The 143,778-nt window shown below is 48.5% G+C and overlaps 4 protein-coding genes across 4 annotated transcripts; 3 read left to right on the top strand and 1 right to left on the bottom strand.

The window, feature by feature from the left end:
• Positions 1–18,536: 18,536 nt before the first annotated feature.
• Positions 18,537–26,149, top strand: LOC149336980 (uncharacterized). Its single transcript, XM_089554796.1, has 3 exons — positions 18,537–18,859; positions 23,135–23,264; positions 25,967–26,149. Exons 1-3 carry the CDS (start codon positions 18,537–18,539, stop codon positions 26,147–26,149), a joined length of 636 nt encoding a protein of 211 aa, XP_089410922.1.
• Positions 26,150–47,291: 21,142 nt separating this feature from the next.
• On the top strand, positions 47,292–76,100 carry LOC149336981 (uncharacterized). Its single transcript, XM_089554298.1, has 15 exons — positions 47,292–47,514; positions 48,088–48,219; positions 49,766–49,938; positions 50,928–51,103; positions 52,360–52,492; positions 54,101–54,235; positions 54,682–54,785; positions 55,985–56,109; positions 57,244–57,356; positions 60,798–60,926; positions 62,109–62,208; positions 64,326–64,426; positions 65,564–65,722; positions 72,040–72,177; positions 73,923–76,100. Exons 1-15 carry the CDS (start codon positions 47,292–47,294, stop codon positions 76,098–76,100), a joined length of 4,119 nt encoding a protein of 1,372 aa, XP_089410424.1.
• An 8,572-nt stretch (positions 76,101–84,672) lies between these two features.
• On the bottom strand, positions 84,673–112,164 carry LOC149336982 (monoglyceride lipase-like). The gene is made up of 7 exons (XM_089554299.1): positions 112,130–112,164; positions 111,258–111,379; positions 93,287–93,423; positions 91,565–91,675; positions 89,739–89,912; positions 89,027–89,158; positions 84,673–84,906 (listed from the first exon to the last, which is right to left on the bottom strand). The coding sequence occupies exons 1-7, from the start codon at positions 112,162–112,164 to the stop codon at positions 84,673–84,675; spliced, it is 945 nt and encodes a 314-aa protein (XP_089410425.1).
• Positions 112,165–123,017: 10,853 nt separating this feature from the next.
• On the top strand, positions 123,018–132,029 carry LOC149336983 (uncharacterized). The gene is made up of 2 exons (XM_089554300.1): positions 123,018–123,302; positions 130,684–132,029. The coding sequence occupies exons 1-2, from the start codon at positions 123,018–123,020 to the stop codon at positions 131,635–131,637; spliced, it is 1,239 nt and encodes a 412-aa protein (XP_089410426.1). The 3' UTR covers positions 131,638–132,029.
• Positions 132,030–143,778: the final 11,749 nt, after the last annotated feature.

Consider the following 143,778-nt stretch of genomic DNA (forward strand, 5'->3'; position numbering starts at 1 on the left):
TTTGTGTCCTTTCTTTCTGTGCCTTGTCCGTTTTTTGCGCTAACTTCTCCAGAAAATGCTAGTGTGTTCTTTCCGTGAGGAATAGGATGAACCAGGAGTACCGTATCTGTTATGTTGTGTACCGTATGTTTTGCATGAGGTCTGTTACCTTGCCTTCGGAAGCATCGAAGTTGTGAGGAAGAGGCGCGCGCTGCTCTTGCACGCAGGCGGCAGTCTCGGTGCAGTGGTTCGAGCGGGTGCCCGGCCAATCCACTTATTTTCGGCTGCGGAACTGATTTATCTGGTAGAAAAAAAATATTTACAGGCACAGTGAGTGACACAGCCAGTTAGTGATGTGCCGGCTGCACCAACACCTATCTCATCGAGTTTAATAACAACATACTTTCCATGTGCATAGGTGGCGCCACTTGTAAACGCCACGAAGCACAAATCTGCTTTATTTTATGCAATTATTGTCTACAATTGTGCCACGATGCAATTCTGAGCTAACTCCGAGTTTGTTTATTTGTACCTCAGAGGCCTTAGTACAGTACAGCATTGCCTGTGTATGTTCACTTGAAAATACACTGACCGTTCGTGACAGCCGCAGGAAACTTCAAAGTTCTAAGGCAAAAAAAACCCCGACTGTATGAAAGCTAGCCGCTGTGATTGTAAGTACAATTATAAAACTTACAGAAAGAACCTCAGTTTTGTAAAAAATATATCTAATGTCTATATCTTGAGGGTTATAAAATTAGTGACTACATAGGTGTGAAGAATGGGGAATACGAGGTCTGTTAGAAAAGTATCCGACCTTTGGCCGAAGAAAAAAAAATGGCATAACTGCAGCGTTGGAAACCTAATTACCTTCAAAGTAGTCTTTTTGGGACTTCACACACTTCTCCCAGATGTGCTGCCACTGTTGGAAGTATTCCGAAAAGGCCTTTTTCGGAATGGAGTTTAGCTCAGCTGTCGTTGCAGCCATAATGTCATCTCTTGTCTGAAATCGCGCTCCTTTCAATGGCCTCTTGATTTTGGGAAACAACCAGAAGTCGCAGGGGGCCATATCAGGAGAGTAAGGAGCCGGTTGAACTACAGGAGTCTGGTTTTTCGCCAAAAAAGTTCGAATCAAGTGCGAAGAAGGTCCAGGAGCATTGTCGTGATGGATACGCCAATTTCCTGTTGACCACAACTCAGGTCTCTTGCGCCGCACAGCATCACGTAGGCGACCGAGTGCGAAGTTGTTGTACTGTTGTACTCTTTGGTCATTGTTTGACCCTGGGGCGTGCGTACTCGCGGTGTGCCACACAGCGAGAGTCCAAGAAAGCAGTCAGCATCACTTTGACGTTGCTGAGCATTTGGCAGGCCTTCTTTGGTCTTGGGGACGTGGAATACTTCTACTGTGACGACTGGGATTTGGTTTCCGGGTCGTACCCGTACACCCAAGACTCGTCACCAGTGATTATGGTGTTGATGAAGTCGGGGTCACTGTTTGTGGAATCCAGCGTGTCCTGTGAGACTTCAACACGAAGCTGCTTTTGCTCCACCGTGAGCAGCTTCGGCGCGAATTTCGCCGTAACTCTCTTCATGGCCAAATCTTCGGTGATAATGGAATGTGCAGAAAAACTACTGATGTTCACCTCTTCCGCAATTTCTCGGATAGTCACACGACGGTCCCGCATCACCAGGGCGTTCACTTCGGCAATGACCTGGTCATTTCGGCATGTTGATGGCCGACCGGAGCGTGGCTCGCTCTCCACCGGTGTGCGGCCATCTTTAAACCTGTTGTACTATTGCTTAATTTGTGTGCTGCTCTAAGCATCATCACCGAAAACCGTCTGAATATTCCGAATGGTTTCCACTTGGCTGTCGCCCCGTTTCTGGCAAAATTTGATGCATTAGCGCTGCTCCTGTCACACCGCCATTTTGCTTGCACTAAAAAACCGACGAGAGCACTGTGCACTACCTCACTCAAACGCTGCCTCCCAGCGACTGACGCTATCGGCAGGCAGGAAAAAATTCGTGCATGCGCACGATGGTTCAAGGTCTGCTGGTGCAAGCGCGCTTGTTTCATATCCATCAGGTGTTCGCAAAAAAAAAAAAAATAAGGTCGGATACTTTTCTAACAGACCTCGTATGTTTTCGTGTTGTTTCGGCGAGTATATTCTCACTTATCCTCATAAGATTATATAAGTCTCCTTGAGACGTGTGAAGCGACATCTAGAAAGCGGTGAATATATCCAGCACTTTCATCAAGCAGGGTTTAAAGACTGAAAATAGACTGTGGAGAATAACAAAACTTAAGGGGACACTTAAGCTCCACCTTAATGGTATGAAGTGATCGCCTCAGTGGTTTAATGTCCATACATGCGGAATTCGCCATTCTCGACACTGCATATCATAAATCCCTGGAGACCTCATACTCCTCCTGGCGCAGTAATGCAGCAGTTAGGCGATGTGCCACTGCCCTGCGATGGCAGGTGCTCCCAGCGGTGGTGGACCTTGTGCGACCCAGGTTGCTCTTCGCGAGCAACTTCTGGCGACGAGTCATTGATTTGACTGCCCCCTGCCACAGTGGTCAGTTTGCTCACAATCGGGTGGGCAGGTTATGATGACACAACAAGGTCGTGTGACCTAGGTGGCCAACCTAGGCTGCTTTTTCGGGGATTTCCGGGTGTAAGAGGAGAGCCTCCTCTCTCGCCCTCTCTCCCAAGGCGCCACATTCCGTCTGTGTGCTCCGGCCGCTCCGGCTGCGAGGCTTCATACCACGGTGTAAGAAAGTATATATTCTTATGCTCTGCTTCAAACGGTCGTCAACGCCGCTGCCGCACAATTTTTTTCCAACATGGAGGTACTAACTCTGTCGTGTTAAAATCGATACGAGGCACAGGCACCTGTGCTTTGTTACGCTGGAAACGGGATTTACACTGCACCTATTTTGTAAATATATTTTTTTTCGTTTGCCTTTGGTATGCGTTGACCACCAGTGCTTCTCTGTGTTGGCAAGGCTTCCAGCATTTTCAATCATATTTCTTTTTCAGGCAATTGACGATATATTAACGGACAAAGAGGGACCGCTTTACACAGTGTTCGCAGCATCGCTGTACTCGGACACGCTGCTGAAAAGCTTCGCTTCCATACTGAAGTGAGTCTTCCTGAGCCTGTCGACTACCTGACGCGCTCGCATGTAATGAGTGTCACCGCCAATGAATGCCTAATTTAAAAGTCATCTTAGAAAAACCAGCGCAAAGGACAACGGACAACAATGAAGTGTCGTCCTGCTTCGTTCTTGTCCGTTGTCCTTTGCGCTGGTTCTTCTGAGATCATAACTTACCAACTAGCCAAACAACAACTGCTGCTAATTCAAAAGGTCGTGGTGGGAACAAAGCTGGAATATTTTATTACTATAAACGGCTTAATTTCAGAAAGGACATGCTGCTGACCTGTTTTCTTGCACCCAAGCGAAAGTTTGGTTTCTTGGTTTATTGGGGTTTAATGTCCCAAAGCGACTCAGGCTATGAAGGACGCCGTAGTGAAGGGCCCCGGATATTTCGACCACCTGGGGTTCTTTAACGTGCACTGACATCACGCAGTACACGGGTCTCTAGAGTTTTGCCTTCATCGAAATACATCTGCCGCGGCCGGGATCGAACCCGCGTCTTTCGGGCCAGCAGCGAGCTGCGTAACCCCTGAGCTACCGCGGCGGGCCCCAAGAGAAAGTAAACAAGCAAAGATGCTATTATATTAAAGAAAGTATTAGCCCATGTTATATTCTCATACGGTTAGCACTGACGTCATGTGTCCTCTCTGTACGCCGTTGACCTCGAGGCGCTAGATGAAACATCACGGGACAACAAGCATTACAAGAGAGCAATAGCGCACCATTTCACAATTGTGCACAGGTGAACGTAATGGCGCTGCCAGCATCCGAGCCTCAGTGCATTCATTCACGTATGTTGGCTCTTGCAGAGACGAGTTTGTGCCAGACGTCCTGATGATGTACGGACACTTCTTCGCCGAGGACCAGGCATGGCCCGACTGCCAGATCGTGCCGCCCACATTCGTCGTGTCTCCCGGCTCTGGCGCGTACATATACTCGCTGGTAAGCGGTGCATGCCTGAGAGAGGCATTGTGAAGTGCAGTGGCTTCAACCGACACATCGAGGAGAATTGCAAGGTTCCGGTGTGTTTTCCTACGCGGGGCCATACCAATCAACGAACTTAGTAGCATGACTTGAGACTCTGATTTTGTCATGGAGTTTCTTGCTTACTTTCAAGTGTCCACAGCCTAGGACTTCAGTGCAATGGCCGACTTTCCAGACCACAATCGGAATGGCGAAGTGGATAACGGGAAATCTTTAGTAATGCGTCAGCTTTAGAAGGGTCTGTGCGAGCGGAAATGGCGGCCGTCGTCCGTCAGTACCCAGTGTCAGTGCCATAGTGGGCAGATGACAAGTTGCCCATGGGGTACGAACTTGGCAAACTGCCTATATCAACTTAGGGTAGTACTACCTCGGGTATAGCGAACCTCAGTATGACACCTCGGGTATAACATCCTTTTGTGCTAATTTCATTGAACTTAGTAGACTGCTCACATGAATTCAGTGTACTAGCTCGGGTATAACGGACCTAAGTGTGCCACCTCGGATAAAACGAGCTTTCTTGTATCAACCTCGGATATTACGAACGTCTGGCTGCTAACGCATCCAAACGAACCACACAGGGTCGCCTACATCATCTGTTATTATGCCTTAGGGCTAGGGGTGTGCGAATATTCAGAAATTTCTAATGCCGAGCCAGATATCCTCCTATCTTAACATTTTTTACCATTGTTTGCCAGATACCGTCCACTCCCTCATGTAATGTCTCAACCGAGACCTTTGAGGAAATAAATAAATAAATATCCGATTATTCGAACGAATAAAAGAGTGTATTTTCAGTATTAGTAGCAACAAATAGTTTATTTACTTAAATTTTCGAGTACTTTTCAAATAATGGACGTGATGTTCGAATAAGGTGTGCAGTATTTTTTTCACAACTGTTACAGAGACAGGGCCCATATATGCCGTTTAACATGCTACTACGATCGATATACGCGGCATGGAGGGTTCGGCGCTGCGGTGCGGTCTATTCGTGTGGCGGTGTTCATAATACTCATACATGGCCTCACAGATCGAACGACTTGGCAGGGCCCAGGCAGGTTCAGCAAAGCCGTCCTTTATGCCGGACTTCGGAGGCCATGCCTCATACGTAGCTCTCGACTGAGCTATGGCGCTAGTTTATTACCTTCAGTTATCAACAGCAAAAGGTGCTTTTCCTATGCGGATAACACGACAACGATAAGCTTAATACACTCACGTACTTCGTGCTGCGACCCCGCAAATGGAGACTAGTTTTACGTCTTTTAACAGATACAGGTATAACTGCGAAATGAGCACTTCACTGGTTTTCACAATTTCCCATTGAATATTCGCACAAGAAGCGAATAATGGTAAAAATATTATATTCGTATTCGATTCGGTTCTCTCGCTATTCTGTTCGTATTTGAATCGATTTTTAGCTCGACTATTCGTATTTGATTCTGTGGCAAAGCTACCCTATTTTTATTCGATTCAGTTTGGGAAGAGTACTATTTGCACACCCATACTTAGGGCTCATTTCGTTAATTTCTCCCGCGAAGGAACGTTTCGGAGTGTTCGCTCAAGAAACAGAATATACGTGCCACCGTCAGCGTCATGGAGGAAAAAAAAAAACTGAGGCGCGAGCGTCCGGCGACAGCCTTGAAGCCTAGTCTTAACAAGTAAAAATATAGTGAAAGAAAAGTTTCTCCCCCCCCCCCCCCCCGTTATCACACCACGTGATAGCGTGCGGTAAACTTTAACCCCACTGCGCCCGTGCATGCGCGGATTAGCGCAGCAAACTGACTACATCAACTTCCTTGCTGTAGACGCCCCGCGCCATAAGCCGCGCATAAGCGCGCACTAAAACATACCAGAACCAAAACATGATGGACTGACTGGGAGAGTGAAAACTGAAAGGGGAGCAAACGGCTTCATAAACACTCGGCTTGCGAACCTTGACCGCGTGATGTCACGCTCCCTCCTTATTTTTTTTCCTCTATGGTAAAGGTTACCGGAGTACCAGGAGCCCGCCCACCGTCAATGCGCATGCGCAGATCGCCTCTAGGGTGCCAGACGGCGCCACGTACCTGGCAGCTGGACGCAAGCCTGCCGCATCAGGACCAATCAGCGCGTGCTCACTGGCAGTGGGCGGGATGCCAGTACTCCGGTAACGGTAATACGGTACACGGTATGCTAAAGATGTTTAATAACGCCGCTTACGTGTGGCAGCGCCACTTATGCTATTACTGAATCACAAATTCCCCCTTTTCAGTCAACAGCACACGACAGCGTGATGTACCTGCAGAAGGAAAACATCCCGTCCACCTTAGCCGTGTCCGTGGCAATGTTCGGCCGCTGGTACATGCCGCGGTACTCGGACGATGGTGGCTCTGCGGAGCATGCCAACTACAGCCTCTTCAGCCCGTGCCAGGAGACGGCGGACGAGCAGCTCGGCAGCGTGACGCAGGTTTGTGGTTGCTGCGCCGCCGCTATTTGTCACGGCACAGCAAACTTCACTACAACTCCGCTGTGCCACGTGCGGTGGTACCGACCATCGTGCATATCGCTCGGTATACTGGCCACAGTTTGAAGAAAAATTTAGCCGTGAGTTTTGTGGCAGTGAGTTCTGGCGGTAATAACGCAGAATGCATTTATTTCGAACGGTTATCTAAAGCGAGGTGGTAATAGCGAAATGAAGGGGCGCTCATTTTCCTGCTTTAATTTTCTACTTTTCTTCACTCGTTATCGCTCGGCGCTTTTTTCAGCAGCCGCTTAAGAAGCGCAATGGTTTAATCTTCCTGAAATCATTGAATAACAGCAATGCAGTCTGTTGTCTTTTTTTTATTTACGCGTAGCTCTAAGCGGTGTCTCGATTTCTGCCTCGGTATGATCTCTGGGTTTCTCTGTTTTTAGCAGAAGTGAGGAATATGCAACGCGAGGAATAGACAGTGCCCTTTTTGTAGTGTTCTTCGGCCCTCTCTATTATTGCGCTGCCGCTTAAAATTAAAACATTCCGTGATGCACCTCAATTATTTTCTCGGGCTTGAGAAGAAGGCTGAGGTCTTCATTTGATTTGTTGAACTCTTCAGAGTCCCTGTCCGGGCAAGGGCGTCGCTAAGGACACCCAGTTTTTGAGAGAATTTTACGATGCGTTTGGCGCATGATGGTCTGAGTTGCGTGTGCGCCATAAAACTTAATGCAATACAATACATTACAATACAATAGAATACAATACAATACAATACAATACAATACAATACAATACAATACATTACAATACAGTAAAAACAACAGCCCTCAATGACTTCGAACTATGGTTTGAAAGGTGCGCATCCCTCAAGATAAACGCGAGTACTAAATGAGAATACGGCCGCTTAGCTTTGTAATGCTTGTTTTTCATGTTCCTTGTTCAAGGTTGCCTGCCCGCGCCGTGTTTGTGAAGATAGAGGCAACCAGATTTTTGTGATCACATTGTTCCGGGCACGACAGTTTCTGCGACTTCTGAGATTTTTATCGGTGCTCTTCGCTTTGTTGGGAAAGCTATTCGTCGCTTTTAAATTGAACGCGATAGGGAGCAACGTTGATTCTAAAACGACCGCCCGGCACGCTGTATCTGTCGCCAAGTTCTCCTCAGTTGAGGGTACACGTTCTCCCAATAAACGGCTTCCTTTGAAAGTCTTCTTGCCGCCCTAGAGGCCCCACAACCAGTTGGCGATGCAACGAGTGATATTGGTTCCTAAAACTCCCTTTATCGTACACAAACTTTGTGCATCACATGAGGTTAGCACGCTGTTCGCGTGTGTGCTTCATGATAACTAGTATAGTGCTTCTATAGCAGCCACTATTCGCATAGTGTGAGTGGCAAATATGTATTATGGACTGTATTTACGTGAACTCAGTACCCAGTTTAGCTGTCGTTTGGAGATCGTTTTGGGACCAATGAACAGCGCACATCCTTTTTAAATATTTTCAACACTTACAGGTCTGCAAGCATCCAATGTGGGCAACGAAGGTGTATTCCAGTGAGCATCAAGCGGAATACTGCTATGATAAAAAGACGGAAAGGACTTTCGCCTTCGACTCTTCCAAGACCTTAATATCCAAGGTGGGGAACATAAAAGAGCCATTTTAGCTAAAGCCTCTGTGCACTTCACGCAATTTAGTTCTTATTAACGGGAGAGGAAATTCGGTTGTTTGGTTCGTTTTAACGCTTTCTGAATACAAGAAGTCACAGTCCTTTATAATTCCGGGTATTATTCTTGAAAACACTGGGCGTGAGCTTAACACGGAAAGTGTTTTTTGCTTTGTGGAAAAAATGAAAGGCCACGTCATCTAGTCAAGTAGGTTTGCAGGGGTGGTGTATGTAAAGAGGGGCACAAAACAATTCACTTACCTGAAACCTGTTTACTCCGGGCGAAAGCAAGCACTGCGCAAGCATGGAGTGTGCCAACACCGACCCTCTACCGGAAGCGTGTTCTCCAAACCTCGCGCCCGTTAAAGCCATCGTTTTGCGTGGAGCATAGGTGTTGCGGCGGCAGTGCAAACCGCCGCCATTGATGCGGACCATTAGTTGGGGTCTATGTTTGTAGTTGTCACCTAAGCCTCATCTAGGGAGGCGGAAGTTTGTGTCTTGTAGTCCCTGCGACTGCAGTCCACGTCGTACGCCGCTTCGCCACCGGACGACGTCCCTCTCCTCGCCTCCGTGGTACTTTAAAGAAAACAAAGATAGACACTGTGGTTCTTGCGCCTAGCTCTTATCACGCGTTCTGATCGGTTCTACAGCGCATTACCTTCGAGAATGTGCGAATGGGGTGGATAAAGCCCTTGCCGTGCAGGGAAGGCCACCTTCAGCGGATCTTGAATGCACCAGTCGCAGGAGCATGACCACATACGCACGCGTGCGAGCCACATGCAAGCTAGCCTCCTCTTCCTGGTGTTTATGCGTCAGAAGCCGTTGACTGCAATTTCCTTTTTTTGTCCTTTCTGTTTTCCCCTGCAGTTGTGCTCTGAGAAGCGGCGCGTCCCTTTGGCGAAGTACGCCGTAGCCGCCTACAACCTGGAGTACGCCGACGGCAGGAACGAGTGCGGAGAGGGCGACTTCGCCCAACTGCGCGTCCTCAGGCAGCTAGTGGACTACCTGCACGAGAAGTTCGCCGACGCTTCGGCCTACGACGGCTGCGTCGCCATCGCTGGCGCAGGGAATGACTCTAGCATTGCTTACCAGCTCTGATCTCTTTGCCACTGGATGGTGAAATAAACGCAGCGCTATCAATGAAAGTGCCCTTTTTAAGTATTGGTAGGAGTCTGTGTTCTTAAACCGAGGAAGAAACCTACAAGTCCACTATAAACCTTATAGGCTGCACTACTAGAATAATTGAAATTAGTTCAACAGACTTCAGCTCGGTCTTGTTGCCGTGCTAGAAAGACTTAGAGGAACAATTATGCTTAGTTCATGAGGGCCGTGTTTACGGCTCTATAGAGTGGTGTTGATATGGGCAACAGCTATGCATGGGACGAGAATTGAAACCGATAGCGTTAAACGTACCGTTCAGTACAAAATCCGGTGTCGTTGACGTCAGAGGCGAGAGAGAAAGATTCCCGGAAAAACAACCTAGGTGGCTCACCTAGGTCACGTGATTTTGTGACGTCTTCTCAACTTGCCCATTGGATTGTGAGAAAATTGCCCACCGTGGCAGGTGCCAGTTAAATTAATGACTGCTCGCGGGAGGTTGCTCCGGGAGAGCAACATGGGTCTCGCAAGCCCCATCGGTGGCTGTGTTTGAAACATTCACCTGCCGCGGCAGCGCCGAATCTCTTAACCTCCCCACCACGGCGCGAGGAGTGGTATGAGGACTTCTTCCAGCGACCTGTAAATGTAAATGAGCGTCTGACCGATTGCGCATATATCTGCATTAACCACCGTGTATGAGTGTATTTAAGTGTTGACACTGGCGGCCCACCACGGCAGAGAGCGCGCACAGATGATGTCACGCTCTAGTACAGGCACCGACCGCAGCGGCGCGGGGGCGCTGCAGCATGTCGGCCAGCCGGCCGCGGAACGGGGGACGCAGCCAAGCGGCGTGCATGGGTTTCGGTGGCGTTTCAAGCTGTGTTCTTCTATGTTTGGTGCGGCCCGAGTGTATGCGACTGCGTGAGCGCTAGGTTCTCAGCTTCTGCGCGTCGTCGGGCTCCATGCACGAACAAGTTCTGCTGAGGCTAGGCGTTTGTGTTGCGGTGTGATACCTCCCGCGGTGATCCTCGAACAAGTTCCCGTGGTGGCGCGTCCAAACACGTGGACGGTCGTCGCGGCCTATGCCCCTGGTGGCTTTGATGTAATGGTGGTTGTTGCGGCATATATGCGAAGCCGTGGAGCCCCGTCAAAAAGCGACTCGCTGTTTTTATGGGTATTGCATGCTTTGTACAAAACTACAGTTCGGGCTAGCAGACTTACTTTGATCGAATGTGGTGCAGGCTCTCCTGGATCTGCCTGGTATCGTTTCAAGGGGTTTAACGTCACAAAGCGACTGAGGGTATGATGACGCCACGTATATTTGTTTAACCTGGGCTGATATCGAACAGTACACAGGACTCTTAGCATTTCACTCTCGCTCTCTTCGCTAACACCCTCTTTCATCCTCCGCTGCGCTCCGCGCTCGGTTATGCCAACGACGACGAGACAAGCCGCTCAACCCAGGAACGGGCGGCTAACAGCTGCGCCCTAAAAAGTTTTAAATTCGATCATCTAGCAATAAGTGCGTCTTTACCTGCCGGAAAAAGATTAACAGAGCCAGACCGAGCCTAAGAATCGACTTTTATAAAGAAGGGTTGCTTGAAAGCAGTTATCCACCATGTTCCTTTCGGATACTAACAATCGCGGTGCCACAGTAGGGTCACCTCCCATAGGTGGGCCTAGCTGCGTACAGAAGATCATCAAGCGCCCGCATATCACCAGCATTCGGTGAAGTGCGACATTGGGCGATCTTGTCGACCGTTGATAACATTTAACTCATGTCGCCGCTTCTCAGAGCGCCAGCTGTTATAGCAAATGCTCCCGGGATTGGATTGTAAAACATTTATTGCGTCGAGAGCAGGTTGCGGAGGCACGTACTAGATGGCTGCTAGCCGATGGCTAGCGGCGACCTCGTTGGCCCGCTCGACTGCCCGCACTTGGATCTTGGGGTCCGAGCTGACCAGCACGGCCTCCCACCGCTCGGGAGAAGGGAGCTCTATCAACTCCGCCGGAGGCGGATCATCTGCGCAATTCCACAGAATATGGTCGTAGGTGGCCCTTTCACCACATTTATGGTCCGGGAAAAACATGTTTGGGCTCGCCTTCGCAGTAATTTAGCGTCAGGCGTTAAGTGACCACCCCGTGCATGTCGCCCATGCCTCCCGCCAACTTCGTCTTCTTCAATGACTGCAGACAATTTTAGCTGTGGGCACTCCGTGTCTGTGGGATCCGTGGTAGTGGGTTTGCTTCTTTCAAATGGTGTGCTAGCATTAGAATACAAAGTTCACCGCGTAGTATTTGTCTACGACCGGTAAACAATTTATAATTGAATTTCTTCTTCACGCTGTTTTGGTTCCAACAACAGATCGATGGCTGCAACATGTAGTTCACACTTATCTGCAACGGACTGCTAATTAAGCAGGAACGGATAACGCCGGAAGCTCTCGTCAGCGAGGCCTTGGAGGTCATCCCTGTATGGGGGCCATACTGAGGCTCAGCGGCCTACGGTCAGCAAGTTTTTGGCAATAAATGCTTTCTCTCTTTCTCTCTCTAGGTCACATGAGGCTCGAAATTTCCTTCAAATAAACACTGATCAGCAGTTTTAACTCACTACAGCACTTAAACCAGCCTACTTCAAGAGCTAGAATAACAGCAAACGCCGCCGCGGTGGCTAAGTGGCTATGGTGCTCGGCTGCTGGCCCGAAAGACGCGGGTTCGATCCCGGCCGCGGCGGCTGAATTTCTTTGGAGGAGAAATTCGAGGCCCGTGTACTGTGCGATGTCAGTGCACGTTAAAGAACCCCAGGTGGTCGAAATTTCCGGAGCCCTCCACTACGGCGTCGCTCATAGCCTTAGTCGCTTTGGGACGTTAAACCCCCATAAACCAAACCAAACCAGAATAACAACAAACGACGTATCAGCAATTATATTGCCGCTTTTGTTGTGCCTCACGCGACCTAAGTGTGAACTACACGTCACAGTCATCGTTCGGTTGCTTAAATTGAAACAGAAACAGGATCAATAAGACATTTATTTATAAATTGGTCAGAAATCGTAGGCAAATACCACGCGGTGGTGCATGTATTCTAACGTCTAACGCATCATTTGAAAGAAGAAACACGCAAGTAAAAATTTGGTGTCATAGTCCTTTCAGAGTCGGTGAACTATGTTGCAATCAAAGGCAGCGCCAGTTGCGCTGAGACGCCCCTCAGGTGAACATCCTGAAATTACTAGTTGGGACAGCATTCTACTAGCATATGCTGTGGCAGTTAAGTAGGCTGCGGCCATGTGGAACAACAGTCGCGTTGTGGAGGGTATTAGATGCAGTTTAGTTGAAATAAGCTGCCCGAGCCCACAAGGCTAAACAGGCTGCATCATCATCGCCTTCGCCCATGCGTTCTAGCAAGGAACGTCAAGCAGCAGCCGCTCGTTTCAAACACTACGACCACAAGGTGGGGCAGCGAAAGGCAGAAGCCAGCTGGCGGAGAATTCCAGACCCAGCATTTGGATAAGAGTGTGCCTAAGCCGCCCACCTGTCTTTGAAATCTGGCCAGCGCCCTGCCATCGCAGTTTCATTTTATTGCACCATCAACCTTCTGTGTGTGTTTGAGAGAGAGAGAGAGAGATAAAGTGTAAGAGGGAAGGCAGGGGTGGTAACCAGAAGGATGTTCTGGTTGGCTACCCTGCACAGGGGAAGAGGGATGACTGGACTGAAAAAGGAAAGAGAGAAGGGACGTGGGGCACAGTCACAACTGGTCCCTCGAGCCAGTCGCTCTCAGGATGCAAAACAGTGCTTTATAGTCCTTGGGGGCAGTCTATTGCTGTGGCCACGGTTCCAGGACCATATCCTCTATTAAAGGGTGAGGACCGAGATGGTTCAGGGCGCAACGCAGCGTACGTCTTTCGGTCGCTAAAGTAGGGCGCTCACACAATCTTTCTGTGCATAACCATTATCGCCTCTATCCAGCGTTTCTTCACTGCATTACCACTTTGCATCATCATCAATACCACCATTAGCCTGACTACGCCCTCTGTAGGACAAGGGCCTCTCTCATATATCTTCAATTAACCCCGTCCTGCGTCAGCAGCGGCCACCTTGTGGTGTCTGGTTCAGACCAGACGTATGACACGGGACCACGCAAGCGCAGTATGCAGAAACACTCTCCTTTATTCGTCACAGTCAAGCCACTTATATAGGAAATCATATTGAATGACGATCGCGATATGTACACTGAAAGAAACGAAACTGAAACAAGGATACAACATCGCCTCCCGCTTGAAAATACAACATAGTAATTTACAACAACCAAAATAACACGAACTAAACACTTATTGTTCAGGTAAAGAAAACCCAAATCTTTCTACAGGTCGGCGTACCCTAGTGCTTCGACGCAAAGGTTGCTCCACCGAATCCTCTAAAGGAGCAACCACTTCTTCATTAACTTCAGCACTTGTTTCCGGCAATCGCAACAATTCACCCTGTTCAGCGCCTGCGCGGCTTTCAGGCCCGGCGGTACCCGAGTAGTGATGAGGCAATTCCCATGCCCATTGTTCTATTGTCTGCGATTGATTGCAGGGAACCCGAACTAGTTTAGACGCGTTCCAGCAACGACCGTCGCTCATCAAAAAGCTATTTTTGCCTTTTCTGCCGACAATCTTGAAAGGTCCCATGTAATTTACCGACGCTTTCCCACCGCCTGCTGGCTTGCGTACACAAACGAAGTCCCCTACTCTAAAGGCTGGTCTTTTCGCACCTCGCCTGCTGTCCGTATACTGTTTTGCATACATCTGCTTCGCCTTAACCCTAGCAGGAACATTTGAACCGGCATGGACACTCTCTCTTGTCGGCAAACCCACTGTATTGAGTCTTGTCCTTGGCTGACGCCCGTGGAGCAACTTAGCTGGCGACACACCCGTTGTCGCATGCGGCGTGGACCTATATATGCCGAGATAGTCAACCACAGCAGCCTGGAGGGGCCGTTGTTCCAATCGGGCAACCTGCATGAAATCTTTCAGCACGCGATTAAAACGTTCAATCGCGCCGTTTCCCTGTGGATAGTACAGAGAAGAACAACGATGCGCAATACCCCTCTCTCTCAAGAATGTTTCAAACATTTGCGATCTAAACTTAGGCCCATTATCTGTGACAATTTCTTCCGGATAGCCTTCTCGGCTGAACACAGTCTGCAAAAAATCGACCACACTCTGACGTTACTGTAGATGAAAAGGCAACCTCAGGCCACTTGGAATGATAATCGATCAGCGATATCATGTACCTACAGTTTGAAGGGGCCCAGTCAATCGGTCCCACTATATCCATTGCTAGCTTCTGCCATGGTAGCGCTGTAAACGTCACCGGCTGCAGCGGTGCAAACGACGGTTTAGCGGACTTGTCCGTGGCCTGGCAGATATGACAAAAATGAATTGCTTCTTCTACCTGTTTATTCAAACGCGGCCACCAGTAAAGATCACGTAGTCTCTGCTTCGTCCTCACAATTCCTGGGTGACCTTCGTGCGCAAAACCAACCAGGAGCGAGGTTAATTCACTCGGAACAACTACCTGCTCGCCGCGCATCAAAAGGCCATCAACGAAAGAAAGCTCTTCCCGCACATTAAAGTACGGCATTACTTCTGCTGGCAAAGCTTTTCTAGGCGCCCAACCATGTACCACGTGCACAACAACCTGTTGCAGTGTGCTGTCTGCAGCAGTGGCCACCTGCAGCCGTTCCTTTGTTAGGCACTCTGATACAACGGACACAATTTCTTCCTGCATCGTCTGCTGCTAATCACAGTCAAGAGGTAGGCGTGAAAGCGCATCGGCCACGACATTTTGCGATCCCTTTTGGTACTCTACGTCGAAGTTATAGTACAAAAGTCGAGCTGACCATCTCGATATACGCAAAGGTCGGCGTCCTGTACCGGCAGCTGAAAGTAACGTCACCAGTGCCTGGTGGTCCGTACGTAACAAAAATTTTCTACCCCACAAGTAGACGTGCCAGCGCTCGCACGCGAAGAGACAAGCAAGGGCCTCCCGTTCCCCAGCGGAGTACTTCCGCTCAGCAGGAGTCAGGACACGTGATGCGAAGGCCACCGTGCGTACGCTGTTACCATCGCGTTGCTGAAGAACGGCTCCCAGACCCTTATCAGAAGCATCTGTCGTAACAATTACATCAAGGTCTGGGTTAAAAATTTGTGACTGGGCTTGAAGACAAAGCTGTCTTAACAAGCTGGAAGCTACGCTCAGCCGCATCATCCCACGTGAACTGTTGACCAGACCGCAGGAGCCTTCTAAGCGGCTCGACGAGATCAGCAAATCGCGGCACAAACCGAGCATAGTAACCAGCGAGACCCAAAAATGACCTCAAAGTGGCAACATCGTGAGGAGCAGGCACTTTGACAATAGCGTCAACCTTAGACTGCAATGGTGTGAGCCCTTTTGAGCTCACCGTATGCCCTAAAAAGGATAGTTCTGAAACAGCAAATGTGCATTTCTGGTTGAGCTTCAAACCTGAATCACCAATGCGTTTTAGCACCTGGTGTAGATTCTTGTGGTGCTCCTCACGTGTCTTGCCCCACACAATCACATCATCAATGTAACAAAGTACGCCTTTACAATCTTTCAAAATATGCTGCATCATTCTCTGAAAGGCTGAAGGGGCAGATGCAAGGCCAAAACACACTCTCTTAAAACGAAACAATCCTTCGTGTGTGATAAAGGTGGTTAGTCCCCGACTTTCCGGAGTCAGTTCTAGCTGGTGGTATGCCGACGCTAAGTCGAGCTTTGAGAAGCACGTTCCTCCAGCTAGTTCATGAAGTAATTCCTCTGTATGCGGAAGAGGAAAAGCATCGGCAATTACTGCCTTGTTCACTTCACGTAGGTCCACACACAACCTAATTGAACCGTCCTTCTTCCTCACGACGACGATCGGTGAAATCCACTCCGATGCGTCGACAGGTTCAATTATATCTTCGGCCAGCAGGCGTTGTATCTCTACCGATACCTGTTGCCGTAGCGTGAGCGGCAGGCGTCGGAGTTTCGCAACGACTGGTTTCACAGATGAACGGCAGTTAACATGGTGAACAAAGCCTTTCACATGCCCTAACTGTTCCGTGAACAAGTGCGCAAACTGGTGCGTAAATTCTGAAGGCAGTGAATCAGGGCATGTCACCTGGCAGCAATTCAAGGTTGAGCCGTTGATAGTGATTCCCAGGCTCCGAACGGCATCAAGCCCCAGCAGCGAAGTGCCCTTGGTTGTGACATGAAAAAGCACACTGGCTCTGTTTTCCTTGTAAGATACGTCAGCAAGAAAGCAACCGCTTAACTTGATTTGTTCTCCGGAATAGTTGCACAAATTGGCAGTCGGCGGTCGTAATGAGTACGTGTCGGCTAGATATTTGTGGTAGTGCTCTTCACTGAGCAAAGAAACCGTAGCGCCTGTGTCGACAATCAACGACAATCTTATCTTCCCGATAGAAATGTTGGCTCGAATATCCTTCGCCGACGCATTACGGTCACCGATTTGAAGTACCGTGACGGCGTTGGCCTTCTCGGGCTTTCGAACGGCATATTTCTTTTTCTTCGATTTGCATATGCTTGAAAAGTGACCAATTTTTCCACAAGAGTGGCAACGCTTGTTCCTCGCCGGACATGCAGTCGAGTTAGCCATATGCGATGACGAGCCGCACCTGTAGCAACTTCCTTGCTCAGAGTCTGACCTTTTTCGCACATCTTGAATCTTGTTCACAGTGCTATGCGCGAATTCCCCGAGCTCTTGTTGTGTTTGCTCAATTTGCTTCCCGATGTCAACAGCACTCTGCAATGTAAGCGAAGACCCTTCATAAAGCATGCGTTCACGTGTTGTTCGTGACGAAGTGCCTTCCAATAATTGGTCTCGAATCATGCTATCGGTAGCACTGCCAAAATTGCAAGTAGACGCAAGGTCCCGAAGACTGTTTGTAAATGCTTGAAATGTCTCACCAGGCAATTGTCGTCTTTGGCGAAACCGGCGCCGCTCCACCAAATCATTCGTAGCGCTCGCGAAATGCGTATCCAGTGCAGCAAGCGCGTCCTTGAACTGGTCCACCTCTTCATTCTTGTCCCCCTTGTCCTCGGCCTTGGCGTCTGCAGTCACGTCTGCTCCTTGTGCAAGGATGCTGTAGAATATTCGCTGGCCTTCAACCCCGAGCGAGTTTAGCAGAATTGCCTTGCAACGCTTCGGCTTCAGTTCATCGCCGCCAATGGCCTCCAGGAAATTCAGGAATACGCGTTTCCACTGCTGCCAAGGCACAGCCGGGTCACCGGGTGCAGGCAAGAAAGGGGGCGGTGCTGGGAAACACCCGAGTGACATGGCTCCGATACTGATCCTCGCAATATGTGGTGTGAGCAAATTTCACTTATCTGCGTTCTTGCGCTCCTCCGGCGTTCTTGCGCTCCTCCGGCGTTCTTGCGCTCCTCCGGCGTTCTTGCGCTCCTCCGGCGTTCTTGCGCTCCTCCGGCGTTCTTGCGCTCCTCCGGCGTTCTTGCGCTCCTCCGGCGTTCTTGCGCTCCTCCGGCGTTCTTGCGCTCCTCCGGCGTTCTTGCGCTCCTCCGGCGTTCTTGCGCTCCTCCGGCGTTCTTGCGCTCCTCCGGCGTTCTTGCGCTCCTCCGGCGTTCTTGCGCTCCTCCGGCGTTCTTGCGCACCTCCGGCGTTCTTGCGCACCTCCGGCGTTCTTGCGTTACTCCTGGCCGCCGATGAGATCGTGGCTGCAAGGGCTCCGTGTCGCCTTGCACCGTAGGCGGTTCATCCTCGTCGCCAATATGTGGTGTCTGGTTCAGACCAGACGCATGACACGGGACCACGCAAGCGCAGTATGCAGAAACACTCTCCTTTATTCGTCACAGTCAAGCCACTTATATAGGAAATCATATTGAATGACGATGGCGATATGTACACTGAAAGAAACGAAACTGAAACAAGAAAGGATACAACACACCTTATCCCCGCAAACTTCTTAATCTCATCCGCCTAACTAGCTTTCTGTCGTACTGCTACGCTTGCCTTCTCTTGGAAGCGTAACAGGGGTCTTTAGAATGCTAGGTGGGCGCACTAACCAGGCGGCCACTTTGCGTAACCGCTGGCTATTTTTTCCCCTTGAAAGAAACTGGAAAGGAAAGAAGACGAAGCCGGCAGTATTGACCTCAGTTGGGCCTGTAGAGGCATATACGGTTATGGCAGCATCGGAAGCCAGGCGAGGGTCTTACGTCTCGCTGGACGAATACGGCGGGCCGCGTTATTATGCGCCGTCGTACACGCGCCACTTTCCACCTCCCGTGGTCCCCGAAAAGAAGCGGTCGCGCCACGACGACTTCCTCGACTCCAAGCCGCTGCTGCTGGTGCGCCTGTTCACCATCTTCGTGGTGGCCGTCGTGACCTTCTTCCTGGCTTTCGTCATGGTCACCGAGAGCGGGCTGTTTGAGCGGAGAAGGGACAGTGCCCAATCCTCCTCCTCTCCGGAACGGGCGACAACCAGGGCTCAGCCTTCAGTCACGGCGTGAGTCTTTAGGTTGTCTTCTGCAGCAAAGCGAAGTGGTATAGCAGTAGATGAGCGGCAGATTGGGTTAGTTGAAAACCCATAATGAGCTTTTTTCAATAGCGCTAGAAAGCAGGACATAGAGAAAGAAAAAATGAAGGGGACACATCAAGCTCCGCCTAAGGGTATGACAAGATAGCGTAATGAGCTAATCTCTATATAAGCATATCCACAACGGCATTCTCTACACTCGTAGGTCCCTGGCAGTCCTCATACTGCTCCTGGCTCAGTGGTGCAGCAGTTAAGCGCCGCCCCTTCCCCTGCCATGGCAGGTGATCCCAACGGTCGATCATGTACGGCCCAGGTTGCTCTTCCCGAGCTATCAATCATTAAATTAACTGTCACGGTGGGTAGTTTTCCCACTATTCGATGGCCAAGATGTGATGACGCCGCAAGGTCACGCGACCTACGTGGCCCACCTGCCTCCGAGGGATTATGAATGCAAAGTAGAGAATGCCCTTGTGCATATATGAGAATAAACACACTACGCTATCGCTTCATGATCCTTAATGCGGAACTTGTGTCCCTTCCAGTTTTTCACTTGCGTTTTTATTCCTCGTGTTCAGAAGGTGGCGCCGCACTTTTGATGACGATAGGAGTTTGAAACTGGATATCGTCCGTTTTGGAGAGCCTCTGTGTAATACCAAAGCAGACGAAACTGTCTGGATTCCGTCATCCTTTTTCTTCCTCCGTCTTATGTTGAATTCTCTATATTTTTCAGCTCTCAGAACATATACACCTCCTGATAGTTCGTTTCGACGTATATAGTTGTGGCACCTCGGTGGGGTTGGTGTTATGTATTTACGTTGCTTCGCTGATTATTTGGTGAATACATTTTCTTTAACTTTCGAAGAAGATTTTCGAAGAAGAACTTTTGGGATTCAAAACAAAATGTTCGTATGTGCGCCATTTGAAAATAAATCACCTCTAAACAGTGGTCCACTTTCAGCAATTCTAATTCAAGTGAGAAAGTCCTGTTCCACACTTCCTCCCTTAGTATGCATTCGTGCATTTCCTCTGATTCGAACGGATGCACCTTATGGCCACACGCACTTCCTGCTGAGTGCGACGGCTACCCTGATTATGAAACTGAAAAACTATACCAGGCCAGAAAATCTCACAGGAAAACCAGCGGTTGTGAGTTGGAATCGACATCTACTTACTGCAACGGCGAAAACTGTGCTGTTCATAAGTACTTATATATACTGCAGTTTTAAGTCGGAAGTCTTACACGGTGACGGCATGGACGGAAGATGTAGACAGAGGCTGTGTGCGAAAGTTTCCGCACGAACTGTCAATCATTAGAAAAGAAAATTGGAGTTTAGTTGGGAATCAAACCCGGGCCGCCGGCGTGCGAGGCGGGATCGCTGCCACTCCGCCACGGCACTTCGATGTTTGACGCTGAATAAAGGCGCGTCTAGTAAATGTACAGTTCTTAAAAACGTATTTTCAAGCTGTGTGCTGAGGCCCACATGAGTAATTATGTGCATGTTAATTACAGATGTCGCAATCAAGCGAGTAGCCGATTTCCTTCGTTTCCGGTATAGTGAACTAGAATTCTAGTCTAGAATTCTAGTTCACTATAGTTTCCGGTGAATTTCCTCCGTGCTTGGCGTGCAGTCGTAGCGTCATCATGCGGCACCCATTGAAAACCCCCGTCGCTATGTACTGCGCTCGGCCAGCAGATGGAGCAGGTGGCGGACTGCACAGAGCTTTTGCATTTGCGCACGTAAGAAGACTTGAGTGCACCTTATAATTTTTATTGCCGCGCCCTGTTGGTCAAAACAAGTTTAGGAAGTCGAACTGGCCAGGAATTCATGTTCCTAGGTTAGAGCACGCCTTGGCCCACTGTCTGAAAGCACAGTGCAGAACGAAGCAGCACATAAAAAAAAATTCCCTATGCGAAGCCACTCGATGTCCTATGTTGGAGGTTTGTCCTTCTGTGAACGGGAACAGTTGACGTTATTTTACATACCGCCTTTACTAGAATATTTGTTGATACGTGAAGTGCGTGTGCAACCCGAATCTCAGTAGTCAGGAAGGAAGAATGATGTCTAAAAACGGTATTAGCCTACAAGGGGAAATTCCGGGACAGTGGACCACACAGAGGAATAGGGATAGCTCCTAAGGAGCTCGTTTTCGCAGTACCTGATTCACATTTTGGCTTCACTGAACACACTTGCTGCACCTCATTTTCTAGGCGCTTAAAGGGCAACTGCAGACCTATAGAAATGACGAGCTTAAAAGGGTGGAATGTATGAAACTGCACATAAAGCGGGCGAAGTCTTTTCAGGCTAGCATTTGAAATGGTGACGTGATCACCGATTATAATCGCGACAGTCTTCAAGCTTCTCCGCAGCGCAGAGCGCCAAAAGGGAAGGGGGTTGATGACGTCATCGAAGGTACCGGTGCATGTCAAACGCATAAACGCTTGCTTTGAAGAAAAAAAAATGCCCTAGTAGCCAACGACGCACGGCAGGGTGTAGGTGACGGCAGCGGTGATTTGAAATCTTACCTTCCATGACGTCACGCCAAACTTCCCCGCACTGCGTGGTTGGTTTGAGGAGAAGCGCAGAATTCAATCGTCGATTAAGTCGCTATTTTTAACGCTAGCGCAAAAACACTTGGCATGCTTTATCTACAGCCTGTATAGGTTTGAATTCTTGGATATTGTGGAACTCTCAAAAAGTGATGCAGTTACCCTTTAAGCAAGTAATAATAAGACAGCTCGTAGAAATGGGGCATATGTGCAACTATGACGCCTTTAAAGTACGCGATCGGCACGATGCAGCTTTGTGCTTATCTTCCTGCCGGAGAATTTATTGTGCTGCTCTCTTGAAAAAGAATGGGAGCGTGAAACTGTTGGCCAGTAAAAATGTTAGCAACCGCCATAGACCCGAAGTCGGCCGAAACGCTCGGCTGTCTCTAGTAGACCGTCGTTAGCACCATTATCAACCGGCCTTCTGCTCCGTGTTTATCACATCCTGCGTCTGGGCCTGGCCGTGATATGGGCAGTGGTCGACCCTTGAGTTTCGGGCACGTGATATAAAAAAATAGTCGAAATATGCGCCGGCAAACAGGGTAATTCAAGCCACAAAGAGGCAGTGTAGTTATGGTCCCATGAAGTAATTACGCCACAGGCTACGAGAAGTGTTGAGCTTCAGTCGAGACATCGGTAGTTGCGCAAATTAGTTCCTCCCTAAACGACCGCTGTTGACAAGCGTAGCTGCGAAGAATTGAATGAACCTATCGAGTGAAATTCCTAAGTTAGCGATATTGCTATGATTGGTTCTCTCGGAGGCTACACTACTCAGCCGTTCACTTCAAAACCGTGGCAACCCCTGCTTTTCAGTATAATGACCTCACGGCTTTGAACAGACTGGAGGGAGCATCTTGAAGTCCAATTATCTCGCCAAACAATGCGCCCTTTCCTGAGGAACAAACGTCCACACAGGCAGAAGGAACCAGAGAACAAATTATTTCTAAGAGCAAAAATTGGGTAGAGTACTTTTCAGTACCGAAGTGGCTTTCTTTGCTCAGTAATTTTGGTGCATCCCTTATTTGTGATGCTCAGACGGACGTCTCCTCAATGGAAGTGACAGAGATTAGCGCCGGGAAAAAATACCAGATCCAGGACACACTAGAAATTTAATGTGGTACAATAAAATAAATCAAGACAGTTGAACCATCCTCCAATTTGTTTTTTCCTGGAGGGTAATGCTGTGGCTCTTCGACCCCATGTCAAAGAAGCGAAGATTGCATTCTACTCCTGAGGCAATTCAAACGGAATACGCAGCTGACGGAGAAAACAAAATCAGCTGATTTGTTTACTTCTTTTGTCAGAGGGTTCTACAATCGCAGTGCGCCGAATTTACTTTTGTAGCATTCAGCGGGGTTTGTTACCTACTGTTATGGCTGCCCATGTCTGATGGTGGAAGGAACCACCATTTCCCTTCTGCAGAGGTCGAAGTTCAGGACTGGTTCTAAGGGTTGCAGTAATCACGTTGTTTGAATCCTAGTGCTCTGTGTATAAGTTTGAAGACGGATGCCCAACTAGAGGCACCAACTCGAATTTGCAAGCTCGACTCCTCTGTGGTGCACGGGAGCTTCCACGCGTTGCTCTCTATGCCGACAATTATGTTTTTCGGGTGCTTCAGCAAGGCTGACGTTTCCTGAAAAATTTTATTCCACCAAATGCAAGAAAATTTTTGTCACCCTTTAAACATCCTGTTTCAGCCCGACCCCTGTCAGGAGGACGACGGCGCACGGACCGGACGTCACGGAAGACGAATATTATCCTCCCGAAGATAACAGCGAGTCGAAAGGCGAAGATGGCGATTCCAAGGCGGCCCGCGCCGAAGTGCTTGTGAGTGTTCGTTTGCCATCCTTAATTCATTCCGTAACGTCGCCGGTGAAAGCGCCTGTGGACTCACGCATCGAAAACAGCCATCGCGTTCTGTAATGCACATTGTGCTCATGTGCATACAGCTGCCTATTCGCATTTTGCAGTAAGTTAAGCATGCGCGAAAGCTTTCGAATAAGCTGCTGGGTTCAACAACTCAGGTTTTGTTTCAGGCCTCTCCGCGTGCCTAGCCTTGTTCCTTCGTTCGCTCTTGAGTTCATATGCAGAGATTCTGGACAAAAGCATTTTTCGGCGGGAAACCGTTTATGAACGCAATTTTTTTTCATGTAATGTGAACTTTCACTATCACAATCAATATATCCGCAGATAACCCGACGGCAGTCTTATATTTTTTTTCTATTAACGTTCTTGCTATCATCAAAAACGTTCCCTATTGGTGTTTACGGCAGTCGTAACTGATTGGTGCAATCGATAGAAACACACTAAAAGAAAAATTTTGCTGATATGAGAAGAATGGAACAATACCTTTCATATTTACATAATAGGATCTTACAACTTCCCAATTATCAAAATTTCTGTCTCATTCCAAGAGCCAAACGGCTATTCATTTCATATGAAACTTGCCTTAAAAACGGATTGTTGCATTCCTTGCTCTTTACTAGCGCAAAAAAAAACTCCTTTCAATTTTATTTGAAAATTTGTGGTAGGCTATAATCCGTAGAAAAAAGGCGACATCATGAAGTAAGGAGCAGTATAGGACGTGTTGTGCCGTTGGTGAGGGAAATTGGTTCTCGATGTTCACTTAGCTTGATACCGGGCGTACACAGGAAGACGCAATAATTTTGGGAAGCATGTTTCTTTTGCGATAAACTGCTAATTCCTGCGCGATCGATGAAACTGCGTTGGCGGACGTCGTTACCATTTGAGACAAGTTAATTACCATTTTCATTAACTAAAATCTGCTAATAAACTTCTTCAGTTTAGCAGTTAGCATCTTGGCTGCGAGTGAAGAATTGTAACTGGCCATTACTCCATCGAATAAATATGAATTATCAGATGAGAAAAAATTCAGTTGCCCTTATTGGCACTATGGATCGAGCAATTTCGCCTGTGCAGTCGCATGGGAGCAGCGCGGGGAAGCTGCATAGAATGCGTAGGCACGCCCACCTATTTCTCCGCTGTTCGAGTGGCTCATCCCACCCATTGATCCAGATGGCAAGAGCGAAAGTAGTGTGAGGCGTCCGCTCCGAGCTAAGTCAGCCCGTAGTAGTGGCTGCGCCCGCTCCGAGCTTCCGCGCACCTGTACCATGCGTCTGGACAGCGGAGATTCCTCCTCACACACTTCCAAAAGAAATTACTTCTTTTCTGATCTAATAATTGATTTTGGATGCCCTGCCGGTCTACTACCATTTTCTTTAGCAACGAAAACCCTAACTGCTGTACTTAATGAATACCGGACTTCATTTAAATAATGTGTTAACCAACCTAACGTACATCATGCCATGGTAAAAATCTTATCTCACATGTTTATGACGCACGCCAACGCCGTTGCTATGATTGCGCAGGGCTTATTTTATCGCAAAATGTTACTGAAAACTACTTAAGTATGTATTACCGCCAGCACCCGGTAAAGTGGATATCGACGGAGGGATGAGTATAAAAATCATTATTCAGGATGTATACTTGCAACCAAGATATGTGCTTCTCTCAGGTCGTTGGGAGAACCTTATATCATGCCAAATGTTAATTCTGCCTTACTTGGCTACCCGTCGTGGTGGCTCAGTGGTTAAGGCGCGCGTCCACCGAGCCGGAGTACCCGGGTTCGAACCCTACCGCGGCTGAAAGCGCCCGTGTGCAGCACGATTTCAGTGCACGTTAATGATCCCGAGGTGATCAAAATTATTCCGGAGACCTTCACTACGGCACCTCCTCCTCTCTTTCTTCTTTCACTCTTACCTTCTTTCCTTGCCTTACGGCGTGATTTAGGTGTCCGCCGAGATATGTGAGGAAGATACTGCGCCATTTCCTTTCGTCAAAAACCAATTTACTATTTATTTTTACTTCCTTGGCGGTGAACCTGACCTTAACGATGGTGATCAAGACCCTGAAAGCCGCGTTAGGCGCTCTCACGACCGTAGTGGGTTGGTTATGTTGGTCTTGTTTAGTAATACGGCCGCAAACGTGTCGCAGCGAGAGCTATCTCCGAAAGTGACTCTCCAACGATATTAAAGGCGTCACTGTTGCTGCATATAAAGGTCTGCATATTAACACTTGCGATGAAAAAAATGCAGCTACTAGCACCACTGCAAGACTAACAGCGTAACGCAGGCGGCCATATTTGCCCTCGACACTTGTTGCTACTGCGTGTTCCCGCAAACGTGCATGCGCTTCTTAAAGCAGTGGAAAATGCCGCCCAAGTAGTATGAAAGACATACATATGTAAGAGAAACATCGGCGTCATTGCTCGGCGTAAACTCAGTTTCCCTCGTTTTTGGCGATATGGACGAAGGAGCCCGACTTCCTACATTCCTAGCATCTCTTTGTTAGGAGTACAACCACATGCAGCCATCTCTGCATTAGACATGCCTGCGCAAACATAACTTTTTGCTTCAGCTAAGTGCCTCATGATTGGATGACGTAGCCACCCTCCTGAACAAGTGTTTGTCGCTGAATAAATGTTCATCAGTGCTGCTTCTCATTTTCAGATGTGGGCTCCACTGAAAGGCTGGAAGTCTACACCGAAGGCGGCTCCCAGTGCTTCCCGCAGTCACCCGAGTGGACGGGAGACGGCCGCCCGAAGGCGCAAAATAAGCACCCACAAGAGGCGCTATAAACAGGCAGCACAGCGTGGCGGCGAGAGCGAAGCAGAAGGCCTGGCACTTTCTTAGTGGAGCAGTAAAATTATGCGTAATTATGAGAGTGTACTTTATTTCTTGAATATTTTGAGAACTCGTTCAGTTTATATAGATGGCTGCATCTTTACTGCTGAAAAAAATGGCCTCTCATGCTGTTTCATCATCGCCATCAGCCTGACTAAGCCCACTGCAGAGGAAACATCTCTCCAATTAGCCCTGTCCTGTGCCAGATGCGGCCAGCCTATCCCCACAAACTTCTTAATCTCATCCAACCACCTAACTTTCTGACATACCCTGCTACGCTTACCGTCTCTCTGGGAATCCATTCCATTACCGATGCCGTTTAGCCACTGATATTCCGTTCATGGTCTCGTGGCTGGTTGCATGGACGCATTTGGCATGTGCCAGGGTCATTTTCGCACGGGCCATCTTGAGTCAAAGCTTGTCTGCCACGCTGGAGTCGAGCAGCCTCTACTTTAATGAGGCCGGTATGGTGCTGGGATTGAGGAAAAACTGGGAACAAACTAGTCATGACTGATTAATGAGTAATCAGTCATGACTAGTCATGACTAACCAGTCATGACCAGCTAATGACTAATCAGTCATGACTAATTAGATGATGACTAACTAAACGTGATTGGTTAATGACTAACATGTCATCACTGAATATTGACTAGTTAGTCACGATTAAGTTAATGACCAACTAGCCATGATTTGTTAGACTAACTAGTCATGACTGGTTAATGACAGACTAGTGATGGCTAAATAGTGATGACTCGTTAATGACTAGTCAGTCGTGAATAATTTGTTTATGACTATGTATTCATGATCGGTTAATGACTAGTTAGTCAGAACTTGCGACTAGTAATGACTAGTTACGACTCACTTCAGATGTACAGGCAGAAGGACAGTCATAGCAGCGAGTATGAGCGCTTAAAGGCTTTGGCCTTAAAATCAGATGAGTATCCACGACTGTGAGCCGAACCCGCGGCCCTTTACACGTAAATGAAAGAGGGAAATGTATAAAAGGTAGATGCTAATCGCGCGCAGGACGATGCTCTTGAGACTCTCCTTACAGTCTTTGCAAGAGTTGGGCACATCCCTAAGTTCTCACATCCGACTTTCGCCCTTTATGTTCAGGAATTTGTAACGAAGAATGCGGAATTGGTGCTTAAAAGTTCTGAGCGCGCTGGGCAGCAACAATAGACAGATAATAAGGAATTGTCTCGGTCAATTCCAGTTCACTTTATGAAGTGCAGTTTGCGCGCCCCCTAACATCACGAAGAGTGTCTCACCTTGCTTTAAATGTTAGCATCAAATATTGAGGCGAAAGCCTTTATTGGCTCATCCTCCCGTCCGTCCGTCTAGCGTTACATCCAGTGCTTGGGGTGACGCACCGACGAGCGCAGCTGCCAAAAGGTGACGTCATCTTCGTCGACAGGTGGAGCTGAGGGCGCGGCGGCGTCGAGCGCTGCTCCGTCGTCAGTCGGTGTGCTGCAGCTAGTGGAGGAGGATGGCTCCCAAGCGGTGCAGTTTTAACACGTTCAGGGATCGATACCTGTGCACCACTAAGGACCCCCGGCCGGCGGCGTACTCCTATGCAGGCGAAGAGAACACGGAGCTGGACACTCCGTTCCAGCTCCACGACCTCCGGGCGGCCTTAAGCAAGATGAAGCGGGGCACTGCACCCGGGCGCGACAAGGTTACGGTCAAGCTCTTGGCCAACCTTCCCGACGCAGCCTACGCCGCGCTCCTCAAATACATCAATAGCATTTGGGACGGAGAGACTCCTCTCCCTCTTGATTGGAAATCGGCTCTCGTGACCTTCATTCCGAAGGCCGGCAAACCTATTGATGTGGAGAACCTTCGCCCCATCTCCCTCACGTCTTGTGTCGGCAAGCTGATGGAGACGATGGTGCGTGACAGACTCTCCGATTATCTCGAAACACAGTACATTTTCGTCCTCACAAGTCAGCAAAGGATATACTTCTGCAGCTCCACCACGACATTTTAGATCCTGTAGAATGTCCCCACAACGACAAGGTGGTCCTGGCCTTGGATCTTAAAGGCGCATTCGACAACGTCAAACATGAAGTAATCCTGGACCACCTCAGTAACACCAACTGTGGCCACAAAACATTCCATTACATAAGACAATTTCTTACAGACCGTCAAGGCTATATACGCATACAAGATGCGGAACACGGGCCATACACCATCGGCTCGAGGGGAACACCTCAAGGCGCGGTCCTGCCTCCCCTGCTCTTCAATTTGGCAATGCTTCGTCTTCCCTCCAAATTGTCTTCTCTTCCCGGGATACATCACGCTCTTTATGCGGATGACATTACAATCTGGGCGACTCAAGGTAACCTGTGCCACATGGAGTCCTGCCTGCAAGCAGCGGCGACCCTAGTCGACGACTACGCGGCCTACTGCGGACTCCAGTGCGCCCCAGCTAAATCAGAATTTGTGCACTTACGTCCCTCCCCTCGGGACACAACACCGCTTCACATCAGTCTCCCCTCGGGACCGATCCGGGAGGCCAAGGAGATCCGAGTCCTTGGCCTCTTCATACACCACCAACGCAGAGTCGACACCAGCCAAACTTCGCACGGTGGGAGACCAGGTAGGCCGCATGGTCCGCCGGGTCTCCAACAAGCGGGGCGGATTACGAAGCAAGGATGCACTGCGGCTTGCCCATGCTTTCATAACGAGTAGAATCCTCTACTCAACTCCCTACTTGCACCTGTGCAAACACACCAACTAGAGGTCATCCTGCGGAAAGTCATCAAGCGGGCTCTCGATCTCCCGGTCACCACGTCCAACCAGAGGCTTCTGGCCTTGGGCGTGGTGAACACATTTCGGGAGCTTCGAGAAGCCCACTTAGTCAACCAATACACGCGTCTTGCACAGACCACGTCCGGTCGCCGCCTCTTGGACCGGCTACGCATCAAACATAACTACCACATTGAGGAAAGGGAGAGAGTGCCAGAACCCTGGAGACGCGCCCTCCGGGTCCGAGCCCTTCCCCGCAACATGTCCAGAGAAGACCATAGCGGTCTTCGCCAGGCGTGCGCGGAAGCGTTGGCGCGATACTATGGTAACCAAGAACACGTGTATTACGTGGACGTTGCCGGCCCACACCACGGGGGGTGGTACACGGCCGCAGTCGTACACAACACAAACACGGTTAACGGGCTGACTTTCAAAGCCTACAACGCAACACACGCGGAAGAGATTGCCATTGCTCTGGCTCTCACGAATCCCAAGTCAAAACACATCATCACCGACTCGCGAGGGGCCTGTCGGAACACGAGTTGGGCTGGGCTCCCCCGCTTGCCTGGCGCATACTGGAATATAGCTGTCGATGCGAAGATCCAACTCCACGCAACCTGATTTGGGCCCCCGGTCACCAGGGACTCCAGGGAAACGAACAGGCCGATCAGGCCGCCCGCGCACTCTCTCCCCGGGCTATCTCCCTGTCCTTGGAAGGGTACTCCCAATCAGACAATCTGGCCCTTACATTCAAACAAATCACCGATTACTACAAGGAGGAGCACCGGCGCTACCCGGCCCCTTGTAAGGGTCTGGATCGCGCTGACGAGCGCCTCCTCATCAAAATTCTTACTAACACTGTGCTGTGCCCTGCGGTGCTTAAACATTTCAATACATCCTTTGATGGTGCGTGCCAGTTCTGTGGGGAGGTGGCTGACACCTTCCACATGGTTTGGGCGTGTCAATCAAACCCATCTATCCCCCTAACCCCAACCCCACCAGAGAGGACTGGGAGGCGGCCCTGCTCGGCTGTCAAGACCTAAAGAGCCAAAAGGCTTTGGTTCAACGGACGCGGGCGGCGTTGCTTGCCAATGGGGCACCGGAATAGGGGCTCCACCCAGTATTGTAAGGGGAAAGGGCCAATGGGGTCCTACCCCAATTACCTCTGTGTAAAAAAACTTAATTTCCCATAAATGTTTTTCACCACCACCTTAACACGCATAGACAGTCATTGTCAGTCGAAATAGCGCGACAAAGGCTTTCGCCTAGCGCACTTTAGGCTGCCAAAGTGTCCCCATAGTTTTTTCTTTGCGCGTACAATATGTAGGTCTAGATATAACGAAAAGAAGCCTTTCAAGGCTCCTTGAACACAACAGACAAGAAAACATTGCATTGTTCTGTACAAACATTTTTTTTGAATTCCCGAAATAGCCTAGGAGGTGCAGGGCTCCAGTAATAGTTGCGGTCACCTTCTGCAGTGCTGTTCTCTAGACGCAGTGCGTAATACTCAACCTATCCAACATTTGGGCACATGAAGAGTGCAGCACATCGAAGGTGCGACAGAGAATGTTGCATTAGACCCTCCCAGCTTCGTCAGAAAGGGCTGGAAAGATGCTACCCACATTTCTCGCGCTTTTAACGAGTAAAAAGCGTCGACACAAGTCAATAACTGTCACCAAGCTGAACGACTATACTAAACACGGTCGTAAGATATGGTGGCTTTTTTGTATATATGTATGGGACTTAACGGCCACTTTTTAGCCATTTCAACTGCGCGCGCTCTCTTCCAGTCGTCTAGGTGCGCGCGCGGAGCGCAACTGCGCATGACTGAACTGTTGATCGGGAGATGCGGCACGTGATCGCGGCGGTGATGATAAAGGCAGCGAAAGGTGCGTGATGGGGGGATTCATAGTGGCCACGCATTCGGCGACCAGCTCGAGCTATTAGGTTGTACAGTACACGGGCGGCGGAGTGGCACCCGACGAGGATGAAGAGCCAGGATGAAAGTGGCATCTGCGATGATGGAATAGCTGTTCTGCCTGAGTGGCTGCTATGCGAGCAGCCGGGTTTCATGTACCCTGAGCCCTCATCTTTGACACTCCGTGCGATTCGGGTGTCAGTATATTTTTGTTCCGCCGCGCTCCATTGTTAGCACCCACTTTTCTGTAGCCATAGCACTGCGTTGTCGAAAGCCTCGACCGAATGTCCCCGTTCAGCCGCTGTGTTACGTTGTGACCCTTTGAAAGCGTTGGTTTGGTCCGCAATAAACCTTTATCTTTTATGCTCTCTCTGGGTGCGTCAGTCATCGAGCGTCAGCATGTCTCGCGGAACCAGTTCCCTGGAAGCTATCATTATCATCATCCATAAGCCCAACTATGCCCACTGCAGGACACAGGCCTCACTCATAACTCTCCAATTAACCCTGTCGATATTATTCTACAGCGCGAAATACGAAGACAACAGAAAGCGAGGCGTGCAAAACACGGCGCTGGGAGAAAGCGTCGCGTTTGTCTCGCGTAATTTTCTTTTGCCTTCGTCTTTCGCGCTGTATAATGAAGGAACCGAACCAACTCGCCCAACTTTTTGTCCTCCAGAAGTAACCCTGCCTTCTGCCGGCTTTGACCACACTATCCCAGCGAACTACTAAATCTTATCCATCTATATTTATCCCGCTACCTGCCTTATTCTTAAGGACTATCATTTATCTGGGCTTCGAATTACGTGCCCTGCCCAAGTCCATTTCTTTCTCTTGATTTCGATTAGGATGTCATTAACCCGTGTTCGATCCCAGACACACTCTGTCCTCTTCCTGTCTCTTAACGTTACACCTATCATGTTTTTTCCATAGCTTACTGCACTGTCTATAAATTAATTTGAACCCTTTCCGTTATCCTCCACTTTTCTGCCCCATAGGTGAGTAATGACGAAGTACAGCTGTTATATACCTTTCTCTTGAGGGACATTGGTAAACCGCCATTCACGATTTGAGAGAATCTGCCAAATACGCTCCACCATATAGTACTTGTTCTAGTTATTTCTCTCTCGCAATACGGATCTGCGGTCACTACTTTTCATAACTATACGTATTCCCTTACCACTCACACCCAGCACCTCAATAGCAGTTTCAAAATGCTGTAAACCCTCACTCTCTTTATACTTTCTCTTTCCCCCCTCGCCAGCGTGGATTAGCAGGCGAGGGTCACCTTACCGCCGGCCAACACCTAAGTCGCCACCCAGGCGCACACATTCTGGGATTGCATGGGAAACGCGCCCCGTCAAACCTTAAAGGGCCCCTGCCCACCCCATGGTCGCAAACACTCTCTGCCTCACTTTGAGCGAGCCTCCTCTCCTTCCATTGCCTCCTCGAAGTTTTTCTCTCCCGCTCCTCGTCGAGTAGGCTCGGCAAGGCAAAATCACCCCTTCGTTCTCCGATGTAAGCCGGAGGCGTGGTGTCTGTGGAGTGCGTCACAGGGCTACGTCATGGCTCCGCCTTCAATAGAATTCTTTTCTTGGTTTTTGCTGCTGGGTCTGTTCGAGGGGAGGGGGGGGGGGGCGCTTCGGGCGCGCACACTGAACGATCGAGAGGTGCGATCGGCTCGACCACCTAGACTTGTTAGCGAGCGCATCCTTTCATACATCTGTTTGTCATTCCCAGTTAGCGAGCCACCTTTTCATTTTTTTAGGCCTCCCCACCGCTTCACGAGCGGAGGGGCGGAAGTCGGTTCTGTTCGAAACACACGGCGTAGTGCGGGCCCGGCAACCACCCGTTTGCTTTTCTTCATGTGTGTTTGTGTTCTGTGTGTTTGTGTCTTTTCTCCGCTCCGAAGCCCATGTCGTTCATTGGAGTCAAGGCGTACGCAAGATGCATGAAGGATAAGCGGTGTCTGTGCGGAGCGGTCAAGTGGGCGAGCGAGGGAAAGGCTCTGCTGCACTACTAATTAAAACCTTGTTTTGGGGGGCTTGCATAGAAGAAAAAAAACTGAGAAGGGAGCGCGCACGCAGAGCGTCTCGTGACGTGATCACGGCGGGGGGGCGAACCAACTCCCTCAGTTTTACTATTTTTTTACTTTTTATGGCTAGGGTTCAAGGCTGTCGCCGCGCGCTCCCTCCGCAGTTTTTTTTTTGTTCCTTCATGCGGGTTTGTAGGCATGAGCCAGAACAGAAGGCGCTGCGGAAAGCGTTGTGCAGACGACGCGACGCCAAGGCTACGCCCAACCTTCTCCCGTCAGTCAGAACGATGCACCAATGGAGGGCCTTTAGCGAAAGTAACCCCCCATGACGTCAATGGGGTTCAGAGTAGTGGGGCGGGCCGTTTTTGTTTGTTGAAGGAAAGAACGAGCGGGCTTTGATTTGAATTTTCGCAGCTTTTCGGGGCGCGCATGGCTCTAGTATTTTGCAGAGGTTATCTTCGATGCCTCATCTATGCAGTGGGCTTGTTTTTCAAAAATGTCCGGACCCTGGGCAGTGGTCCTTTAATGCCAGCCCCCTCCGAGAAGGGATGGAACCAACTCCTCAGAAGGCCAGACAAGACCACCCAACTGGTACTTAATTGGTTCATGTGCCCAGGAAGTCACCCCCACCTGGTGTCCGCACCAAGCCCACCTGCTCTAACTCCCGCCATTATATTGCAATAATGTTTTTTTTTCTGTCTCTACACAATTACTTTCATTAAATTACTTTCTCTCTGTTCTCTTTCGAGGCTGTTGAGCAGTACTCTGCCTTTCTGTCTGTTAATTTTTAGACCCAGAGTACTGCTGTGCTTGTCTAACACATTGCTCATATTTTGCAGTTCTTATCCTGAGTGACTTAGGAAATTGATGTCATCAGTGAATCGGAGATTACTAAGGTATTCTTCATTAACTCTTATCCCAAACTGTTCCCAATTGAGGCCACTGAATAGCTCCTGTAAACTGGCGGTCATACACGTATAGATTTTTAGATGTCTTCAATCATCGCTTGAACAGGTGCTCAGATTTCAAATATAATCAAGACATTTACTGTCCTGGTAACGTGGTAGAAAGTGGACCCTAGCGTTCCAGGAATGCAAAACCTCCGTATCAGGTGAATGTGCTGTGATTGCACACTGCAGCGGCAGCACATTAATCCCAAGAAAACTGGAAAAGACAACACTAGTGATCCCGCCAACTGGCCTTATTATCAACTTGAGTCTATTTGCTATGTATACATCTCGAATAGGCCACAACGAATTGAATGCGTTATAGACTAGTCATTGCGTACAGGATAGAATCAAATCTATAGGCGACAGAAATTGAAATTATTATAAACTTTTGCTGCAAATCAGCCTGCAGATTGTTTATAGAAGAAAGGAAATTGAAATTGCTATAAACTTTAGTCTAATGGAATTCTATAGGTTGCCTACAGAAAAAAGGAAATTTATATTTTTATATACGGCGGTCTAAATATAGTCACTAGAGTCTCTATAGACAAAAAGGAATCGATATTTTTACAGACTTCTGTCTCTAGATACCCTATAGACTATTTAACAAAAACGAAAGTAAGGCTATTATAGACTTGTCTATAGTATGCAGAATGTCTCTAGAAGAAAGAAATTTGAATTGTTAATGAATTTAGTCTACGGGCACTCTATGGTTTTCTTAGGAGAAAAAGAAATTGAAATTGTTTTAGACTTACGTCGAAAAGAAAACTATCGACTGTACTTACCAAAAGGAAACTGAAACCGTTACTGCCTTTCGTCGAAACAAGGTCTACAGATTGTCAATAGAAATTGAAATTTTTATGGACATGTATCTGTAGATAGTGTACAGCCTATAGAGAATCCATACATAAGACATCTACATGACTATCTATAGTACAGTCTTTGGGCAGTCTACTGAATTTCTATAGAAAGTCTAACAAGCTTGATTTTTTTGTCTATCGACAGTCTCAAGACTGTATATTAGCGGAAAGTTACGCTTGTTATAAACCCTAACTTATAAAGTTTCTATAGACAGTAAAAAAGGTCTAAAGGATGGCAGTAGTCCATAAAAACTGTATAGAAAGCCTACAGACCATTTTTACATGGGGCGGTGGATACTGCTACATTACTTGCCTACTGCCGTCGAAATAGCGGTGTAGGAGAAAGCGATCAACCAATCGCTGCCAGGCGTAGTTGCAGGAATCCGCAAGTGGTGGCGCCACGTGTGCTTCTCTTTTGCGTGTTTTCTGGATTATCAGTGACATATTTGCTATTACGCGAGTTCAGCCTGTCAATGCACTTGACTTATATTTCACTTTAGTTTCTTTTTAATTCCCGGTAAGATTAGGTGAACGAGATTTTTAGTGCCCGTGCGCTTTGCAAATGAACGCAGGCTAAACAACATGAGGGGCAGTAAAGAGTGATTCATCGACGAGTTTTTTTATTTCGGAAATGAAATATAAATTTACTGTCTCACTTCTGGGTGGACACCTTAACAGTGCCGGTAGGGGGTAGTGGTGGTGGTGAAAACCTTTATTCAGAGGGACAGGAGGTATGTTTGGATCAGCCCGTAAGGGACCGATCTTTACAAACACTATAGGTGGAGGTCCCTAGTATGGGACCCCAGTGGCGGTGGCCGCCGCCCGGGCGCACCCGACTAAAGGCCGTTGTACGATCGTTTTTCGGGCGGATCCGCCAGCGAGCGAACCGCTCGCTTTCAGCCTCCGCTCGGGCGTGGGGCGGAATGGTGTTGTACGATCACTTTTGCTGCTGGCGGACGAGACGGATGTTTCGAACGTTCCGATTGGCGCTCCCGGCAGTGCCGCCCGCCTAATCGCCTGCAGCGGTACAGGCATGTGTTTGTAGCGAAACACGCAGATATCTTGCGGTAGAAATTACCCATATTAAATGCGGCGTATTCAAGACAATATCCGTTGCGTCAACGTTTCTTTTGCTGCAGGATTTTCGTCGAAGGTAGACTCGTGGGCGGCTGTGATTCGGGCTGGAACGGCACGAATCTCGGTTCAGACGACCCTGACGGCCGCGAAACAATTCGCGACAAAACTTTGCAAGATCGAAGGCGAGCCTGCTCATCTGAAGCGATGCCGTCGGAAACGATACGTGTTTGGATCATTTCTACCCTAGAGATTGAAAAACGCGTCACATCGCGTCCCCGTTCGACGATGCGTTCTCACAACGGACCGTGATTTCCGACCCCAAAATAACAGAATGCTGCCTGCTCTGAAAGTTACGCTGCCCTGACGAGTTCGCTTCGACGACGCGATTCTTACTGCGAATTCTCGATCGGGCCACACTGCAGTACAGGCTGCTAACAACCGTCCGTAATTACTATCGGCATTATCCCACTTTTTAAAATACTTACGATTGCACACTTAAAATTTTTAGTCAGTTATTCAAAATAGCACACTTCAGTGTTTTTGTATTGCTGACAGAGAAAAAAATAATTGCACTTGCAGCCTTTCCCAAGCAATTTGCACAGTCACTGTAATATGTAAACGGCCTTCTCCTTGGCTCCCTATACTGTTACTGCAAAAGACATGCTTACCTATTCAATATATAAGGTGCGTGCGTGCGTGTGGGGGTGTGTGTTAATTGTGCATGCGTTTAACATTCACAACTTAGCACAACACTGCTGTCAAACACAAATGCTAATGGACATGAGAAGTTATGTTTCCAGCTAATTGGAACAGGTAAAATCAGTTGTAATTAAAGCAGTTATGCATTTCACAGAACAGTGAAAATGCAACAATAATGATTTATTTTTGTCATGTTTTTCACGCCATTATTAAAGCCAACATAGAAATAGCACTCTGTGGCTGCAAAGGGGCTTAGACGTGCATCACTGGGCTAAAAGGGCATGGCTTTGTTCTGCACAGTGACAGCGGGCCATCAAGTTGTGGTTTAGCATTCCTTCCTGAGCTCATATTTCAGTTGCACAAGCCAAAATGCAGTGTTGAAAACAACTATGGGAAGTTCTGCTGAAGGTCATGTCATTGATGTCATGTACAAAACAAGCTGGCATATACTCTGTGCAACTCCAAAGCATTCTCAAATGTCGCTGTGAATGCAAAGCAAAGTTGGTGCCTTCGTATTGCATAGAAGTCTGTGCATGCCATTCTCATTAATATAAATATAATGAGATGTCGGAGCCAGCAAACTGAATTACAGGTTCAGTAAATGCAAGAACCAATTTGGAGGGTTTACATGGCCGCGGCTCCCGTCTTAGGCCGAGAAAGAATACTTGTATAGTCAGGGGAACAAGGTACGATGGCCATATTATCTGGTTATCTCGAGCAAACACTAACACCTCAAGTAGAATTTGTAAAATTGGATTTTGCAGTCAGGGAGCTATGATGTCATGCTATAAAATGAAATTACAAATAAGGCGTTTAAGTATGTGACAGGTATATATGCATATGTTCTCTGATACAGCCTTAAAGCAATGTCTAAAGTTATTTTCACTGATCAGTAAAATGTAGAATGGCTGAATGTAACGATGACCACTTCCCAAGTAGCAAGCAAAAGTGGACATTGCTAACTGTTAAGTGATGTTCATACCACTTAACATATGCTGAATTTTAGAGTGCTATTAGTTGCTGACTATCAACATGTTCAGCAAAATATACCTATATCACTGCCAGTCTGCTTTCAAAAAAGAAATTAACTGAGGCATTGACAGGCAACAGAAATTCGGAAAATAGCAATATGAAGTTAGGCCGAAGAATGCCGAAGAAAAACAGAAAAACAGTGATGGCTTTTGTCGTTTCTTGCATCTCTATACTGCAACTTGAAGTTGACGGCTTTTGTGTTTAAGATGAACCAGCAGTCCTGTAAACACTATCCTGAATATATAAAAGTCACATGCATATGTATGCATTTGCAGCATTCTCACTGAGCCATGTTTTTAGATATCAGGCTCCACTTTAAAGGTGATTGTGTCTGCTGGGGCTATGATCCACGCGCCAAAAAACCGCTTCTGCCATTCAACTCTGCACACTCAAAGCTCGTTAAGCGAGACATCGCCACCTCTTGCTTTAAAAACGCCCTTGGCAAAAGTTGCCCGCATCTCGCCGCAGAAGCGTTCAACCATCAAGCCGATAAGCTGAGCAGTGCCGGTTATCCGCAGCGCCTTCTCATTTCGGTTGCTGAAGGCCTACTCAAAAAGTTGCGCACTGACGTGAGTAAGTGTGACGCCCACGCGCAGCGTAGGCAAAAGGTAGCTGTGATACCTTACATTCACAAGCTGTCACACAACCTGAAAAAGGTAGCGCAGCGGTACGACGTGAAAGTCGTCTTCTCTGCTCCTCACAAGCTGTCAAAGCTGTGCAAGATGGCTGATCCCGAGACAGCGAAGCAAAAGAACTGTGGAAAGAAGCATCGGCGGCCCTTTGTTGAATGCGCAGAAGACGTGGTATGTGAAATTCCGTTGAACTGTGGTAAAACTTATGTCGGCAAAACTGGGAGATGCGTGAATGACAGGTTGAGGGAGCATGCCAAAAACGTAGATAATGCCCTTAAAGAAAAAGATTTTGATGGCCTTCTGGCCGCCCACTGCCTTACGTGTGAAGAATGTTCCCCAGATCTTACTAGCACCGTCATTAGAAAAAAGAATAATCAACGTGTAACGCGCGAAATCAATGAATCAGAGTTGATATATAATCGGGGAGAAGCATGTGTTAGCTCCGCTTCTATCACCCTCTCTGATAAAGAGCTGACATATTTGCGCATGCACTGACGATGACGCCGGATTGTTCAGAGTGCATATATGTTCGCACGATTGGATGGAAATAAAAGTTGGAAGTTCAGCGCCGTCCTTGTTGTCTCGTCTAGTACTCATCTTCTTGTGCGCTCCTATTTATTTGTTCAAGTGTAGGCTATTCGGTTTGGTTTGGTTTATGGGGTTTAACGTCCCAAAGCGACTAAGGCTATGAGAGACGCCGTAGTGGAGGGCTCCGGAAATTTCGACCACCTGGGGTTCTTTAACGTGCACTGACATCGCACAGTACACGGGCCTCTAGAATTTCTCCTCCAAAGAAATTCTAGCCGCCGCGGCCGGGATCGAACCCGCGTCTTTTGGGTCAGCAGTCGAGCACCATAACCGCTGAGCCACCGCGGCGGCTGTAGGCTATTCGTAAACTCCAAGGAGTTTGAACCTGAACAGCGCCTGAGCAGCGAAGTGTGTTAATACTGCGACACGTGCTACACTTTCACGCACTACACTCTTCCGCCACATTAGCCATGACGTGCGTCGGCCTAAACACCCCTTCTCTAAGCAAGTCAACATTGTATTACATGATCTCGCAGCATCAGAGCATACTGGAAACCTAGCCTCTGCGTAACGCGAGCCGTTCATTCAGGAGGTAACGGTAGACAGACTAAGCACAAAAACTGGCATCGGCTTTGCTGAAACAATTCAAACCCTGCACTGATGAAAATCTAGCCTCGCTAAGAGGTGACCATGCAGTTTTCATTAAAAGTTCATTCTCGCGTTCGATGACATCAATAGGACTGTAGGTTGGTCTACAAAATATTAAAGCGCGGCACAATATATGATGCTCGCTGCGGGTGACTCGTATTGACGGCGCAGGTCGCGGCGACCGGACGCGCGATAACTGCTGTAGGTGAGATACTGTTTTACCACAAAAGACAGGTTGAGCCAATAACAATGCCTCCAGCTCGTTCCATCCCGCGGAAGCGTACCCTATATATTTCTTCAAGGCAGAGCACGAAAGAACGCTGGTGGAAACGCGACACAAGTAGACACGAACGTAAACACCTGAGTGCGGTGGAGTCGGACGGGCTCCGAGAGGCCTGTGTGCCCTGAATTTCGAAGTTTTTCTTTCTGTAGACACCGCGAGCGCTAGCTTTCAACTGACATTTTACTGCAGCCACATATAGCTATTTGCACATGAATAGATGTCAACCTGTTCCATCGACGGGCTCCGCAATGAGAAATAAAAATAGAGGCCGCCATAAAGAACCTGACACATGGCTTAGTCTACGTTAGAGCGTTCTCTGTGTGTGATGTCTGCTAAAAGCTTCGTCTCACTCTGCCTTCGGAAACGTGCATTTATCAGATACGGAGGAAAGCGCTTGTCAAGTTTCGGCCGTACCCACTGACGCATTCAGGCCGACGCTGAAACTAATCGGCTGCTGATTTCGACAAGGTCAGCAAGCACGCTTTGTAAGATCGAAGCACGGGGCACAGCGTTACAACATGGTAGTGTGGGAGCCCTGTCAGGCGTTCTTTTTTTTATTATATTTTGCAAAGCTGGCTTTAAACACCGGCAGAAAGCCCCGCACAGGATCTGCGTTGCTATAAAAAAAGAAGACAGAACCAGCTGCTTACGAGGCTTATCTATTTTAGACTCAACGGGTTCGGCCCTGGATGAATATTCTCATTTTTGTGTAAACTTATTAACTAACTAGAAGACATTAAAAATGCCCCGTGTTTCTCCATGCGACGGCAAACCATTTCTTTTTTTTTCCACCTGTCTTGGGAGGTACTAGTTTTATTTAATCTTTGGTCGAAATAATTCGCATCAACACGTATAATTAGCGGCCCCTGCGGAGGTTCGGCGTTGCGTGAGCAAGCGTAAACGACACACGTGTGCCAGTGTGTCATCATCACTGCCTCACTAACATTCGCTGTCGAAGAAGGTTCTGCCCCAATCACTTCCAATTAAGACACCTCTTGCGCAAGTCTGACCACGACCTCCCTGTGCATGTAAACTTCGTGACCATACTTACCGTCCCGATATCCCGCCATTCCTCATTGGGTTTACTTTTCTCTCGCGATGTAGTCGGCGAGAACTGCGACTTTCACTTGGTGCCCAAAAATGGCTTTAAGGTATGTCTTTGAGAAATGCCATTGTGGGTTCTTTTCGCCTTTCGCAGTGTGTGGTCACATACGACCAAATGTTTTGGTTGATCACTATTCTGGGCGGGGCCAGAAACATGCCGAACAAAAATAGCGCGGGGCAGAACAGGGACAAACAAGGACACTCGCGATCCCAAAGTGCCACCTTAATGGCCACATACAGCACTCCGGTAGATGGCCTGGAGGAGGAGAAAGTGTGTATGTTTGTGTCTACCTTATTTTCCTATGTACATTTGCAACACATGTTGCAACGTGGGTAATTTCTTTTGTAACGTGCCCTTCACGTTCTGTTGCCATAGGCATGATAGTGTGTATTCAGTTTTGAATGTCATGTATGTATGTCCTTGTTAATTTTTCATGTGTTGATAAATTGCTTTTTGAGGAAAGGAAATGGCGCAGTATCTGTCTCACATATCTCGGCGGACACCTGAACCGCGCCGTAAGGGAAGGGAGTAAAGTGAGAGTGAAAGAAGAAAAAGAGAAAGGGGTGCCGTAGTGGAGGTATCCGGATAGGATAGGATGGGATAGGATAGGATAACTTTATTTAGCTCTATGGAGCTTTTATGCGATCAGATGAGTCCATCCGCAACGGTCGGTTGCCCATATTCCAGGGCTCCGCTGGATGCTGCCGTCAGCTGAGCTCGCCGTATCAAACCGATCTGGTCATCGCGGCAGTCGCTGGAGAGCAGGCCCGCCCATTGCTCCGCACTTAGGTTTGGTATAATTGGGACTACGTCGACTTTTTGACATACTCATGTTATGCGATACAGTGTAGGTTTTTCATGGCACCACGGTCCATGTTTCTTGGTATTGGTGCCACCCTGAGCGTGCTGCTGTACTCATCGGGGATCGTTTCAGTTCTCAATATTTCTCGAATTTGCTCGCTGTAGCCCAGTTTCATTAAAAGAACTCTGCCTGTGGGGGTCTGCTGTAGTCTGCGCATTTCGGCAACATGCTGTGCTTCCCGTAATTCCTCGAACGTGTTGTGCAGTCTCAAGGCTAAGAGCTTTTCATTTGAGGTGTTATGGGGTATAGTCGAAGCGCGGTTTTATACGCTTTGCGTAAAATCGCGTCTGCCTATTGTATTTCACTCTTGATATGATTGTAGTACGGGAGACTGTATGTCGCCCGGCTGACCACTAGGCTCCTGACCAGCTTGAGTGTGTCTTCTTCTCGCATGCCATGACGTCTGTGAGAGATGCGCGTAATCGTGCGGGCCACTTGGAGTGTAGATGCCTTCAATAGCGCAAGGGTATGAGTACAGCGCTGATTTGACTGTATCCACATCCCTTGTACTCGTATGAGTATCTTCTCTGGTATTGGCTCTCCTTCGAGGTAGACTTGTAGTCAAAGTTCTTTACTGGTAGGGACTGTTCGGCTCTGCTTTCCTCTCCAAACTCGTAAGAGCTCAAATTTTTCGGTCGAGCATGCTAGCCCTCTTGCTCTGACGTAGTTTTCAATGCAGGTGGCCGCTTCTTGTAGTCTATCCTCTTTCTCGCCGAGTGAGCCAGTGTTAGTCCATATTGTGATGTCGTCGGCATAAATGGCATGGTGGATGTCGTCGATTTGTGTTAGTTGCTTCGCCAGTCCGATCATGGCCACGTTGAATAGCGTGGGTGAAATGACCGAACCTTGAGGTGTTCCCTTGTTAGGCGTTCGAAACTTCTCGAACCGAAGTGCTCCCATACCGATGGTTGCAGTTCTGTTTGATAGAAATGCTTTGACGAAGCTGTGAATCCTGCGCCCGCAGTTGAGGTCGTCCAGGCCCGTAAGGATTGCTTCGTGGCTCACATTGTCAAAAGCCCCTTTGATGTCTAGGGCCATTATTACATTTTCTCGGTCCCTAGGAACGTTCCGAAGTACACCTTCATATAAATGAAGGAGTACATCTTGAGCTGATAATTTTGCTCTAAAGCCGAACTTGCTGTGATGGATCAGTTCGTTGTCTTCCATGTAGTTTTGAAGTCTCTGCGTTACCACTCGCTCGTATAGTTTTCCCAGGCATGACGTAAGCGAGATCGGTCTGAGGTTTTCTATCTGCAGTTTCTTGCATGGCTTGGGTATCATCACCACTTCAGCATGTTTCCACTCCTCGGGTACAGTTTCAGCTTCCCAATGTTTGTTGAGGAAGTCTGTCAGTTCAACGACCAGCGCATCGCTGAGGTTGCGGATAAGTGCGTTGTTTATTTTATCCGCACCCGCTGTCGTATTTCTGGTGGTGTTTCGCATGGCCGCGTAGACCTCTTCTTGTGTGATGGGTCTGTCCAGATTAGCGTTATCGTCTCCCCGGTAATCCCCTGTATAGGTCGGCGGGTTCGTGCTACCAAAGCATTTGGCGCGCACACTGACGAGGAGTTCCGAGTCAGTGCCCTCGAACTGGTGAATCAGCCGGTATATTGATTGATTGATTTCAGTTTTTGTCTTGCTCGGATCGAGGAGCGCTCTAAGGATACGCCAAGTCCGTGTCGTGCTTAGCGTCCCGCTAAGAGATTCGCTGAATTGTTGCCAATTTTGTTTTGCCTCCTCTGTGGCGTATCCCTCTGGTTTCGCTGTAATTTCGGTGATTTTAAGCTTGAGTTTCCTGTTATGTTTTTGTTTTTTCCCTTTCCTGGTGAGACTGCGCCTAGCATCCCAGAGCTTGAGCAGCCGACCGTCCACCTCGCGTGTTTCTGCTGTTCTGTTTATGGTTTTGGTGTTCTTGTCTTGCGTATCCCTTAGCATGCTTCCCCATTCCTCTAACGACTGTATGCCATTCTCGGTAAGGTTGCTGTCGCATGCTTCGCCGAACGCATTCCAGTCCATTATTTTTGCTGCGCCCAACTGGCGTCTCAGCCTGTCTGAGGTTACTTGCGTCTTGAGTACGTAGTGGTCGCTGTCTAAATTTTCCAGTAGGTTCTCCCATTGTGTTTGTCCAATTCCTCTTACGAATGTAAGGTCGGGGCAGGTGTCGATGCTGACGCTATTTCCAACCCTGGTAGGGGTTGCTGGGTCCGTGAGTAGGTTGCAGTTGAAGTTATCTGCAACCTCGGCTAGCGTTTTACCTTTAATGGTGGCTTAATTTCGACCGCCTGGGGATCTTTAACGTCCACTGACATCGCACAGCCCACGGGCGCCTCTTGCGTTTCGCCTCCATCGAAACGCCGCCGCCGCGGTTGGGTTCGAACCCGGGTGGTCCGGCTTAGTAGACGAGCGTCTTACCACTGAGCCACCGCGGCGGGTATTTCAAGTGTTGCACTTTCAGTTTTATTCATTCATCTTTGCCAAGGAAGGAAGCGTATGTTGTATTGCAGGTTGTGGTCTGTGCTTCAGCGTATTGGATTGTCTTCTCTTGTGCGCGCCTACTAGCAATTTAGTGTCCCGTGATCTAACCGAAGCAGCACATTTAATCGGCCCCATATTGGCAATATATGGTTTCACATTGCTTCTTTGCAGGACCGGCTTTTCCCAAATGCGTTTCCAATATTGGGCCGATTGCCTGCACTGCTTGGGAAGGCTATAAATAGCCGTGTTCCCGCCCAATGAAAGGTTTTTGTTCAGCACCACTCGACCTGTGAGCTGCGTGTTCGTTCTCCGGAGTCCGTCCCGGTCCCCACCAATACAAAGTGGAATTCAATAAAGAGTGTGCTTGAATCAATCACAGATGGCACATTTCCGGGAGCGGTTATTCTTGACATCGGCCGCGTAATATCCTCACAGAGCACGAGCATGCCGTGCGAATTTCCGATGGCGGCGTAACGCGACGCTGACACCGGATTCTTAAACCTCTGAAAATGCCGCTTATGCATATACACTTACCAGGAGGAAGAAGATGGTCCGAAGTGTATTTTATTCTATTCTTGGTACTTTAAAATTGTTTACTTTATTTCAGTTTTTAAACAATTAAAATAAATTTTAAATAATTGTTTATTAATATATTTTATTGCGAAAGCAATACTACTTGCACTTTCACTACTTGCATTTGCAATACTACTTGCACTTGCGCCTTCGCCGTGCCGCGGCCGTGGCCACCATCATGCCGCGGCCGTGACCACCAGTGACCTTCATTTGACCTTGATTGCATTAGATTGGATTGGATTGGATGAGATTAGATTACATTGGATTGGATCGCATTGGATTGGATAGGAGTGGATTTGAGTGGATTGAATTGGATTGAATTGCATTGGATTTGATTGGTTTTGATTGGATTGGATTGTATAACCGATGCATCACCACAAGTCTAACCACAAGCACCACCACCAGCTACACTACCAGCTGTACCATGGCGTAGGTACGGATATTGCTTTCGCAATTACCGGGCTTAACCAAGCTAAGCCACAGCGAATTTTTTTCTAGTTTGTCATTCCACTGTTCTACTCCACCACCTCACACCATTTTTTCCTGCACAAATACTGCCTTGGCATTGATCCCCGTCGCTTCGCCAATCCCTGCGCGTGGGCATGTGACATTTTTGCTGAAGGAGAAGAAGAATTCGGGAGCCACGTTCCGACAAAGAAGCAGAAGAAAGAATTCACGTTCCTCGCACACCTCGTCGCTACCCCGTTCCTGGTTGAGATCGCTTTCTCTGGTAAGCCCGCTCTGTTTGCTAACCACCTGGGCGTAATTCCTCGGCTGTACAGTTACGGTGGGCGGAATCACCGTCTCGAAGCCCATTTAAAGGCTTCCCAGGGCTCGGTATTGAACAGCTCGGCTTTGCTCGAGGGGACGCAGCCATCTTGGATACGTTTGGCTGCCCAAACAAATGTTGCACAGGGTGAGCTGCGTAAGGAGTTTTCTTCAGGCTCTGTAACGTTTACTGTCGACATTGTCAGCGAGATATGTTGTAGTCTATTTTTTTTATTTTTTTCTTCACAGTTACTGATTCTGTGTTCGCATCTCTGTACTCTTTTTTGTGCTTATATGTCCATAATGCCTTGTTTTTCAGTAGGCTAAAATAAGCCGTAAGTAGAACTTTGTTATTTCATGTAGTGTTTCATGTAGGTCTTGGTCTTTGTTTCTTATTTATATACTCATCGTACATTTATGATGCAAATTTTTGTCTAGTGCTTGTGACTTTTTTTTGCTGAGTGTGTATGTATTTTGCTCTGTATGCATTTTCTTCCGTAGGTATTTTCCTCTGTATAACGCTTACTTTTGTGCCTACTTTTCTTTGATTTTGTTTTTTTTCTTCCTTATTAACGATACTATTTTGTACCGGCCCGCCGGACATTTATAATTTGTAATTTGTATGTTTGTTTGTCACGTAGTAGGGGGCTGAGGCCCTGTCAGGAAACATTGTGCCTTTAGCCTTAGCCCCTTCTTAGGCAAACGTCTAAGCAACAAATAAAAAAAGAAAGAAAAAAGATATGCCTAGCTAAGCCACAAAGATAACTTATTTTCTCGGAATGCGAGTTCCGTGGAGTTCACGCCCAGAGAACGCGCTCTTTCTCACCGCGTAACCGAGAGAGGCGGCGTGATAGGCGCCTTAGTGGAGGCCATAAGCTGTGTTCCTTTTGGAAGCTCGAGACGAGCACCTGCGGCGGTGCAGCAGAAACTGTGATCACGATGTGATAGATGCATGCTCCTGCTGAGCCGCCTTCTTACATGCTGTTTTGTTGTGACCACGCAGGAGCTGTGGATTTATCGAAACCGCATGGTCGCACTCACACCTTTGTTTTTATAGGGTCGCACAGCTGAAGGAAATTCCTGAGATAAGCGCCTTCTGGCTGGTTGAAGAAAAATTACCTGTGAGGAACTTTGTCATTCCTGTTGTTGCCTGTCAAAAACACGTCCTTCGCCTCTATGAAGCTGCACCGCTTTTTTTTTTACACTGGCCGGGAAAGTACGACCATGGCTTACGAGATGGCACTCTCATTATCTCAGTTCTCTTGCGTACATACCACATTGTTATATTGGTGACTTTTTCCACTGGCTCCCTTTACCTATCATTGAATCCCTCTTGAAAAGAGCTTTTTTCCTTCACTGAACCATCCCAACTATGTGCTGTATTCTTTTCTTTTTTAAACATAGGTACATAACTTCTCGTTCCTTCGTGACTGTATGTCTTCCTTTAACCTTCCTAATACACTTGAATTGCACCAAAGTTTGCAGAATTCCTGTCCTTTCCTCCAGTCTGCAAAGCGTAACGTAAGACGAATTAAAAATCGACTAGTTTTTCATGTGGTTAATGAGCAGTTCTCATTTCCTAACTTTCACGCGATGCATTCATAAATTCGCTTCTGTGCTATCATCACATGGTGCGTGCGACATCACTGGTCGCAACTGTCTCCTTTTACCCGCTCCAAAATATGAAAGAAGGCTCATGGCCTGAGCATCAATGTGGACAGCTCGAGAGCCTGTATTTCAATTAGTGATGGCGAGGTGGGGTTTAAAGTAACCGTGGACACCCGTGGGGTATACCCCACCATTTAGATGATATAACACTGGAATTTTCAATTTATTTTAAGTGTTATTTCTCTGCTGATTTTTTTTTATCTGACAGCTCACAATTCCAGCGTTCTTCCCGTTTCCGAAGCTCTCTCCGCTGAACAAGGGCGCCGATCAAAAGTTGATAGTCTGCAGCAACCATGGCCGCCGTAGAGGCGCAACCCTTTGCAGCACAGCCAACAGCGGCAGCAGCTGGTGGTGGCGAACAGGAGAACGACGAGGAGGACGCAACAAAAGCGGCAGCACGGGAGACGCGCGCCGTGTGGGGTACCCAGGCGCAGCTATTTCTCGCCTGCCTTGGCCTGTCCATGGGTCTGGCCAACTTCTGGCGAATCCCAACACTGCTGTACGATAACGGAGGCAGTGAGTCCTAGCGGCGGTGCATGCCGTTATTACACAGTTGGAACTTCCTTCACTGTTTCGAATTCAATAGTAACGGCTAGAACGAATTTCAGCGCTCGTGTTGAAAATGGCTCTCTAGCCAAACGGCCGTACTGATCTGGCACGCCTCGGTGGACTTCCTCGCGTCAAACATTCGGCAAAACTACCGATTTCTCCAGCAATGAATACTTGGTACTCATACATTATCAGCATGCCTGCTCTTGGTATTTTTCTTTTCAGTTCGTAGACTGCCTGTCACATCTCATCTCTAGATTAGCATAATAAGTCGTGTCAGTGAACATGAAACAAAAAAGAAGCAATTTTATCTTGTTTTTTTCCTTAAGTGGGACTAAGAAGGATGTTGGTCGTAATAACGTCCCTTTGGGAACCCTTGAATTGTCTTCTCTTATTCAATGGTCTGCCATCTGTTCTGTGTCGGTTTGCAAAATCACTTCTACCATTAACACTTTGTGTTGACGCGTCCCAGCAATGCAGTGACGCTGTAGTGCATACGTGAGGTCAGTCAGCGTCTTCAATTGCCTTGTCTCTGCCCAGTCGCCTTTCTGGTGCCCTACGTGCTGTTCTCCCTCACCGTGGCCAAGCCGGTGCTCTTCATGGAGCTCTTCCTGGGTCAGTTCTCCAGCCAGGGGTCCGTCGGCATCTGGCGTTGTGTGCCGATAGGCAAAGGTACGCAAGTACGCGCCTCATCCGAGCCCCCCTGCATATCAGCTTGATCCTGTCGTCTAATTATGTTCTTTGCGGCTGTACGTAAGCCGCATCGGAAACTGCAGAATTCTCGCATACAGTTAAAACGTGAACTGCCAAGCGTAGAGCAGTGGCAGCTTTAAAAAGCCATTCTTAAATAGGATATTGGTTTGTTTGAACAACGAATCGGTCGTTAATCCCATAAAAAGTATAATTAATTACGTGATCGACCTAGATGCCCCACTAAGCCTTGCATAGATGCTCTAGCGGAGTATTGGTGGCCGCCACCACGTATACGATGCGTGGTATTGACAGCCCTTGCTGCAAATACTCCTTTGTGTCAAAGATCACCTTTCATGCCCAACCTGAACACGCCGTGATGAGTGGGTACTGGGTCCAGGGTAAATCAGTTGAGCTATCTTGAATAATTTCCAGTTCTAAGCATAATTCAGAAGTACTTGTAATTGGGCGTGTTGGTTCATAACTTTTCAGGAGGACACAGGGGCGCAATAAAAGACACGGACATAGAAGTTGACAGGGACGAGCGCTTTACTATCAACAGGCTTTATTCGACGTAGACCGTTAATATACCTTCGCTTTACCCAAGCGCCACTTTGCGAATCACAAGCACGTGGGTACCAGAGAACACCAAAAGAAATCCAAAGGCAGGCGATTACAGAAATCTATCTAAGAAAACCATTTGAGATCGGCGAAGTATCACAGATGAATCACTGATGCAGTTATCTCCTTTTTTTCTAATGTAATAGGCTTTCACCAGTTCCCGTTCAATCTGATCGCGGCTTCTCAACAATACTTTACTGTCCGATAAGCGGGGAAAACAGGCGACCTTAGTCTTCTTAGTGCATTCTTGGCAATGGTCCGGGAGATGGGAGCCTGTCTTCTTTAAAGAGTTCTTGTGCTCCAGGAGGCGCGCTGGTTGAGGCAACGTCCAGTTTGCCCAACGTAAACCTTCCCGCAAGTGAGCGGGAACTCCCCTTTGCAGGTTACGTGGGGCTTACGGTGTTTTACGCCACACTATTGCCGTTTTTCTTTTCTTCTTATGCGTGCACACAGACCGGACAACTTTCGCGGAGCAGGAAAAACTACTTCTACTCCGTACTTCTTGGCTACCTTCTTGATGTCGTGGGAAGTTCTGTGTACGTATGGTACCACCTCCGGTCTTGAACACTTCGTTGGGTCTTTCGCATTGCTCCGCATGCTTCCCTTCAATTTTTTGACCAAGGACTGCGTCACAGCAAGAATGAGGGAATCAGGGAAGCCTCGTCCCTGTCTACTTCTATGTCCGTGTCTTTTATTGCGCCCCTGTGTCCTCCTGAAAAGCTAAGCATAATTCTTTAACTTTGATTTTGTATTTACGGCAAATAATTAGCACCGGATCGTTCAATGGGTTTTGGACCCCTACTACTCGTCGGACAAAAGCGGATGTAGTTTCCTTCTCCGTTGGCTTCGTGCTGTTCAGTCGCTTCCCGCAGTCGACTCCTCGCACACCGACGGTGTCTTCTCGCAGGCATCGGCCTGTGCATGTGCATCGTGAGCGTGCTGATGAGCGTGTACTTCGTGTGCTTCATGGCGCACTCGATGCTGTTCGCCTGGAGCTCGCTCACCACGGAGCTTCCGTGGGCCGTGTGCAGCGACCGCTGGGGCGCCGACGCCGGATGCTACATTCCCCGACCAGGCGTGGTCAGTGCTCCGCGGCTTTCCGTTGCGTTCTTAGAGTAAGGGCAAGTGTGCACAAAAAGTGACAGATATGGAAAAGCATCATGAACGCAAGCATTGCAGTGTCTTTCCTATGGCTGCTCTTGCATATACGTGCGTGTCGTGAATTGGTCTGAAAGAAAGCAGCACTAACTATCTCAGCATTAAGCGCTGGTATGCGAAAGTTTACAACGGGGTAACGCTTGCCTGTATTCTTTAACGGGTTTCTAACGGACCCTCAGTTCGAGAGCATTAAGCGGAAAGGAACGGAATCAACGTGACTGCGTGGGAGCTCAAGGAGTCAATATAAATTGTTTTTTCGATGGCTGCTTTATGAATGCATCGGCTTTATGTTGTTTGAACCTAGCGCACATAAGTATGATAAGCTCTTTTCCTGGGCGCTGTCGACGGGCGCATTTTGTTTTAGAAAGTGTAGCAAAACAAAATACTTCAAGCTCATTTGACGAGGGTCTATAGGTGTTTGGTAAACGTAGGAAGTATACGAGAGCTTTATCAAATGGATGACACGAAGAAAGAATTTTCAAGGATTACAATTCTAGGTCCATTATCTGACTAATTAGTGGACAGTGCATGCCTCGCCGAAACTACGGGCAAATGAATACCAACGATTAATTTGGGCTTTGGTTAAAATTTGCTCTAGCCAGTAGAATTATCCAGGCCCTTGTGCTGTGCGATGTCAGTGCACGTTAAAGAACCCCATTTGGTCGAAATTTCCGAAGCCCTTCACTACGGCGTCCCTCTTAGCTTGAGTTGCTTCGGGACGTTAAACCCTCATAAACCAATCGAAAATACACTACGACACCATCATCGAGATCGCGCTGTGCACGGCGTGTTCTTGGCTTAAAAATCTTGACTCGCGCTCCGCTCACCTGAGTGCGTTCAGTTTTGTCCAGAGAGCGACTCTCACAGTATGCGGACTGCGCGAGAGCTGAGCCGTCTCCTGCCTACTCCAGTTGCCGTGCAAGGACGTCACTCGGTGGCTTGCCGAGCATTACTCGCGTGCCAACCTGACAGAGGGACGCCAGGTGGTGTACCAGGGGCGCGCCTTCTTCGTGCCGGCGCGCGTCTTTGACAACGTCACCGACAACTGCCAGCACGGGACATACACCGCCGCCGAGGTCTTCTATTTGTGAGTTGCCGCCCAATTTTATTGCGAAAGCAATACTACTTGCACTTTGCGGGGTGACCACCATCGTTCCGCGGCGGTGACCACCATTCACCTTCATTTGACCTTGAGGTGTCGAACGCTAAACAGACTTGTCTACATTGCTTATCGTTAAATGGAGGGCACCAGGGGTCACCTTCATTTGACCTTGATTGCATTAGATTGGATTGGATTGGAATGGATTGAAGTGGATTGGATTGGATTGCATTGGAATGAATTGGATTGCATTGGATTACATTGGATTGGATGGGATTGGATTGGTTTGGATTGGATTAGATTGCATTAGACTGGATTAGATTGGACTGGATTGGACTGTATTGGATTAGATTGGACTGGACTCGAGTGGATTGGATTGGAGTGGATTGGAGTGGATTGAATTGGATTAGACTAGATCATATTACATTACAGTAGATTACATTGGATTGGATTGGATTTGATTGCATTGCATTGGAGTGGATTGGTTTGCATTGGATGGGATTGGATTGGTTTGGATTGTATAACCGATGCATCACCACAAGTCTAACCACAAGCACCACCACCAGCTACACTACCATCTGAACCATGGCGTAGGTACGGATATTGCTTTCGCAATTACCGAGCTTAACCAAGCTAAGCCACAGCGATTTTTTTTTTATGCTTTGACACTTTAGTCCTTGGCCTAATGAACTGCAATAAGGGGGTAACTAGTTTTCGGCAACAACCCAAGCGCAGCCATACGGCTACAAAGGAAAGCTCTCGTTTGTATCCGTATGGCTGCGCTTAGGCGGATGCCAGTGTGTAATTACTCCCTTATTTGAAATTTACTTCACCTTGGGGGGGATTGCCCTAAACATCTGGCCAACGCCTAATGAACTGCGTACTCACTACTATAGATCTAGAAATGGAATATGTTAAGGAGCTTCTCGTCAACCAAGCTCGCGGCTCCCAACTCGTTAAGCTGGTCCAATAGACCACACTGCATCGTGAGCCACGTGACTGCTATCCAACATCTTGAAGATATTGGCTGCTATATAGCTACTTACTTACCCTGTAAAACGCCGTCGAGCATAATATTAAACACGTACACCATCCATGAACATAGACTTAGCGCTTGTAACCAATACTACTGGGCTTGAAAAAGACACCGAGGAGCACATGTCACCTTTCTAAAAAAGCTGCCAAAATTTCTTAAGCATGTTGACATGATCGAACGACCTTCACACATTTCACCCTTTTTGCAGCAGACACGTCCTGGCGTTGAGTGACGATATCACTGCGACTGGCAACTTCCGCATCGACGTCCTGGTGTGCATCGGCGTCTGCTGGGTCCTCCTCTATCCTCTGGCGTCCAAGGGCGTCCGGCTGGCTGGAAAAGCATGTGTATTTCTGTAGCATTCTTTAGATGCACCGTTTCAGAAAAGAACACTGACTCTACATGAACACGCGTGCTAAAAACAGAGGACGTAGAATGTTCTGCATCTTCCGTATGGTCAGCTGTTAAATGCTCGAAAGGTGCAGTGAGATCGCGTTGTTTTCTGAAAATAAGGTCACCATTGCGTGACAACAGCGCACAACAGCGTAGCTCTGGTAGCGGTGGAACCCTTCGGCCTTGGTGCAGATGCCCATCCCCTTGCCCTGGATGTCGTGGTCGACGTTGGTATGAACTAACGTCGTCACATAACAAAATAACGACGTATGATCATCGGCTATATGTGTCACGTGGTGCATTAGTCCCATCAACGGGTCACGTTACGCCCTGTCACCTGATCAATTCATCAAACGAACCCTACAAATCATTCTCGGTCCACCTCTCTCCCACGTCGGCTTTAAGCATACAGCGGAAGCACAAACTTATATCGTAATACGCGAAGAATCTCTTCAACTTTTCGTTGCTCTTGCTCCATTCTTCTTCGCTACAACGAGCCACCAGCAGTGACGTAAATGAGGCAAGTACGGTGCACCCTTCCCTAATGGTTCAGATGGCAAAGTTCGAGCCATTGCAGGCAGACGGTCTGTACAGCACCAGCCTCAGGAGATCTGTATCTAAAGTGGGCATGCTCAATATTTATTTATTTGTTTATTTATTTATTTATTTTACCCTCAGGGTAAAGCATTACGGAGGCTAGTGGGTAATACATAACACTGAAAATACAAACAGCACAGAACAATAGATTGCGAAAACATAAATAAGTTACAATAAGTGATGAACAGAATATATCGTTCAATAGAAGCGGTAACAGCAGTCCGAAACAATACAGGCTCAGGAATTGTGGGAACTGTAGAAATGAAGGTGGTTCCAGTCATATGACGTGCGAGAAATAAAAGAATCCGAGAATGTTTTAGTTTTGCATGTAGAAATGCCTACCTTATGTATGTGATCTGTGCGGCGTGAAATATATGAAGGGGAAGAAGTAACTCGCAGTGAATGGACTCATGATGAAATATTTTGTGAAAAAGGCACAGGCGCGCAATTTTGCGTCGTGATGCTAGTGAAGTTAGGCCTAATGTAACCTTCGTAGCCACTCATTCGTTGGAAAGGTAAAAGTCTAACTACAATCTCTGGATGTAAAGTAGACTCTTCTCACTATCTTGTATGCATATAAAATGTACACTTTTTTTTCTTATGCTGATGATCGGATACGCTATTTTGTGCACTTATTGCATGGGCCCGAACTAGCAGCTTGCTAAGGGCCCAGATGCTTTTATCACCCTCTTTTCTATAATCCTCATCCAAAGTAAATAAACTGAAAACTGAAACTGAAACAACGGAAAGCGCAAAAAATTCGCAGAATTCGCAGGAAAAATTCGCTGGACAGGGTTCCTTGGAGAGACATAAGAGAGGTCTTTGCTCTGCAGTGGGCGTAGTCAGGCTGATGATGATGATGAGATTAGCTATGTTCCATTGGTGAAATTTTAGTGTGCCGAGTTATCGGGAAGTAAGACGAACGCAACTACACGGAAGCCGTTTTCTATTGGGAACAGGCCTTGTACGTGACTTCTGGGGTGCCGTATACTCTTCTGAGTTTGCTGCTGATGCATGGAATGAACATGCGCAACGCTGACGTCGGCATCCTTCAACTGCTGTCGCCCAACTGGCAGAAGCTGCTGGATTACAAGGTATGCGTTGTCCCCGCCTCTTTGCCACAACTATTTTTAGCAGCACTTAACAGGCCTGTATTAACAAGCGGTTTGGTGAACCTCCTCCTTTTGAATAGTTAGCCACGAATGCAAAAAAAGAAAGTTTCCTGTGCAATAATAAGTAGTATTAAATCAGTGCGCACATTCATTGATGCGCAACGGACCTGTCGTTTTAGTCTCACAAAAGGATAATATTTTCTTCGCTTCAAACTTGCCGCAGGCGGCAGAGCGTAGCAGTAGTCTGAAAACATCGCAGTTGGAATTTGTCTCTAAATATTCAACACAAATGGAATAATGTTAAGGGAGGAAAAACGTATCAACCTATTCAGTTTTACCTGGACGCCCATTGCCCGCTCATTCTGCGATAACCACTTACTGGCTTGTAAAAGATAACACAAGAAAACAGTCGAGTGGTTATCTCGCAGGTGTGGTTCGAGGCAATGCAGTTGAGCCTGCTGAGTGCTGGAATCTCCACGGGGGTCGCCATCAACATGGGCAGTTACAACCAGTTCTCCGATGACAACTACTTGTGAGCACGCACTGCTAATTCATGTGGATGATATTGTGCTGATTTTTTTTGCCGGTTTTTCACGAGGAGCTGCGTGCAATGCACGTTTAATCTGTAAGCTCGATTACAGTGTCTTTGCATTGCACAAGGTCAGTCACAGGAGTGACGGAGACATTTCGCAGCCGCAATGAACCGGTCTAGCTTACGTCCTGGCGGACCTTGTTATCGATGATAGTGGAAGGACTACATTGGTGCTATTTTGCATAACGCACACTTAGGCCCTGGGTTCTATCGCCGATAGGCCTTTAACGTTCATTTATGTTCGTGGGACGTGTCACCGTCTCCTGCCAAGTCTTGCACATGAAAACGCTGCGAAAAGTGTCCTCTGAATTGCTCTGAGACTGAAACGACTTCTAAAGTAGCGGATGCTGGACTTTAAGATATAGCGTGCAATATATATACTGCAGGCGACTTCCGTACCGTGGTATATTTAACTGGTGGCCTCCTGTCCCATTCCGAAAAGCAGTATTTCGATACGAAGGGCACTTTGGCCCCGATATTTTCTACGAAGAGAAAAGCCTCATAAATGCCTTCTGACCACGCCTTCAACAAATGCACTCCTGATTTCGCGACTTCAGTGAATTTTATTTTGCGGGTTCCCATCTACACATAGGAACAGTTATGGGGACTGAAACAATGTAGCCGCCTTTAATGCATTCATGCGTCAATCGCTTGAGGACATTTTCTCCCTCTCTTGCATGGATCAATAATTTCCTTCCTAAACGACTCCCATTCGCTCTTGCTAGACTTTCTTCAAATACTATTATACGTAAAATGTGCACTGTCAGCATCTGAAATGATATTGCTGGAGAGCACAGAAATGATTGACACGAATTGGAAACACCTTTTCGGACCATACAGCCCGTTACTATAGTCGGACATAACTTATGTCTGCTGTGAAGCTCCGCCCACAATTAGGGCCTCCGAGCAGAATTCCTCCACGACAGAAAAGTATCCCGTTTTTGAAACTTCTCTTCTCACCCAAACAAGGAGCTAACTAAAAGAAAAACAATTATAAGCTCTAAAGTTTTTATTCCTGGCTTGTTTAATGAAGGCAAATATTTTTTAACTTTTTTTTGCTTACTGTGTCGCGGCTGTTAACCGGAAGGTTGTAATGACGTCGCCAAAACATTGAACGTGTGATTTCATTATCCATCCAGGGTGGTGATTGGCGTGGCTTTCGGTGAGATCTTCCTCGGCTTGGCCGGTGCAATCGCCGTCTTTTCCATACTCGGATACCAGTCCAGCCGGCTCGGCCTTTCGATGGAGGATCTTGTGCGGCCCGGTAAGTATCGTACGGTGCTTTAGAATTCTTGCAATTAAGAATATGTCACCTTGATTCTTGGGCTTCGCAGAAAAAAATGGTGGGATAATCTGACACTTAGTTTGTGCCTTGCTGTTGATTTCGAAAAGACACAGATAATTCAGCCGGCTCTCGATAACTGAATCTAGAAGGGGACTGAGAATGAGTTCGTACAACCGGGAGCTTTAAATCATGGCGGTCAATCCGGCTTCCGTTAAAGGAATACGTACCAAGTTTTTGTCGCTTCTTGGTTCTGTTTTAAAGTGTTGCTGAAGAGAATAGTAAGCATGAATCACCATGTAAAATTTGTGTCTGCCCCGTAAAGAATGTACATTATAATTCCTTCTCATGTTTCGATTTAGGTTTATACAAGGCGAGCAAAAGAAAGGTAAAAAGATTGTTGTTCCTTTGTTCACAATGTCGATCCTGGAGAATGGGGGGGGGGGGAGGGATTGATCACACCTACCTGCGTTTTTTTTTTAATGAAGACGAAAGAGGCAGATAAAATAGATTACAATTTATCCATCAACCGAGGGCGCATTCCAGCTGGCGATCTGTTTACTAATGCCTTGTGCGCAATTTTAACGGATATCGAGCAATTAGTTTGGTATTAGTGTTTTTTTTTTCGTTTAGTTTTCGTGATGTGATGGGCTATCAGGTCAAGTAAAGTAGACTTTCGTTAAAGCAGATGTTAAAGAAACTCCACAGCCTATTCGTTCTATTATATCAAAGGTGGTTCGTAAGGTTGACATGTTAACGAATGGAAACATTCGTTCTTCATTGCAAATTAATGCTCCGAAGTCATTGGCTTCATGTAGCTTAACACGAATTCCCACGTTTTACCTTTGACATTCCTTTCAGTGTCACTCGATAAACAATTTTTTCCTCGAAGCACAATATTTTCCGTGAAGGTTAGCTGTGCATTGCTCCCTTTTATAGGCTTCAATAAGCCATTTTGAGCTGTTTCGAGAAGTTTTAACGTTCTGTATACGGGAAGCAACTGTTCTTAAGTCTTGCTTTGAGTTGAATATAGTGTAAAAGCACTTTGTTGGCAAAGCTAGTTCATGCTTTAAACAAGGTCCCTTATGTGTTCTCGTGCTCTGCTGCTTCAATCAGGGCTCGGACTTTACTATCTGTCCTTCACTGGCGCCATCGGCGACGTGGAGTACGCTAACGTCTCGAGTGCGGCGCTGTTCACGGCGCTTCTCCTCTGCACACTTAATTCGAACGTGAGTAAGATGCACATCGCTCTTGACCACTGTGCTTTAAAGGTGCACTGAAGAGGAATCTGAACTTGTCTTTTTGCCGCGGGAACTCGATCTACACGTTCCCAGCATTCTTAGAAACTGCGACTTACTGCCCTGTATGCCCGATTTCTCAAATTAAATGAATTAACGTCCTGCTCCCGCCCCTTTTTTTTTAATTCTCCCTCGTACGGTGGGCGGAGTCGACCAACGCGTGGAGTGCCTTTCACCCAGTCCCGTGGCGGCTTGCCGCTCTGCCATCGGCGGAGTAATACGTAGTAGTCCGTAGTAGCAAATAGTCCGCGCGTATTTTTATTTCTGCGGGCTTATTCTGCGGCTATATTACCTGCGAATGAAACTATTTATTCGTGTATACCTAAAAAACAAAATAAAGCGAAAGCAAAGCCTCCACTTCAGACATGGCAGTTGCGCGAAACACACACACACGTCCCGTAACCTGTCTTGTGTGTGTGTGTTTCGCGCAACTGCCATGTCTGAAGTATTGAACCAACTAGCCCGACAACACGTTCTACTTAAAGCCTCCACGGAGCTGGCTGAAAGGAACTTCACCCGTGTACGAGGAAGAATTCATAAAAAAAAGGGCGGGAGCCGGACGTTAATTCGATTTAATTAGAGAAATCGGCCATACACGGCAATAAGTTGCAGTTTCTAAGAATGCTAGGAACGTGTAGATCAAGTTCCCGCGGCAAAAAGACAAGTTCAGAATCCTCTTCAGTGCACCTTTAAGGACCACCATTCTTGCCAGCGTTGCTGCGTACTGTACGCTAGTTGGAACGTACCGTCTTTGACAGAAGTAGCAAGGCAGCGGGGTTTGTTTCTCAGCCTTCCAGTAGACCCTTAACGCCACCCCTAAGACCGTGAGACCTCGAAACGTGAGGACAATGAATCTTCTTACCCTGCATAGATTTAGAGATCTTACACGGTGCTATAAGTGTCCGCTGGTCGGCTAACAAATAAACTTCACTTCTTGGTAATGTTGGCAAACACGGAAGTCAGTACACACGCAAGTTGTAACTACCGCACTCAGATAGCAACTACGTAATCTGTGCGCGGCTGTAGGAATGAGCGTTTGTTTTCGGCCGGCATTTCTTCTCATGTGCACAATAAGGCTATTAAGTTGTGTCCATAAAGGGTTTACCCTCTTATGTTCAGCCAAATGCTCTGCTACATCAGTAATAACCAGCCTTCGTGGTTGAGTGCTTAAGACATTCAGCTGCAGAACCCGAGGTCACGTGATTCGCAATCGCTGACCCCGGCTCTATCTTTGCGATGCAAGAGAAATGCAAAAACGCCCATGTGCTACGCAATGCCAGCTGACGGTAAAAAACCCAAGATAGTTGCAATTAATCCAGACCTTTCCTTAGTGGCACCGCTCCTAAGCCATGTGCAGTTTACAAGCGAAAAACTCCATTCACCCACGACACACACACGCACTGCATTGCATACCGCAGACCACGCACCACACGCTACAAACCACATGTCACACACCAAACACGACACACTACAGAATAGATACCACGCACTACACACCACATGCCACGCACCACATTCTACACAACACTCAGCACACACCAGGCACCACACGCTATGCCCCCCCCCCCCCCCCCCCCCCCCCACACACACACCAAAAACAACACATTAAGACCCGCACACGCCCATGCCATACCATACCTTTTAAATTGTTCTGAATATTCTCTGATATCTCCAAGTTGTTCCTTAATCAGCTTGTTTGTTTCAAACACTTTTTTAGCTCGTGTATACCACCTATCGGGAGAAATCAATCACTCATCAGCTTCCACCGCCTTAGATATTGTCAAGATGTCATCACCTTCCCATCAGCTGTCTCACCCCACACCAAAATTAAGCTTCTATTTTCTTCTGAAGGAGTGTCGGGGCCACACATGCCACACACTGTCACACTCTGTCTACGGCTAAGCACCTTGTCTGGTAGTTGGTCGGTCCACACTTTGTATAGAAGAAGCGCTCATTAGACTCGCTGCAGCCGATGAGTCTGAATGCTACGACTCGTGGGTCCGGTCTGGGCAGCATCCGCAACAGCTGCAGGAGCTCCTCTGCGATCTCGTCCTGGAATTACTCCACCACCCCGACTTGATGTAAACAGCGCAGAACGTAGACAGCACTCGTTGTGTGTGTGCTTCTCGTGTTCCGCCTACGTTCTGCGCTGTTAACATCAGGATGGTAAACCAACACGCCCAAACTGCTGTTGTGTCCACCACCAGAACAACTCCTAGCAAAGAACCTCAGGTGGTCGAAATTTCCGGAACCCTCCACTACGGCGTCTCTCACAGCCTTAGTCGCTTTGGGACGTTAAACCCCATAAACCAACCAAACCTAGCCAGGAGCCTCAGCCCATGTTCCTCAATATTTGTGCAGTTCGGCTCTCTAGCTTTCATGATTGTTTGTTTTCAGCTTGAGGCATGGTGGTGCTTCCATGATAGTTTTAAGCTTGGAGCATGGTGACGGCTCTTCACGACAGCTCTCATTGGGTACTTTATTAACGCACGTCCTTTTTTTTCTTCGCTTATACATGTATGAATCTTTGTACCAGGAACAGCAGCGCCTCTAAGAAGGCACCTGTAATAACATGCTCCTGGAAATGCTTTCGGATCATTAGAGGGAAATAACTAGAAGAATAAGAATGGGGTGGAGCGCATATGGCAGGTTCTCTCAGATCATGAATGGTAGCTTACCAATATCCCTGAAGAGAAAAGTGTACAACGGCTGTATCCTACCGGTACTCACCTATGGGGCAGAAACGCGGACGCTAACAAAGAGGGTTCAGCTTAAGTTAAGAACAACGCAGCGAGCTATGGAAAGGAAAATGATAGGTGTAACGTTAAGAGACCGGAAGAGGGCGGAGTGAGTGAGGGAACAAACGCGGGTTAATGACATCTTAGTTGAAATCAGGAGGAAGAAATGGGCTTTGGCAGGGCATGTAATGCGAAGGCAAGATAACCGCTGGTCCGTAAGGGTAACGGAGTGGATTCCAAGAGAAGGCAAGCGTAGCAGGGGACGGCAGAAAGTTAGGTGGGCGGATGAGATAAAGAAGTTTGCGGGGATACAGTGGCCGCAACTGGCAAATGACAGGGTTAATTGGAGAGACATGGGAGAGGTCTTTGCCCTGCAGTGGGTGCAATCAAGCTGATGATGATGATGATGAAACGCTTCAACGCGTTTCCAGGAGCAAAAGGCGGTCGAAAGTCGGCTCTCTCCTTCTTTCATCTTGTAAAGTAGCGTTAAACCGGCGATTGTTTTTACGTCACCCATAATTGAGTGACGGAACTTGCAGGCCATTTTGAAACACGCAAAGGACCTTGCATTATTCTAGTTCCCTGCATGCAATAGCACGCGCTCAGTGCGTTCTTACGCCCTTTTGGTTCGCAGTACCTTTTCCTCGAGTCCGTGCTGACACCACTGAGTGACGAATTTCCGTGGCTTCGCGGTCAGAGGCCCCGGGTGGCCTTCATCCTCTGCCTGACTGCGTTCATCGCCTCCATGCCAATGGCCACGCAGGCAAGACCGGGGGACCTTTATCTACGTCACCGGAAGGCTGTTGTTCCTCGCGGTGACGCCGCGGCTGTAATTTCAATTGGCCACGCCTCTCTATGGCTCACCATGCTGAACTGGGTGGACGCTATGGAATACGTTTCAATAAGGCTTGAAAACGTTTTTAAGGCGAAAGCCTTTAGTGGCTCATACTTTCGGCCAAACTTCTGTCACACTATAGCTGTCAGTCAACCTCATGACGTCATCTGTGGTTCATAATGCGCATGCGCTTGGCCCCTGACAACTTCGAGCCACACATGATGGAATTCAGCGAAGATACATCATCGGAATGATTCAGCCCTAATGCATCATTAGAATGATAAGAATTGGCAACAGAAGCGTAGTCTTTCATTCGCAAGCAGCGTACAATCAGCAACAGAGGCATTCAAATCGCTGCGAAAAAGCTTTCGCTTCGTGCACTTGAGATCATCAATTTTTTTTTTCACCATTCTTTCAAAATGGGACGAGTACTACTTAATGGGTATGAGAGATGTGTGCATTTTTACACAACAAGATGAGGGAAGAAATTGGTTACAGTTACAAACATGACGCATCCTCGCGTAATAACACTACAGCAAGGCCGAAAAAAAAATTCTCAAATTTCATACCCTCTAAGAATAAACTGACAACGCTTGATGTAGCCGCGAATTAAATTCCTGTCAGCGTGTGGCCATTGCAGGTACGCTTACCATTGCAGCCTTTGTGTGATACTCAGTTTTGTAATTATTCCCTGACTCGAGCTTCATGTGGGGCCTTTTTACATAAGTAATTAGGATCTCTACCTAACAGTTTGACAAACCAGGTTTTTCATGAGCTCACGCAGAATTAGTTGTCATAAAGGAACAAATGTTTGCTTGACGTGTGGGTCATCTTTCGTGGCATAAATCGATCCATGCAATTTTGCTTTCGTCTTTTTTTCACGAAATCGATGCATCAATCTGCGGCAATTATTCACTACCCGGGGGTAGTACTCCCGCATGAATCTTTTCAGTGTGTTTCGCGTTATCGATCTGTTAACATTTCTATAGCAGCGGCAGAAGATGAAAGGAAAAACTACTACAGTAAAGAAGCATCCTGCACGCAATAAGAAACTCATTCTATGATGACTTCGCTTCTTTATACACTTGTTTTATTTTTATTTATGTGCAGAACGGAATGTACGTGGCGTTCCTCCTGGACTCCTACGTGTTGGGAACGCTGGTGCCCATAGTCGCCTTCGTCGAAGTCGCATTCGTGGTGGGATTTTACGGTATGCACAAGAACTCAGTACCCACGATGAACGTATTTTACATGTTTCACTTCGTCCTCGAACTAAACAAGCTTGCAAGTATGCTAATTTCAAGAAATGCTTTGGCGCGGCAGACAAGGACAAAACGTAGAATAACACCACAGAGCGCTCTGTGGTGTTATTCTACGTTTTGTCCTTGTCTGCCGAGCCGAAGCATTTCTTGAAATATGTATGACCAACTGGCCTACAAAACAACCCTTCTCAAGTATGCTAAATTCGCATTTTAGTTAGCATCACCTCAACGAATATTTCAGGATAATAAACGTTTTGTCGACACCCAGCAGCCTTTTCGGCGTATTGGTTTTTAAAATATTTGAGTTCCCCCACATTTCATGTCCAGCTTTGTTGAGTAAAAATTTGAAAATTGTAAAATTGTGATATACCGTTGTGAAAATATTCAAGGTACTGGTCCATTATTCTAATATGTAGCAAAATCTTTCTTTTAAAGTGTTTCCATGGGTCGCAACGAACAGTTGAGACTACCACAGAAAACCAAAGGTGAACGCTTCTGGCGACAGCAAAAATGTGCATAGAAAAGAAATGCGACTGCCGTCGGGTGTTCTGCGGATATATTGATTGTTGAAGGGAAATAATACATTTTATGAAAAAACTTCGTTCATAAACGATATCCCGCTCAATAATGCTTTAGTCCGGATTAATTGGGTACGAAAAACATTGAAAATTTGAATTCAAGAATCACCCCAGCTTGTTATTATATTCAATTTTTTACGAAGTTTTATATGTTACACTCTGCGCCGTTAACATAGCCCTTCAGGCGGCTTTTCATGGAAGCGCAGCAGAGGCTTAACAGTCTTGGCATCTACATAAAAGTGTGCCTGCAAAAGCGCAATTCTGCGCTGTCTTTCTTTCCGGTTTCACCTCCACTTGTTCATTTTATACATGGGGCTGTGGAAAATCGATTACAGTGCACTGACAGTCGAAAACTGGGGTGAGTGCCAACAGAGGTGCTTACACGTATTGGCCAGATTACAACTAATCGCCCGAAAATTTTGTTTCACTGGAATCTAATATTTTGCATCATCGGTTTTCTTACAATGGAACAGAAACTGGGATATTGAAGAGTAAACTGTACTTAGCCGTGCCAGGAAGCGTCTTTTCATGGACACTTCAATCAAAATTAGTAGGTATTTTCCTAATAGATATGCCCATGGCTGGAAAATACATAGCTGAGTCCTTCGGCCTGTTGTGCAGATTTCTTTTATGGTTCAGCAATAGTTTTTAACAGTTCAGACGTTTTGTGTGTGCTACTGTGTGAACTGTTTGACACAGCGAATATCTACTTCACTGAGCTGCCAGTTATGCGACTTTTTTTTTAGGTTTCTTGGGAAAATAGCGGTGTGCTACACGCGCTAATGGCTACACAGAAGCGAATTGTCCCCTCCCCCCCCCCTCCTCCCCCTGACTCAAAAAAATAATTTTCTCTCGAGTAAAAACGAACCAGAGTGTGGTTTGTGGGTGACTCGAAACTAGCTTTCGAACCGGTTGACATATACAAGCTATACACCAGCAGACAAGGAGACGAAGAACGCTGCATCTATCCGGTCACTGCTAGCAGTTCAGCCAGAATAGTCTCACTGCTAGCAGTTAAGCCAGAAAGTCTCAGAAATAGTCCTGAAATTCTTTTGTACAACCATGGCAGTTTTTTGTGCAAGCACATAGCAATTGGAAGCTTTATTTTTTTGCGCTTTATCTCTATAGACATTTCGGATCAGTTATTTCCCTCTTGACTTATTTCTTCTTTATTACCACCACCGTCTCTGTGCGCAACGCGCCAACGATATTTTGTGTGGTACCTTTTTTTTCTACTGAAAGTGTACTTGATCTCCACCATTGGGGGTCACATCAGTGTTTTTTTTTTCGTCACTTGCCTTTCATAAGCGCCTTAAAGAAAGTATTCAGTGTGCTCACCAACTGTAGTCGCATAAAACTCCAGAACAAAGCTGCTTTTCGCCGTCAAAAAACTCCCTTATGAAATAATGTGCAAATTAATATCGTCTCTTTCTTTAAGAAAAAGATAGATTTGTGTATGCGTGGTGTTCACCTCTTCCCTTTTGTAGGTGTGACAAGGCTGGGGCTTGACTTCAGGTTCGCAACACACCAACGCCTGAACCCGTACATTGACCTGTGCCTCCGAGTCGTGGCGCCTATTGCACTTGGCGTGCGTTCACCATTTCTTCACTTCCTTAACGAGATCAAGCTCGTAGATAGTATGCATGGCGCAGGACCTTCCACCTGCCTGCATGTCATCCGTGTCGCAGTTGCGCTTCTATCTTGCTGAAACTCAATGCCTTCTATTCCTGCAGATCAGTGCTGCGCTGTCAGTATTGTCTGTACAGGACGAACAGCATCCCGGCCGATATGAAAGCAATGTACGCGTGACAACCAAGGAGAGCAACCCTTGCCTTCTAAACCTCCTTGCTACAAAATATGATAGCTAAACAGAAGCATATCGCTAGCCATTAAGCAATCTTTCTTTCCAATCTTAACGGAGTTCGTTATTGGGTCTTCATAACGTGTGTCAGTGATGGCCGCTTCTGCCAGAACAGCAAACATTGCCTCCAAAACCTCCTAACTAGAAATTGTAATAGTTTTCCACGTGCGTACCGATGGCCCTTAATGAATCTTCCTTTTCAATCATAACTCAATTTGTTAATGGGTCTTAACAGCGTGTGTCACTGACGGGCGCTCGGGCGACGGCTATCGCCACTGGGGCCCCAAACTAGGGACTTCCACCTAGTGCTTCTAAGGATCGGTCCCTTACGGGCTGATCCAAACATACCTCCTGTCCCTACCAAATAAATGTTTCAGCCCCCACCCACTATACACAGAAAATGGTCTTTGAGGAAAGGAAACACGCAATAACTGACTCGCTTCTCGACCGAACCCTTAACCGAACCGTGCATGTCCAGGAATCCAGGACGTCGGCTGTTTGGGCCAGCTACCAGTCTATTCCTCAGGATGGCATCGCATTTCAATGGACGGCCTTTCTGACCCGAAAGATGCGGGTTCGATCCCGGCCGCGGCAGTCGAATTTCGGTGGAGGTAGAGGCCCGTGTACTGTGCGTTGTCAGTGCACGTTAAAGAACCCCAGGTGGTCGAAATCTTCGGAGCCCTTCACTACGGCGTCTCTCATGGCCAGAATCCCTTTGGGACGTTAAACCCTCATAAACCTTTGTTAAAATTGTTTTCATTCGATAGCATTAGGAGGGGGCTTGAAAGCAAAAACTGTCCGGTGGCATCGGCGTCTATGTGAAGCGTCCACCTGCCTGACCAGCGCATTTATGCGGGCGCGCAGTTGACGCTCATGTTGGACGCTTTGGGCCACGAGCCGGACCTATACTTTGAGAGCTACCGGTACCCGTTGGTGAGCAAGCTGATCGGCTGGTGCTTCGCTGCGTTCGGCCTGCTGCAGATACCGCTGTTCGCCTACGCCGAGCTGTACGGCGCCGAATTCGTGAGCCCCATTTTATCTCCCTCTGAGCGCGCAAGGTTCTCTAATACTCGCCAGAACAGTGCGGTTGTGTGCGTACGATATAGCGTTTCTTTCGAAGGCCACAAAGCGAAGTCGGGAGGCCATTCTGGTCTTAGAAATAGTTCGAGAATGTTCGCTCCCAGTGCGGTGGCTGATACCAATTCGTGAATTCGGCGAATGTTGATGCACTTGTGTCGTTCACGGGCCGTACTTGCCCTCCCACATCATGGTGGATCAAACCCGGATTCGTGCCGCCACCTACAGTGAACTCAGTTCCGCACGGGTTCTCCGAGATGCGCAGTGTTTCATTTGCTCCTGTTAGTATTGATGATATTGCAACGGACACTGCAGTCTTCACACACGAGGCTACCGCAAAATTTGAGTTGCAAAATGTGTCCGAAAGGTTTACTTTGGACGATAAATACAACAGAAATATTTATTATGAACGCAGCAAAAACAACTCGCGGCCGTTTGTAATGCAAGAGCAGAGGTGCCTCTACCTTGAGAGTGTTACAAAGGTGAGCAGCAATGTTTAGTGCAACAAGTGCTCAATCACCAGTGCCGCTATTGATTAAAACTTTCTCAGGAGAGACAGCTTCTTTGCTTTTTGTGTGCTCTTCTTAATATTTATCCCAGCAATTAGAAGAGGATGTTATACTTCTTTCCGGACACTATATATTCACCTTTCTGCGACTTTTATATTGAAATTCTATGAGCCTGCTGCAATTATTCTGCCATTGTGGATATAGAGACTATGTGTATGACGAGTTTCTTTTTTCAAACTGGAATACCTAACAAGTCTCTCTCCGGAGCCCTCCACTACGGCGTCTCTCATAGCCTTAGTCGCTTTGGGACGTTAAACCCCATAAACCAACCAACCATCTTCTTTGCAAAATTCATAGGCAAGTACCACGTACTGTGTCACGCCATGGTGACACCGGCGCACGGCGTCTGATTTGGTCTGGCGTCTCCGGTTGCATCTACTATTAGTCTACTTGGTCGCGCAGTGCGTTTCGCTGATTACTTGCGGTTTTTTGTACGTTACCGCGAGGCAGCACTCAAAGTGGACAAAAGACATAAAACCAATGGGATTTTCTATCTGCCGATTCGCTGCAACTCTCCGGTCAAAGGCGAGATAAACCGGCACATGTTTCCTCTATGTTTTAAGCTCAATATTGGATGGGACGAAAGAAGAAGGAAAAACTTTATTTGAGCCAGCACTAAAAGGCCCAGGGAAGAAGTGCGCTTACTCCGTCAAGGCCCGCTGACGATCTGCCGAGCCCAGATGAAGTCGAGCACTCCAGAAAAGAAGGGAGGGTAAAAGATATAATGGCAGCGTTGCATGAGTAGAGAATGATTTCTGTGTCTGCCTCGATCTCACGACTGTTAAGGCAGTGAGCTGTGTGACGCCATCCGAGGTTGTAGAGCATTAGTGGAGAGAGTGATTATTATCTAATTTGAAAACCTGTGACCGAAGCTATATGGCTGCTTGAAGTGTGTAATTCTGTCCAGGTGTTTTTTATGCGAACCATACTAGCCGCACAACCGAGCTCTTCCTTGCTGCGCCGCGCGCGGCCGCGTAGCTACCACTTGACCTACATCGGCGCACCACGTGATATGACGTCACAACAGCTGTGAAAGCTGGGGCTCAACTCGTGCGCTCGCTTGCGGACGCGCAGCCTCCACCGGCGGCCGAACTCCCGCTACTTCCGCTAGGGGCGCTGACGTCACAACAGCTGTGAAAGCTGGGGCTCAACTCGCGCGCTCGCTTGCGAACGCGCAGCCTCCGCCGGCGGTATGCTTCGCATCCTAGGCTTAACCATAAGCTAAGCCAGGCCATTTTTCACCGAGAGCATTACCTGCTAGCAATAATTTTGACTAGAGCAATTCCTCTTCAAACCTTGAAGAGAACAATTTCAGCATCAAGAACGTCACCGTGCAGGTATTTTTTCAGAAACGATAAACAACTCTTCCTTCAGGACTGAATGTGTGCAACGCTTGTAATCAGTAGTCGTCAGATTCGCACTAAATTAAGAGCCTGAAATTAATTTTAAGGAGACATGCAAGCGGTACCGTAGGCTGTCCAACCTCTACTATCATTTCTGCACGCAGTAACAGTTTTCAAGCTGCAGCCATTTTTTTTCACGAGCAACAGCTTATAAAAAAATTGGAGGGAACACTTGAGCTCCCCCTTGAGGGTATGACGTAGTAGATTAAATGGGTAAATCTTCATATATGCACAATTGGTCATAAGCTAAACATCCACAGATCCCTGGGAGCCTTCAGACCCTTCCTGTCGCAGTGGTGCGGCGGTTAAGCGATGCGCCACCACCCTGCGGTGGCAGGTGCTGCCATCGGTGGCGCTTGTGGGATCCACATTGCTCATATCGGGCAACCTCTCGCGACCAGTAAATATTTTAACTGCCAGCTGCCGCTGTGCGCACATTGCTAACTATCCGATGGGCAGTGTGCGATGACGCCACGAGGTTACGGGACGTAGGTGGACCGCCTGCCTCCAAGGTTGAGAGAAACATTTCGGGGATTTGTCGCTCGCTCCCTGCTGAAAAAAAGTTCTATGATGCAACAACCTCATAGAGGCTTCATCATAGAATATTGCCACGTTGTAGTGACGGCAGTCCAGTAGTCAGGAAGACACCAGCAAGACTTGCAAGCGAAGCTCTTTATTTGGGCTGACTTGCGCCCGCAAAAGAAGTGAATCACTCGGCGGCGGCGTAAGCAACAAACGTGCTCGTCGGTCGTCGAACTACGAATGCCCGCTGCTAGCGGCATCGTTCAATTTAAAGCCGGCAAGGAAACTTCGAGATAGCAGGTCGAGATCATCTAGAGTAATCAGGAAACGCGTAGATGCAGCTGTTCATGGCTGTGAACAGTCGAGATTAGACCGGTCGCTTCTCGCGTCACGAACAAAAATGATAACACCCCTTTTCTGCGGCTTTGCGCGAACTAACGGACGCTACAATGATACGCGGCAATATCATACAATCTGAATGATAGATCATACAATTTGTATGATATTCTAGGATATCTCTATGATGACTATGATTTTACAGAAATGTATGACGTTTGTATGATAATTTTCTATGATTTGTGTGATAAGTCTGTGATATTTGTATGATAAACTGTATGAGTTTATTGCATCATACAACTTATTTCAGCAGGGCTGCCAAATACGCCGAGAACCCCGCCCGATTTTCTTGCGATACGAATTCCTTGACGCTATTTCGTTAAAAAAATTTCCGTTGGTGATGTTCCCGATTTCTGTCAATAGAAATTGCTGCGAATGAATGGTGCTCCAAAGTTATAATCGGAGCTGAGTGCTGAGAGCAGACTCTATTCGCTGTTTTGTACCTATGCTTCGTTTTTGTGCCCAAATGTCTACTCTACGTGTTCTACTTGTCTACGAAGCCAGATGTGACAGCGTATGTGTTGAAGTAAGGTAGAAAACTGAATGAATGGTTATGATGTCGGCGTATACAAGCACTAAGTGCATAAATACGCTCTCGGGGACATCTTGAAATGCTTTATTTCACCAGTACTGGCGGATGGGTTGACCGTTTCAAATTTTCTCGCTATCTTTGTTTACCTTCCGGGGACCCATGCAAAGAGAGAGAGAGAAATGAACGGAAAGGCAGGGAGGTTAGCCAGGCGATGCCGAGTTGGCTGCCCTACACTTGGGGAGGGGAACAGAGGGAAAAAAGGGAAAAAAGCGGCAATGAAATGAGTTTTCTAAGTGTTCAGCGACCACTATGTCACGGGGACAGAGGGCGCGCACTGAAAACTTAAAGATTATAGACGGGAATACAACCCCGAGTCCCTTAAGAATCTGAGGAGCGCTTTCGCCGCTTTCCGTTGTGTGGAAGGTTGTGTCCAAGGCCCCAGATCGTTGGACTCTGTTAAAGGACGCGAGTCCAAGCGGTGCACAGTAGCAATTAAGAAACCGCGCTCTCGCTCAAAACGAGGGCAGTCACAGAGGAGGTGTCCGATCGTTTCATCACAACCGCACTGGTCACACGCTGGAGAGTCTGTTATTGCGATGAGATTGGAACAGACGTTTGTGAAGGCCACTCCCAGCCACAGGCGGCACAACAGCGAAGTACCACCGCGGGGGAGGCCGAATGGTACATGAAGTTGAAGCAAGAGGTCGAAGTGGGGCGTGCGGAGTGCCCAACTTCCAGGGGTAGACCACGACTGTACAGTCACGTTTCGGGCGAGCAGTTGAAGGTGCCTTGCTGCGTCAGCTCTTGTTAGTGGTATGCGGACAGTGTTGGTTGTATCGTGAGCCGATCGAGCAGCATCGTCAGCTAAGGCGTTACCAACAATGCCGCTATGGCCTGGTACTCAGTGGAAGATGATTTCATGATCATCTTCGATTGCCTGGTGGTGCAGATATCATATTTCCGCCACAAGTTGCTCATGGTCGCTATGTCTCAAGGCAGATTGAAGACATTACAGGGCAGCTTTTTAATCACAGAAAACAGCCCATTTTTTGAGGTGATTGTTTTGAGATATACTGTACACCGCAAGAAGTGAGGCCAATTTTGCTCCAGTAGAGGTAGTCCGAAGCGAAATTTGTGGATGAATTTGAGTCTGTCGCGCAGGAACGACCACAGCGCAAGCAGAACTGCAAAAAAACAAACAAATAGGAGCACCCTGAAGCTTCGCCTTAAATGTAGACAAGATATCACATTTTTTTATTTTAATTTTAATTGCTGTAATATCAATACAGATCCCCAACCCATTTTACCTTCACACGCGCCACAAAGCGTTTACCTGGTATCCTCCTAACACGCTTGAACCATCGACCCTTTGTGCCATATGCGTTGCGTGCACGCATGGCACGCAGAGGGCCTGGGTTCGAAGCCAATTGCTGGCGAATGACTTTCTCATTTGATATTCCTGGAAATAATTTCGTCGTGTTTCTTACGCCACCCTGCCAAACCTAGGTCACGGTGACGGCTTTTGAATCAAGCGAGCTGTGTACGCTATCGTGTAAAAAAAAAAAAGCAGACAATGTCTAATCCTTTAACTCCGTTCGCGAAACGAATTCTTTCCGTCGGAGCTTGTTTACTAGTGTGTTGCTGTAGTGCCTCTTTCGGCCAGTTTTGAAATCCGCGTTTTCTATCTCTTGCCCTTCGAAACCACCTCGGCAAACTTGTTCATCCTCGTGCGTCAAAGGACGTGGCATAGCTGCAGCGATTTTAGCCCCTGTATTTGTCTCGCGCAGGTGTCGAGTGTTTCCACACGCCCTTTCTACTCGCGATTAGAGCCGCCTCAATAGGTGTCGCACCTGCTGCACTGCGCTGTCGGCAGCCGAACGTTCTTCCCGTCATATCAGCGATATCTTTGCCGGGTGGTTTCCATCTCAGCTAAGATGTCTGCACACAGAGGGCTTTTGTCGTTACAGCCGATACTGAAGATGTCTTCCAACCGCAGCACACCATAGAAGGAATTCAGATATTCCACGCCTTTAGCAACGCAGCATACTCTCATCCGATTTGCTCCGGCATGCAATACCATGCACACTCGCGGTAGAACGACCAATTTGCACTGTATTTTTAATACAGCATTAGGCGACGTAGCGCAGCACTGTACTCAGCGACTTTTTCCGGCAATGGAGTGGAATCTACACAGCCGAACTATCTGGCGGAATGAGAAAGTTACGGACGCTCCCCTCCTGTAACCTTCCCTTCACTGCCAAGAGAAGCTGTCGGCGAGTGCCAGCGTGCCTTCCTGATTAGAGGGAACTAGAAGTTTGGAGCAGTGGAAAAAGAGAAAGCGCCAGCTAGAAGCTTGACGTGTCTACTGCGGAGGTGTTCAGTGGGATGCATTTATTGTCGCTTGTGCGCTCTTCCAGAGCAGCGCGAAGCGTGATACCAAATGCTGAAATTTTGAATATCGCGCGATCTTTACGGCGTGTGTTTATGTTCATTGTCCAATGCTTTGATTAGGCTATCATGTGCAGCGTCGGTCGCAAATCTTCCATTCGCATGGATAGTGTTTCAACAGTGTTTTGATTCATATTCCATCCGTGATAGATTACAACATCTTGAAAAATGAGTGCGAAGGCTCTTCTCATGATTTAAAGCTGGGGGGCTTGCGCGCGAAGGTTCTTGTGATTTAAAGCTGGAGGGCTTACGTGAACACTCCAGCACACGGCTGAAAGCAATGCAAAACATATGACTGATAGACTTTGAAACAGGGGTCTATTTCGCCAGGCCAATGTTATCACCTTTCATTAAAGAGCGCCTCCTATTTTGTGTTCGTGCTTTCGTACGCAGAAATTCGCCGACGTCTGCAATCCGAAATCCATATGGGGCCCCGACGATCCCGACAAATTCATAAAGTACCTGGACTATCTCGAGAAACACGGCATCAAGTCTCCAGCTCAGTTTTCCCCACTGAACGCTGCGGCCAAGGTGGGCACGATGGATTTTTTTTTACTCCGTAGCATACCGTGTATCTGACCGGTACTCACCTAAGGGGCAGAAACCTGGAGGCTAACAAAGAGGGTTCAGCTTAAGTTAAGGACAACGCAGCGAGCTATGTAAAGAAAAATTATAGGTGTAACGTTAAGAGATCGGAAGCGGGCGGAGTTGGTGAGGGAACAAACGCGGGTTAATGCCATCCTAGCCGAAATCAAGAGGAAGAAATAGGCTTGGGCAGGGCATGTAATGCGAAGGCAAGATAACCGGTGGTCCTTAAGGGTAACGGAGTGAATTCCAAAAGAAGGCAAATGTAGCAGGGAGCGGCAGAAAGTTAGGTGGGCGGATGAGATTAAGAAGTTTGCGGGAATACGGTGGCCGCAACTGGCAGAGGGCAGGGTTAATTGGAGAGACATGTGAGAGGCTTTTGCCCTGCAGTGGGAGTTGTCAGGCTGATGATGATGATGTTACGATTCACCCTTATCTGTCGCCCTCTGTCCGCCAGCTTCATTCATCTGAATGTTTGTTGCTTCATGATGTTAGTAAGCCTTTCCGAAGGACAGAGCGAGAGCTGGAGGGTCAACTTCTAAATAGCTACTTTTGTTTGGTCACCGCCAGCCTACAACCACATGAGCAGCAATGACAACAGTCATATTGCTGCCAACATCTTAAGGCATTCTACAATGAAGGCAGGAAGATGGGATCCTTGACAACTTAAGAAAAGTGTGAACAAGGATTCAGGGGGAGCCTCAGTACGCTAACCAACATTTCGACAAAAGCACAAGTCCTCTTGTTAAAACGTTCGCTAGCGATATCCTTGTTCAACATCTTAATAGAGACAAAAGCACAAGTCCTCTTGTTAAAACGTTCGCTAGCGATATCCTTGTTCAACATCTTAATAGAGCTATTTTGTTCACTCGTACATAATTTTTTAAACGCCAAGGTACGGTATGTTATCGAATCATAGTATGTGGTACGGTTGGCGTGGTGGGTATTATGGTTTGTGATGTGGTACGGTATGTTATGATATGCAGTATTTGATACGTGAGATTAAGCGCCTCGAAGCTACGTGTGGACAATGACGGTGCTGTAGTGGAGGCCTCCGAATAAATTTCGACTACTTGGTATTGTTAATGCATAGGCAGCTGCAATAACGTCGAAAGGAAGACATGATATGCATCCAACCTCTGATTCCTTTAAATATGTGTGGAAGTAAGATTTCTGCTATCGCAGTTAGCTTTCCTCTGGACGTTTGATGATAGCAAAACATTTTCAACTTTGAGGCAAAACAACAGAAAAAAAGCAATAGTGACATCAGGAAGTGTTGGAATTCTTTAATACGTCGGGAGGGAAGCTTTAGATAGTAGGACATCATCCCGATGGCGCAGAATGTTAACAGCGCAAACGCATTTCGAGTGCTTTACGCAGTGCAAACCGCGAAGCCCTGACGCAATTGGAGGCTTTTTGGAGCATAGGCTCTGGTTATCAAGGTATTGACCACGCAATAAATTGAGAGTATTTTATTTCCCGTCGGCATTAGAGCCTGGTTCCAAAGGCTTGCAAAATGTCCAGGTGCAAGCCAGCGCCTATTTATGAGGTGGCGCGTCGAGCTCTACACTTTTGTTTACCACACTACTGACCACAATAACCACAGATATGTCTTCTCCCAAGAGAGACATTGCCCGGGATAAAACCAAGCGAAAAATCAGTTTGGGCTTTTCCGAATTCGCGCTTTACAGATGAGCCAAGCCGTAGGCGTAGCGGCCACCACGGGCGCAGGAGACACGGCCGCAGGAGCCCTGCTAACGCCAGCTGTCGCCAGCGGGGCTCAAGACGCGGTGCTTCTGGGAGGAGCACCAGCCGTAGCAACCACTGCAGTTGACCCACAGCCAGTCCGTGATGACGTCATACGGCGCCTGTCCAGCACACTCGGCCGCACGCCCAACGAGCTGAGGCGCATGGAAGCGGTCCTGAACCGGAGAATGTCGGCAGTGCCTGTCCCTGAACAAGGAACCGCGGCGGCGGCCTCCACCTCACACAAGGCAACAAAAGACGGAACCCAAGCGTCGCCTAAGAAGTTTTCGCCACCATCAACGCCGCCGAAACTCGAAATAGAGCCCCTCCCACCGGAAGGCTACGAAGTCTCCGATATGGGAAATTTCGGTCCTGCCTGCAGGCCCACAAACGGCAAAATATCACCGACAAGTTACGCGCAAGGGGCACAAGGCCCGCTGCCGGTATGGGGACCTATGCAGCCCCTGCCTGCAGAGTTCGTCGGCCTCGAAGGGCAATTCGCGGCAACAACAGGTGCAAAAAGGCCTTCTGCTCCCCAGATTTCCGTGGCTCCCACAGGAAAGCCTCCTGCAGTCAATGGCCAACCCATGCCACCTATAGGAATGCTCCCTGGGGGTCTTCCACTTGCAGGCAATCTTACCCTCCAGCCTCCGGGCGCTGTTCCTCTGCCTGTTCGTGGCATTACTCCCGCGGCACCACAAATGCAGGACACCGGTACCCTCTCACCTCTGAAAAGCGCAATCCGCACTAATGAGCGTGGAGTCAGCAAGGGGCACATTGTCATCAACGCACCGGCTGCTCCGATAAGGCAATTGGGAAGTGACGCTTTTGGCGATGTTGCACGCCGTCAGAGCACTATACAAGGCCCACCGGTGGTTGCGTACAGCGAGTTCCTGCGCCGACCAAGCGTCAAGCTCACACTTCTTGAGCCCATCGGCAGCGCTGGGCCTGAACAGGAGCAACAAGTGCAGGAGCAGGTAAAGCGCGCCATCAATGACTTTCGCCGCAAATCAGTGGCGGCTATGCGGAGAATGAGTGCGGCGCCGCCGCAGTTCGCCGGCCCCCTTTCACCCCCTGGAGCAATAGGTGTAGTGCCAGTCTTGCCGAGGCAGTCTATCAGCGGGCCTGGTCTTCAACCGGACCTTTCATCGCCCCGAAAGTCAATCAGCGCGGGAAGCCTCCCTGCGATCCTTGTTTCTCCGCGACGTTCCATCAGTGCAGCGAGCTTCAGTCCGAACCTGGTGGCAGCCCGGCGCTCCATTAGCGGGGGCCCTGTCCCTTTGATTCTGACAGGTCCGCCTGCATCCAACACTGGTCTGGGCTTTCCTTCAATGATGGCAGTACCACGACGTTCCATCAGTGCGGACTCTCTTCCCAATCTGGCAGTCGCGCGACGTTCCATCTCTCCAGACGTTCTTGGCCCGCGACGTTCCATCAGCGCGGGAGGTCTGCCTTCGGGCGTCCTTGGCCCACGACGTTCAATCAGCGAGGGAGTGCTGCCTCCAGGCGTCCTTGGTCCGCGACGTTCCATCAGCGCGGGAGTGCTGCCTCAGGCCGTCCTCGTACCGCGGCGTTCCATCAGCGCGGGAGGTCTGCCTCAGGCCGTCCTCGTACCGCGACGTTCCATCAGCGCGGGAGGTCTGCCTCCGGGCGTCCTTGGTCCGCGACGTTCCATCAGCGCGGGAGTGCTGCCTCAGGCCGTCCTCGTACCGCGGCGTTCAATCAGCGCGGGTGGTCTGCCTCCGGGAGTCCTTGGCCCGCGACGTTCCATCAGCGCGGGAGGCTTCCCTCCGGACTTGGCCGCTCCAATGGGTGCTGTAATCCCACCCGGCTTCACTCCTGTGCCGCGACGATCAATAAGCGGCGGATATGTTCCATACCTGGTAGCGCCGCGCCGCTCTATCAGCGCCGAGCCCTTCCTTGGCCCCGACGCTCTAAGGCGCTCCAGCAGCGGAGCGAACCGTTCTTCGATCTCCTCAGGAGGCGCTCGAGAAACGTCTCCCGATTCTCGCGTCTCGGCAGCCGGCGCTGCGAAAGACACTGCAGAGGACGATGACAGTGAGGATGACGACGAGGATGATGATGATGATGATGACGACGGCAGCTCTTCTGGTGGCTCGTAGTCGACGCCGTCTGCAGCTGCTCGATCAGGCTAAAAGAAGTGATTGCAACCGTTCGCAACACTGATGCAGTTGTTGAAATGGCGGCATGCTAATTAGAGCCAAGGCTTTCAATTTTTAAGAAGTACGCGTCATTTTTTTTCGTTGTATATTGTTAAGATATTTTTCTATTCTATCTAGGTTTTGTTATGTACCATGTGCCACCATTTTGTCGTGCGCTCCACTTGTTCATCGTCCGCTTCTTGAATACTTTTTTTTTCTCCGTTGAGTTTGTCTCGAGGGTCGTGCAGCTCGTGGATGTGACTACAGTTTCACGGTGCTGGGATTTGGTGTCCAGGGTGACTACTGTTGAACGAAGAGTATTTTCTGTGTTAGCTTTGTTTGTTTCTTTAGTACTTTGCTACCTGGTTCATTGGACTAAAGACATCTGAGAGGCAATGGACTGAGAGACGCTTGCTATCGGGTGACATTTTTCTGCAAACAGACGCAGGATAATCTTCATTGCTGATCGCTAAAGTATTGCAGTGTTTCGCAGCGCACGTGCTTGATCATATGCCTATTTGCGCTATTTCGAATGGCCCCTTAAGTATTTGATCAGGTGTTGCAATTATGAAAATGATGCTTTGCAGCTAATAGCGAACACTGAGTCTAGTGGCCCAGTACCAACTAGTGATTAGAAAGTGGGCTTTCTCCGGTGCTCACCCCGTCACGACACCAGACCCTTCTACGAATCGGAAAATTTTTGCCGCTCTGGTCGCTTCGTGAAGACCTGCTGAATGCAACATTTCGGGTTTCTTTGACCACTACATTGCAATGCCAGCTAGGGGGGAGGGGGGGGGGGAGACTAAAATATTGTTAGTGGGAACGGTTTGTTAAATTTATTATGAGGCCGATGGGCGAATTCTGCAGGAGGTAATTTTGAACGCATGGTCACCAATGTGAGCTGAACAGTGCACAGGAAGGGCACAAACACCCTAATTTCAGTTTGTGCACTCTGCAGAGGATGCTCTGGGAAAGGTGGAAAATATGATCAATGCCTAGTTATTCTTGAGTGCGGCTCTGCTTCAAATAAATTGGTTGATTTGTTCCAAAATACTACAAAATTATTCCAATATTTCCCAAAGGCATGTGTTGAGCAGCTGGAATTAAGTAGCAGGGGTAATTGTTTCAATGAAGACATCCAAAGACCATGGTGGCGACGTTATGAACATATTCAGGGGGCATAAGAGGTGGCGTATAATACCGGCAAGTATAACATAGGATGTCGTGGGCCACGTTGTAGGGCTGTCTGTCTTGGGAAAAGGAAATTATTGCAACTCTCCTGCCCAGGATAGCATAGTGTGCCAGCGCTGATGTCTTCTCTTTTGCTGTACCGCCCGTGAGTTTTGTACAGACTGTCTTCCTCCACAGAGTGTGTTTCACTCAACATAGTTCGTCGTGTGGCGCAACTCGGAGGAATGTAATTTCACCAAATGTTTTTTTTTAGATTAAACGTGTTTTGTTAAGCTCCAGATTGGCTTCTGGAATAGTTTAGAAGCGACGTACCATCCTTGCCAGCCGTAACCAGGCAACTGGATTTGGATCTCGCCGTGTAGTGGAGACATCACGGCACACCAGAAAAGGATTGTCCTTGCATTACACTGATTTAAAGCTGAAGGAGTTCCATAAGGGCTCTCCTGCACGGCTAAGGAACACTCCGTTGCTTGTTTGCCGTTGGCGAAGGTGGTACTCCCTCCATAAACTTCTTAAGGCGAAAGCCTCTAATCGCTCATACTGTCTTCCATTAACAGCGTGTCACACGCGTTTAACTCAAGAACTAAATTAGATAAAAGAAAACCAATGGTTGCTTCAAATAGAGGAGGAAAAATTGAACCCAGAAGCCAAGTTTGATGCCTGTAGGTTAAATAATTATAGGCAAAATGTCAAAATTGCGTCGATATAGCCAGAAAAAGTGTAACGTCACATCTACCGGAAATCGTCACGGCATAGTGAAAATTGTCACAGAATGGTCGGAAAAACATCCGATTTGTGCCAAATTAGATGCAAAAATGTGTAATTAAGCCTAATTAACAGTTAAGATCCCGAAAGATTTATAATTTGGGTATCAATATAGCCACAGGAACGATGTGACGGCACATAACCCGAAAGTCGTTACGGCACAGTGTCCTCGGCTCTCACCTGTAAACACTTTAGTTGCAAAGTGCCCTTGCAATTTTTTTTCCGTGTTTTTGGAGAATTCGCGCGAAATATTAAAAGAAAAATTTAGGGGGCACTTTGTTGACCTAAAGTGCGGTGAGGCGAAAGCCTCAAGCGCGGTGTTGCTGCTTGTGTCACTGATGCGTTGTTAAGATGTTAAGCTTCGCCTCTAAGAGCGGAACGCGACAGCGTCTTGCAACGCTGCCAGAGAGTCTACAGAACGCCATCGTCCGTTCGGTACTACGCCTTGCTCGTCGGTAAATTGGTTTTTGAGGAAAGGAAATGTATATGTCTCTCATATCTCGGTGGACACGTAAACCTCGCCGTAACGGGAAGGGAGGAAGATGGGAGTGAACGAAGACACCGTATTCACTAGACGCGACTTTGTTCATTCCAAACCATCCAGCTGGCATGGCGAAACAATAGACCATGTGTTTCTTCACTGTTGAGAGAGAGTGTTTTGTTTGGGACGTTTTGCAACGAACACTTAAAAAAAATGGCTGAGGCTTAACTTGGTTAAGCCTGGAGAATGCGAAGCATCATCGTGTCGCGTAATTTGGAGGCGCACAACCACAGCGACGGCGCGAGGTGGGCCCCCGTTTCTCCTGTCGTGATGTCATCGTGTCACGTGGTGTGACGTCATGTATCACGTGATTTGGAGGCGCACAACCACAGCGACGGCGCGAGGTGGGCCCCCGTTTCTCCACTGTCGTGACGTCATCGTGTCACGTGGTGTGACGTCATGTATCACGTGGTTTGGAGGCGCACAACCACAGCGACGGCGCGAGGTGGGCCCCCGTTTCTCTACTGTCGTGACGTCAACGTGTCACGTGGTGTGACGTCATGTATCACGTGATTTGGAGGCGCATAACCACGGTGAAGGGCTGAAGTGGTAGCTAAAGTAGTATGCTTCGCATAAAACAGCTGCTGCTTCATCCCAACGGTATCAGATATTTCGCAATTGAAAACCAGGACGGGTTCCCGTTTGATCAGGTGATGCTCTGGGGCCTCCATAGTATATGGCGCTCCAGAATGGCGGGGTATTACTGCGATTCTGACGCGAAACCAGCCCGCATGTATTTTCGGGAAAATGTACGTAGATTTGTGGAAGTGATGAAACTACAAGCATGTGTACCCGATTCGCTACCCAGGATGGAAAATTTGACTCTGTTGAGAGAATTTTAAACTTGAGGGACAATGCGTCTGGAGGGCGTAGATACGGCCCGCTTTTGTGGGTTTCAGGAGCAGGGAGCCATTGCGCATGCCCTCCAGTCATTTGCCCTCCTTCCCTCTCTCCAAGAGTACACAGTCTATTCAGACTCACAAGCCACTATACACCACATACAGAAACGCACCCTGACCCCTTCTCTCCAACAGGAGGTCGAACGAGCGGTCTCCGCACTGCAGCCTTCCATCGTTTTCCTCCGCTGGGTCCCTGGGCATTCAGGGATTGACGGCAATCAGCTGGCCCATTAGCTCGCCCGCGACACACTTTTCCGGGCACCGTTGATCCCCTGGCCCAAGCCCTCGGAGGACGGTGGGAGACTCACCCTTCGCCGCACCATAAAAGAGGTCTACCTTGAGCTCCGCCTCGACAAACGCCTTTACCCTCCCCCTCATCCATCACTCACGGTGCCGGAGTCTCGCCTTCTTCGGCACATTCAGATGAATGCAGTTATCATCCCGTCCCGCCTCAACCGCCGAAGCCGGGTTCGATCCCGGCTGCGGCGGTTGAATTTCTTTGGAGGAGAAATTCTAGAGGCCCGTGTACTGTGCGATGTCAGTGCACGTTAAAGAACCCCAGGTGGTCGAAATTTCCGGAGCCCTCCACTACGGCGTCTCTCATAGCCTTAGTCGCTTCGGGACGTTAAACCCCATAAACCAAACCAAACCAACCTTCCTCTATCGCTATCGATCGGACCCTTCCTGTCCCAACTGCCCTGCGTCTATGCAGAACTGGCCCATTGCCTCTTCTATTGCCCGGCTGCTCAACAGTCGGGTTCCTTCCCCCCACCCTCTCTATCCATCACCACCTGGCTCGACTGGCTTGGCGCTGAAGGGGAAGAAGAACAGCGGCTTCTGGTCGCCCAGGCGGTCGACATGCTCGGTCTATAAATTATGGTCGATTAAAAGTCTTTTACTACTACAACTATTAACCTTGACAAGGCCTGCCAGGAAGATCAGGCAGGTTGCTGGTTTTCAAAGTTTGGTTTCTGTAGTTTTTGTGTTGTTTTCTGGAAGGCAATAAAAAAAAAGAGCTGGCATGGCGGAGTGGTAGCGTGCTCGTCTCGCACTCCAGAGACCGGGGTTCGATTCCCAAGCTCGGCCAATTTCCTACTCCGTTTTATTTATTTATCTGGTCTGACTAGAAAGGTTAATTAGGCTAATTGGTTAAATAAGCAATTAACTAAACTCAGTCGCACTTACTGCGAGCATCACTATATGATCTCTTTAATTGGTTGCATGGTTAGTAGCCTAAGTACAATTGGCCCCGTTTGAAATTCGCGCACATTGACGTCACGACCGTTGCGACCAATTGAAAAGCGTGACATTTCTGTCGACAACTGCTGCTTACAACGATGAGGCATTAAAGGCTTCCGCCTTAAAACACGTAGTGGCACGCTTCTAGCCGAGTTTTCAACGAGGTCTGCTGGGTGCGCGTCGCAAACTGATCGGCCGCCTGTCTTTTGTACGGACTGCCCAATGACAGAGAAATTCGACGGGAGTCCACCGCTTTCGTTTCCTTTTTGTTTTGCCCGTGAGATGATCGAATGAAAACTTGGTTATAGCTTTCGGCTGTCTGCTTATCCATTAGAGGCGGCTTTGTGCGTTGCCGTGTTACAACGTCGTTGCCGATGTTCACGGTTTCACATTGTTACCGTGTGCGCTTCGTTCCTCCAAAACCTCTGAGGGCGCTGGAATACGGTGGCGTGAAAGTGCACTCACGTCTTTCTTTATATCTCGGGGCCTTTTACTATAAATGGCGGATATATGACCACAAAGAGGATCCGTTGCTACAAAAAAGCCATCAGTTCTTTCTCGAACCTGTCTACACAGAGAGAAAGAGGGGTTCATTGACCGGAACGGCAGAGAGGTTGGCCTGAAAAACGAATATCTGGCCTGCTACTCTGCACTGGGGAACGGGAAGAGAAGAAAAAAGAGGGTCGCGATGGGGGATGATGATGTTGGGAGGAGGCAGATGAAAAAAATTCGCCGTGGCTTAGCTTGGTTAAGCCCGGTAATTGCGAAAGCAATATCCGTACCTACGCCATGGTACAGCTGGTAGTGTAGCTGGTGCTGGTGCTTGTGGTTAGACGTGGTGATGCATCGGTTATACAATCCAATACAATCCATTCTAATCCAATCCAATCCACTGCTATCCAATCCAGTCCAATCCAATCGAATCGAATCTAATGTAATCTGCTCTAATCTAATGTAATGTAATCTATCTAATCAAATCCAGTCAAGTCCAGTCCAGTCCAATCCAATCCAGTCCAATCCAATCTAATGTTATCCAATCTAATCCAACTAATGCAAGCAAGGTCAAATGAAGGTCAATGGTCGTCACCGCCGCGGCACGATGGTGGTCACTCTGCAAAGTGTAAGTAGTATTGCTTTCGCAATAAAAGACAAGGCACACTTGCTAACATTACAAACGCGAGTCAAGGCCCGTGTCGCTTAAAAAGCGTGAGAGCACTCGCGTCGCCTGTAGAGTTTTCCAACTATCTGGCCAAACGCCGATGATCAAGTCCTCCAGAGGGGCCTGATGTCTGAAACTTTATAAAACGCGCTTCGGCCTTCGCTTCCTGTCTGCGGTGCGGCGCGTCTTTTTTTTTTTTTTTACGCCGTGGCTCAAGTTTCGTGAAACGCCCCGATTACGATGACGACCTTTCTGCGTCTCCTCCCAGATTTGGCGTCCGGTAACCAAGGCACAACGGAAGGACAACAGGCTCAAGTCCCTACTCGTAACTTGAACATTAGCTTTCGTTTACTTTTATCAGGAAATTTCAACTACGGGAACCAGCGCCCTATGCATCGAAAGACAGAGGCTGCAAACTACGGCACCCCTGCCAAGTTCCCGCGCTTATGGCACACATCTAGGCGGATGCGAATCTATTTGCACCCGATATGCGCAGATGCATGACATCTAAACAGCGTGATAGACGGGAAAATAAGAAAGAGAGACAAACACGAACGCTTTCTCAAACAGCGCTCGTCGTTGTTGTTCCGTCTGTAGCGTTATTTGTGTCATGAACCAAGTGGCCCGACTAATTCCACTCCTGGATACGCAGGTAGTTAAGTCGCCACACTACTACCACCCTCTGTACTTTCTTGTAGTGTGCGATGTCAGTGAACGTTCAAGAACCCCAGGTGGTCTAAATTTCCGCAGCTCATTACGGCGTCCCTCATAGCCTGAGTTGCTTTGGGACGTTAAACCCCCGAATAAACCAAACTCTCTTGTCTATCACGTCCTCCTGTTATTTGTAGTCGCACTGCAGCTGCTTTACTCGACCTAATGACATCCATGCTCATGCGTTCTGCTGTGAGCATACCGCTTAATCCAGCTTAACCATGTTGCCCGCCTTCTTTTTTTTTTTGCTCTTTCTTAACTTGTGTTTAACGTAACTATGCAGCGTCTGCAAGTGCTGCCATCGCTACCACCCCGAACTTCAGCCTCAACTAATCGACTTAATCTAGCTACCCGTACCTAAGACGCTTTAAAGTTTTCGCACTTTCTCAGAAGAATTTCTCACATTGGTAAAGCAAAGCGGGTTGAAATCCGCATGGGACACACTGTTTGATATGGTGTTTATTTTCACAAGGCATGTTTTACAGCACCTGTAAATGGCGTATTTGTTTCCCTGTATAACATCTCGTTAACTCGCTAATTCCGCTGATTTTGGCGCTGTATATCCGACATATTAAAAATAAAGGGAGCGCAACATGTAAGGTAAATGTTAAGAAAAAGCTGCTCCGCATTGACGCAGCACCTGCGCAAGGCCTCGGCCACTCCATCAGAGCTCAAAGGTTGAGGCTTCATAGTATATTTATTTGCGGCAAATCACTCCTTGCTATATGACCTGTAATAACTAATATTTAAGCTAGAGTGGGCAGCGTTCACCGGAAGCCATGAAGTAACGATAACAAAAATTACCAGGACGCTTAAGTGACCAGAAGAATGGAATGCGACAGCCTTGATTTCACATTTTTCGCAGCTGCTATTACGACTTCTGTGCGCGTCTGTGTCAATTTCTTTGCAGTTTTTATTCCATAAACCGCCATTTTGGAACTCCTCGCTGCGGGAGCAGGTATCCGCTATGCCCTGATGGTACCGACAGTTGCATGTACAACATTTTTTATTTTTTATTTCGATTCTCTATCTACGTCACCGTCTACAAACTACAGAGGTGTCGGTGAGGTTGCAGGTCACTACTCCATTGCAATGACACCTGCCACTGAGGGCGCGCTGCTCACAATACTGTCGCAGGTTGCCACCAGCATGGTGGGCACGTTGTGATGACGTCACAGGGTCACGTGACCTCCCCTGACCAATCAGGGTGGACCACCATGGCAGGTTTGGATGACGCCATAAGTTTACGTGACCTCTCTGGATCCATCAGCGAATTTCTCAACGGGCATCGGCGGTGTTTTGGTGAGAGTACAACTCTAATGCCCTCGCATTAATACAGCTTCATTCTCAAGAGAAATTCTTTTTCAGAATGATGTGCTCTGCTATTTTGTACACTGCGCGGACAATCCGTGAGTAAAAACGAACACAGGATAAAACGCTTTACAGCAAAAGTCATTGCATTTTTTTTCTGATAAATTCGCGCAAAATCAATGAAATCGAAGACATGCTGAAAATTCTTTTCTCTGAGTACTGCAGATTTCACGTCTCCATTGAAAAGTAGCTGCGCGTCGTAAATTCCGAAGGAACGTCTTACGAAAGCTAATTTACATGAGTCAACATATGTGAAGAGTCTCCACAAGCACAGAAAGACTCCCAGGGAATATTTGCTTTCTCCGCTGCCACTGACAGGGACAACGAGTTAATGCCTTCCTCGTCTTAATTCGATAAGAAAATAGCCGCAATCAGTGTGGCCACAATTTGCCCGACTGATTGCGCTATTACAACAGCGAGCAAACTCAACATATAACGAAAAAACGGGTGGTTCTTAAGACCAAAGCAATTCTAGAGCGTATTTCCTATAAATTTTACTTTTAGCCATAGGAGAAGTAAAGGCGACAAAAATACGGATATGTGCAATGATGCTTTTTTTGGAATAATACCAGCGTGAACCTATGACTATGACTGCCTTCTATACAAAATACTGTTACGCAAAACTGCCATTCCAAACAGCGTATGCTCATAGAGGCGTCACCGAATCCGATCATTGAAGCGCTCGTCCCATTTCGCCGGTGCCTCTGTTGAGTCGGTCAGAACGCTGGGACTCGTGCAGCTGGGGTCACTGGTCCACGAGCTTTGGGAATAGGAGTGCTGCGACTTTGCACGGAACAGGCTCTCCTTGAACCACTCTGCGATGTCCTTAAAGGCTTGCTGCTTGATCCCTTCCGGTTCTGCCAAGAGGCTGTGGTAGCCGCCTTCGTAAACCTATCGCGAAGGGAAAAAAATTCGCTGTGGCTTAGCTTGGTTAAGACCGGTAATTGCGAAAGCAATATCCGTACCTACGCCATGGTACAGCTGGTAGTGTAGCTGGTGGTGGCGCTTGTGGTTAGACTTGTGGTGATGCATCGGTTACACAATCCAATCAAATCAAAACCAATCCAATCCCATCTAATCCAACCAATCCAATCCATTCCATTCCATTCCAATCCAATGCAATCCAATCCACTCCAATCCAATCCACTCCTATCCAGTCCAATCCGATCCAATGCAATCGAATCCAATCCAATGCCATCTACTCTAATGTAATGTAATGTAATGTAATGTAATCTAATCAAATCAAATCAAATCCAGTCCAGTCCAATCCAGTCCATTCCAATCTAATGTAATCCAATGTAATCCAATCTAATCCAACTAATGCAATCAAGGTCAAATGAAGGTCAATGGTGGTCACCGCCGCGGCACGATGGTGGTCACCCCGGAAAGTGCAAGTAGTATTGCTTTCGCAATAACATGGCAGTGGTTTAGTTCTGGTTAAACCTGGAGGATTGCGAAAGCAACGAGGAGAGAGAGAGAGAGGCGATGGAGAGCGCGCGGCAGCGGCGGCGGCCCGCTACTACTGCGCCGCTACTGCGCATGCGCAACTGGCGAGCACGGCGGCGGCACCTCTCAGTGACCCGCGCAGCGACGGCGGCGGTGCGCCAGCTGTGCGCCAGCTGTGCGCCGTGTGACGTCACTGCTGCTCGCGCATGCGCACTATGGCCTTTCCTCGGCTCCGAAAAATGGCTCGGCGACTCGCGCAGTGTTGCTTTCGCAACAAAAACAAGAAGGAATTTCGAAAGTTCGACATCAGGGAAAGCTAAGTGCGAAGAAAGCAACAACGCTTTTGTTGCTCGGCCTTGTGAAATCGGGATCAGTGTCAGCATCACAAGGTCAAACAGGTCAAATCACAAGTAAACTCCTGGCTAATTACGTCTAGAACTTTGCAAATGGTACACTGACATAATCGCTCGAAACACTCCGAAAGTTTTGTTGACGTGTTTTATGAAGCACGATTGTTTTTAGTCGTCTGCTCTGAATCTGTGTAATTGACTTACTTTTGCAGTGCGTTTAAGTGTGACTGTTGGTCCTGTTGAAATATGTTTGTTTTCTTTTATATTGCAAACCATGTTATTTTGTCAGTACTGAGTCTGCAGTCTGTATGGTTGCCGTGGCCCGCCCACAAGCGCCCTGTCTTGCGCTTCCGCTGGCACACATATTTCCGTCTGAATATGATAAAATATGTATATATGTATACGTGTGTGTGTGTGTGTGTGTGTGTGTGTGTGTGTGTGTGTGTGTGTGTGTGTGTGTGCGCGCGTGCGTGCGTGCGTGTGTGCGTGCGCGCGCATGTGTGTGCGTTTGTGCGTGCGTGCGTGTGAGGGGGGGGGGTGGCAGAGGGAAAGAGGAACACGGTCAGTTGGTACGAAAGTATCATATTACCGTGACTGCATATAAGGAGACGAAGAAAGACGCAGTCTTAACCAACATGGGAAGTTTCGGAACTGCAGTGAAAAAGAGCTTCGGAGGAGGAATTAGCTCGGAGGAGGAATTAGCTCGGAGGAGGAATTAGCTCGGAGGAGGAATTAGGCGATCGCCTTTCTTAATCAGTGTTGATTTCGCGTATGTATGTTATGTTCGTCCCGCATTTTCTTCCCTTCTATGCTTTATATTCCCCCTGTTTCACAATAAACCATTTGGTTGTTAGTTCAGCGCATGTGTCTGTCTCTTCTTCTTCCGTCCCGTCAGTCAGCGCTGTTTTCTCGTTCCATTCAACATGAACCAACATGAGCCCGACTAAGCACTCTCCTTGAATTAGCTCGTGTCGCCAGCGGTATGTGGCTGCTTTTTTTTTCGGCGAAACTTCCGCTGCGGGCTCCCCTTTACCCGCGTACACGCGCAGCGGAGCGCTGGCAAATGTATTGCGTTCCGGATTCCATGGTAGGAGGATAGATCGCAGCAGAGAAAAGTTTTCCAGTCACTCTAGTCTGCAGCGATACATGCACCAGTGAGTACGAAGGGTGGTAAGATGTAGTTTTGATGGCCGTGACGACGATATAACAAGCGAAGCGTGGTGCTGACCTCAGTTTTACTCAGTGAAATGCTAATGGGACACAGTCCACTGCCGATCACTCTCAGCAACCCATGCTCGTATCACACGGTTCGCACCGTGTGCAGACTTTGTCGTCCGTGGGTACGCTTCAAGGTCAAGACATCACTACATTCTTTGAAACGCCTCTTCTTAGACGCTGCTTGCTTGTCTGCGTAGGGGTCATAAGCCGATATAAAGAAAGGCACGGTGGTTATCTTACAGTTGGTAGACACCTGAATCTTACGGTGAATCTATATCGATAGGAGCGAAAGAGAAAAAATCTTTGAAAGCAGACAACGTTCAATCTTGCTCTCAATCGCATAGTTTCGGTACTAACGCAACATGTCTTAAGATTAGCTACACAGGACACTCGCGGGTGTCCTGTGTGTGTGTGTCTTGGTGTTGTGCAGTCGTCCCTGGACCTTCGAGGAATGCGGATGTTCCCTGCGACTCCTCTCGCGAAGTATTCGCGCCTGCCGACGTTACCGTCGTGCTTTAGCCCCCGCCGCGTCCGGCCCCACCTCGTGCCTGCCCTTTGGACGAGCTCGAGGAACCCCGCGCGCGTCCAGCACCGTCCGGTGCCCTCCCGCCCCTACTAGGGCTTCTCCACCAGCCGTCGGTCGCTTAGGCGGCCGCGCCCATACTTCAAGTAGGCCTCCCTACCCGTTGGCCGCTCCGGCGGCCGCGTAGTCTACCCCTACCGGTACAGCCTCACCGGGCCGCCGTCGTGAGCTGGAGCGGCGGCGGCCCCTTCCTCCCTGGGTACTCCCAGCGGCTGGCACAGCGGATACCGATTGCGGCGGCCTGCCCACCTCATCAAGCACTGCTGCGCCAAACTTGGATGTGAGAGCGGCCTACCTGCTGCCCTCTGCCCTCCCCACGTGCACTAGTGCGCGCGGGGCCTCATCGCGCCGCTCTCCACGGCCGTTTCCAGCGACACCATCCAGCTGCCCCTCTGGTGCGGCTTCCAGCGGACTACCCAGGATACTGTGCAGTGCTCCTGCTAAAGCCCGCTGGCCTTCGTGGTGCTAGCATCCTAGTGCCACTGCTGTGTACACATCCCCTTACGCGCCGGCAAGAAACGCCGGTCTACAGCGTCCCCCGCCGCGCTGCTACCTCGGAGCGGTTACCTGCGGTCATCACCTGCTGTCGCGAGGACCAACCATCGTGACAGCGTCCTGCTGACAGCCCCGGCTAACATGCAGTCCTTGCTGGCCCCTGGCTAGCCTTCCAGCTGGTCGGAGGCCATGCTGCTCGCCTTCAGCAAGCCCCCAACGTGCGCGCGCCACTCCCAGCGTGCTGCCGTTTATCTTCCCTTCCCTGGTGCGATCCTGTCGCTGCGGCGGGCCTGCCTACTTCGGACAACCTGGATACGAGGTGCCCTGGATTCCGTCAAGCTTGGAAACGACGGCGACTTGGGAGTACTTGTAATTGGGCGTGTTGGTTCACAACTTTTCAGGAGGACACAGGGGTGCCCCTGCGCAACACAGGGGTGCCCCTGTCGGGAGTACTTGTATTTGGGCGTGTTGGTTCATAACTTTTCAGGAGGACACAGGGGCGCCCCTGTCGGGAGTACTTGTATTTCATAACTTTTCAGGAGGACACAGGGGCGCAGGAGGACACAGGGGTGCCCCTGCGCAAGGGGCGCAGGGGCACAAAGCGCTCGTCCCAGTCTACTTCTATGTCCGTGTCTTTTATTGCGCCCCTATGTCCTCCTGAAAAGATACGTCGGGACCAGTATCCCCCCCCACCCCCCCAAGAATATCCCATAGTAAATCAAGTCAAGTGTTGTGTCTCTTTCTTACCGCTAAGAATATGATTCCTTTAAGATTAGCTAATTTTTAAACTATTTTGTTTGAAGACGTCGCGCGAGAATAGCCATACCCTAGGACCTCTTTCTGTACTGGGATTTGCATTTACTTACATTCTGCTCTGTATTTTATTAGAGATGAAAACATCACGCTGCCCTTACATTACCTTTATCTGCTTGTGCTTGCTCGGGACGGCATCAAAGAATTGCTTCATGGCACCAGCATCGCACACCCTGTCGTCTGAGGCGACTTGGACGAATAGCGGCACCTCGATCATGTTCAACTTGGCAGCGAAGTCCTGGGTTAAATGGATAATGGAATGTATTACTTACCTAGAATAAGTATGCTCGGTATTTGCGCAAATTTTTGGCGGAATTGCTAAAAATTAGGGAGGCCTAAATGCAAACAAAAAGTATTTTTCTTGCACAAACAACAAGTCGGGGCGGATGTGAGTTAAGGCGAAAATTTCCATGAATACATAGAAGCAATACAAGCCCTATAGACCCTCATAGACAATCCATATGGCCGTACACTTTAAGTAGACTTTTTTCTGTAGACAGTCTATGGACTATGAATAGGCAAAAGTAAATATCTATAGGAAGGCAGTAGAGTCTATAAGAAGTCTATAGACTGTATACGACCACCTTTAAAAGGGTTGACGTCCGGCTCTATAGGGAGTCGACTGAAAAGACCGCTCCCTCCGTTAAGGCCCGTTCGGGATGCCACGAATCGGAGTGTAGCCAAGCTCTTAGGCAGAAGGGGTGGGTAATGACAGGGAGCAGCAATGTCAGCGTTACGTCTTTGCAAAATCCGCTAGCAAAGCCAACGGAGGCAAACTGCGCACGGTATTGAAAATGAAGAATACGAGTTCAGCTCACGTCTTGCGCCCTGAACAAGGAAGCGAGCCATCCGAGCGGAATGGGGCCGTGGTAGCGCAGCGGATCGTTGCGCATGTACGCCACCACCTGGGGATCTCTCGCACAAAGCGCCAAGTCCAGGGCTGCGACGGGCGCACTGGGAAGCACTCGCCCGAGAATCTTCGTCGCAATCCTCTGGAAATGGATACAGAGCGCGCTTTGGAACGCGGCCTGGATCTGGACTAGTTTTCCGGCTTTCTCTTTCCGATGAATTGAAATGTTTGAATGAGAGCATCAGAAAACTGGCAAAATAGTGGATTCCTACTAATTAATTTTTCACAGAATTACTCGGCGGTTGTGACTGCGGTGACATGTCACACGTGCGCTGCTTTTATGTACAGTACAGTGCATATTTATCGTGAAGACTTTAATACATTTTCCCACCTCAATCGCTGGCTCATTTGGGGTCAAATTGTGCACAGAGCTTAGGTGTTGAGGTAACTTTCGTCTTGCAGTAAATTTGACAAAGGTACTTGCATGGTCCAGCCGCGCATGACGCTAACTCTTAATCGTCTATCTCGGAAACCGAAAGCCGCCAGCGCCGAGTCGCCGCTGAAGGGCGGCAGTGGTGCCATAAATAGACCAGGCACCCTGCAACGCTCGCCTAACGACGCTGGATCATGTTTCATTTTTTTACTAAGGTGATGTAGGCAGAGCAATATTTTTCTTGTTTTCATTTGCTGTCCTTAAGAATGTTTACTAACTTTCAGATGTTTTTCTGTTTCTATTCTTACTAAGTCTACGAATTGACCGCACTCGCTTGCCATGACATATAGCTCTAAAACAGAAGATATTATTGCGAAAGCAATACTACTTGCACTTTCCAGGGTGATCACCATCGTGCCGCGGCGGTGACCACCATTGACCTTCATTTGATCTTGATTGCATTAGTTGGATTAGATTGAATTACATTGGATTACATTAGATTGGATTGGACTGGATTGGACTGGATTGGATTAGATTAGATTGGGTTGGATTGCACTGGATTGGATTGGATTAGATTGAATTGGATTGTATAACCGATGCATCACCACAAGTCTAACCACAAGCACCACCACCAGCTACACTAACAGCTGTACCATGGCGTAGGTACGGATATTGCTTTAGCAATTGCCGGGCTTAACCAAGCTAAGCCACAGCAACTTTTTTTTTGCTTCCAAAAGAAGTTGCATCAATTTGATAGTTACGTTCATTATAACGGCACCCTTCTGCCATCCTATGTCGTGGTCTTCTTTCATTGACAGAGCTGCAAATATCTCTAGAGGAAGGGCACCTACAATTCGCACATCGTCGTCATTTTCACGCAGCAGCACAAAAGCGTCACAACGTAGAACAGGAGCGAAATTTGCGGCCTGCATTTTTTCAGACTTTTAATGAGATGGCATTTAGGCTGTCGCCATGCAAAATCCACCGGGTTTCTCCGTAAAGAAAACCCCTGTGATAGGTCGAATGGGTCATGACATCACCAGCACCAACAAATTCGGAAATCTGAGGACTAGAACGTGGAAGTGCTGTTGGTCGAATTATCATATCGGATTACACTAACCCGAACCACTCTCCCATCTTAATCCACCCACTAATACACATTTATCCGCCCACTAATCCCCACGAATAAAAAATTCATTTTCTGGGGTGGGCCGACTTCCAAAATTTAGGGAGTCTTTAGGAATAATGATGTGGCCTAACTTCCAAATGCTATCGCATTTTCTTCTTTCATAAGAAAATAAATAAAGAAAAGAAAGTGGCTAACAAGGCCTCATGTTCATTTCGCTCATCAGTGAACCTACCTTGTACCAGGGTGTTAGGGCTTTGTGAGGTGCTATTAGCGGCGACGCCATGACGATCCCAGCAAAGTCAACGGGCCTCTTTTGGACGGCCATTGCGACCAGCAACCCGCCCTGCACAAAACATTCATAATCATGCACCCTCGAACAGTTTTCTTGGAACAAGTCTGCCATGTCGTTATCAATCAATTATTACATAGCTGCACTCTGCGAATAACTTTCCGGACGGTTGCGGCACTTGATAATGCAATTTTCAGCTAAGCTGTTGAGGTTTTTCATTTTAAAATATACAATTTGAAAGAGAGAGATATATGCGCACAGTTACAGACGAATGTTTTCTTTTCCATAACATACTCTTTCCTCAACTAGCACGCCACTCCTGTTACACCGATGGCTTACTAAAAATACACCGAGGGCCAAAACAAGGGAGGGATGCTTCACAACTATGCTAGAAAAGCCGGTTTATAGAGTCCATTCCAGATGAACACAGAACTTGAGATCGCAAGGCCTATAAAGTCGCTTCGGACCTTATCTCTTTCTCGTCCTCTGACGCTGCCCCGAAGCGTTCTTAGCGATGATCCGCGAAATATGAGAGACAGCTCGGCTTCGATAACGTGATTAGCGCCCTCAGAAGCTAAACCCTCGGCTGGAATTAGCATGGGCAAACGTTTCCTGCCAGAACCATTTAGTCACGCTGACAGCACCAAAAGTAAGGTGTGACACCATTCACTCCTCAATAAGCAAAGGCTACTTTTCAGTACGATGTTGTGGCGTGCTAACCAGTGCTGGCAGCATTTATCTCTGCTACCGTCCACCGCTATCGCGTGTGAATCGATCTTTCGGCACGGACCATCAAGCTCTTGTCACTGACAAGGGAGGGCAGAGTCGCGCTTTTTATAAGCACATCAGCGGGACACTGTAGCTGTGAAATTAGGCGCAGATGCAAGCAATCAATATTGTGCGTGTAAATTGGTTACGCGTTAAAAGTGCATCGGTGTCCCTCTCTGCATTGAAGGAGCAGTCATGTCTTGTGGAGAAGCTGGAGGACTAGGCCCTATCGCACCGCAACTACTCACCGAACAAGCAGTGTAACCGCCATGAAATCAAGTTTGTCCCTACCACTTCTTTCCCACCGCAGATCAATAGCCTCATTGTGTCTTTTTCATAAAATTTACCACAACAGCTTTCTCAATCCTAAGTTACTGTCAAGACCATGTTACATATCAGCACGCGTTGATCACCGTCATAAAGTTGGAATCCCATCTTGTCACACCAAATGTTTTCATGACTCATTCATACCCCGAACTTGTGTCAGCTGGAATCGCCTTCCCCGCGACATCGCAGGTATTTCTGATAACAATGCATTTCGTAAAGTCCTTAATGTTTCTTTCTGAGTATGTGTCGTTTATTACTGTATAAAAATTGCCTTTCACTGTCTACACATTGTTTTAATATATCCCCACTGCATTCTAATCTCATTGCCTTCCTGTGTTTTCACTTTTTATGTATTCCTGGTTTATTTTTGTTTTTTCTCCTTGTTGTTGCTGTTAGGCTGAATTTTTATGTATTCCCACTCCCCTCTGTAATGCCTTCGGGCCCTGAGGGTACAATAAATAAATAAATAAAATGGTGACACACTCACAGCGCCTTGAGGATTTGCAACAAGGCATGAGCGTGACATGGACATAAGCGTTCTCAGCGACGAGCACCGAAACTCTGACTGACCAGCGAGTGGCCGAAGAGGTAGACGGGCTTGCGCCAGAACTTCTTCCTCGTCGAGTCCGCGTGCTCCAGGATGCCGTCCACGTACTTATCGAAGGACTTGATGGCAGCTCGGGTACCGTCGCTCTTTCCGTGGCCCACTGCGGAGTTCACTGGGTTCTGTCACCCCGTGTGCCACAAGTCGCGTTGATGAGAGTTCACTGACTCGGAACTGTTGTTCAAAAAGATGCCTGGTCTTGCAGTGAGGCGAAGAACTTACAAGGGAAGTACGGAAACAGGCTACCTTGTCCATGTGAGAAGTTTCTTGAAGAAAGAAATAGAATTGCTCTTTGTGCAAGGCTAAAAGCCGAAATGCATACCCTGCTCATTTGTCGGCCAATTACTACAATCAGGAGGATATTGCCACAGTGGGAGCCTTGGGGGAAGCCTGACCAATCACGAAAAGCATGTACCGTCTTTACCAAAAGTAACCGAACAGAAGACACAAAGGGCGACCGTTCATGTCGTTTCGTGTCTTCCGTCTTTGTCTGTTTCGCAATGCGAAGTCAACACTCCTTGAATGATCAGTAAGCAGATGGCATTTGCGACAAGCTATTAAGGCGAAAGCCTTTAATGCTTCATACTGTCGTTAGCAGACGCGTCGGCAGGAGTGTCGACAGACGAATCGGCAGCCGTGTCGACAGACGCGTCGGCAGAAGTGTCGACAGACGCGTCGGCAGGAGTGTCGACAGACGCGTCGGCAGCCGTGTCGACAGACGCGTCGGCAGGAGTGTCGACAGACGCGTCGGCAGATTCGTCCGCCTTTCGGCGTCACTGCTTAAAAGGCTCAAGGTTCCAGCATGAATACCTAAATGCAAGCGCAATTTCAGGCATTGGAAACTAACATGCAAAACCAAATTCAGTCGATTCTCTCCGCAATACAGGGACTCACAGACGTAACACAAGGACACAGGAATGAGCTCTTAGCCATCAATATATGGCAGCAAACTGTGGAACATACCATTCAGCAAATTCAACATGGCCATATACACAAAGAATAACAACTTCTTGCTGTGGCAATGGAACTGCCGGGGGTATCGGCGGAAAAGGCCAATCCTCCAGCAGCTCCTTGCGTCTCTGAAGGTCCACCCAGAGGTTACCGCCCTCCAGGAGACTGGAGGCGCGTCAAAATTAATTGTTTATCAAGCTTTTAACGCCGCAGGCGACAAACCTAATGTTACCACATTCGTTAGAAGGAACATTACGGCCATTGAACATGACACGGGCATCCGCCACATAGAGCACGTCCTCGTCGAACTTATTCCGGCCAAAAAGACTCAACGCAGTCTTTTCATTCTGAATATTTATAGCACTCCAAGTCAAAAGAAAGTTAAATTCGACTCCCTCTTCAGGAAAGTGATGCGTATCGGCAACAAGCACGCACTGGTTATTCTAGGTGACTTCAATGCCCACCACCCTGCGTGGGGCTACCCGCGGCCCTGTACGAAGGGGAGAGAGCTATGGCTAGACATACAGCAAATGGGCTTCACCCTGCTCACGGACCCTCTCACCCCCACAAGAATGGGTAACATCGTGTGCGCTGACACGTCCCCAGACCTCACCCTGGTGAAGAATGCGGGTACAGCTAATTGGTCCAACTCATTGCTAAACCTAGGGAGTGACCATTACATACTTGTCACGGAAACTGACGTTGGCCCTGCCAAGCGCCAAACGCGCTCCCCGCATATTATCGAATGGGACGCTTTCCGCGACGCTCGTAACCAGGACGGGAGAAAGGCAGAAATCACAAACATAGAACAATGGGCGGAGGAACTCCGCAGGGATGCTAAGAATGCGACTAAAACACTCGACGACAACGCGGAACTTGAAGTACTAGACAGCCGCCTTCTTCATATGTGGGAGGCCAAAGCTAGTATGGAAAAGCGATTAAAAAGACAAAAGTGGAATCGCAATCTCAGGAGACGCCTAGCGCGCCACAACAAAGAGATTGAGGCATATGCACTTAGACTCTGCGATCAGAACTGGGAAACAATGTGCGACCAGCTTGAGGGCAATATCGGCCTCGCCAAAACATGGAACCTCCTTCGGCACCTCCTCGATTCAGAAGGTAGTAAATTAACACAGCGACAAAATTTACAGAAATTAGGTTATAAATTTGAAGGTTCGGAGCAGGAACTCCTCGATGCAATTCGTTCTCGATATATAGGCTCCGCCACCAAAACTTCCTTACCGCGCTATGAGGGTAAATCCAACTGCGAACTAGACGCCCCTATTCACGAATTCGAGGTTCGAGCAGAAATACTAAAACTGAAAACCAAATCAGCCCCCGGACCCGATGGTGTAACCAACAAAATGCTTTGAAACCTAGATGACAAATCTATAACGGCGTTGACCAATTTCATGCAAGAATGCTGGGAGAAGGGTGAGATTCCCAAACAATGGAAAACTGCTAAGGTAATTTTCATACCTAAGCCAGGGAAACCGCTCAATCTAGAAAATCTAAGGCCTATATCCCTCACATCTTGCGTTGGAAAACTGATGGAACATGTCATACAAACGCGACTAAACAATTTCATGGAAGACAACGACTTATACCCCCATTCGATGATAGGTTTTAGATCGCATTTGTCCACGCAAGATGTCATGATACAGCTCAAACATGACATATTAGACACTAAGTCGCTGGATGCGAAAGTAATAGTGGGACTTGATCTCACTAAAGCTTTCGATAATGTAAAACACGAGGCGATATTAGAAAACCTGGCTCTTTTAAACGTCGGGGAGCGCACATACAACTACATTGCCAATTTCCTTTCGGGCAGGATAGCGCGCATCCACTTTGGTGAAAGTCAGTCTCAAAACATACATTTGGGCAGCATAGGCACCCCTCAGGGTTCGGTACTTTCCCCTCTTCTCTTCAACGTGGCCATGATAAGGCTACCGAAGAGACTGGAGGGGATAGATGGCTTGAATTTCTGCATGTATGCGGACGATATCACCATGTGGATGACCCGTGGACACGACGCGCACATCGAAAGTACGCTACAGAAGGCCATAAATGAGGTCGAAAACTATGTCAGCCGTAGGGGCTTGCAATGCTCGCCGCAGAAGTCTGAACTTCTTTTTTATCGACCTCTGCATCAAAGACAAACTAGAACCATCCCTAACATCAATTACAAACTCAAGGGGCGGAGATTCCTCATGTTGAAAAAATCAGAATTTTAGGAATGATTAAACAAAGCAACGGGTATAACGGTGATACAATAACTAAGATGGAAAACTGCGCGCAACAAACTATGCGGCTCATACAGCGGATTGCCAACAGAAGGCACGGCATGAAAGAGCAGAATCTCCTACGGCTGGTACAGGCGTTCGTAGTAAGCCGTATCTCGTATGCTGCCCCCTTCCTTGATCTTAAAGTTTCAGAAAAGGAAAAGATAAATGGAATTATCAGGCGGTGCACGAAACAAGCTCTAGGATTACCAATCTGTACATCCACTCACCGCCTCCTAGAGGTAGGAATGCATAATACCCTGGAAGAAATTACGGAAGCAGTGAGAACGTCCCAAATCGAACGCTTAGCCGGGACCACAACCGGCAGGGCCATTCTAGAAAAACTCAATCTGAGCCGAGATAACAGGACAACCGCCAAAGTTGACATGCTCGGAAAAATTCGAGACAATATAGTTGTACCCCCATTACCAGGAATATGCATCCTATTCATCACTCAGTGCGCCGGGCCAAGCGGGCAGAGGCGCTAGAGAAACGCTTCTGCTCCTACAAAGACGAGGACGTGGTCTACGTGGATGCCGTTGAGTATGGTAAGAACACGATGACCGTCGCGGTCGTCAATAATAAACAACTCCTCAAAATAAGTGCCTCCATACTCTCGGGTAACCCCGAGACTGCAGAGGAAGCTGCCATAGCACTGGCCTGTGTAAGCACAAAAGCGAGATACATCATCAGTGACTCCAAAGTCGCCATACTAAATTTCAGCAGGGGCCGGGTCTCCTCTCTAACAAATACAATTCTAAGCCGTCATGTAATAGACCGGAAAATTACACTAGTCTGGACACCAGCACATGCATCCCTGCCTGGTAATGAGACAGCCCACGAGTTCGCCCGAGGCTTTTCTCTCCGGGCGGACCCAAGCGAGGTGGTCTTTACAGACAGGGATCGCATGTTGACCTACAGAGAAATTACACAACACTATCGTTTGCAACGAGCTAGACTTCCTCCAGCGGATAGATCCTTGTCCAGATACCAAGCCATCAACTGGCGCCGGTTACAAACTTACACCTTTCCAAACCCGGCCCTCTGGAGTCTTATGTACCCAGGGCAATTTTCAGAAACATGCGCAAACTGCGAACTTAGGGCCACCTTGGACCACATACTATGGGAATGTCCTCATGCTCCCCGGGAGGGACGAGGTATAAACACAAAAGATCAATGGGAGACCTTGCTACTGAGCTCCGACCCGACGACTCAGTTACAACTCGTCCGACTGGCCGAAGCCGCCGCCGAGAGTCAAGACCTTTCGGCCGTCGTCTAGGCGGGTAGCCCTCTGGCTACCCTCTTTCTGTTGGACAATAAAAGTTTTCCTATCCTATCCTATCCAGCATGAATAAAGGCGCATCTAGTGAATGCATGGGCTTCATAAATAAAATAAAAATAGGAAAGTCAAGAAAAGAGAAATAATAAATAAAGTTAAGAAAAAACAAAAATAAAAACACAATAAAATAAGACGCGCAAATAAAAATAAAAATAAAATTATGAAAAGGAGCAAAAAATAAATAAAAACAAAATATGAAAAATAAAAATTAAATAAAAACAAACAGTGGCCAGGAAACGCTTTCGCCTTGCAGCACTTTAGAGAGCCAAAGTGCCCCCTGAATTTTTTTAGCGCCTCCGAAGTCCTGTCAGAGTGAGCGAGAGCGCAGGCGAACGTCAGCCAGTTAACAGTCGAAGCCGGGTGCAGCGGCCAGTGGCGGATACCGCAACGCTGCTCTCGGCTGCGAGCTTGTCCCGGCCGCCAACGCGGATGCTCGGTTACTTTTGGCAAAGACGGTGCGTAATTAACCTTCTGGGAATAGCACCTTAGAAGAACAAGAGCAGATCTCAACAATTCTTAACACTTCCCCGCCTGAACAGGCAGTTTGAGCGTGGCGAGAACGGAAAATAAGACCACTCTTCTCTGATGCAATTAACTGTGAACATCGTGTTCAAAATTAAACAAAATGCAAGCACCTTTACCATATTTTAAGTTCCTGCACTAATCCGCTTTCCTCGCACAGGCTATTAATATTGTCACGTTGTAGTGACGGCAGTCCAGCGGTCAGGAAGAAACCAGAAATACGTGCAAACGAAGCTCTTTATTTGGGCTGACTTGCGCCCTCAAAAGAACTGAATCACTCGGCGGCGGCGTAAGCAACAGGCGTGCTCGGCGGTCGTCGAACTACGAATGTCCGCCGCTCGCGGCATCGCTCAATTTAAAGCCGGCAAGGAAACTTCCAGATAACAGGTCAAGATCATCTACGGTAATCTGGAAAAACCTAGATGCAGCCTTTCATGGCTGCGAACAATCGAGATTAGTCTGGTCGCTTCTCGCGCCACGAACAAAAGTGATAACGACCCTTTCCTGCTGCCTTGAGCGTGAACGAACAAACACTGCAATGATACGTGGCATTACCCCCCTTCCAAAGAAGCATCGCCTCGATGCTTTAAAATGAAAATAAACACGGAGAATGAAACTTCGAGTCCTTCAGCGTTCATAATATGGCTTCAGGCGTACGACATGTACGACTTCCGGGCGTGGGCGGCGTCGCTGAGATGCTGTCGTGCCGTCGGGGATGACTTCATAGTCGAGGTCACCGATGCGACGGAGAACCCTGTGCGGGCCAAAGTAGCGTCGCAGCAACTTTTCGCTCAATCCGCGGCGGCGAACTGGCGTCCATATCCAAACCCGATCACCTGGCTTGTAATGCGTGTCTCGTCGGCGCAGATTGTAGCGTCGGGCGTCGGTGTGCTGCTGGTCTTGAATGCGAAGCCGTGCAAGTCTTCGGGCTTCCTCGGCGCGATGAAGGTAGGCGGCGACGTCGAGGTTGTCTTCTTCAGAAACGTGCGGGAGCATTGCGTCGAGTGTTGTCGTGGGCTTCCTGGCGTATACCAGCTGGAATGGAGTAAACCTGGTTGTCTCCTGGGTGGCAGTATTATAGGCGAAGATCACGTAGGGCAGAATAGAGTCCCACGTCTTGTGTTCGGCGTCGATGAACATGGAGAGCATGTCTGCGATGGTCTTGTTCAGACGCTCTGTGAGTCCGTTGGTTTGCGGATGATAGGCAGTTGTCCTCCGATGACTTGTCTGGCTGTACTTTAAAATGGCTTGCGTCAGTTCCGCTGTAAATGCTGTTCCTCTGTCTGTGATGAGTACTTCGGGTGCGCCGTGTCGGAGGAGAATTTGTTCGACAAAAAATTTTGCAACTTCTGTTGCGGTACCACTAGGCAACGCTTTTGCTTCGGCGTAGCGGGTCATGTAGTCGGTGGCCACGATGATCCACTTGTTACCTGATGACGAAGTAGGAAAGGGGCCGAGTAGGTCCATCCCGATTTGCTGTAAGGGCTTAGTTGGCGGTGGTATGGGGTTCAGGAGTCCGGCTGGTCTAGTCGGAGGCGTTTTGCGTCGCTGACACTCACGGCACGTTTTCACGTAATGGGAAACGTCGGTAGCTAGCCGCGGCCAATAGTACTTCTCCTGGATGCGGTGCAACGTGCGAGCAATCCCGAGATGCCCTGCAGTCGGCTCATCATGACATGCCTGCATAATTTCTTGCCTGAGATTTTTGGGCACGACAAGAAGATGCACTGTCCTGTTGGGCGCGAAGTTCTTCTTCAGAAGGACATTATTGTGAAGGACGAAGGACGACAGTTGGCGCTTGAACCCTCGGGGAGGCGATGCGGTCTTGCCTTGCAGATAATCAACCAGGCTTTGCAACTCAGGATCCGAGCGCTGCTGCTGCGCGAAACTGCTCGCGCTTACCGGTCCTAAGAAAGCGTCGTCGTCTTCCTCTTCCGGTGCTGCGTCGACGGGGGCTCGCGACAAGCAGTCTGCGTCGGAATGCTTGCGGCCAGATTTGTAGACTACAGTTATGTCGAATTCTTGAAGGCGTAGGCTCCAACGAGCAAGGCGGCCGGAGGGATCTTTCAAATTGGCTAGCCAGCACAGAGCATGGTGATCGCTCACAACCTTGAATGGTCGTCCGTACAGGTAGGGGCGAAATTTGGACGTGGCCCAAATAATGGCGAGACATTCTTTCTCGGTGGTCGAGTAGTTGGCCTCGGCTTTCGACAGTGAACGGCTATCGTACGCGATGACCTTCTCCTGTCTGCCATTTTTCTGAACAAGGACCGCTCCTAAGCCCACACTGCTTGCATCGGTATGAACTTCGGTTTCGGCGTTTTCATCAAAGTGCCCGAGCACAGGAGGGGACTGTAAGCGGCGCTTCAGTTCGTTGAAAGCTTCCTCTTGCGGCCTTTCCCATTTAAAAGGCACGTCAGCCTTGGTAAGTTGGGTCAAAGGTTCAGCGATGCGCGAAAAGTTCTTGACGAATCGCCGGTAATAAGCGCATAATCCAAGGAATCTGCGTATAGCCTTCTTGTCATTAGGCTGTGGAAATTCTGCGATCGCAGCCGTCTTCTTGGGGTCTGGGCGAACTCCATCCTTGCTTACGACGTGACCAAGGAACAGCAGCTCCTCCTAAGCGAAGTGGCACTTCTCTCGTTTCAGTGTCAGGCCTGAAGACTTGATCGTTTCCAGCACTATCCGAAGCCTTCTGGGGTGGTCTTCAAAGCTTGAGGAGAAGACAACAACGTCATCTAAGTAGACTAGGCAAATCTGCCATTTCAAGCCTGCGAGCACCGTATCCATTACTCGCTGGAACGTCGCTGGGGCAGAGCAGAGGCCGAATGGCATCACCTTGAACTCGAAGAGTCCGTCTGGCGTTATGAACGCAGTCTTCTCGCGATCTCTTTCGTCGACTTCAATTTGCCAGTAGCCGCTCTTCAGGTCCATCGATGAGAAGTACTTAGCGTTGCACAGCCGGTCCAGTGTATCGTCGATGCGGGGGAGGGGGTAGACATCCTTCTTCGTAATGTTGTTCAGGCGGCGGTAATCGACGCAAAAGCGAAGGGTGCCGTCTTTCTTTTTCACTAGGACGACCGGTGCTGCCCAGGGGCTCCTCGATGGCTGGATGACGTCGTCACGAAGCATTTCCTCAACTTGCTTGCGGATAGCTTGGCGTTCTAACGGCGATACGCGGTAGGGGCTCTGTCGCAGTGGTCGTGCGTGTTCGTCTGTGACAATGCGGTGCTTGGCAAGCCGGGTTCGTCGCACATTCGATGCTGATGAGAAGCAATCGGTGTACCTTTGAAGAAGACTGCGTATTTGGTCTTGTCTGCTCCGGGGTAATGCTGGGTTGATGTCGAACGTGGGTTGATGGCCGTGTTCAGATAGTTCTGCAGGTTGGTCGGGTAGGGCAAATACGTCTCTGATGTCTGCCAGCTCGTCGAGGAAAGCGATCGTCGTACCTTTGTTTAGATGCCGGTATTCTTCGGTGAAGTTGGTTAGCAACACCTGGGCTCGGCCATTTCGGATTTCGGCGACTCCCCTCGCGACGCCCAATCCTCGATCCAGGAGTAACTGGGTGTTCCCCTCGATAACACCTTCGGCATTTTCGATGTCTCCAGTACCTATGCCGACGAGAACACTTGATCGGGGCGGCACGCTCAATGCTTCATCGAGGACGTTTAAGGCAACGTGATGAGTCGCGCTCGTCGCAACAGGTATGGCTTTTTCCGTGGAAAGCTTGATCGACTTAGATCGAAGGTCGATGATCGCCCGATGTTCGTTCAGGAAGTCCATTCCCAAAATCACGTCTCTCGAGCATTGCTGTAGGATCAGGAAGGTTGTCGCATAGGTTCTCCCATTTACAGTAACTCTCGCGGTGCAGCGTCCTGACGGCGTAATCAGGTTGCCACCTGCGGTGCGGATCAGCGGGCCATCCCAGGTTGTTGTCACCTTCCTGAGTCGGACAGCGAGCGGGCCACTCATGACAGAGTAGTCAGCTCCCGTGTCCACCAAGGCAGTAACCGCGTGACCGTCGACCGTAACTTCAAGGTCACTTGTTCGCGTTCTGGTATTGTACGTTGTCTTCGGTGTCCCATCTCGGCTTCGGCGAGTAGTGAGGCTGCGGTGGGCGTACTGCGACGTTACTTCACTGGGCAGCGGTAAAAGCTTCAAGTCTGGCCGCGTCGTCGTCGGTGTCGTCGTCGTCGGTGTCGTCGTCGTCGGCGTTGTCGTCGTCGGTGTTGTCGTCGTCGGTGTTGTCGTCGTCGGTGTTGTCGTCGTAGTTGAGGCATGGTCTTGAGTACTCGTCGATGGAGGATCTTTGTCATTGCGCTTAGGAGCAACCTCACCTCCAGAGGCTGCTTTATTTAGTTTAACCTTCGTGGGCTGGGGGAGCGTCCACGCACGGCGTAACTTCGGCTAGGAGAAACAAAGCGCGGGGACGATGGCGACGGGGAACGTGATAGGCGGCTCGGCGATGAGTATTCTTCCCGACGTAAAAACTCCTCGATTTCGGCTGGTCGCTGGCCGGGTCGGGGTCGTGGAGCGTCGTAAGAGAACCCTCGGATGCCCAGTCTTCTGTATGGGCAGTGCCGGAGGACGTGACCGGCTTCGCCACAGTGGAAGCATAGTGGGCGGCGCTGGTCGGGAGTTCTCCACTCGTCGCATTTCCTCGGCTGCGCGCGTCGCTCGTAGGACGGGCGGGTTGGGGCGAGTGGGCGGCGGTCCAACGCAGCTGGCTGAGGGCGATAGGGGCTTGGGTCCCGTCGTCGAGGTGCAGGACGGCGCACAGCTGCGGCGTAAGTCATGGCTGGGGGATGCAGAGGCTGCGTGGGTGTCGGCGTCACACCTAAGGCCTGTTGAACCTCGTCCCGGATGACGTCAGTGAGCGATGAAAGTTGCGGCTGCGTTCCCGTTGGCAGCAACCGTCGGAGCTCCTCTCGCACAACTTCACGTATAACCTCCCGCAGGTTATCATTGTTAGCGGTGTCCATGCAGCTTGCTGACAAAAAGCGCTGCTGGCGGTCATACTGGCGGGCTCGGGCGTCGAGAGTTTTCTCCATTGTGGATGCCTCTTCTACAAATTCAGCGACGGTTTTCGGTGGGTTGCGAACGAGGCCGGCAAATAGTTGCTCTTTAACTCCTCGCATAAGCAACTTCACCTTCTCTTCTTCCTTCAAGTTCATGTCGGCACGCCGGAAGAGACGCTTCATCTCCTCAGTATACACTGCAACGGTCTCGTTTGGGTGTTGTATGCGAGACTGTAGCAGCTGCTGGGCTCTCTCCTGTCGCACGACGTTTGTGAAGGTCTTCAGAAGCTGTTCCTTGAAGGTTTCCCAGTTGGCAAGGCTGGCTTCCTCATTCTCGAACCAGACTCTTGCTGGTCCCTCCAGGGCGAAGAAGACGTACCTAAATTTCATGGCGTCGTCCCAGTTGTTGAAGACAGCCACACGGTCGAACTGCTCCAGCCATTCCTCGGGGTCGGCGCCAGGCGAAGCGTCGAAGGTTGATGGCACCCGGGGCTGCTGCAGAATGATTGGAGTGGTCGTCTGGGGCAAGGTCATGATGGACGTTGGTACTTGCTTTCGCTTCCGGGTAGGGTCCGGCAGGGTCCCGAACTCAGGTGCGTCCCCTTGCAGGCGTCGGCTTGCGCGGTGGACTGGACTCAGGTCCTGCGGTAGATGACTCAAAGGGCTGGCGTCTCGACTTGTAGGGGGTGTCCGGAACATGGGAGGCTACCCGGCACCTCCACCAGATGTCACGTTGTAGTGACGGCAGTCCAGCGGTCGGGAAGAAACCAGAAATACGTGCAAACGAAGCTCTTTATTTGGGCTGACTTGCGCCCTCAAAAGAACTGAATCACTCGGCGGCGGCGTAGAAAGAGAAGTTTATTTTTTCTGTTTTAACATAGAAAATACAAAACAAAACAGGTGAACTTAATTCTCTGATCAGTCAAGCACATGCGCAGTGACGCAGCACTGAGCACGTCAGTAATGCAGTAAAAATGCCGATACTCGACCGCCGCGCAGGACGATAAAGTATGTCGACCATTTGCGCAAGAACTCGGCCTCGCTCATTGACAGAGCGTCCATGCATGCTTGTTCAAAGAGGCGCGTGCGCAGGCGCTGCAACATTGGGAACATTGTTCTTTGCGGACGCCCATTTAAGGATGCCACTCCACGCTGCCGCCACAAAACGAACATGCCGACACACAAGAGCATATTTGTGAACAGTTCGCGTGAACTAGTGCGCGCTTCGAGGCGGGTTAAAAACATGCGTGACACTAATGTCCAAAAGGTGCGCGCAACTACACACTCAAACATTGCGTGCTGCAAAGTTTCAAGCAGACCGCACTGCGGGCATCGGGCGGAGGGCGCCACGCCCCACGCCGCAAGGCGGTCTCTTGTGGGCAGGACCCGCCAGCCTCGCAGCCAGCCGAAGTCCCTGACATCTGCAGGAAGCGTAGCGGAGGTCAGTTGGCGCCAGCGTGCCCGTCTCGTTTTCTGGAGTTGTTCGCGGGTCAGCGCAGCGACCGTTAGTGCTTCACACATTCTGGAGGGCGGGGTTTCATCAACATCCAGATCGGGCACGCTGGCAGTCAACGACGTCAGTGTGCGACGCACATTAACGAAAAATGCCGGCGGCTGCTCGGCTGTAGGGCCAACCACGTGTTGTGAAAAAAACACGTTACGCGCTGTACCCAGAAAGTATGTGAGGAGTGTTCTCCCGGGATAGTCTGGGTTGCGTACAAGATCTCGTACTCCTCGCAAGGCGAGCACATTGCACATGGTGCGGATACAAGGTATACCAAACCCACCCATGTACGATGGAAGGCGCATGAACATTCGTGACACAAGTTCGGTTTTGCCCGCCCAAACGAAAGAGCCACAGGCCGAGGTTAGCCTGCGCGCAAACGTGCGCGGTGGGTTTGCGACGCGGGCGACAAAAAAACATGCGGCTAGGATTGTGGACTTAACTATATAGCAGCGCTCTGCCATTGAAAGGCGGAAAGTTGACGCCACCGAGAGGCTTCTCAGCGTTCGTGCGGAGGTTAGTCCAGGTTTCGCGGGCTACTTCTCCGCTGGCGAGGAATACTACTCCCAGGACTTTCACTCCCTGCACCCACTCCACCTCGCCCGCAAGGTTCGGTGTGAAGGTGCCAAACCTTAGTGCCTTGCTTTTTCCCCTGTTCAATAGGGCCCCAGATATCTCGCTGTACTCGAGAAACAGCCGCGAAAAAGCGGCGTAGCTATCCTCGTCCTTGAGGAAAAGCGACACGTCATCGGCGTAGGCCGATACCTTGATTTGGCCCTGGCCAGGCAGAGGGAAGCCACGTTTGGATGGGCTGTCGTTAATGCGCCGGATGAGTGGATCCAGGCACAACACGAAGAATGTTGGGGAGAGAGGGCATACTTGCCTTATGCCCCTGGTGACTGAGAAGGGAGCGCTCTGGTGGCCGTTTACGGAGAGACGAGCGTTCAGGTCTGCGTAAAGTAAGCGCAGCCTGCTGACAATTTGCGGAGGGAATCCGAAAGCTTCAAGGACTCCGAACAGATACGAGTGTTCCACCCGATCGAATGCTTTCGCCTGGTCTAGTGAAACAAAGCACCCGCTGAAGCCCGTCCTGCTGGCAAATGTGAACAGGTCTCTAGTGAGTGCCAATGCATCAAACACAGAGCGGTCAGGGACGCTGCTGGTTTGAGCCCGGTGGATTAGGTGGGGTAGGATCGTCCGCATTCTTGTGTTCAGTAAAGATGTGACTATTTTGTAATCTGCGTTTAAGAGGCTTATGGGCCGCCATGCTTGCGGGTCGGAGGGGTCACCGCCCGCTTTCGGAATGAGTATGATGCGACATTCGCGGAAAGAGTTTGGACGTAAACCATCCGCGAGGAAGCCGTTGACCATCTTCAGGAGCGCTCCTTGGATCTCGTAAAAAAAGTTTGAATAAAAACTTGTTGGAATGCCGTCTGGACCGGGGGCAGAGGCTGCATTCATACTCTGCAGGATGGCGTGCAGCTCTTGGCTTGTGGCTGGTGCGCAAAGGTTTTCATGCAACTCTTCAGCTACTCGTGGCAAGTTTCCAAAAAAACTTTGTAGAAGCCCGTCATAACCATCTTGAAGATGTAGCCAACTGTCCGTAGAAAACAAGTTCGAAAAGTGGCTTGCGAAGATCGTGCAGATATCGGCCGTGGTTTTGCTTTGGGTGCCGTCTGGGAGTGTCACGAAAGGCACAGTAGCGGGAGCGAATTCCTCTGCCGTGCCCGCGCGTACGTGTCGTAGCACAGCCGGGTCTGATATCGGCCGCCCGAGCTGGTGTGCACGACTAGCTGCCCGTGATGACTGGCAGAGCAACACGTGGTAACGTGCTTTAAGTAGACTCAGGTAATCGCTCATGGCAAAGGTTAAGGGTGCTCCCCTTTGCACTATACGGATGCGCTTGAGGGTGTCATTCAGTGCATGAGTTACCCGGCGTCTGCGGTCTTGACCGGCCGCCACCAGAGTTGCCTGCCAACGAGCCTTGAGTGTGTCCCATGAATCAGTCGCAACGAAGCTCTTGCACGATGCTGCCAACGCCGTACGCAGCGACGCCACGCTTTCCGGGTCCGCCAGTAGGCTCGTGTCCATGCGCCACGTAACAGTACGTGGGGTGTCCTCACCAAAGTCGAGCCTGACTGACAAGGGGTGGTGATCGGAAATCACCGGCGTGCCTGCAGGGAACGCGAGAACTTCGCAGCTAACGACAAAAGAAGCGAGCTCTGGTGGAAAATAGAATTTGTCTATCCGACTCGCTGACTGTGCTCTCTCAAACGTCGCTCCAAAGGCATCCCCGTGAAGCTGCACCCACGCGTCAGACAAGCGGAACTGAGTCACGAGATCGCGGAGCGCGGGGGCACCGCAATAACGGCGACCGTGACCCTGTCCGCGGACGTCACGGTCGATGTTAAGTACACAATTGAAGTCACCGACGATGAAAGTGGGGTAGGGATCAAGGAGGAATGAGTCGAGGCGCTCAAAAAAATCAGAACTACTAGTCCGCCGTGCTGGCGCATATACAACCAACGCACGTACCCGCCGCTGGTTTAGTGTGAAGTCGACCGCAAGAGTGCGGCCGTCCAGCCCGAAAGTGCAATGAGCACCCGCGCCCAGGCAGGGGTTTACAAAAACGACACCAACACCGCACATATGAAAATCAGTCAACGAAAAATAAGCAAAAACAGAAAACCGGGTGGTGAAATTCAGCACATCAAGTGAAGTACGGAAGTTGCATTCCTGTAAAAACAGGATGTCGACGCCCCTAGCCCTGGCAAAGTGCATCACCTCTCTCTGTCTATCTACGGATTGAAATCCCCGAACATTCAGGGAGAGGAGATGCACAACCGCCATGACTGCCAAGAGCACCGACGGCATAGCATACAACCTAAAGAGCGCTGCCATGGGCGGCGCTTGGCGCGCGCGGCACTTTTTTGCTAGAACGTTCGTTAACAGTCCCTTCGGATTCCGATGATTGGGGGGTGGGCACGTTTGAAGTCTGGTCGGGAAAAGTCCATGTTTTCGGGGTCGTCGGCGCTTGTGGCCTCGCTCACCGGTTGCTGCGTGGTCTTGGCGACGCTCGCAGCTGAAGCCGATGCCGACGCCAGGGTCGCCGATGGGAGGGTGTGGCTGGCTGGTGACGGGAAGCGCGCGCCGTCCGCACCTCCAGGAGTCGTCGTTCCTGACACCTGGCCGCACGTCAAGTCGCCTGTCAGGCGAAGCGGCGTGACTTTGTCCGGTACGTCCACCAGGTCGCCCGACGCCACGCTCGACTCATCGCCGCTGCTGCTCTCGGTGTTGAAGGAAGCTGTGCGGGGTAGCGGCGGCAAGGGTTCCGCGAAAACAGCACCGAACGGCTCCACCTCGTTTGAAGGCGTCCCCTCGAGCTGCTCCTTCACGGGCACCTCCGTCGCGGGGGTGGGCTCGGGCTCCCTCGGGCTGCTGGTCGTAGGGTCCGCGTCGGCAACAGGCGTCCGGACAGTTGGTGTGCTCCGCGTTTCTGCGACCACGTTGTCCTTGCTCGGTTCCTTTCTCGAGGCGGCGGCCGCCGCATAGGACCGTGGTCGCAGGCAGTCCGCTGTGGCGTGGCTTCCACCGCAGCGCCTGCAAGCCGCTCCGCATCCGGCCGTGTCGTGGCCGAACACCTCGCAGCGAGCGCACCGCGGCGTTCGACACGCCGCGCCGATGTGGCCGTCCTGCCCGCAGCGGGAACACACCTTCCGGACGCCTCGGTAGTCAAACATGACGCGGTGGCCCTGGACGGTCAAGAAGTTCGGCACCGCCTGCTTCATCTCGATCCGGACCACGCGCGTCCCGTTGCCGACGTGACGACGGCCCTTGAGGACGGGATGGGTGATGTCAAGCACCTTGCCGTAGGAGCTCAGTGCCGCCGCCAGCGCCGCGTCTCCCACGAACAGCGGCACACGAAAAGCCGTCACGTGGACCACGGCAGGACCCACGCAGGCTACTGGGACGGAAGTGCCGTTCACGTTGAAGGCGCCTTCCACGAGCATCTTCTCCGCCGCCGCAGCCGAGGCCATGGCGACGCAGAACTTCATGCCTCCATGGTGCTGGAGGCTCTCTAGCCCTTTCGGGCCGACAACCAACTCGATGCCGTCGACGATGTCGTCAGCTGTCGCGTCGGAAGTAACTGTAAATGAAAAACAGTGCGCCTTTGGGGGCGGCGCACGGAACACGGGAGGGGCAGCAGGTCCCGGGCCTCCCATGACGTCACGGGTGGCCGGCTGGGCTGCTGCTTGCACGAACTTCACGCAGTTTGCCCGAGCACCGGCAAAGGCACGGCGCCTGGGCGGGGGAGGCTGGTTGCGGAACCTCCGGGTCGCAGTGGATCCGGGGCCCGCCTGCACTTGTCGATGAAACTTCTCAGGAAGCCAGCGCCGAAAAAAACCTTCGCTGGGTCTGGACGAGCTCGGGCAGCAACAGGCGTGCTCGGCGGTCGTCGAACTACGAATGTCCGCCGCTCGCGGCATCGCTCAATTTAAAGCCGGCAAGGAAACTTCCAGATAACAGGTCAAGATCATCTACGGTAATCTGGAAAAACCTAGATGCAGCCTTTCATGGCTGCGAACAATCGAGATTAGTCTGGTCGCTTCTCGCGCCACGAACAAAAGTGATAACGACCCTTTCCTGCTGCCTTGAGCGTGAACGAACAAACACTGCAATGATACGTGGCAATATTAGTAACTTCAGTTTAGCTTCAAATCAACCAGAGCGTGTACGGGTTCTGTTAAAAGGGTTGTTTAAAAATATTTGGGTCCGTTTTTGCTGCCCGCGTTCCTGGGGCCTCGGTGGCATGGTGTTTCACTTAAGACTGTTAGCAACTTGACAGTTTGACAATTATTTTATTTTCTTTTCTCACTATACAGTGACAAAAAGGAACCAAGGGAAAAGCCGTTCAGGCACGGCTTGAGTTGGCCTTGGCCCCACAACAAGCACTGGCAGCAGTGAGAACAGCACAAAAACAAAGCAAAATACGCAACAATAAAAATGGAACCATACCAAGTGTTACAAACATGCCACTTCTTAAAACAAACTACATACACCAATTTAGCGCATATCACATGGTACACAAAATAGAGTAAGATTCAATAGTTTCAACAGGTGAACATGGCAATGAAATGAGAAAGTGTCAGTTTAGTAAGGTCGATACCCTGATTTATGTAGTCATTTAGCATCCGTGGTAACTGATCGCGCAGCATATGTCGACCGTAATTAACTTTCATGTATATGGGCATTTTGTGTCTGAAAACACCTCCCTTCGGCATGGTAGTGTCAGGGGTCACGTGCACGGAGTATAGCTAAGACGTGTTCACTATAGCAAACTGGTTAGTACTAAAAGGTTACCTTTTTTACTTTTTTTATGTCACAGGTGCAACGCAATCATTTTTGGGGACCCACACTAAGCAAACCGGAACAGCGCAGCCGAGGACCGCGCGAGCCACCCCTACGAGCATGCGTCACACGATGGCGCGCCTGTCGCATGCTGTCTGCCCGCTCGCTGCTACCACCCCGGCGCTGCGAAGAGAGCACATGACACCCACACGGATGAGTGACGTTGCCTCGTATGCTTGGGTTGCGTTGTCCCCAAGCCTACCCGAAGGCTACTGAAATTCTATACGCTGCAGCCGCGACGAGAATGGCATTTCTAAAAACCTAAAAACTGCTACCGATATTGCGGTTGGCTACAAACCCTTCAAATAAGGAGCTCAACTTTAGTGCTTACAAAAGTTCACTATTCAGTATTCGTTAAATGCCCTGGTAGTTAGCACATTTTAGCTGTATTTTGAAGCACATCACCGCTGACCGTGCAGCCCAACTTTAATACTTACAAAAGTTAACTATTCAGCGTTAGTTAAATAGACTGCTAGTTAAGCACATCGCCGCCGACCGTGCAATGCCGATGAGAGCGTTCTGCCAACTCAAAAACCTATTAAACCTGATAACAGTATTAGGTAAAGCAGCCTGTATATTGCCATAGAACCGAAGATCGCCACCCTGTTCACAGGCAGCGCTCCCAGAAAAGCTCTCAGGGCGCGTATGCCAACCTTAACCTCCGTGTCTTTTTTGGTGCTACCTGGGGCCACCTGGTGGCAATATTTAAGAGAAGCGCAAGCCTGTAGTGCCATTTCACGGCCTGCAAGATCTCGGTACTCTTCACGAAAACACGAAAAGTAAAAAAATATAACTGATTTTCAATTTGCGCGCCAGGCTGTCATGCCTGGCTGCAATGGACAAATGTCACGCGTTTTGTCAGAGTGAGGGAGTAACGATAAATGCTCCGCTCTTTTCGCCTCTCCTTACCCAAGTCATGGGTGAAGACATAGCAGCCCTCGGCAACAAGCATGGTGGCCAGGGTGTCGTAGCTGGGAACATGGCAGTGCTCCAGGTAGCCGTGGCACATGAACACCAATGCCTTCCAGGTCCTGCACGGGTGAAACGCCTTTGATATAGTGCGCAACTTTCACCCCTCTATGCTCACAAGGCAGCCTTGCATTGTTCATCAAAAGCGGAACAAAGTCTGCATTCTTTCAGAGGGCGTCCACAGTAGCGCCTTCTTACTCGAGACCTGCAGCAGTTGCAATTTTTCTGTGCCTGCGGATTTCTTAACCGTGAACTGAACTTTAGGATGCTGTGGACTTAACAGCGTTATATAAAGGCGGTATCTAGAGCTACGGTGCCGTGTAGAATTGTTTTAACGCAGCGTCGAATCGTTGTTCTTGGCAGGAAGGAGAAAAAACATTACTGGGTCTAAAATATGGGGATGACAGAACATACAAATCAGGAGATAAACACAGAACAGCTACACAACGTATAAGTAGCTCTCCGATGCCTGCACGCTGTTTCAAAGGACGTTCTCGCCAGGACCAATACTGCCATTGTTGTACGTCATGGCGGACAGCGCCAAAAGTCACCAGTGGCGCGAGTTTGCCTTCTGGTGGCACCAAAGAAAACCAAACTTGGGTTTGCAGCTCTGCCCCATTAGGCCAAGCCCGTTCTGCGCTGAAGTGCCCAAAATGTTTCTGGTATAATGGCCAGAGGAGTGTTATCTGTTCCGGAAAAGCATGAGAACCTACAACGCAACCTCACTGCTGTCGCGCACGTTGTATTGCTATTAGGTCTGCTTGCCCTACTTAGTGGTGGACCACATTCGCATCCACAGTAGTTAACCCCACACTTTGGTCTCCTTGATTCCTACACATCGCAGCATCCTCGTCGCTACTAATAAAATATTCGCTTTAAGGATCAGTGCGCCGCCAGATAAAATGTAAAGTTCGATAGGAAGCCTCTTCTAAGATGTTCAGTATTGCAACCGGGTCCACGGGCAACAGTGAAGTGGTACGAAACACCTAACCAGAACTGATGCAAACTGGCCTGTCGGCGCTCTTCTGGCCACGACTTCCTCTTTTCCCACGCCATTAGACCTCTTTGTTGTCGTTACAAATATGATCCGGGGGGGAGGGGGAGGTGTAGCGAGGTGATGGGGTGAGGCGTCGACGTCGAGTGATGAGCTCTGTATTCGCGATACAGAGACATTACGAAAGCAATCTTTTTAATTAGAGATATAGCATATATCCTTCCTGACTCAACTGATAGGATTGCTGTTCGCAATGGAATTCGTGCATTTCGGAAACATTTGGTGAGCACGACAAGCACTGGGGTTATGATAGATGACATTTCTGGTTTAAAGCTGTGTATTTAGATCGCGAAGGTGAAAAAAGTACGGAAACGGACTCAACGAACAAAGTAGCGCCGAAGTTACACTGACGCGGCATCATCTGTAGACGCCAATGGAGAGGTCACGCCTCTCAAGAGGCGTTACCTCAGAAGCTACACCCGACAGTGCTGTGGTAATCTTACTATTAAAGAGGGGTAGCGGAATGTCTCCTTCTACTAGAGTTACAAGAACCTTCGTGTAGTTTTGTAACGAGTTTGCTCAAATATAACGCGAACTATTCCTGGTAGTTTCTCTATCCTCCATGGCTATGGTACTTTTAGCTACGTTCTAATTCAAGCTCTGGTACGCGCCCAGACTTGTCGGTTCAGATGTGTCGGCAGCAACATTCTTGTGCTATAGAACACCGGCGAACATTCCTTCCGTAAACCGCGCCCTGTTGCAGAAACATCACCCCGATTTGTTCAATTCGCTGGGGCTGACGGTTCCAGAACAGTAGCCATCCAGGCTCGCTACCATCAGTACAACCACATCCGGACTGTAGTGAGACGCTAGGCTGTAGATCGCACATCACAATGAGGTCCACCCATTGCGATCAGGCAGTGGAGGGGCACACCTGCGGCGCGAGCCGCAAAACGATAAGTCCATCACGAAGATTATTACAGGAGGACTCTTTGGAACCGCCAGCCCGTTCACACCTTCTCGCAAATGTATTCTGGATGAGAGCCTTCGGGACACAGTGCCTTTTTATGATCCCCGAAGTGGAGCACTCGAAGCATCCTTAAAGAGGAAATAACCTTGAACGGATACGAAAAGGGTTCTTCCAGTATTAAAGAAGTCGACGAATGCTTGAATGGCCTACAACAAGGCAGGAAGCCAATCCCATAGCGTGACGGCTCTGTAAGGGAGGGGTACTTATGTCTATGTGGACTGGTTTCTGGGAACCCGCAGCATCAAGACGGTTGTATCTGTGTGCCCCACCGTCACAAATCACACGGTATCCTCAATGAATCGATAGTCCACCTATAGTTTTATTTCCACTCTGCAACCAGTATGCATCCAAGCTGCACCCAAAACTCGTACTGTTGCGAACATAACAAACAAAAGCACATATGAGTGACACCTAAGCACTTGCCGTCATAACCCTGAAGGTTGAAAGGCACCTGGAAAATACTGACTTTTGGCAACAGGGGAAGGCGGGGGTTTAGGGTCATGATTCGAAACGGAGCTGCAGATGCTTGTCCTGAAGAAAGTCCGACACACGTAATTGCTGTGAAAAGCAGTTGTGTCTACCCTGGAACGCTCTCGAGGTACCCAGGCCCTGGTAAAGATCTTGTACCCGTCGCCGTTGACAAAGGTGTCTTCCTCGAGCTTGAAGGAGTTGTTGTTGTTGTTGTTGTCCTCTAGAAAATGGCGCATACCCACTGCGGGGGATTGGCCAAGACACAGGCGGCAACTGATAGGTGTACAAAATGTTAAACAAGAAAATAATTGTGGGGAAAAATAAAATAATCATGATAATAATAGCAATTAGGAAATAAATGAAAGGATCTCAAATGTGTAATTGAAATAGGTTAAACAAATGCTGTGAGATCGGTGACTGAAATAGAGAACGGGGCTAAATATTCCACGTTTCAGAAAGCTTTCATTCCAGAGAAATATTGGTCATGAGAAAGACCAGAGCTTAAGACGGCAGCCGTTTAGTGTCCGTAAGGAAGTTTTGCATGGCGGAGAGCACATTCCAGTTGCTGTGCCCAAGGGAGGAAGCCCCAAGAGACAGAGCAACCCCAGCTGACAGACTTAGACCAAGCTGTCGTAACGGAAGCTCCAGCAGGCGGCTCCGTAAAGAGGAGAAACGGCGGCAGGTCAACAAGAAATGATCTATCGTTTCGGGTTCTCCGCAGAACGGGCACAATGGGGAGACCGCCAGACCAGATCTATAAAGGTAGAAGTTTAAAAGAGGTACGCGACAACGTAGACGAGTGAAGGAAACCTCAAGCTTGCGTGATCGCCATCCTTTACTGCACCACGGGTAAAGGAGATGCCGGAATTCGGGAGAGGAGGTCAGAGCTGATGCTGCGAATTCTTTCAGGAGCAGATACCTGCGAAACCTGGCCGCGGTAATATATGCGCTGGGTGGAAGCACAGATACGACTGGGCCTTGAAGAGATGCCTTCGCCAGGGTATCAGCAACCTCATTCAAATGGATTCCTCTGTGCCCAGGCACCCAGACCAACCGTAATGAACACACGTGGGGTGGAACCAAGCATTTGAATAACCGAAGTGCCTGAGATGTTGTAGGCGCGGTGAGAGAGGAACACAACGATAATGAATCTGTCATAATTATGACAGAAGACAAGGAGCTGTTTAATTTGCGCAACGCTAAGACTACTGCTAGAAATTCGGCCAAATAAATAGGTGTGTAATCGGGAAGGCGGAGTGAGAATGACCAGTCAAGGGAGATGGAGAAAATGCCAACTCCGGCCTTTTCTTCACACTGTGAGGCGTCTGTCGCTATGAGCACATGAGATTTAAAGCACAGCAGGTAATCCTGCAATAAACCACTGAGCAAATGAAAAGGCATTAACTTTGCATGTTTTGGAAAGATGTCATCGAAGAAAATCTGAATAGATGAGTTGGCGCATACCGGACGGATGTCCGAAATGCGGACGTTTAAGGGGTCCAGGAGGGATTGCACCAAACATATCTGAGGGGTACGGAAACGAGACCAGGTTTCGTTGAAAAATAGCCTAGGCTGACGAAGGAAGATCAAATTGGAGGCATGGAGCGAAGAATCGCACATTCTTACGAACGTTTTCACCGTTAAGAGCCTAAATCTAGAAGTCAATGATGGAGTACGCGCTTCCAGGTACAAAACGGAATTCGCCACAAATTTTGGAAGGCCCAAACAAAGGCGCAACGCCTCCCGCTCCAAGAGAATCAAAGGGCGAAGTTTATACGCTGGTGCACCAGAGAATAAAACACAGCCGAACTCTAAGACAGGACGGACGTACATTCTATAAATCATAAGAAGTGAGTGCCTTCTCATGCCAGAACGAACACTGCTCAGCCTGCGCAGCATACCGACTGCCCGGACTCCTTTCACAGTGATCTGCTCGATATGGGCCGCCCAGGAAAGAGAAGGATCATAAATTACTCCAAGGTATTTGACACTTTGCACTTGAGGAAGTACATGGTTCCGGTAAACAATAGAGATATTAACTGGACGAGAGAGCGGAAAAACCAATAAAGCACATTTATTGACATTAAGGGACAGATTAATGTCTCCTAACCATTGGTCTAGGACATTGAGGTAGGACTGTAAGGACTGGTACAAAGAGGAAATGTCGTTCTCTGAAGCAAAAAAGGCGATGTCATCAGCATACACATAGGTGGCCACCTGAGGACTGCAGGGAATACTGCTGAGTAAGATGTTAAAAAGTACAGGGGAGAGGACCGCCCCTTGGGGCACTCCTCTCGATTGTCGAAATTTGCTTGATGAAACACCGTTCTGAAAGCAGTAAAATTCCCTGTCAGCAAGGAATTCAGCAACCCAAGCCACAAAGTATCTCGGAAGTCCTACTGCCTGCAGTCTTTGCAAGAGCGTCCTGTGCTCAACGCTGTCATAGGCTTTAGATACATCTAAAGTAACAAGCGCTGCGTATTGATTTCGGCGCCGAGCTAACTGTATGCGGCTCTCCAGATCGGTATGGGCACACCATATAGAGCATCCTGGTCTGAAACCAATCTGGCAAGGGTTCAACAACCCAGCCTCTGAAATAAAAGACATTAATCTACCATGCAACACCCTCTCAATTAGCTTAACGAGATTCGAAGTTAAAGAAATTGGCCTTATATTGTCTAACACATAACCATCTCCCTGCTTTTTAAGCAACGGGATAATCTTTGCTAAACGCCACTCATTTGGAATCCATGGCCCCTTAAGAGAGTAATTTATAAGCGCCAGTAAGTCGGTGGGAGATTCCTCAAACAATATTTTAATCATAGAAGAAGTCACACCATCAGGGCCAGGGGCCGCGGGTGGAAGGCGGGATACAGTGTTCGAGAGCTCAGTGAGGGTGACCTCCTCGAAATCGTCCAAAGTGGCAAGAAATCTCTGAGGAGAAGGAAGAAGAGCCGTAAACCGGCGCTCAAGACCTCTGCCTATCTCTTCCAGGGACTGTGCAAGTTCAGCCGGTGACTGAACTAGGGAGACAGCGTTCATGGTGGACGAGATTAGTTTCCTGGATTTTAGGTAATTGAATAGAGCACGCCTATTACCAGATTTTGAAAGGAATTCGTAGCGTTCAGTATCGTGCAACTCCTTTGCACGAGATACGGTGCGCTTAAACGTAGCTGCAACGAACTTATAATCGATCCAGTTTTTGGGACACTGATTATGGAGAAGTTTCTTCCAAGCAGCCTTTCGGCGCCTATAATCGCGAGCGCACTCTGCGTTCCACCAAAGGCACGGCGATGTTCCCTTATGTGCCTGAACCAAGAACTCCGATTTTTTACGAGCTCCATCCAAAATTGAACAAATGCGGATGGCATTATCTCCACTGTTGGAATGAGATAATTCCTGAAGGTCTGCTTTGAGGGCATTTTTAAAACTGACGTAATTTATGAATGTGCGCCGTGTGCTGTTAGGAGAGGTCAACTGGCACATAACTTGGAAGCTGATCGGAAGGTGATCACTATTGGAGGCACAGTCAACTGGCGCCCAAGAGGACACAGTTATTCCGGGGGAAGAAAATGACAAGTCTAACGCTGAGCGAGCCTGACCACGGACAAATGTGGGGAGACCCGAATTTAAACATATTAGGTTATTCACACAAGCCCAGTCCCATAAGAGCGTACCGCAGCGATCTGTACGAAACCCCCACGAAACATGATGAGAGTTGAAGTCTCCAACAATTAAAACCTGTTTCCTGCAGCTAGACAAAAACGAGTCAAGAGGCCGAACGTCATGCACACCTGTTGGAAAATATACATTAGCCAGAGTGAGTGGCTGATATCCAGGAATATTGAGATCAAGAGCCTGAATTTCGCACTGCCTGTCCATATATTGAAATGACACAGTTGCCCTGTGGCAAAATTTTGTGGATACGAACAATAGCAACCCACCACCTCTTGAGGGCCGGTCAAGCCTGAAAGAACGATAATTTTGTAAATTGTACCTAGAATCTTTAGAGAGCCACGTTTCCTGAAGAGCAATTAAATCTGGACTTAATTTACTGATTAAACAAACTAAATCTGTAGAAGCAGAAAGAATAGACCGGCAGTTCCACTGCAACACCTTCAACGACCCTATGTCGCCGAAAGGGCCGCAGCGGAGACCGCCTGATCCAAAATGCTGCCTTTGGGTGTAGATCTAGGGTGATTCTTTTTATTCTTCGACTGAGAGCAAGACGGACTAGCACCACCTATCGGAGACGCACTGCGCTTTTGAGCACGCATCTCAGTCTCCATATCAACGCACTCTTCAGATGAGAGTTCTGTCTCACTGTGATGTGAATAACTGGTTGTAGGGATAGACGAAGGCTGTGATTGAGTCTGACTCAGTGGATTGGAAGTCACGGGCACAGAAGGTTGGGGAGGTGCAACCAATGGGGAAGTGATTGTGCCGCAAAGGGGGGCAATAGAAGCTTGCAATAAAGTGGACATTTGGGATGCCATGACCTGCGAAATGCACGCGGACAGATTTTCAACTATGCGATCCATGGCACTTGCCATTGCTTTCTCCACCGCCGCCGCAATCGCTTGCGACAAGGAGGAATCCACAACGGTTGCATGCCGCGCTGCCACACTTGCATAGCCAGATGTCCTATCTTTGATGACTGCAACTGCCTCACGTCTTGAGCACCTGCGCTTGTCAATCAACTCTAATACTTGCACTTCCTCAGCCCGCGCTGGGCATTCGGAATGGCTTGCTGAGTGTCCACCGCCACACAAACAGCATTTCTCTTGTTGAGCAGAACACCCAGCGGGGTCGTGGCTCTCTCCGCACCCACAGCAGCGAAAACTCGATTTACAGGCCTTGGCGCTATGGCCAAACCTCCAGCAATTACGGCACTGAAGGGGCCGAGATGTAAATTGATCCACACGGAAAATCAAAGGCCACACCTTAACTTCAGATGGACAGGACAGCCCCGCAAATGTAGCAATAACAGTCTCCGTCGGTACCTTTCTTCCATCCACCACACGACTGCATCGGTGAATGGCGATCACGCCAGCCGAAGTGAGCTTTTCTAATGTCTCGGACGCGCTTAGACGTGGGTCTACGCCACGGACTAGCCCTTTCGAACACGCCAGATGAGGAGGTATGAACGCGCTCACCGGGTGATTGGCAAACGACGAACACTTCAGCAGGTCGGCTACGCATGCCTGGTCTGGCGATCTGCATACGATCCCTCCACGGCCGAACTGCCGGACGTCTGTAATCTTCATGTAATGGGGGGTGGTAGATTTAAGCGCAGCCTGAACAGCCTCGGGGTTATTCAGCTTGATGGAGCCGTCATCCGCGGGGACGAGAGCAACCGGTATGCAGTGTCCAAGGACGGAGCGGGCCAGCTCATCTTTTTCTTCCTCTCGTTCTTCTTACTGTGCTCTTCTTGCTTTGTGGTTTTTTGGTTGGATTACATTTGCACCACTTGTCCTGCGCGTAATCGATGGGAAGCTGGCCGGTTATTACGAATGAATTAGGCTTAGCAGAGCAGAAAAACTTTCGCAGCAGATTTCCGGCGCTGAATGTTCAGCCCATTGTACCAGCCGTATGAAAGTGGCTCTCGCAACGAGCAATAGCAACCGAAACGCCCAGTCCAGAAAGAAAAAGAAGTATCCCCGGCTCCGGCCCCCATCTTCGCGCCCTAACATAGTCATTACACTCAACTCTCCTTCTTGTTTTCGTATTGTCCCACTCGTTCGAGCTTGTGTATATAGTAGGGGTGTGCGAATATTCGAAATTTTCGAATATAATTCGAATATTATATTTTTAGTATTCGTATTCGATTCGAAATCCAAGTATTCGTTCTGTTTCGAATATTAAACACGACGCGATTATTTGTATCCAGCCGAATATTCTATTGCGAGCATCGGCGTTCATTTCGGTCCGCAAGTCCTATCGACAAAGACAACCATATTGCGGCGCCCAGAGCAATGCGTAACGTTGGGCCATGCAGTAGTTGACTGCGCTGGTGAGCTTCTTTGTGGCTATACCTGCAAAGCTGGTATAGTCAGAGCTGTGCACGAAATACCTCGCAATAGGCGCCAGTTCAGTGCCAAGTGAGAGGACATTTTCTCTGGCAGCAGAAGTCGTTTCATCTAGAAGGCAACTAGTTCTGCCTGACCATGTGGAGCAGCCGGCTTTCCTTCACGACAAGCGTTTATGTTCATCCCAGCAACGCGCTTTTGTGCTTATGGCATGCTAGCCTTAATCTATGCTGTGTACTAGTAATCTTCTCTGATATTTCCACTCTTCTAATAATAATGTTCGAGGCTTTGATACTTTTTTATGCAGCCACACACACCTTTTCTGTTCATTTCGTCACTGATAGTTGAACTGTGATGTTCTTGGGTGCTCAGATAATGTTTTGTAGTGGTTAAATGCGTCTGTCCTTGATTATTCGATAGTCGGAACCAAGTATTCGTATTCGATTCGTATTCGAAAAATTTGATATTCGCACACCCCTAGTATATAGAAGCTCAAGCAACGCCTCTTTCGCCATTCAGTTATCTCGGATGTTTACAGGTGTTGCCGCGCTGCATTTTTGCTCTTGTAAACGGTTTGTCGTTCCTAAATCTTGCGCTTTGGCCTCTTCGTTCGCCCTGTTGCTCGAACGCCCACTCCCGGCAGCGGCGTGAACCGTGGGACCTGAGCGGAAGTGGTGCGGGGTCCACACCTCCTCGGTAGGCCTCAGGAGGGAACTACGAAGCCTGCGGACTGCTGTACGACACCACTGGCGCCTGGAACGTTCTACAGCGCAAAGTTTTGCTCTCACGCAAGGGGCGTTAAGCAGAACTAATACACACATGCGCAGTTCTTCGTTTACTCCTGAGCGTTTTACGCCGTACATCTTTCATCATGGATAAACAGAAAGTCTGCATCCGCACTTATATGTCCAGAATGTTTTTCTGTTACCCTTCCGGCCTAGCGGGAAGCAAACAGACTCTTTACACTAAGAGCTGTGCTAATAACATCGTGCAGGATATACGGCAACATTGGCGCGGCATGCCGCGCACAACAAAGCCGCCGCTCATCCTGTGGCAAATATGTTATTAGTAGCCGTGCTTTTGCAGTGAAACCGGTCGGCGAACATACGATTTGGTACGACAGATCCTCGTTAGCTTCATTGGTTGTATACATTTCGCTTCTACATTGATCGCCTTCCCATTGCGCCTTTGAATTTCATTTCACCGTCACTTATACGCGCTCACCTGCTGCTTAGGCTTCTGGAGTTTTACCTAACTTTTTGGCGCCGCCTGCTACGCGGTGAAATTTGGTACTCGCTTGATTGCGACACCTGTAGTTAACATGCTCATAATTACTCATGCAGGCCTTTGTACAGGTCTCGAAGATAAGTTTTTAAGAACTCTGCATTCAGTAGACGCGCCTATATTCACCTTCAAGCGTCAAAGTTTCGATGCAGTGTCTATATTTGTATCTCATTTAACTGTGTCGTTTTCTGTCTACCTAGCGCAGTGCTGTCACTAGCTGCGTGGTTTGTATATATATCCCCTTCCTGTACATACATAACTGCGGGTAGTAAATACCATGCTGGAAAAATAATTGCCGTGGCGGAGTGGCAGCGTCCGCGTCTCTCACCGCCTGCGGACAGGATTCGATTCCCAGACCACAATTTTATCATCTTATTCAATTACCATACAAGTGCGGAAACTTTCACGGACAGCCCCTGTCTACAACTTCCGTCCACGCCACTCATGAACCAATAAAGGCTCTCGCCTTTAAATACAGAAAAAGTCACAACAGACGAACATATCATGGGAATATGCTTTTCCCCTTCACGCTGGAATCAGCGGCAAAGACAGAGCTGACTCATGTGCTGCACGAGTTCACAGGGATCACACAAAAAAGTGAACACACCCTGTGGAGGCTGCATGAAGTTAATACTCAGTAGATTGACGAATAAGTGGCAAGCAGCTTGGTGTAATGCAAAAAATAACAAATTTCACTTTTTAAAGCTCATCCTGGCAGAATGAAAATCATGCAGGTATCGGGAAATTTTTCTTGAGTAATTTTATGTGATTTTCGTATTGAATGCACAAGCGTTACTGATAACTTCGTACTGATTAAGCAAGACAAACTCTTTGCGAAAAACGTGCAGATTAGCTCAGAGTTAACGATATTTCATTATCATGCACGAAGCTGAAAACTCAAGAAAAAATATTCTACTGTATTTTACAACCACCACACGACCTTTCATCCAGTGTTCCTGTTAAGTGGAACTGCACTTGTTGATTTTTCCATTGTTTTTATACTTCTCAATTAAGCAAATGTATTGTGGAACTCTAGATTTGGTGAGCGATAAACACAACAAGCAGATATTCTTAACCTCGTGTTTGGCGCATGATAGCTTTAGCTGCTTATGTGCCATAAAACCCAATACAGCTCAGGCCTCTATCTACCCGCGTCTGAAGCGTCTGGGGTTTGATCCAGCGTCCTCGCGCTGAGCGACCGCAGGCCGCAAAAACTGAGGCACCGCAGCAGATAGTCCGTTGGCTCTGTAAGAGCAGTCGACTTATGGGACGAAAGGCCTGTGAGGCCGCCCGAAACACGCCAAGAAGGAAGCGTGGGAAGATGCGAAACAAAGAAACAAGTGCAGGCGCACACCACGCATTGCCAATCCACACCCACCTCGGGGGTATGTGCGATTTCAACAGAGGACAACAAATTTAGATCCTCATTCTCTCTGCCGCAGCTAAAGATAGTCGTATTAAGTAACACTAGTGCCAATCTGCTCAGCACCTCACGGCAAACAAGGCGAAAGTCTTGAAGCCGAAGCTTCGGTGTTACTGACCGTTTAGTCGCCAATGGCGGCCGTGTCATTCTTTCGTCGCGGTTGTTGCTGACGAAACGATTTTTCCCCCATTCGACTTGATCAAATACTCGATAAAGGCACCAGACCGGTGTGCAAAGCGATGGTTATTAAGCTACTATCCGTGGCGAGGGGTTCTTTCCTGTACATAGCTTATCTGGCTGGAATTAAGTTAGGAGCACACAAAGTTTCACTCCAGTGTTCTTATCTTCTTTGAGGCGACGCTTCGGTCGCAGCTCGCTTTGTCATTTGTACTGCCACCGCCGCCGTGCGGGCGATAAACCACCGCTAATCCAGTATGCCCCATGCCGCCACGCCACAGTCCCACCAGACATGCCGGGGAGCACGCACTGCCTCAGCGGCTTCGCTAGCGGCGTCGACTGGAGGCCCGTCACCTTCAAGGAAGCACTGCCGATGTGGCGGGTGTGCTTCCTGTGTGATGTCGTTTCCACGAGTATGGCCATCCTACCCTGCGGCCACACTCTGTGCTCGGCTTGCATCCAAAGGTGCACAGGGGGCGACGGCCACTCCAGCTGTGCCGTGGACAGGATACCGTTTGAGCTGGGCGTGGACGTGTCCTGGATTTCGGCCCCTCACGACCACCTGGCAGACCTTCAGGTATGTGTGTGCCAAAGTGGAGATATCTTTGCTGTGGGATTTTTTTTTTGCAATTCAAGTGATTTAGCTTGAGTGGGATCCTTTGCAGTGTAGGGATGCTTTTACAGGAACATTTTACGGCATCTTATCGGCCATATTTTCGAAGCACCCATCGTACGCTACATCCACAATTAAGCGCCTACAGCGGCTGTGGAGCTGAGAAACCCGGGAGAGCGCTTTCAAAACTTTTCATATCTGATTGTCGTGTTCCCGTTGTTAGTTTAATAGTATAGTAATTTGAAAACCATGATATTGCAGACGCGACGACTTCCTTCCACCTGTAGGCGATAATGAACGAGGCCTAGGAGATTCGCAGGTTTACCTGAACTGTAGTTCTAATCACTAATGCTGTTAAACTCCTACCAACACTAAATAATCACAATTAAGTCCAAAGGATCACAGTGTCTTAGCCAAAAAGACGAATCACAGCTAAACGGCGTCTAACCATGCTTAACAGATATTTCGCTTTGTATATCCTGATTCAGCTGAGTTGAGCCACAGCCACTTTTTTCAGGTTCCATAACCACTGACAAGTGACCGCGGTTTTTATTCGGCGAGAAGCACCTGCCTACTGCCTGACCGTTTCGTCGCTTGCTGTGAGGAAGTGCGAGTCGAAACATTCAAGCAGTTTAACCCTAAAGATGCATGAGACACCCATCCATCGATGCCGACGCTTCCTGGCGTAGAAAACGGCGAATAAGGAGCAAACGTGCATGAAACGACACGTCCCAGTGCACACCCCATCAAAACTCGACAGAATTTTCTGTGGCGCGACACAATTTTGAGTCGCGAGACAAGCATTTTTGCTTGTCTGTTTGTTTGTTGGGGTCTAACGTCCCAAAGCAACTCACTCTATGAGGGACGCCGCAGTGAAGGGCTTCGGAAATTTCGACCACCTGGGGTTCTTTAACGTGCACTGACATCGCACAGCACACGGGCGTCTAGAATTTCGCCTTCATCGAAATTCAGCCGCCGCGGCCGGGATCGAACCCGCGTCTTTCGGTCAGCAGCCGAGCGCCGCAACCACTGAGCCACTGCGGCGGGGCAATTTTTGTCGCGCATTGTGTCGTGCGACACAGGTTCGTGCCGTGGGTGACAATACTAGCAAGCTGTCATTGCTCGGGCGGCGCTCAAGTATCATCAACCATTGTGCCTACGTCACCAGATCACTGTGCAGCCATTCTCTCTAAATAAAATTCCTGGAGAATTCACCAGCGTCACCAAAAACAATAGCGGCGGGCGTGGTGCGCCCTTTCCTTATACCGCGTGTTCCACGTGGAGCGTGGTAAAAGGTGAAGAGACAGCTCTTTTCAAAACTGTCCTTTAGCCGCCGCGGTGGCTCAGTAGCTATGGTGCTCGGCTGCTGACCCAAAAGACGCGGGTTCGATCCCGGCCGCGGCGGCTAGAATTTCTTTGGAGGAGAAATTCTAGAGGCCCGTGTACTGTGCGATGTCAGTGCACGTTAAAGAACCCCAGGTGGTCGAAATTTCCGGAGCCCTTCACTACGGCGTCTCTCATAGCCTTAGTCGCTTTGGGACGTTAAACCCCACAAAACCAAACCAAACCAAACCAAAACTGTCCTTTATTGCCTGTAGAAAATATATTGCAGCAGCCTAAATACACGTTGTGCCACGAGCAAGAATTAATTAACGGACATAGCAGATGAGGTGCTCGTTAAGATACGTACAAAAAATGGCTGAGGCTTAACTTGGTTAAGCCTGGAGAATGCGAAGCATCATCGTGTCGCGTAATTTGGAGGCGCACAACCACAGCGACGGCGCGAGGTGGGCCCCCCTTTCTCCACTGTCGTGACGTCAAGTCACGTGGTGGGACGTCATGTATCACGTGATTTGGAGGCGCACAACCACAGCGACGGCACGAGGTGGGCCCCTGTTTCTCCACTGTCGTGAAGTCATCGTGTCACGTGGTGTGACGTCGTGTCACGTGATTTGGAGGCGCGCAACCACAGCGACGGCGCGAGGTGGGCCCGCGTTGCTCCACTGTCGTGACGTCATCGTGTCACGTGGTGTGACGTCATGTATCACGTGATTTGGAGGAGCATAACCACGGTGAAGGGCTGAAGTGGTAGCTAAAGTAGTATGCTTCGCATAAAACAAACCATAAGTTTTCGACACACTTGCCTCTTTCCGCCTTTAACCAGGTTCCACGTAACACATAGGGCACCTAGGGTCTATTCACTCCTGTACGGTTTAACACGCGAATGTGAACATTTAGATTTGGTGCGGCTGAAAGTGATTGGCAAGGTACAACCTCTGAAAGAGCCCATTGGGTTTCTTTCCGGTCCATGTAGTGTCTCGAAGGCGAGAAGAACGCTCGTCCCATCAGTCCAAAGGTTCTGAAAGTCCGACTGCAGGGATTAGAAGGAAGCTGTTTGGTCGAACTTTTTATCGCGATTGCGGTAAGAGTCTCGTGTCGCAGAAAAGCCGGTGCCGTCGTCGGCGTCGGCGCCGCTGGCCGTGAGCGAAAAATCCCAGAAGCATTAATAAATAAAACCGAGTATGAAATTGATCGAGTTGGGGGACCGAAACGAGGCCTCCCGAGTGCGATACGAGCACGCTAACCACTCCGCCGCTCCAGCTCGATGGCTTGGAAAGAACAGAGGCGCGTCTAATGAATACGGTGTTGTCTTAGAAGAGTGCCTTAGAGGCATATACTGTGGTGTATACTAGTAATTATGAGCATGGAAGTCGCAGTTAAGCGAGTAGAAAAGTACGTTTCCGCTACTTTTGCTTTTCGCTTGGCGCGCACGTTGCGCCATCAGGCGGCGCCCACTAAAATCACTTCCTCCTCCTCCTCGCAATGTACGCCACTGCCCCGAGCAACGTTGTCCCAACAGATAGCGCGCGACGGCAGCGCCCCCTGCTCGTCTCGTTCGGGCGCAATGGGACCGTGCGGGGACGCAGGAATCACACAGTGAGCTGCGAACAACGCAGCGCACATCTAAGGCGCGTTCATCACGAAGCTTGCGGCTGGCTGCCCGTTCGTTCGGCGCAGAAGCTATCCCCCTTTGCCAAAAGTAACCGAGCAACAGGTTTTTGCTTCTCAGCCATATAACGGGGCCTTTACGGCACCCATAAAGATCGAAAGGTGACAGAACGTGAGTACAAGGGTTCACCTTACTGTACACAGATTCAGAGCTTTAGGGCTGATGTAAGGGCTTCGCTACACGGCTAAGACACAAACCACCTGTGCCGGGTTACTTTCGGCAAAGACTGTATGCTGGGATTCGTGGCGCCGGGTTTGTCGAGAACGATGTGCCGACGAATGTTATCGCGGCATACCCTCAAGGCGGAGCTTCAATTTTTTTCTTTTTTTTGGGGGGGGAGGGGGGCTCAAAGACTGTCTATAAATATGCCAACAGAAATAACTGCGTTTTAGGGCGCTGTATTTATGTAAGATGAATGTGTGAACGACTAGCCATTTATTTAAAAACATACGCCATTGAACAGCCTCAGCATTCCATCTTAATTGCACCAGTGCAAAAATGAAGCGCGTGGCGCTCACTCTAAGAGTAATACCCCCATATACCGGGTGTTTTTTTTTAGAAGGTCCAAAATTTCTTAAAAAAGATACATTGCTTTAGATTTATTTTATCACTGGGGCTAAATTGAGGGCTACGGCGGACGCCAGGTGAGAGGCAAACAACTTTAATTAGTTCGCTGATTAACTACATACGCTAATTAACTTATGTAATTTTTATTTTAGGGGATATGTTGTATTCGCAGAATTGGAGATCGTCCTCCTAACAGTCCAACCGAGAAAAAACTACAATAAAAAAATTTTCGCGCACGTTACGAGGTACGAAAAACTCACCCTGGTAGGCATCTTCACACCGTAACTCAGCGGCGGTGAGCGTTTCTGACGTATTCGCTCCGCCCTGCGCTTTGCGTCACACGGCAGACGTCACCTGAAGCCCGGACGGGCGGCCTGCGCTATCGCTGCTTATCTCGCTTCGCTCCGCGGCCTCACGGAATGCCGCGTTGGAACGAAAACGCACTGTCATTGAGCTTGCGATCCGACCTCAGAGGGACAGCGGGCCGTTCCGTTTGTGGAAAACGGCAAAAATAAAGGCTCGAGTCATTTGCGCTTGTGGCGTGTGACCGCATCGGCCTCGAAATGCCGTCACGGAGTGAAGGAAGGTTATCCACGGAAGACAAAGTAGACATGGTTGTCGCATATGTAACAATGGCCAACAACAAGCTTCTGGCGGCGAAGTTCTATGCTTCCAAGCACCCGGGGCGCCGCCTTCCAGCGGAGACATCATTCCAGAGGATTTTCAACAAATTTGTTCGTACAGGTTCTGTGTCATCAGCAAGGAGGTCTAAAACGTATGTTCTGGATGAAGGGTTTTAAATCCGTGTGCGTGCATTCGTAAGAGCGAAGCCAGAGGCCAGCATTCGACAAATAGCCCAGTTCGCAGGTTCAAGCATGACGTCAGTATGGAGAGTCCTTGTCAAGCACTGTATGTATCCTTTTCATGTGAGTCTTCACCAGCAGCTGAGTACGACAGACTGAACGAAGGCAGGATTACTGCAACTGGGCCTTGATTCAGTAAGGCAGAGATCATTGCTTTTTACACAAGGTGATCTGGACGGATGAAGCACAGTTCTGTCGCAATTCGTCTGTGAACCTGCACAATGCCCATTACTCGGCTGATGTGAACCCTCACTGGCTTCGAGCCCACAAACACCAACAGAGGTGGGCAGTGAACGTTTGGTGCGGCATTTTTAATGGACAAATCATCGGCCCATACTTTTATGAAGAGTCACTGACTGGGAAAAAGTACTGCGAAGAAATTGAAGAAAGTGGAAGATTTCACTGAAGACCTGCCTCTCGAAGTTCTCAAGGAAGCTTGGTATCAGCACGATGGAGCTCCGGCGCATTCTTCTGGACGTGCTGTGAAGCTTCTCGATGCAAAGTTTGCACTGCAATGGATATGATGTAACGGCCCCATTCCATGGCCCCCAAGGTCTCCAGACTTGACCCCCTTAGACTTTTTGCTCTGGGGGTACATAAAGAACCAAGTTTTCATAGATGAGCCTGCCAGTGTAGAAGAGCTTAAGAAGAGGATCATCACAGCATGCGCTACAGTTGAGCCTGCAATGCTGATGCGGGTATTTGAGTCTGTACGCCAGCGATACATGATGTGTGTTGCTGCCGAGGGACAGCATTTCGAGCATTACTTGTAAAGGTTCTGTGTGCCTCTAGCACCGCTTCCCAGTTTACATGCGAGTCCACAAACAGTAATTTTCCCACTAATGCAATACTTCAATAAAGTGTTTCCGTTAAATCTGGACACGTTGCTTAACTGCTTGAAGGTAACTAATCAATTTCTTGTTTTGTCGGTTCAACTTCAGAGTACTCTGTTTTCAATGCCAGACGATTGCTGCCAATCAACCGTGATATGGACGTTCCCTTGCGTTAAGTAGATTTTAAAAATAGGCAAGTTCACTGTAGAGACCGTATAGGAAGACTGATTTCAGTAGCGAAATGTATCGGGCACTGCACGTTGTATGTGCTGTCAGCAAGTTAATTGTGAGGCACTAACGCGCCACTTTGAGCCCCATCTAGAACGTTAAGATTGGGTTGCAGCTCAATTATTGAGAGACTTCGTATTCTGCCTCGATCGGAACAAGTGCCTTGAAAAGAAAATGAAATTAAATCCCCCCGGAGATGTGGCCAACCACGGTTTGCAATAGTTCTTCGCAAAGGGGGCTTCACGCGGAAGGTGTTTCCAATCGGGGCGTCAGGGCAGATAATACATCTAAGGCGCTTAGGCAGAGTTAGCAAAAAAGCTTTGCCGCAGCTGTTCACTTCGCGCACTCAGCAGTTGCAAGTGTCTCGAGCCTTTATTTTTGCGGTTCCACCACCGACAACGTTTCCGCAGTCACCCTGAGGTCGGATCGCAAGCGCAATGACAGTGCGTTTTCGTTCCAAGGCGGCATTCCGTGAGGCCGCGGAGCGAAGCGAGATAAGCAGCGATAGCGCAGGCCGCCCGTCCGGGCTTCAGGTGACGTCTGCCGTGTGACGCAAAGCGCAGGGCGGAGCGAACTACGTCAGAGGCCCTAATCGCCGCTGAGTTACGGTGTGAAGATGCCTACCAGGGTGACTTTTTCGCTCAAAAATTTTAACGAGCGCATGAGAATGAAACAAAAACTGAAAGAAGACACACACCACAAAGCGCCTGAATGAGAGGCTCAGAGAGCATAACAACAATGTCAAGAACTCCTCCCGACACCTGGGCATACACTGCCGTGATTGCAGCCTATCTTTGAGCAGACCACAGTTCTGCGCAGGTGTGCGGAAAAAATCACAAGGGAGATCATGGAAGCATGTGAAATCTATAAACTTCAGGACAATTGTGTCAGCTTTGCTTCTGTGCAGTTAAGTGCAAAGGAGCGTCATTTCTTGGAATTAAGGCCCCAGTAACGGCTGTTGCTAAATGTTGCCCTTCCACGAGTTTTACTCTGTCTCGATAATGTTTAGGTTTTCTTGTTTATGACGTGGCCTGGTTTCGGCTCGACGGCCTTCACCGCTATCAAGGAGTAGCCCGACGTATCACCGTGATGTTTGTTTTATGTTTGTTCTTTTTGCACGAGTGCCAGTGATGCATTGCATAAATTTGGGCGCTTCGCATGCAAAATAAATCAGTTGCAATAACGGCGCTTTGTGGTGTGTGTCTTCTTTCAGTCCTTGTTTCATTCTCGTGCGCTCGTTAAAATTTTTGAGATGTGTAACCAACTAGCCCGCCAGTTCGTCCTGAGCAGACTTTTTCGCGCCTCGTAACGTGCGTGAAAAATTTTTTATTAAAATTGTTTTTTCTCTGTTGGACTGTTTGGAGGACGATCTCCAATTCTGCGAATACAACGTATCCCCTAAAATAAAAATTCTAAAAGTTAATTACCGTATTTAGCTAATCAGCGAACTAAAGTAGTTTGCCTCTTACCTGGCGTCCGCCGCAGCCCTCAGTATAGCCCCAGTGCTAAAATAAATCTAAAGCAATTTACCTTTTTTTTTTTTAATTTTGGACCTTCTAAAAAAACACCCGGTACTTTATGCTTGTAATGAGCTTGAAATGGTCACTGTAACGTAAGATCTCTTGACTGCCGACAGCAATGTGAAAAGCACATGCATGTTGTACGCCGAAAATAAGCTTTTGCTCATGTGTGCAAGAACTAGTTAGCGTTAGTCCGGTGCTCCCATGTCCCATATCCTCGTGTGCGGTGTCCTTCCATCTACGGGGCCATTGTCCAAGATCTTAATTGCAACGTAAAGCACTGACAGCGGTTAACAAAACGTTTTTTTATCGTAAAATACAAAGGTGAGCTGCTGGAACACTGAGCATGGCTGCGACTTCGTGGGTCCCCTTCGAGTGCTGCTGGAGCACTTCGAGCAACGGTGCGGCTTCCACGCAACGCCTTGTCCCAGGTGCCAGGAAACCACGCTCCGTGAACACCTACCTGACCACTGCAGCGCTGGATGCAGTTCCGTCCCTTCGGCAGTCGAGGAAGTCCAGGAGCCTGCAGCGTCACTCACTTCGACCGCGCCGCACCTTGACTCACCTGCCGAACACTTCCATGACGTTCTGACATCGATACAGAGCCGAGTGGATGAACTAGCCGAGGCGCTGGGCCTCCTCCGCGTGGGGTTCACGCTAGACGTGCACATGGAATGTGGAAACATCTCGGCGTCACTGCACGAGACGATGTCGGTCGTGACCGAAACCTCCGCTAAGCTCAGCCGAATCAAGACAGTCCTGAGCACGCATTCAAAATCCCTCGACAGTTTATTGCGAAATGCGCAGAACGCCCGGACTAAAATGGCTGCGCCAGCTGCCTCTAGCGAGAGTGCAGCTTCCTCCAGATCTGATGCCTGGCGATTTAGTGTTCCAAGAGAAGGGTCGATTCTCTGGACCGTAATTTTTCATTACAGCAACTGGTCCGAAATGTTCGCGGAGTATGACGCACCCCTCAGAGGTACGTCCGCTTGTATGCGCATGGTATGCAGGTATTCTGCGACTGCCGAATTCATTGCTGTGTACGCAGAGTGCACGCAACCAACTGAGTTCGACGTGGTGTGCGTAGAGCTCATCAAACCTGACATAGTAACCATGCCGACCTACTGGTTTCAGTCAACTTGTTCGAGCGCCGGCGTGCCGAGTGCCCTACCTCCTTTGCGGTACCTGTGTCATCTAAAATATAAAGATCTAATAGAAAAAAAGAACGTTAAGATTAATTTTCTTGTTATAGTGAAAAGGTGCGACCCTCAAACCTAATTCCCGAGTATACAAAGCAAAAAGTGGTTACACGATTGTACTCTGGTAACCATGTCAGAGATTATATTGGGCAGCTCGCACAGCGTTTTCGAGTAAACCTTAACGGTTTATCTTTCTGAAATTTGAACCTGTTATTAAAGTTGTTTGCCTGAACGCGCGCCCTTTCGCTCCGCTGCTAACTGCTCATTCGTAAATGTTGTATTCCACGCACCAATTCGAGGTGATGCAGACTACGGCAAACAGGTTGCTATGAAAAGAGACCCAAGCGCGCATTGCCTAATCGCAGATGCTGTATGCGAACAAACTTCGCTTTCGCAACGATACAGTCAACCTCATTTAACGGAACCAAGCAGAAGGAATAATAAAGTACCCATTGCGAAAGAATGTTCTATAATGCCATAAATAAAACTTTAAATACTGTATTGCTGTCTTATTTGTTTGATTTATGGATGTCCAGTTATATTACATGTGCACGCAAGCTTACGCGCCTGTGTCCAAACGAAACATTAGAATTTTCTCTTTAAAAGAGAAAATAATTTTGGTTGCATGTTTTCCTCCCTATAAAGATCTGGAAAATACTACTACACATGAATCACCATGTGGTATTCGCTTACGACCGCTGAATAGTTTATAGCCAAATATTTCTGACGATGGCTATGTTATATGTCACGTGAGATATTCAAAGACGTCGATATAATCACTGATTCATCGCTTTAATTCACTACGGTGCTAAAGCCAGCCTTCCTCGAGTGCCGGAATGACAACGAATGTAGAAGCACCGATTATGTTGCAGTTTTTTTCATGCCTCGTGTGATCTACAGACACACTTTGACGTCACAATCCTCGTTCGGCTGCTGAAACTAAAACTGAAACCGAAGCACGAGAAATTCGATTATAAATTATCGAGTGGTCGTAGGAGAATACTACGTGGTAATCAATGTATAATAACGCCTCACGCATCATTACAAACGAGAAAACAGGCACCCAAAAGTGAGGTTTCTATACTTCCTTAACAGGGGACAAAGCGAAAACTACCAGTGTCGTCGTGGAATAGTATAGGCGGCTGTTAATGGCAGAAACATCGCACTGCATATTGAAATCCAGAACCCGCGCCATCAAACTTCGCTCAGAAGAAACGTGAACAACTGCATTTCAATGAACAGTTGTCTTCATTCTTTGACAGCATGAAAAAATAATGCCCCAGTTGAATTAGGGAGACTGAATACAACTGCATGCAATTTTCTTTGGAGTAAAACTAAATCCTTTAGAAATTTCTGGCTGTGTGGACGTTTGCTCTGCAGCAAACTACGCATTAATTGACAAGGTGCTTGGGTTTCAATAGGGAACACTTCTTAAAATTGAAACACGTGACGTAATTAGGTTGAAGGATTGAATCATCACCGTCTGGAACCGAATGCCTATGCTGCCTAGCCTCAGACATCCTCACTCTTGACGTTATTTGCTGATGAAAGCTGTCGATGGCGACGGTACCTGTATTTAAATTCTTTGCTCTTTCCTAACCGAAAAGCGCTCCGTTTTGATTTTATGAACTTCACGCTGTCATTTCTTCTTGAATGCGCAATGCTAAGTATTTGTGCAGTGTGCTACATATTGTTTTTAGGATTTTCCATGCGAGTAAGCCACTTTGCGAGGTTTTTTGCAAAGTCAACACTTTATTTCTTTTGATATATTTTTGTTACGATATTGTTCGCTGTCTGCCAGGCGCTGCCATTCAAGCCCTCTGAGGCTTAGGTAGGTCTAATTCTGTGTATGTTGGCTGACACGAATAAAGCTACTATCTATATATCCATCTGTCCTATGCATCTTATTTATGCATCTATCTTATCTACATATCTTTAGGTAGGCCTAATTCTGTTTATGTCGGCTGACATGAATAAAGGAGCTATCTTTATGTCCTTCTGTTTTATCTATCTATCTTATCTCATCTATCTTATTTATCTTATCATATATCTATCAAAAAATCTTGTGATGTATCGATGCTGCTCAAATTCAACTTGTGTTCAATGTCCCTTTCAGAACCCATCTTAAAGTGTCGTGCTTTTATGTCGCACTGTAATTACGTCATCTCAGTGGAAGGTGCGGAAGAAGCTTCTTACATGTCTGTGACCCTTTGAAGCGTACCACAGAAGTTGCTAGGAACTCCAGCTCCAAAGTCAAAACAAATGTCGCATTTGTATGTGGTACTGCGGTATTAGCGATGCGCGGTCGCTGTCACGCCCGATTATCTTTTGCCGCTGCCAGCATAAGTTAAAAACAGTGTTTCCACAGACGAGCAATTATCCTAGGCAAATGTGGGGCTTTTTAATGGGGAGAAATAAGTCTTTACTCTTCGACGGCCGACGATTGTTCACCACCTTCACCCCTACCGCGAGCAGAACAGTCGCGCAAGCCGCCGCGGTGGCTCATTGGTTATGGTGCTCGGCCGCTGATCTGAAAGGCTCGGGTTCGATCCCAGCCGCGACAGCCGCATTTCGATGCAGGCCAAATGCTAGAGGCCCGTGTACTGTGCGATCTTAGTGCACGGTAAATGACCCAGGTGGTTGAAATTATTTGTATTCGTCCGCTACGGCGTCCCTCAAACCTGAGTCGTTATGCGACGTAAATTAAGCCAAACAAATCAGGATGAAGCCGGATGAAACAAGCTTTCCTCGCGCATTGAGTTATCCCAGTTGTAGTATCAGCATCAGTAGTAGTAGTAGTGCTAGTTGCAGAACAAGTTGTAGTAGTGTAGTAGTAGTCACAGTACATTTATATTTATTTATTTGGAATACTGTCAGTCTCTAGTTGAGACCATTGGAGGTGGGCATTACATGTATCAGATTTAACAAAGTGAATCTGATTACTCAAAGCAGCTTTTTGAAATTCAAAACAAGAAGGAGCAAGTCATGCAGTGCAGAAAACAAAAACGAAGTTAACAAATTTATACAAGCACTTTCACGAAAGGCATTGACACAAGAGACCACCTACTGCAAAATATCGACGAAACTAATACAAATCGTCCGTGTTCTTCAAACATAGTATCTAGTTCAGAGCAAAAAACTGAAAGTGAATCCGCGTTAGTAATGGATGCCTCTAGGCTATACTATTCTCTTGTCACTAGCGGGAAGAAAGAGTTCTTAAAGGTATCACTCTGATGTACATATTCAGTTAGTGTATTCGCGTGCTGGTTTCTTAATGCTGGTTTCTTAATGCTATATAATAGAAGCTGTCCAACTTATTAAAGAAAAATATACACCGACCAGTTTCTTTTGACATTAGCTACTTGCATCACCAGGTTACGGCCGCAGGTCACTCTATTAAGGCGAAAGCCTTTAATGTCTCATCGTTGTAAGCAGCAGTTGTCGACAGAAATGTCACGCTTTTCAGTTGGTCGAAATGGTCGTGACGTCACAGTGCGCGAATTTCAAACGGGGCCAATTGTACTTTGGCTAGTAACCATGCAACCAATTGAAGGGATCGTATAGTGATGCTCCAAGTGGGACTGAGCTTAGTTAATTGCTTAATTACCCAATTAGCATAATTAACTTTTCTAGTTAGACCATATAAATAAATAAGCCGAGTAGAAAATTGGTCGAGCTCGGGAATCGAACCCCGGTCTTCGGCGAGCGAGACGAGCATGCTATCCACTCCGCCATGCCAGCGCGATGGTTTGGTATGAACAAAGGCGCGTCTAGTGAATACGGTGTCTTCGCTCACTCCCATCCTGCTCCCTTTCCTCCTGGCGAGGTTTAGATGTCCACCGAGGTATGAGAGACAAATAGATTTCCTTTCCACAAAAACCAATTTACCGACAAGCGAGGCGTAGAACCGAATGGGCGATGGCGTTCTGTGGACTCCCTGGCAGCGTTGCAAGACGCTGTCGCGTTCCAAACTCAGAGGCGAAGCTTAACATCTTAACCACACATCAGTGACCACACTTTAGGTGAAAAAAGTGCCCCCCCCCCCCCCTGAATTTTGACGGCTGTCCATCGAGATATGTGAGACAGTTACTGCGTAATTTCCTTTCCTCAAATACAATTTTCATTTTCTTCATTACGGGCCCTCTTTGTCTTCTTTCACTCCCACTTCCTCCCTTCCTCTACGGTGCGATTCAGGTGTCCACCGAGATGACAGAGAATTACTGCGCAATTTTCTTTCCTCAAAAAGCGTTGCGTTCAAAGGGCAAGGCATCGCGCCGAGAGGGTGGTGGAGTTCCGTGGACTCCCTGGCAGCGCTACAACACGCTGTCGCGTTCCACTCGTAAAGTTGAAACTTAAGCGACATTAATTAGCAGTGAATTAGTATTCAGGCATTAATCAGTAATTAAGCATTAATTAGTGATTTGTCATCGCTTAGTAATTAGTACTCGATTATATGTGACGCCACCAGTGCCACAGAAGCAGCGAAAGTGGTGCTGAAAACGCTTTCGCCTCTACGCACTTTAGGCAGTCAAAGTGCCCCCTGAATTTTTTCAGTGGATTCCAGGTCACTGTGGAATCACAGCCAACGAAAAAATGGTTGAAGCAGCCCCGAGAGGTCGTCAGGACCGGAATTAAAATCTGATTTTCTCAACGAGGCCTCAGGCGTCCCAGCTAGCTAAAAAAAAGCGCTTGCGTAGAAAGAAACCGGCTGTGGAGCTTGTTGACATCTCATCACCAATTTCGGCGTTTCATCAGCCCGCTTTCACCCAGCCTACCTCGTCATCTGCAAGCTCTTTACCATATATTTCGTCTAAACCATCCATTTACAAACGCCGTACAGTTGTATTTAGATCAAGCCAGCCGTCCGTATTGTGATAACTGCGGCTTAGTAGAAACAGTGGAGCATATTTTGTAAGAATTTCCGGTGTGTGCCGAGGAGCGTGCGCATTATGAACATCTTATGGAATCACTCACTCAAGTGCGTCTAACATACGACTTCGTACTAAGACACATAGCCTGCCATAGGCAAAAGAGGCGCGCTATGAACTTTCTGTTTAAATATTCAGATGAGATTGGTCTTCTAGACAAATTATCAGCCCTCCGTTCAGCACTCTCAGTGCGCATTCTCTATACAGTGAACTATGTCATTCCATTTCGTACACCTCTCTCGAGCCTCAGGTGGTCGAAATTTCCGGAGCCCTCCACTACGGCGTCTCTCATAGCCTTAGTCGCTTTGGGACGTTAAACGCCACAAACCAAACCAAACCAAACCATTCCATCTCTCTCTCCCCGAATGCCTTCCCCATGCAAAGCAGCAAGTCAGCGGATATAAACGCTGACTTAATTCTGTTTTTCAATTAAAGAGCTTCTTTCTCTCTCTCTCTCTGAAGTATGTAGTTGCAGTTGTAGAGAGGGAAAGCGCGGTAGCGGTCTCCTCGGCCACCTCTGTGTCGTTTGCACGCAATGTGCAACTAGTGAGGAAGGTCACAAAATGAACAAGGGAGGGGAAAACCTCAGGTTGCTTGAGCCAACGTTTCGACAAGAGGACTTGTCTTCGTCTGCTTGAGCCAACGTTTCGACAAGAGGACTTGTCTTCGTCTGGCGAAGACAAGTCCTCTTGTCGAAACGTTGGCTCAAGCAACCTGAGGTTTTCCCCTCCCTTGTTCATTTTGTGATCGCCAAGGAGCATCTACCACACCCTCTCTCTACCATAGCGAGGAAGGTGCCATTTACGTCTGTCACCACCGCTGCCATAGCAGGGCAGAGGGCTTCATCTACAGCCATAGAGTGCGCTATATGTATTCGCCTTTATTGCAATGCACTTCACGCTTGTCCCTGCTCTTGATGACATGTGAGTATGAATTATTTTAACTTATATTTACCACTACCGACCGTGTTACCGATTCACTCGTCGCAATTTTTTCGTTCGTCATATTTTTCATCCTTCACTGATTTCGGCACATGTTCAATAAAGTCACCCTGCCAGTGTACGCAGCTCATTATGCTGTATTATTCTGCTAGGAACCCTCTCAGGCATTCCGCACGGCTTATCAGGCCGGAATAAAAACAAGAGTTTCGAACCCCATTTGCTGTGTTCTGATCTTCCTTGAGAGAGCCGTCCGACCACCGCCTGTTTTTATCGGATACGTGTTGCCACCGCCTACCGTCTGCCGATAAGCTGGCGCTGAGAGCATTTCTTCCCTGGCGTTCGACGCCCCACGCATTCTAGTCCCGCTAAACATGCCTGACAGAACCGACCGTCTCTGCGGCTTTGCGACCGGCGTCGACTGGAGGCCCGTCACATTCAAGAAGCCACTGCCACCGACGCGGGTGTGCAACCTGTGCGGCCTCGTTCCTATCAAAATGGCCATCTTCCCCTGTGGGCACGCCTTGTGCTCGGCTTGCGTGGACGGGTGCGCAGACGGCGACGGCCGCTCCAGCTGTGCCATGGACAGCTCACCGTTTGAACAGGACGTTTCATTTCATTTCATTTCATTTATTGAAGCCTTAAGGGCCCGTGGGCATTACATAAGGCGGGGGCAAGAACAGTGTGTAACATATAGTACCAGCTCAACAAAAACAAAAACAGAAAGCAATGAAACGAAACAGAGCAAAAAAAAAAAAAACATTAAAGGAGACAGTAACACTTGATCAGATTATTTGATGAAGCCGAATACATCACGTAAGACACAGGTGATTCGCTAATAAAGTGCGGAAAATTGCTCGATCTGTGCAAGAAGCAATATTATCAGGCAGGGCATTCCATCGGGCTATTGCATCTGGAAAGAATGAATCATTCATAGCTGATGTGCGGCCTTTCATGGGAGCTATGGGATGAGTGTGGTTTAGGCGAGGGGATATTCTTGATGGCGGCTGCAGCAAAGGGTGCCTGTTAATAGGGCGGTAGAAAAAGGAATGAAGGAGGCATAGGCGTGATACGATGCGACGTGATTGGAGACTTGGGAGGGAAAGGGCTCGTTTTAATGCAGTGACACTACTATCACGCGAGTACTTTGACATGATAAACCGTGCAGCTCGATTTTGAACGGCTTCTAATTCATTTGTAAGGTATGCTTGTGAAGGGTTCCAGATGGATGAGGCGTATTCAAGCTTTGGGCGTACGTATGTCTGATAAGCTAGTTGTCTGATTTCAGGTGGTGCTGATGTTAGGTTCCGTCGCAGATAACCAAGAGTGCGTGAGGCCTGGGAGCATATTGAATTAATATGAGTGACCCATGACAAGGATGAAGAAAGGTGAACGCCAAGGTATTTGTAAGAGGAAGTTCGGGCAATGGGAGTTGAATTAATATGGTATGTGCAGTTAATAGAGGTTTTTTTACGAGAAAAGGACATGAGTTGGCATTTGTCTAGGTTAAGTGGCATGTGCCATTTTTCACACCATGATGCAATTGTGTCTATATCATTTTGTAGATTAATGGTGTCTTCAGGGGCATGGATGATGTTATAAACGACGCAGTCATCCGCAAAAAGTCGAAGTTTGGTTATTGTGTTAGATGGGAGATCATTTATGTAGATTAAGAATAACAACGGTGATAACCCTGCGCCCTGGGGGACACCTGATGTGACGTCAGTATGCGATGAGCTGCAACAGTTGGCGAATGTAAATTGCACGCGCCCTTTAAGAAAGTGCTCGAGCCAGATAAGTAATGTTTGCGGGATTCCAAGTAAAGCAAGTTTAGCTAGCAGATGATTATGCGGAACACGGTCGAATGCCTTAGAAAAGTCGAGAAAGATGGCATCAATTTGTAGGCGATTGTCCATGTACTGAAGGATGTCGTGAGTGAATTCGGCGAGCTGTGTTTCGCATGATAGTAGTTTTCGAAAGCCATGTTGGTGCGGGTAAAAGTAATTTAGTGATTCAAGATGAGCGATTAAATTTGATGCTATAACGTGCTCAAGGAGTTTGGACGGGATGCTGGTGAGCGAAATTGGTCGATAGTTGTTTGGTTTTGACCGATCTCCTGATTTGTAAATAGGAATTATTTTTGCTTTTTTCCAATCGTGAGGAACTTCGCCGGTACTTAGGGACTGTGAGAACAACAGGTATAGTATTTTACTTGATATTGCGGTAGTATTCTTTAACATTTTGGTGCTAATTTGGTCACATCCAGCTGACGACGATAGTTTGAGGGAGTTAATTAAGTTGGCTATTCCATCGGCATTAATTTCTATTTCTGGCATTGAAGTCACTGGAAACTCATGCATGGAAGGAACAATAGCGTTAGTGGAAGAAAACACTGAGGAAAAATACTTGTTAAGAGCCGTCGCGCATTGTTCTACCTCGACCGGTTGGTCATCATCTCCTGAGAGTTCGAACTGCTTAGTATGGCTTTTGGGGGAAAGAATTCGCCAGAATTTACTTGGGTTTGACTGTAATATTGATAGCAGATCAGAAGAAAAAAATTTCTTTTTAGACGCCTTCAATTCTTTAACATAATTATTTGCACTAAGACGGTATCGCTCCCATGCCGTGCAGCTATTAACTAGTTTCGCGTGCCTGTAGTGCCGTTTTTTCTTGTTAAGGAGGCTTTTAAGACGGTTGTTGAACCATTGGTTGTTTAAATCAGTCTTTATAAGGACGGTGGGAATGTAAGAAGCTTGTAAATTAAGTATCATGTTTTTATATAATTCCCAATTCGTGTTGACAGAGCGAGATGAGTATATAGTACTAAAGTGTTCATAAAACTGTTCAAGTTCCCGGTTAATTGCTTCAAAGTCCGCTCTCTTATAATCAGTGATAAGCTTTTGGGTAGGGGATCTCTTTTTGATAGGTAATGAGATGCATATATGAAGTAGGCTATGATCGCTGAAGCCCGGTAATATGTTTATGCTTTTAATGTCGTCTGGATTAGATGTCAGTAAAAGATCCAGTGTATTGTCGCCTCTTGTTGGGCATGTTATTACCTGATGTAAGTTGAAATCTAGAACTAAATCAAGGAACTGTTTTGCTTCGTTTGATTGTGATTTGTGAGGTTCTGATAGCAGAGGCCAGTTGATAGTCGGATAGTTAAAGTCACCAAAAAGAAAGATAGGCGCGTTGGGTAGCTTGCTCCGAATCGATGTCAGTGAAAGGCGAAGGGAATTGCAGAATGATGGGCTATTTCCAGGAGGACGGTAGCAGATACCTAAAACTGTTTTGATACCTGTACATTGTACGCAGACCCACGTCAGTTCTATGATATCGTCGTGGCTAATGAGCGATGATGATACGGTGCTTTTCACGGCTAGAAGTACTCCTCCTCCTCTTTTGCCCTGTCTGTCGCGACGATATAGTGTTAAGTTAGCGTTGGAGGGAAAAATTTCGTGGTCGTATATGTCCTGGTGTAGCCACGTTTCAGTGAGTAGAATGATGTCTGTATTGCTGTCCTCGATAAAGCAGAGAAGTTCTTCACGTTTCGGCATTACACTTCGTATGTTACTAAATGTGATGTTTAAATCCAGAAAAGAGCGCGGCCGAGTGCTGAAGGGAGCCCGGGTGGGTTGTGTGGCAGTACGTCAATTACCATTGTCATGGATGCTATCGGGTGGTGCGGCGTTGTGACGTGTGGGGCGAGGCATGGTGTGTTCTTTGACACTATCAGATGCGGGGTCATAAAAGTAGCACTTGCTTCCCACGTACAGTTTATCAAAGCTGAGCTTAAATGCACATTTCAGCGGCCGGATGAAAGCCAACAGTTTTGAGCGTGCAAACCGCGTGGGAGCTGCGAAGTCCTCTCTAATTGCAAAATCTGTGTCTTTGAGCTTACGTCCGCAACTCAGTATGGTTTCTTTTGTCTTGAAATGAGCGAATTTTACGATTATAGGGCGCTTTTTTGATGTTGAAAAGTTACCAAGACGGTGTGCACGCTCTATGCATGAAGGATCAAGTTTTAGGTCTAGATTGTTTTCACAGAGCGAAAGAACTTTTTCCTCGGAATCTTTCCATTGCTCATTGAAGGAATCGTTGATCCCAAAGAACAAAAGATTTGCCCTGCGCATTCGATTGCTGGTGTCAACGCTTGCTGCTTTCAAGGCGGCTATTTCACGTTCCAGCTTATGTGACACTCCTGCGTCGAATACATTGCCCGTGTGCTGGATTTCGGATCCTCGCGACCACCTGGCCAAACAGCAGGTATGAATGTGCGAGATCGGTCGCATCTTTGCTGTAGGACATTTCTGGCGACCCAAGTTGTTTATCCTGCATAAGTTTAATTGCACGGATGCATTTCACTCTACAGCAATTTATAGACAATTTTTTTCGCGACAGCGTATACAGCTCGTTCGGTCGAAAAGCCGTCGGCGTAGTAGCGCTGCGCACCGCGTGTCGGAAAATAATCGAGGGCTGCGTAAAAAAAAAGTTGGCAGTGGCTTAGCTCGGCTATGTCAGAATATACGTAGCGCGAGCAAGTTCCCCGCTATATATAAATAGCCCCACTGATACATATGCGCATGCGCACAATGAGAAGCGCTATCAAGCGTCTCCTATCAAGCGGATGTTGAGGCTGGGGAACACAGCAAAATAATTTAAACTGTAACTTTTTAAAATGGTAACGTCGCCTTCTCGTTAGTAGCCTTAATTTGCGGCCCCTGACATAAAAGACGCGACGATCCTCCGCCACCTACCTTTCCGAAAATTTTTCTATACGAATAATGTTAATAGCACCTATCAGAAACCAATTGAAATGCTATTATTTTCTTTACACTTCACAGTAACACCCTATCAACCGTATTCTGACAAGTACAGTGGCGATCAATATGAAGGTGATCGCTCGAGCGGCGACCGAGGCAAGGAGCAGCGCCACGTTACGTCATCCCCTTCCGTGGCCAGGGGAACATCAGGGCAGTTTCCCTCTCTCTTTTCGCTGTTCCTTGAGCTGATGTCACTCCCTTCTAGCAAATACCAAGTTTCGTTGTTTCTTTTTTACGCGTCAGGAGACAGATACGCACGTGTCGTAATCTTCTGTATACTGTTAGACCGGACGCAATCAATTGGAAGTTAATCGTGCGAGCGTCAACCTACGCTAAAAAAAGCCACCTTGCGCGGCATTTTCATTGTCTTGCTTCAGTGCTTCACTGAACAGCCAAAGGGCGAGGGAAGCTATCATATATCTGCATTTGTGTGGTAAAAATGTGCCACGCGAAGACGCTGTCTTTAAGATTCGTCGCCCTTCGTGAGATAGCCTTCAAATTCATTCCGATCATATTAACGGTCTCGATATAGGACAACTACGCGGACACATGATTTCCATGAAACATTTCCATGACACATGATGTCCAAGTTATATACACGTATTCCCTTCCAGTGCCGCGCTACCTATCGTGAAGTGCTGTTCGCTTGCGAGACTTTTTAATATTACCTTAGTCTTTCGCATACTAATTTTCAGACCAATCACTTTCATTTGCCTCTTTGGGTCATTGATCATGCTTTGCAATCGCAGATTAAAGATGGTCTTTTTTAACTATTATCCCCAACCGTTCCCTATCCATGTCTCTGAATATATCCTGTAAACAAGCGATGAACAGCGCAAGAGAGATCGTGTCTCCCAGCTTAACACCCTTCCTTCATGTAAATGGAAAGTCAATATGCTTCCTATGATGGACTTATGTCAGTTCGCCTAACGAAAACCTAATTAACTGTGTTCATGCTTTCTTTGTGTTTCACGCCATCGACCTAACGGCAAATGTTGTTGCTGTTGTTGTTGTCCTCAAAATAATGGTGGTGGTGGTGGAAAACATTTATTTACACATGCACTACTGGAGGTATTGCATGAGCTGACCCAGAGGGGGCCAGCCCTTACAAGTACTAGGTGGAGGTCCCTAGTTCGGGACCCCAGTGGCGTCGGCCGCCGCCCGGGCTCGCGCGACCAAGGCCCGTTGGGCCTGCAGGTCAGAGCAGCCGAGCAGGGTCGCCTCCCAGTCCTCCCGGGTTGGGTTGGGGTTAGGGGGGATAGCAGGGTTGGAGGGGCAGGCCCACACCATGTGGTAAATGTCCGAAGACTTCTCCGCACAGTGCGGACAGCTGCCCGAGAAAGAAGGGTCGAAGTGTTTGATAGCTGCCGGGCACAGCAAAGTATTGGTATACAGGCGAAGCAAAAGCCGCTCCTCCGCCTTTGAGAGACCTTTACACGGGCGGGGATAAAGACCATGGCCAGATTGATAATGCAAAACAATGTCTTTAAAGGAGTAAGCGGGAGTGAATTCGAGTTCCTGATCGTCGGGG

The sequence above is a fragment of the Amblyomma mixtum genome, chromosome 7 (genome assembly GCF_055824585.1).
Source record: "Amblyomma mixtum isolate Tamu chromosome 7, ASM5582458v1, whole genome shotgun sequence".
In the NCBI taxonomy this organism is placed as follows: Eukaryota; Metazoa; Arthropoda; class Arachnida; order Ixodida; family Ixodidae; genus Amblyomma; species Amblyomma mixtum.

Bases quoted from the DNA above. Each gene is read 5' to 3' on its own strand.
- LOC149336980 (XM_089554796.1), top strand. From the start codon at position 18,537: ATGGCAGCATCGGAAGCCAGGCGAGGGTCTTACGTCTCGCTGGACGAA. The intron at 18,860-23,134 runs GTGAGTCTTTAG...ATCCTGTTTCAG, and splicing joins GCTCAGCCTTCAGTCACGGC to CCCGACCCCTGTCAGGAGGA. The intron at 23,265-25,966 runs GTGAGTGTTCGT...TCTCATTTTCAG, and splicing joins CGGCCCGCGCCGAAGTGCTT to ATGTGGGCTCCACTGAAAGG.
- LOC149336981 (XM_089554298.1), top strand. From the start codon at position 47,292: ATGGCCGCCGTAGAGGCGCAACCCTTTGCAGCACAGCCAACAGCGGCA. The intron at 57,357-60,797 runs GTGAGTAAGATG...TTTGGTTCGCAG, and splicing joins TCTGCACACTTAATTCGAAC to TACCTTTTCCTCGAGTCCGT. The intron at 72,178-73,922 runs GTGGGCACGATG...CGCGCTTTACAG, and splicing joins CACTGAACGCTGCGGCCAAG to ATGAGCCAAGCCGTAGGCGT.
- LOC149336982 (XM_089554299.1), bottom strand. From the start codon at position 112,164: ATGCTGCGATGTGTAGGAATCAAGGAGACCAAAGT. The intron at 89,913-91,564 runs GTAGGTTCACTG...ATCCATTTCCAG, and splicing joins CCCTAACACCCTGGTACAAG to AGGATTGCGACGAAGATTCT. The intron at 84,907-89,026 runs GTAATGTAAGGG...CCTTCGCGATAG, and splicing joins GCAAGCACAAGCAGATAAAG to GTTTACGAAGGCGGCTACCA.
- LOC149336983 (XM_089554300.1), top strand. From the start codon at position 123,018: ATGCCGGGGAGCACGCACTGCCTCAGCGGCTTCGCTAGCGGCGTCGAC. The intron at 123,303-130,683 runs GTATGTGTGTGC...TAAAATACAAAG, and splicing joins ACCACCTGGCAGACCTTCAG to GTGAGCTGCTGGAACACTGA.